This window comes from Lontra canadensis, unplaced genomic scaffold (genome assembly GCF_010015895.1).
Source record: "Lontra canadensis isolate GAN:19392208 unplaced genomic scaffold, GSC_riverotter_1.0 scaffold337, whole genome shotgun sequence".
In the NCBI taxonomy this organism is placed as follows: domain Eukaryota; kingdom Metazoa; phylum Chordata; class Mammalia; order Carnivora; family Mustelidae; genus Lontra; species Lontra canadensis.
In genome coordinates this window covers 2,609-142,386 of record NW_022631331.1, presented here as the reverse complement: position 1 = coordinate 142,386, position 139,778 = coordinate 2,609, and the positions used below count along the sequence as shown (strand labels likewise).

Below are 139,778 nucleotides of genomic sequence, written 5' to 3'. Positions count from 1 at the left end.
GAAGGAAGGAAGGAAGGAAGGAAGGAAGGAAGGAAGGAAGGAAGGAAGGAAGGAAAAAGAGGTAGGTGTTAGGCTTTTGTATTGCTTATGATGTCTTTTAGGTCATTTATTTTTAGGAATTAGATAGTTAATTTCCAAGTTTCTAAAGTTCTCTTGCTATCATTTAATATATAATCTTCGACTTCTCAATATTACTGTTTAAACCAGCAAATAGCTCCCCTTAAAAGAAATCAACCAGAGAGAGTTTAAGTAAGAAGATTTGTTGACTCAGTTTTGCATCTTCAGGAATTGACTGAGACTCAAACCAGGAGTCATCATAAGTCACTCCTCTTGCTCTTACACAAGGAAAGAGGATGCTATCATGGAGCAGAATACATGAAGAAAGAGGCAAATCCCTCTAGTACTAAAACAAACCTGCCCAAGTCTCTGCATGCCAGTAAACCCAGAAAATACAAACTCCAAACACATCTCTAACCACTTACTTGTCTGTTTATATTTTGAGAGCCTTTATAAGAATACTATATTTTAGCTTTAAGAGACTATCTTCCCTTCCCCTATTATTTAACAGTGAAGTACAAGATTTATTTTATGCGAGTTACTCAGTCCTTCTTCCATTTCACCAGCATTAATAGAGCCACTGGTTTCCTCCCTGATCAATCAGTAAGTTATTTATGGTTAAGCCTCCAGACTGTGCAATTAAAGACCCTGCAGAACTCTGCTAATGTCATGCATTGGGAACAATTCTACTCTGCAGGAAATCAAACTCAGTTGTTATTTGGGTTCACTTCTGGTAATTATGCAATTAAACAACACTTTGCATATCTAGCATGTTCAGCAGCAATTTTTATAAGCATTCCTCATAAGAACCTGGAAAAACACCATCAGACCAATAGCATCATCTTTAGTAGGGAGAAGATGGTTGGGTTATGGACATCGGGGAGGGTATGTGCTATGGTGAGTGCTGTGAAGTGTGTAAGCCTGATGATTCACAGACCTATACCCCGGGGCTAGTAATACATTATATGTTAATAAAAAATTAAAATTTTTTTAAAAATAGCATCATCTTTAGGAGACATCTTTAGGAGACATCTTTAGGAGACAAAAAATGATGGTGGTCAGGGACCAAGAAAGTTCTTGCCTTCTATGTGGAGGTGGGGCTCCTCCTCGGAGGGTGAGCACCAAGCTGCTTCTCCAGCAGCAGTTTCTGGTTTGTGCTGATTTGTCCACAGTCTTTCAGTCTTTCACTAGTGCCTCTCTGGATGGATGGCAGATATTTCAGAATCTCTGACCCTGTCCTGAATATGCTATGTATCGTATGTCCTGTGGCCAAAGTAGAACAAAACACACTGGCTTAGAAATAATGGCCATGCCACAGCCTGATGGTAAGCCACGCTTCATATTCGGAGTAAGTCAGACCCTGAAGGGATAAATTCAATGCTTACAAAGGATTGTTCTCTCCTTTACTTATGCAAGAAAAGATTCTTTAATTCAAAATTCAATATACATAATGTGCATGTGATGGTTAATTTTATGTGTCAACTTGACTGAGCTAAAAGATGCCCAGAGATAGCTGGTAAAACATTATTCTGGGTCTGCTATTGGAATAGTAGTTTTGTTAAAATAGTAGACCAAACAAAGATATTGCCCTTTCCAGAGCAGGTGGGTATCAGCCAATTTGTTGAGGGCCTGAACAGAACAAAAAAGTGGAGGAAAGGTAGATTCCCTCTCTCTACCTGAGCTGGAATATCCGTCTTCTCCTGTCCTCACACATCAGTGCTGCTGGTTCAAGGACACTTTAACTTAGACTGGCACTTATACCCTCTGCACCCTAATTCTCAGGCCTGCAGACTTGCACTGAATTATATAGCATCAGCTTTCCCGGTTCCACAGCTTGGAGACAGCAGATTGTGTGAGTTTTCAGCTTCCATAACTCTGTGAGCCAATTCCTATAATAAGTTTTTCTCTCTCTCTTTCTAAACATATATATTTTTATTTTTATTTACACATATCCAACACACATCCACATTTTTATTTACACAGATGTAGTTCTTTCTCTCTGGAAAATCCTAATATAGTACAAAAACCATAAGACAACACTTGAAAGGAAAGAAAACAACAATCTCAGGATCAAGAGGACATTTATTACAAATAAGTCTTACCAGAACAAAGTCCCCTCACTTTTTTGTTTTTAAATGGGTTTACTGGATAAGCAGTTCAGAAAAATTTAAGAGATGTATATGCTTATGTAGATTCCATCAAGAATTTTGATGAAGTTGGTCATCATGTGGACAAGGTAGTAGAACAATAGGCAATCAGTAACAGATCTCATGACTTTGTCTAACAATTACTGGTTTCTGGGTCCTTATCAGTCTAAAAGAGGGTTCTTGGCACCATATCACATTCACTGTCCCTTGCCTGTTTTGGACAACAGGTCTGTCCTTTAAGTGTTTCTCAAATCCATCCACTTCCTTCTACCTCCTTCCACACCTTGGCACCAGTCCTGGCTATCTTCCATCCAGGTCCCTGCAATGGCCAACGTCTGCCTCCATCTTAGTCCCCTCCCGTCTTTTCCCCGCATTTTAAGAGGGTGCCCATCTTTTCTATTCTGCCCCATTTATGCCTATTGTTCCAGCATGATTATTATTAATACTTTCATTCCCAAAGGTGCCCATCCTAGTGGGCGAAATCATATATCTAACCTTGTACAGTACAATTCTAACTGCAACACTCCTTTGCTTAACTCTCTCACAGTGGCTGCCCTCTGCCCTTAAAGCCCAAACTTCTTCAACAAGACTTTCTGACTTATTACCCACTAAACTGTAAGTATCATGAAAGTGGGGGCTTTTGTTATTGATGTTGTCATCTATTCCATTAACTGCCATAACCCAGAACAGTGGCCGGCACAGAGTAGATGCTCAAATGTGTGTTGAATGTTTTGAATGTTGAAGGTTTTAAGGGGTCCACAGTCTGGGCACTGCCTCTGTCTCCTACTGCATGTGTCTCTGTCTTTTCTTCACACGCTAATCTTCAGTTGGACTTTCCTATGTTCAGTCCCTTTCTTACCTCCAGGCTTTTGCAGATGTTCTTCCTTCTGCCCAGTACATGCTCCTCCTTCACCCACTTCTATGTCTCTCATTCCCATCATCTCCCACCCAATTCTTGTGAAGTCCAACTTTCAAGTCACTTTCTCTGGGAGGCCTTGCCCAGGCTGCTAGGAAATATCCTCTCTATTTGTGTACACCACCCTACTTCCCCCAGGCTAATCCGCATCATACTCTCCAGTTAACTATTTCTGCACTCACTTGCTCACTCTCTCTCTTTCAATTTCCTAGTCTGTTTGTTCCATGATAGCACTGACACATAGTCCCAGCACCCCAGCACCTACTACAATTTCTACCTCCTGGGAAGCAATTAATAAATTACTGTTGAATTAGTTAAAATAAACTAATGGGATCTTAAAGGTACAGTATAAAGATGAAATGGTATGACAGTCCTGCAACAGATTATGTTCAGGCCTGTGTACCATAGGCTAATGGAAACAAAGTCCCTGCCTGCTCAGAGAAAAATCATCAGGAGGGTTAATAGACCGTAAAATGGAAACTGTGATAATTCACCCTAGAAAAGAGACATGGAGGGAGGCAGGGAAGGAGAAAACAAAGGACATGAGAACTGCCTTCAAATTTCTAGACGATTAAACATGTTTTTGATGGCCCTGGTAAGATCAGTGAAAAGTTAGAGGGCAACAGTTTTGGGCTCTGCAGCAGTCAGAGCTGCCTGAAAAGGAAAGTGCTGTCTGTGAGGCAGTGAGTTTCCTGTCTCCAGCAGCATTCCATGATAGGCAAATTGTGACTTGGTGGGGATATGAAGTTGGACTGCATTATTTTGGGTCAGAAGTAGCAAAGAAGAAAAATAGTAGAAATTGAAGCAGTTAAGCAGCTTGATCAGGTTAGAAGCCAACTCCAAAAAAGACTCCTATGCGGACCTCACTGAGCTAACTGGGAATTCATCCCTGTCCCTATACCTCATGCCGGTAAAGAAAAATAGGCTTGATCAGGTGGGACAAGAAACAAGGTTTAATGAGCAGGATACTAATGGTCATACAATCACTGAGGAGAAAATTAAAATCATAAAAATATAGTTGATGGCAATCCCTTCCTGTTTAAAATACAGTAAAAAGTACAAATAGATATTGAAACCACTAGTCAATTTTCAATAAAAACAAGCAAAAAGAAAAATCTGTTCACTTTATTTATTTTTTAATTAACATATAATGTATTATTTGTTTTAGGGATATAGGTCTGTGAGTCACCAGTCTTGTGCAATTCACAATGCTCACTGCAGCACACACCCTTCCCAATGTCCATCACCCAGCCACCGCACCCCTCCCACACCCCTCCACTCCAGGAGCCCTCAGTTTTTTTCCTGAGAACAAGAATCTCTTATGGTTTAAATCTGTTCACTTTAATTCAAGGTAAAGAGAAAGAAAGATCTGATCTTTTTCATAATAAATATCTAATAACACTTTTTTTCATAATCTTAGCTCCTGAGCAATTGATAGTTTTGAAAACATCCAGCAAAGAGATGGAGCTTTTGTCTACTTAATTCCATCAGTGTGAACACTACTGACAATTTCATGTTCTTAACCCAAGCTTCTAGTTACTGGTGTAAAAGCACATGTCTTATCAGGCTCTGAGATAAGACTCTAGGTAACAAACTGATGACACTGACCTCTGTTTAGAAGCCCCTGTTGTCTTGTGGACTTAGTGGGGTGGGGAAGAAATTCCTCCTAGCAAGTCTGAAGAAGTAGCTGGGCCTCTCGTGCAAAGACCCTGTCCCAGAGGAGAGGGGCCACTGTTCCCAGGAGGGCTTCCGAAAGGTCTTCTGAATAATTCATGGTTTGACTAGAGCAGTCCAGTGCAGGGAATTTTAGAATGCCCTTAAGTTTGGCCACCATGCAGGCTCCTTTCAAGAGCCTACTCTGGGAGCTCTGTCAAGAGGGAGGTCAGGCTTGTTTGTAAAGCAGCCCAGTGTACTGTGTCTTAAAACTTCTTTCCCCCAGTCTCCTCTGAGCTGCTCTATGACCCCTTCTAGGGGACAAATTTAAGAGCTGAACACCTCAATTTTCATAATTAACATTTTGATTAAACAGACCACACAGAGATGGAATGCTTATTACAGCTTTGATGACCAGTACCAATTTTCCACCACTACTCCCCAACACACACATACACACATGCACACAGCATTTTCTTTTTTATTTTATTTTTTTAATTTAAATTCAATTACTCAATGTATAGTACATCTTTACTTTTTGATATAATGTTCACTGATTCATTAGTTCACACAGCATTTTCTAATCCAAATGCAGAGAGCAGAAGATGTCACTCTCTAGTTAGAAAAGAAACACAGCAAGAGATAAAATATGCAATGCCAGTTAAAGTCAACATTCTGAAAGTGAAAGGGCTTGGTTCTCAGGACATACTGTCTTGATCTCACAGTGATTTTCTAAAGACCTTGGACTAAAGTCAGAGAGTATGTGCCAAGGATCACAGCCATTCCCCCACCCCACCCACAGTCACAGTGGTGTGGGAGAGAAGCTATCAGGATTCAAAAGCAACTGTGACCCCAGGAGGCACTTCCCCAAGAAGAATTAAATCCTGGGGATCCCTGGCATCAAGTTAAGTTCAAATGTTACTTTCTAAGTGAAAGAAGACTTATTAGAAAATAAAAGAATGAAGGCTAAAGATCAAACATCAGGACACTGCAAATGGGCAAAAGAATTAGGAGTGATGACATGAGACGGAGAAGTGGTGGCTCTTCACAGAGAGGGGCAAAACAAGGAAGCTCAGGGTGACAGGGAAAGACCAGGACCAACAGATTGCTGTTTGATGTGTGTGGTTTTCTTTACATTTACCTATGTTCATGGGAGGGATTTTGAGAGCGTTTATATGTGAGGAGAAGAGTTTGTGAAAAAAGAGAGGTTTAAAGATATAGGGAATCGAGAGGGGCTGACCAGTGGGCAAAGCCCCAGGAAGGTGAAGTGGAATAGACTAACTGAAGACAGGACAGGGACACGTCTTCTTTAAGGAAGGAGGAAACTGTGAGTGTAAATGGTGGTATTGAAGCTGAAGAGTTTCTGAAACCCTTTGATCAACAGTTTCTTGGTGAAGTCAGGGGCATGATTCCTGACTTCCCTGAGGGTGAGGAGATGAGGTAGCAGAGAGGGGCTTGAGGCAAAAGTGTGGACTGGTTGCTGAGAAGACAGGGGAAAGGCTGCCCAGCAAGACTGCCAGATGGGCCAGAGGGTCTCCTGACACTCAGCCTGGATACAGATGCTCTAGGAGTAGCACCCACAGGAGATCTCAGGAGAGAATGAGTTTCTGAGAGAAGCTGGAGGAAGCTGTTCATAGGAGATGGGAAAGGCTTAGAATCAGTAGTCCAGAGGGCAAACTGACCATTAAAGGCATGCATTATATGGTCAGTTCCAAAGGAAGGTCTGATGGCTCCTAGGATTGTCAGTAAGTCCTGGTAAGATATCAGACACTCTTAATGGCAGGTGACCTTGTGAGTGCTCTGAGAAAGAGTAAGCTAGGTCCCAGCATAAAGAAGCTGTGCGGAAATAACAATTGAACGGCAGAAAACTTCCGCCTAGAGAATCTCTCTCCCTACTGTTCCATTACTTTATCATTAGATAAGTAACTTTATTGTCCGGAGATGACTCACTTAACACAGGTATGGCCACCATACAACTTATGCAATCCAAAGGAATAAAAGCAGGCCGGAAGCAATGAGGGAATGGGAATGTGGTGCTGGGTTCTGTCGTCTACAGCAGAGCCTAACGCCAGTCAGTCAGAGAGGCAGGCCTGGGCACTGGGAACAAGCTTAGCTTGGTTCCCTGGGTTAACCTAGGCACATGGCTTAGATTCTTTGAGGATCAACTTCTGCATTTGTGAAGTATGGAGTTTGCCCTAGAATCTAGATGATTTTCTAAGCTGTTCCCTGATTCTATCATTCTTTATAATTTCAATATTACTTTTTTAAAGATTTATCTATTTGAGAGTGAGAGAGTGTGTGTGCGTGAGCGGGGGTTAGGGGGCAGAAGGAGAGAATCTCAAGCTGACTCCCCACTGAGCACAGAACCTGACAAGCGACTTGATCTCATGACCCTGAGATCATGACCTGAGCTGAAACCAAGAATGGACACTTAACTAACTGCACCACCCAGGCGCCCGACCATTAATTCTATTTATAACTTAATGTCTGATTCCAGAGTCCAACCATCTCTGGCAAACTAAATCTACCAATTAGCAAGGAACAAAACAAAATCATTCTGACTAGGTCCCCAGTGTGACTGTCACGATTTGCTTGTTGTATTATCATCTCAAAAAGTACTTTTACCAATTGGGATTTCTGATATATAAATTGTAGAAATGATTCAAAGAGCCCCCTCTTCACTTTTCTTTGGAATACAAATCTTATCTCTTTTCCCTTGAGATATCAGTACTTCAATGGGGGCTTGGGGAGAGATAGAAATGGGTAGTATTAGAGTGGAGAGGGGGATAGGGTCCAAGTAAATAAAAGGTTTGAAATATTGCCGGTGTGAAAGATCAAAAGCAATTATGGGGACGCCTGTGTGGCTCAGTGGGTTAAAGCCTCTGCCTTCGGCTCAGGTCATGATCCCAGGGTCCTGGGATCGAGCCCCACGTCAGGTTCTCTGCTCAGCGGGGAGGCTGCTTCCTTCTCTCTCTGCCTGCCTCTCTGTCTACTTGTCATCTCTGTCTGTCAAATAAATAAATAAAATCTTTAAAAAAATTTTTAAAAAAAGCAATTATGGCTATTCACCTTAGCCATGGGATAAGTAGTTAATTAGACATTTGCTTAAATAATCCCACTCTCTCCTACCATCACCAGCATCATCCATCAATAGATGGGGTGAGGGTTGTGAAGGGGCACTGATTTTATAAAGTTAGGTAAACCACTCTGCCCTGCCCACCAGGCAGGCTATAGTCTACAGTCCAGTCAGATTTTCCAAGGGCCCTACCTACTTGTGTTAAAATATAAAGGGAGGGGTGGGTTGGCTGGGTGGCTCAGTGGGTTAAGCCTCTGCCTTTGACTCAGGTCATCGTCTCAGAGTCCTGGGATCGAGCCCCGAATCGGGCTCTCTGCTCAGGAAGCCTGCTTTCCCCGCTCTCTGCCTGCCTCTCTGCCTACTTGTGATCTCTCTCTCTGTCAAATAAATAAACAAAGTCTCTTAAAAATATATATGTAAAGGGAGGGGTTGTAATGGAGACCTCTCTGCATCGGTTTCTAGAAGAATCTTCGAGACTACTGATCCACTTCATTTCTCTTTATCAGTTTACTTCCCTCAAAACCTGCCATGTTCTTTCTCACACTTTCCTTTTCCTACTCCGCTTTTACAAAAAAGCAATTCAGTTTTATTATCTCTATGTCTCACCACAGCGTAGAGCAGTTTCCCACTACCCCATTTCCTGCTTCTTCTGTTCTCTCTCCTACCACTCACACTGGAGATACAATGCTGAGTAAAAGAGACAAAAACCAGTACGAATCCAATCCTTATTAAAACTGTAGCTGGAAATACCCCCTACAGGAAGGAGAAAAACTTCAGAGTCCACGAGGAAAACTCCAATTAGTCCCTCACATCACACTTCACTCAGCAGAATCCAAAACAAAACTCTAGATGGCGCCCCCGTAAATGGTCCAGTGACTCATTAGTTACTGTACTTTGAAATTCTGCCAACTCAGCTGTTTGCTGCCTTCTTTGCAGTGCCGGCCTCGCTGGCCTTCTGGCCAGCGCTTGTCACCCCAGTCCCTTCATCCACCGCCCTTTACAGCAGGACCCAACCTGGACTCCCTGATCCCATCGGATTCCTCCCCTACCAGATCATTACTCATACCGGGTGTTCAGCCTAATGACCTTTCCCCAGCTTCTCAAAAATACATATTCAATGGCCAAAGCTGAAACAATTTGATTAATGTAATAACTACAAGGCTGAGTTATAACCTAAAGCATAAAACAAACACCCGAGTTATAATGACATAAATAAATGACTGAACAAATAGTAAATAGTAAATGTAGGAGTGACATTCTTTACCCCAAAAAAATTCCAATTAATAAATATATAGGAATGAGGGAAATAGAAAATCACCATTACGACACCATAGTAATAATTGCTATAGGCAAGATTCATTGATAAACACTAAAATCAGTGGGGTAAATGTTTAGGAGGAGGAAGATATTTGCATGGCTTCAAAATACCATGTCCCAAATTTACTAATGACTGTGGTCCTTTTAACATATACCCACAGATTTTGTGATTGACCTTCCTCCAAGAGGTAATGCTCAAGTCCCCTCACCTTGAGCATGGCTGAACTTAGTGACTTGAGGTTAAGGAACAGAGCGTGGAAAGAGAGTAATAGTAAATTTTCTGGCAACCACCACCTTAAACATGTAAGCAAGGTTAAAATCATCAGGAATCGGTTGTGTGTATATTATGAGTCCTCTAATTTCTGTGATGAGAAGGACATATCACTTTTGTGGTATTCCCCCCAAAAATCCATAACCTGTTTACGCAGGAGAAAACACCAGACAGACTGAAACTGAGGGGCAAATTTTAGAAAACCTGACCCCTACTCCTCAAAAGTATCTAGGTCAAAAAAGACAAGGGAAGAGGGTGAAACTATGAACTGTCACAGACCAGAGCAGGTTAAAAATATTATGACTAAACGCAGTGTAGGGTCCTGGAACAGAAAAGGGGCACTAAGGGAACAAACAGAAAAACCTCAGGGAGAAAGTCTGTAGTTTAGTTAATACTAGTGTATCAATGCTAATGTCTTAGTTTTGATAAACATATCATCGTTACATTAGATGTTAACATTAGAGGAAGGTGGGTAAAAGGACATTCTGTATTATCTTTGCAACTCTTCTATGAATCTATGAGTATATCAACATAAAAATGTTTTGAGAGTATACTTTTTTCTGATTCTTACATGTATTCTATACTTCTATTTTTCTAAAATAGTCATGTTTTCCTTCAAAAATCAGGAACAAAGAGAAAGATATTCATTTCTAAATACCACCTTCTTGGAGAAGGCTCCTTTCAAGAGGGTAAAATGCTCCTCTGTTGCACTTCTGCAGGATTTTTCCACTAAGAAACTGTTGTAGCACTCAGTTCATCTTATTTTATTTTTATACTTGTTAATGTGTCTCTTTTTGGCAGCTCTTAGGAGGCAAGGGGCCTTTTAATCCCACCGAACACTTAGAATCCAATGAGTGTCAGCTGAGTTATTGTCATGGCCAGAAGCCTCCATCCATCCAAGACCAAGTCCTGAGCCAACCCTAGCTTAGGGACCAGCCTGCCAGCTGCTGTTTCTCCAGACTGCCCCTGCACCTGGGGCCTCAGCAGGTGTCTGTTCTGATGCAGTTACCAGAGCTCTCAGACCAATCAGTAGCAGGGTGATTTAAATCTCTACCATCCTGGTCCTACTGAAAACAAAGCCTATATGATCATCGATCCTCACCTAGTGCTCATTTCTTAATGGCCCAGGCATCTTCCCATCTAACTCATATCTCACAGCTTCTCTCCCTTTCCACTACCCCCAGGGGAACCCCACCCACCACACCAGCTGCAAAGTAAACAGGTTTACCTACAACCTATCCTCAGATGTTCTATTCACCTCCCAACTTTACTGGGATCATAGCTCTCCTGCTATTATGGTCCTCCCAAAAGGTTAAAAACTAGAATATGCCTAGAGGAAACTTCCCCAGCTCACTGCATTCCAGGCCCCCACCAGACACATAGGTCAGAGACCAAACCTAGAGGGAAAAAATAAGGAAAACAAACTAATTCTCTTAGATCCAAAATTCATTATTTATGAGAAAATACACAAGGGTTCATTTGTATTCAGGGAACAAAATAGTTTCCTGGCTACATATGTTAAGCATCAACCACAGGATTTGCACAGGAACAGGGATTCCAAATTCTAGTCTAAGGAAGTGTAAGAAATGACAAAGGTCAAATACTGGCCAGAGCTTTTGGTACTCTACCAGAAACCTAAAATTTGTACTTAGAAATCTTGTCCCAGAAGGAAGTTGAAAACTGAAACTGGATCCTTGTGAAAGCATAGCTAGTTATATCCTTGACGTTATACTTTTCAAGGCAGGTAGGCAACAGCCTAAACTCAGCGCTTTGAGTGCCCTATTTCAATTCTATAGAAGACAACAGTCTGGATGTCATCTGAGAATCACTTGGGTAATTGGTAATCGGTAGCAAATCCACATAACCAGAAGAGAATGCTAAATACAATCCTATAGCTCAGCCTGCCATATATGCCACAATGCAGCTTGTCCATGGAATAAGGGCACAACTTCTGGGCCGGGGGGTGTGGTGGGGGTGACCATATCACAGATATCCTAGGGCTGCATATCTATTAGTATTGTTTTCCAGAAGATGGCAGGAAAGCACCCCGTTCTAATAAAATCAGTCTATGATGACAATTTCCTAAAGGCAGAAGCGAAGTGTGTTAAGGAAGAGATGTCCTGTTCTAAAGTGCGTATCAGTGCCATATGGATTAGCAGCAGCCATGATCTTACTGCATACTATAGGACTGCTTTTCAGTCAGTAAACCTGTCTCTAAATTCTTTTTTTTTTTTTTAAGTTTTTTTTTTAATTTTTATGTATTCATTTGACAGACAGAGATCACAAGTATGCAGGGAGGCAGGCAGAGAGAGAGGAGGAAGCAGGCTCTCCGTGGAGCAGAGAGCCCAATGCGGGGCTCGATCCCAGGACCCTGGGATCATGACCTGAGCCAAAGGCAGAGGCTTCAACCCACTGAGCCACCCAGGCGCCCCCTGTCTCTAAATTCTTAAATGTCAGTCCACAAATAAGGACCTCCAAATATTCCTGACTTTTTGGCTATTTCTCTAAGAATTTCCACTTGCAGTAAATCTAATCTGAACTCAGATAAACACTTATAGATAAGGGGGGAAAAAGAACAATTTCATACAAAATCATAATATATCTAGCTAAAACAATACCTTAAAAGAGACATGTTGACTGAGCTTTTATATATAGGAACTCACACTAGCTTTTAAAATGTCTACAGTTTGCTTTCCCTGCACTACATCAGTTCCTTGACCTAGTTTCTCCACTAAAGAGGTCCAATTACATTACACAGTGAGGCTAAAATTTTGTCCTAAATTTAAAATGGAAGAGACTCATTAAACATACCCTAAAACAAAGTTATTCTCTGTGTGAACCACATAATAGTGTTTTGGGGTTTTTTTTAGTAACACTAAATATGTCAACAAATATTTGTTGGGAACATTGACTATATGGTAAGAACTCCTACTCCTATGGGCTAGGAGATGGAAATGTATAAATGAATAAAACATGGTACTTTTCCTCAAAAAAATTCACAGTGTAGTGGAAAAAAGAAATATATGGATACATGATTGTAATGCATGAATTATGAGCTAGTACTGTAATACAGGCTTTACTAGAGACATATGCTAGATTCAAGAATAAAAGGAGGGATGGGTCAACTATACATGAGGCATCAAAGTAGCTTCAAAGAACTTGTATCAGTTTGGGTCCTTTTGCTGTAAGCAACAGAACTAATTGTCCCACATAAGCAAAAAGAACTATATTAAAGTGATATGAGGCAGATCATGCACTCCAAGGAAAAACTGAAGAGCTCACCCCCAGAAAAGACAGGGAAAGAGAATGTCAAGAGGGATCATGGTAGCAAGAATATAATGCCACCATCCACCACTCCCCTGACTTGCTTGTCTGCTTGGCCTGACAGGGTCTGGTGTCCACTCCTGGGGCTGAACTCCAGAGCAGGGCACCAGAACTTACAGTTACATCAAGATCCACAGAGGGGGCACCTGGTAGCTCAGATGGTTAAGCGTCTGCTTTCGACTCAGGCCATGATCTCCAAGTCCTGGGATTGAGCCCCATGTCTGACTCCCAGCTCAGCAGGGAATCTCCTTCTCCCTCTCCCTCTGCCTCTTCCCCTGCTTGTGCTCTCTCTCTCTGTCTCTCTCTCTGTCTCTCTCTCTCTCTTAAATGAATAAATAAAAGATCTTTAAAAAAAATCTGGGGTGGCTGGGTGGCTCAGTGGGTTAAGCCTCTGCCTTTGGCTCAGGTCATGATCTCAGGGTCCTGGGATCAAGCCCTGCATCAGCATCTCTGCTCAGCGGGGAGCCTGCTTCCCGTCTCCCCCACCCCCCCGCCTGCCTCTCTGCCTACTTGTGATCCCTCTCTCTGTGTCAAATAAATAAATAAAATATTTGAAAAAAAATCCACAGAGGAAGGGCAGCTCCCAAGATGGTGCACCGGTCCCAGAAGGGGAAAGGATAAGAGGTAAGGAAAAACCAGATGTCTGCTTTCTGGCAACCTGAACAAGAACAGTTTTGGTGTAAGAGGCATGGAATCCAGACTGCTTTAGGCTAAGAGCTAATGCGAAGTGAAGCAGGGTATCCCACCCTGTTATAGAACTTGACTGTGAGAAAAGAGAAATGGAACATCATAGGAAATAAAGGTAGAATCAAGGGAGGGGTTGGGGTTGTTTTTTGTTTGTTTGTTTGTTTTTGTTTTGGGGGTTTTTTTTTGTTGTTGTTGTTCTTATTTACTTTTAACCTAGGGAGATGTGAGCAGTTTACCGACAGAGGACAAAGCCAAAGCAATAGGAAAAGTTCACTATCTGAGTGAGACCTGAAGGGTGATTTAATATGGAACAAAAAGAAGTTACTACGGCCACTCACCATGCCAGGCACTCACTGTGCCAGAGACCACGCTGATTGACCTTGCCTTATCTTCTAATATTACCTGGTAGGTACTATCATCATGCCTATTTAACAGACTGGGGAATTGAGAATTAGAAAGTTTTAAGCACATTGTTCAAGGTCAAGCAGCTACAGTGGCAGAGCAGGAAACATGTACATTTCTTCCTGATCCCCAAACCCCTGCTTTTAATAATATTATGCCTCTTCCTATAAAACCCAGAGAAATCAGGTTAAAGGGGGAATGTCCACTTGTATATTTGTATCAGGGAAGTAGGACATGGGAATAATTCCTAACATTTAGCTTCACTTTTCTCTGCAGGATATGCCAGCCACTGGTGGAGAAACGGGAGATAAGGAATGGCACAGTGAGTCTGACCAGTGAAGGACAGTTATAACATGAGTTGAGAACAGGAGAGAAATAGGACAGGAGAAGAGGCTTGAAGAGCACGCTGAAGACCCTTCTGCATACTCAGATGTGGACACAGTCCCCAGGGTTGCACGGGAACCAGTGCCCAGAGCTGTTCAGCTCTCTTCAGCTTCCACGGCAGGGGCTTTCCAGCGTGGGGAGGGGACCCCACAGCATGATGCCTGCGACAGAACCATACTGAAGTCCCAGCTCTGAGTGTGTTCCAAGAGGGGTGAAAATAAAGAAAACCTTATTCAAATTAGTAATTTCTCGGGCTCTGAGCTCAATCAGGTTACTATTTCACCCCACCCTACCTGAGCCAGCAGTAAAGTAATGCTTTTAAATTTTACATATGTACACACACACACACACACACACACACACACACACACACAGAGATATAGTCATTTCTATCACTACCAGCTCCAGTTATGGATGCCAATCCAGCTACAAATTTATGACCTAAATGTGGTCAATGAGCAACATCTTTCTTAATTCTATTTTTTAAATGATGAACAAGTTTATTAGTCTTTGTTTCTTAAAAATCCATGATTACCAAACACTATTTTTTTAGAGCAGTGCAGGTAATAATATTGCATAATATGACAAAAATTTGGAAATACCTAAGACATAAGTCTTAAAAATAAAATAAGAAGGGCGCCTGAGTGGCTCAGTTGGTTAAGCATCTGTCTTCAGCTCAGGTCATGATCTCAGGGTCCCGGGAGCCCCAGGGTCCTCAGAGCCACTAGGCTCCCTGCTCAAGTGGGAGAGTCTGCTTCTCCCTCTGCCTACCACTCCCCCAGCTTGTGCTCTCTCCCTTCTCTCTCTCAAATAAATAAAACTTAAAAATAAAATAAAATAAAATAAGATTGACTTGATAATTAATGCCTCTATGGAAGCAATACTCTCACAAACATTTAAAAAAGCATCTGGGAAACCTTTACATTTTGTCTAGAAACCAAGTCCATGATTTAGTATTTAGTAGAGAAGAAATAATCACAGAATAGAATGAAAAACAAGATTGTAGTTATACATTTTTAAAGTATATATGTATAAATCATAGAAAATGTCCGGGGAAACTTACACCAAATTATTAAACTATATTTACTTCAAGGATTGGAATGGGGTGGGTTTGGAGTTCCTACTTAGAGAGGAGAGGAATTTTTGCTTTTCATTTTCTACAGTACAATACTCTGATTTAAAAAAAAAAAATAAGCCTGTACTACTTTTTAAATTTCTTCAATTATTTTATTTATGTGTTCATTCATTTATGTATTTAATAAACTTTATTTTGAAATAGGAAATAATTTTAGATTCAAAGAAAAGCTGCAAAGATAGTACAGAGTATCCCATAATACCTTCATTTACTCCACTGTTAATGTCTCCCATTATAAAAGTACATGTGCAAAATTATAAAGCTCATGGGATACCTGAATAGTTCAGTCAATTGAGCATCCCATTCTTGGATTTGGCTCAGGTCATTGATATCACTGGTTGTGGGATCAAGTCCCACACTGAGCGCCACATTGGGCTCCATGTGCAGCAGGGAGTCTGCTTGAGATTCTCTTTTTCCCTCTCTCCCTCTGCCCGCCCCCCTGCTTGCTCACGCTCCCTCAAATAAATAAATAAATCTTTATTAAAAAAAAAACTATAAAGCTGATCTTGGCACACAAATATCAGTTAAAACCCACACTTTATTTGGATTTTGCCAGTTTTTCCCTTAATGTCCTCTTCTGTTCCAGCACCCAGTCTGGGGTGCCACATTTTATTTAGTTGACAAATCTCCTTGGTTGTCTTATTCTGTAACAGTTTCTTAGGCTTTTCCTTAAGACCTTGACAGTCCTGAGGAAGAGAGGCTAGCTACTCTACAGATCCCCAATCTGGTTTATCTGATATTTCTCTCATGTTCCTATCAAAATTAGAATGGGCTTATGAGTTTTGAGAAAGCATACCATGGAGATGAAGAGCTCTTATCATCACTTCATATAAGGGATGAATGACACTGGCACAATTATCACTAGTGATGTTAACCTTCATCACCTGCCTAAGGTGGTATTTGCCAGATTTCTCCCCTGTAAATTGTTCTCTTTCCATACTCTGTTCCTTGGAAGTGAGTCACTAAAGCCTAGCCCACTCTAGCTGGGACAGAGAGGTGGGTTAAGTTCTTACTCTTAGACGCAGGAATACTTACACAATTATTTGGAATTCTTCTGTAAGGAAAATGTGTCTCAAACCATAAGAGACTCTTAATCTCACAAAACAAACTAAGGGTTGCTGGGGGGGAGGGGGGTCAGGAGAGGGTGGTGGGGTTACGGACATTGCGGAGGGTATGTGCTATGGTGAGTGCTGTGAAGTGTGTAAACCTGGTGATTCAAAGACCTGTACCCCTGGGACTAATAATACATTATATGTTTATAAAAAATAAAACATTTAAAATTTTTTTTAAAAAAGAAAATGTGTCTCTTCTTCCCTGCTTATTAATTCATTAAATTATTTATTTATATTAATTTGCACTCATGTATATTTATTTTACACTTTGGATTATAACTCAATACTACATTATTTACTTTATTGCTCAGGATTCCAAATCTGGCCATTAAGAGTTCTTTAGGTTTGGCTCCTTTGACATGCCCCACCCTTTTGCTTTTGCAGCCCTTCCTTACTATCTCATACTACACGATTTTCACATTTCATCTTAAATTTTTCTCTGCCCTACCCCTAGAATTAGCCATTTCTCCAATGAGCTCTGATTCCTTTTGTTGAAGAAGGGTATTTAGAAACCAAGATCTGGGCACTATGTCCTCCCACTTCCTTTTAATACATTTACTGAAGATTTAATAAGTTAGTGTATGTGAAGCTTCTTAACATACAGGCTGACACACTCAAAAATGGAATAAAACCATTACTGTTGTTATAATAATGATGACAGTGATGATGATGATGCATGTTTTTAATAAATTTGGAACTTCTAACTCCTAAACCAAAATTGTATCCCATTAGTCATTATATAAAGCCCTAATAGGCCCACAGATCTTTCTATATTTCTGAGTCTCAGGACTATATAAGGCCAAGAAATAGATTCTCCTCTAGCCCTGGCCCAGGACTGTGCAATCTCTGGCCATAAAACATTTTTCTTCTTTTCCTAGAATCTACACAGAATCACAAAATCAAAAGACTTCTGTGGGAAAAGATGTCCCTTGATTTTTAAGTTTTTAAGTTAAATGAAACATTTCAAGGGCATTTAAAAAACTATCAGTCCCATATACAAGTCAAACTCACTTTGGATCTATCTATAGAGTACAGTTTTGAAGTCCTGCCCAAAATAGCTCTTGTTTTGAAATATTGCACTGTCATCAGTATGGAAATGGCTATTGACCAATAGATCTGTAAAAGCCCCTTCAAACAATTCCTGTTCTGTCAAATACCAATGCCATTGTTCTTACTGAGTAATGGGTACTAGAAAGTCCCTTTTATGAATCAGATAACCAATAGCAAGGGTTCAAAGAGGGTGCCTAAAGGGGACCTGTACCTCAAGTACTCTGGCCAGTCAGAGTGGCCACCAGGAATCCTCTGGATGTGAGAATCAGAGAGGTGTCCTGGGAGGGTCTGTGAGGACGACTCTGGGACCAGTAAGCACGCTCAGGACATAGAGCACACGAGAACAATAAAAGATACAGGGCCACTCACACCTTTCCAGAATTACCTGGCCCCTGCAGAGTTGCTGGGTGGGGAGCTCTGTGGAAAACCCCCTCTGGTTTAGGATCTGTCAGACGCTTCATAGCATCCAGGGTAAAAGCACTGCAAAAGCAATGCTAGGAGATGAATGAAGCAGAAATTCCCCAATCTGACGAAACAGATGTTTTTCAGTATCCACATTCTTCTTACTAAACACTCTGGGTTTCTATTTGGTTTTGAGCAACTAATTTTTTTGTTTTGTTTTGTTCTGTTTTGTTTCATTTTTCATTTTCTCATTCTTTCTCTGTCCCAGACCTACGTTCTTCTGGGTAAGGCAGATTGACCCCTACCATTGGCTACATCATCTAAAACCCCCTGGAAGCTGTCTAGCTTATTTCAAGGTGGTCTGGACCACCTTGAACTCCTTGCTTTTGCTGTCAGCATGGTCACCCACCCCCAGGCATATCCTCTGGCCCTTTGTCTCCACTTCCCTGTCCAGACCAGCCCTTGCCTTTGGGTCATGGCCGTCAGAGGCCATGTTGCCTCACACAAATGTCCTCCAGGCCCTGGAAAACATACTTCAATTTCCTCAAGGAAAAGAGTTGTAAGAAACAAAGCAACCAAAGTCATTTTTTGGGAATGTAAGCAAAACCTCATAACTCTGTAGGGACTGTCTTTCCTCTCCTCAGATCTATAGGAGGAGGTCTGCAGAAGAGGTGGATTCCTTATTTTCTACTATTGGTATATTACTATTAACTAAATTGTAGACTTTATTAAAAAGTGGCCAATGGGCAAAGGGCTTCAATCCCAGGAGGACAGCACCGGAAGTGCATATAGCCAGGTGCACTGATATTACAAACGGAACATGGGATTGAAAGTCATTTACAACTGAGTTCAGTTTTTGATCCACCCCTCACCAACTAAGAGATTTTGGGACAAACCACATATCATAAGCTTCAGTATAAAATGGTAACCCAACGTTACAAGACCTGCAATGTAATTTAACAGACTTCAGTATCATTGTATGACAACTTAAGCTTCAGTTCTAGGTGTAGTCCGCTAAACTGGTATCTGGAATATACAGTCCAGGAGTCAGGGGGGTGTGCCAGCCAGCATTATATCAGAAAGGGGGCAGGCTCAGTACTATCTCAATAACCAGTTTTACCATTTAGCAAGAAAATTAGAAGTAGATTTTCCTTAGTGAAATTAAGGGTATTCAAGGCATGCAAATTAGCTAAAATACTGCAGACACACATGCAAAGAGAAAGGATAAGAATCCTCAGGAATACCCCTTAGTAATGCTGTCCAAGGATCGATCCCTAATGTGTCCTTGCCTATAACCACTGGCTTAAAAGAATTTCTGATTGTATGATACTTACTAAATGATGCAGAATCCTACCTCGAGTAAAGCTTTACATAGTTGGAACCACCTAAAAGGAAAGAGAGCTAGGACTTCATCAAACCCACCAAACAGATCATCTAAAATATTTTGTGCCTACTTTCTAATGAATGTAGTCCAATAAATATCTGATGTGTAGTAAATTCTGCCTGAGGCCTCCCTTCATTATAATCTGATAGCTAGGTTGTGGAAAAATAGCAAATTATCACCATCTCAGACTTCTGGGGTGACTACTATGATTTTCCAAAAGAATCTGAGAATTGGATGTGATCAAATTGGCTTATAGAAATTCTCAATTTCCATCATTTATGCTCTATACAAAGTTGTTGAGGAGTTACATGTAAAAGGCTGACAGTAATCTCTAAAATCCAATACAGACATACTATCTCAGAAATATTTTTTTATTTCTACAACCCAATTTTCCCCAGGGCTCACCAGCCTGGAGGTACAAATGGAATTACATTATTAGCAGTGTCTTAGATTTTCTGTTTCTTACTCTTGCCTGCCTCACCAGAGTCTAACTCCCTGAAAAAAAGTGGGGGGGGGCATTTCAGCATGGGTTTCAGCATGGGTCTCACATGCATGCGTACTCATTACAGCCTGGGAACCTCTGCCAGGAACAGCAATACCAACAGGCCTTTCCCAAGGATGCTCTGGAACAGGTTCCCTCCATGGAAGATACAAGGCAAACATTTAGGAGTGTGAAGAAAATAGTAGGTTTTCTGCTCAATTTTTGTTTCATCCTTTTTAATTTTCACTTTTGTGTATGTTTTATAAAATATACAATATATTAATATGAGAGGGCTTAGATATTTTTTAATAGATACAGAAGTCAATTAAAAGAATTTGGAAACCTCCAGTTAGAGCATCCATGGAAAGAGAGGAACATGCCTTTTTCCCTCTTGCACGATGTATTTTGCTAAAGGCTGCTGAAGCAGTGGTCTTGTGCTCAAATGAGGGATGCATTCTCTAGTGAAACAGCATTTATGTCCAGCCCACTTGCTCCTCCTTAGTGTTTACAAGACTCAGCCCTGTCCAGGGAGTGACCAGGAGAGGATACCTCATGACCTACATCCAACTGGGCTCAGAATCACTCCACCCTCTGATGATTAAAGCTTGTTGTGGCTGACTTCTCCTCTCCTAGGATGAATTCTCTTCAGAAATCTCTTCTGACTTTGGTGCCAATACACTCTGCTCACTGACAGGACAAACTATCAATTCATCACAGACATAGGGCAGACATCCCACGGACATACACAGACATATCTGGAATTCAGTGATGGAGGCATTTCAAGTAGAGGCTCCAGGCTATATCACAGCTGACAGGGTAAGGAATATTAACCCTTCGTTGCTAAATCACATTATCACTTCCAAGGTAGAACTTTACCTGTACCCAGAGAACCCCTCTAGGCAATTTCATTCCCTGACAGAAGATGCAAAACCCTTGTGTCTGCTTGCATATTCAACATCTGTGGGGGACATGTGAGCTAACTGTATAGAGCATTTTTAATGAGTGTGTAGCAGACTGTGAATTCAATCTATATTAGAGAAGTAAATGCACATTTTAAAATGTGGAATTTCCCTTAATGAGATTAAGAGTACCACTCCTCAGAATTTCATGTATCCTAGGCCCTGTACTAGATGCTCTATACACATGTGTCTAAACTACACAATACTTGACAAGACAGGTACTATGAAGAAAAGCAGACCCCAGAAAGGCTAGGAAACTCTCCCTTGGCACAGAGCTAGTGTGTAGCTGGGATCTGAACTCAGAAGTTCTAATTGACCCCAAGCCCAGCTCAACAACATGCCACCTGACTTCCTCATGGAAACAAGTTGTCTGAATCCTTCAAGGGGGATAGGAGGGAAGGTCACTGCTTTGTTCTCATGTGCACACTACTGTAAACAATGCCAGTGTTGTGGGTCACAGAGTTAAAACTGACTCATATCCATTGGAATTAATTCAAAAGACAAATGAGAATCATGCCTGTAAAAAAGAAATATATTCTGGTGCTGAAGTCAGCAGTATGTAATCCTCTTGAGTCAGATGTAGTGACTTTATATATCAACTTTTGGAACTCTCTGATCAGATGAACTTTTATTTCAACATGGAAAAAATACCAAACTCTTTCCATCTAGAATAACACCTCTGTTTGTTAGCATCCCCATCCTGTGCTCTCACTGTGCATTTTCTCCCCTTTTCACCACAGCACACTTGCCATACTGGATACCTGGGGTTGCCTGGACACAGGTCTTAACAGAGCTCAAAAAGTTCAGAGCACAGCTAGAAATATCATGGGGATGGAAGGTGCTTCCACGACACAATGCCTAATAATATCAGGTCTTTGGTTTAGAAAAGGGAAAGCCAGAGTGTCAGGGAGCATGACCTAAACCTATGACAGAATAAAAAATTACTTGGGGTTCCTCTAAGCTCATTTTCACTAAAGCCCAAAGAATTAGAAACCCTACAGGACTTGGTGGCTCCTCTGACTTGGGTCTGGGAGGGGAGAGAGAGAACAGGAAGCTGAGGATAATGCCCAGTCTCTGCCTGGAGGGACAGCATTGAAGGCAAGTCTTTACTCCAGGCAGGGTTCAGAAAGAGGAACAAGTTTGGAATGAGGAAGAGGATGAGATCATTTTACGTAAGCAGAGTGAAAGTACTCATGGAAGATTCAGGAGAAGACATACAGAAGGCAGGCGAAACAGAAGTCTGAATCTCAGGAAAAAATTACCAGAGCCTAAAAATCTGAATTCATGAGTCATCAGCACATAGCTACAGGATCAACAAGCACGGGGTCATCCAGAGAAAAGGAGGAGAGCTAAAGACTGTCCCTTCCAGTCTAGGACTATACTCACGTCTCATGGGAGTCATTTTAAACTAAGTGAAACATTCAACTTGTTGACATTGTATGCATTAAACATACAGAATACTTGTGAACATTTAATCTCTGACTTTTTTTAGCTCAATTTTACAGAGTAAAATTTTAAATCTATTTGCTATATTTATGTATAATGTAGTCCGTAGTTTTCATAAAAGTAGTTTATTACAGTTCCTCTCAAAAAAAATAAAATATAAAAAGGAAAACAGTTGAAGTAAATTTGCAGATGCCAGATAAATTATGGAGTTATTACTCCAGAGATAGTTATTTGAGGATGACATGAAAGACAGCCTTCCTGTTCTCCCTCAAAATGTCCCTCAGTTACCTTGTCAAAAGCCTACACTGTCCTAGAGGATAAGATTCCAGAAATCTTCCCCTTCTCATAACCATTTCTCATTTAGTCTGTTTAGGTCTATTTGTTTGATTTAATAGCTGGACATTTAGGTATTTATGATTGAAGGAGTACTATGATGGTTACACTGTAACAATATCATGACCAATGACTGAGTGGGAAGCATGTAGCAGGAATCATTCTGAGAATCATGGACATTCTCAGCAGGCCTGTGAGGCAGGTGTCAGCACTTCCATTTTATAAACGAAGAAATTGAAACTCGGCAAAATTGCACAACTTGCCCAAGGAACATAGCAGAAAAGTAGAATCCCAGATCAGTCTTTCACCAAAACCCCTGTCTGCTCTTTGCACTATTTCACTTACTCATTTAAGGACTAACTTTGGCTACTGAATTATAAAAATAGTAAAGACTTACACTGCTATGATAGTTAACAAATTAATGGGTTGAACCACATGAAATTGCCAGTGTTTGGCCATTTCTGACTTACAAAAATGGAAATCCCATATGATTTGACCTTATAAAAGCACAAACGCTGGTATTTTTTATGAATGTCTGGCACAGCAGTGTGACCTTCTAAAAAGATTCCACATCCAGTAGGAGGAGTAGAGGAGAACCAAACATTTCACTCAACTCAGTAACAGAAAATACATGTTACGGCTAGTAAGAGAAAGAACAAATATAAAATACATGAATTTGCAAGATAAAGAAACTGTCAAAAAGTGGGTTGTAAAAGACAATAATTTGCTGGTGTAAGTGAAAACTTACGCATTGACCACAGGTTAACCACCAAGACTACTGTGAAACACAAGCTAATGAAACACACAAGGGTGAAATTTAAATAGTGTATAAATTATGTTTTCACCTACATAAGGGCACTAAGCAAATTTAAAATATTCTATGAAGGGATGCCTGGGTGGCTCAGTTGTTAAGCGTCTGCCTTCGGCTCAGGTCATGATCCCAGGGTCCTGGGATGGAGTCCCACATCGGGCTCCCTGCTCAGCAGGGAGCCTCCTCTGCCTGCTGTTCTCCTGCTTGTGCTTGCTCTCTTGTTCTCTCTCTCTCTCTCTCTCCCTTTCTCTCTCTGACAAATAAATAAATAAAATCTATAAAAAAATATTCTATGGAACACTGTTTTGGAAAAATCACATGACTGAACAATTGAAAGGTATGGAGAACCCTGTCACTGAGGCATAAAATATTAGAGCTAAAAGGGGAAAAATCATTTAAATTTAATCCTTTTGTTTTATTGTAAAGGAAACTAATGTTTAGGAAGATTAACTCAACAGAAACTAAAACCCAGCTTCCTTATTTCCAGTCCAGGGCTCTTAAAAATAGGTCAGAATAAGATTCTATTTGAACACAATAATATCCTTGTGCATTTCAACTGTCCGCGGCATGTGTTGCAGATTAAAGAAAATTTTCATGAGACATAATTTTTATCCTGTAGCCTGATGAGGTTGCTAAAGTAAACATATTCAATATGTTTCATAACCATAAAATAAAAACACTATGAGTTTTAAATTTTAACAGCATTACATTTTCTTATTCAGCCTGTTATTATTATGGTACAACCAGAACACAGCCTTCTCCCAGGATGCTTTTCTAATTACTTTTGGATATTGTGTTGCCTTTTTACAGAGAAAGGCATTCTAAAAATAGGATGTTGTCAAAATGGTTTGAATTTCAAGAAAAAAAAATATCTCACACCTGCTCTCTGAGAAATACTCGGTTCAAAAGCATGACATTTAGACTATGTCTTCAGTACAAAATTCAGCTATAGATATCCACTCCTAAAAGACAGTTTGCTTTTACTTCAACATAAATAGCAGAAATCAGCTATCTTAATTATTCCCTTCGTTTATGAGGCTGTATGTTCTGGCCAAACCACTGTATTGTTATGTGCCTGTGCTTTGCTTTAGTTCTCATTAGAGCATTTTAAATAGCAAAAGGGAAGAATTGACTTCTATGGCTTATCATTCCCCATATCTGGTCTTTTCCCTGGAGATTCTTTCAATATCCATCAATCCATCAGTCTGAGATTTATAGCTAAGGATCGATGGTTTAAAAAAGAATAAATAACTGTTTCTGAAGGAGATTTGAGTTCACTAAAGAGAGACAGAAGGAAAGAAAAAACCACCAATAGAAGAATCAATGCATCTTTCAAATGACTTATAAAACCCCAGGTCCCTTGTAGAAACTTTGTAAATACAGAGGAGGAGCCCATCAGAGCTGCCTAGGCAGTATCTGTGCTTTCAATGGAGAATTTAGAATAATTGGATGGTAGCTGGGGCGCCTGGGTGGCTCAGTGGGTTAAGCCTTTGCCTTCGGCTCAGGTTATGATCTCAGGGTCCTGGGATGGAGTCCTGCATGGGGGCTCTCTGCTCAGCAGGAAGCCTGCTTCCCCCCTCTCTCTCTGCCTGCCTCTCTGCCTACTTGTGATCTCTCTCTGTGTGTCAAATAAATAAATAAAATCTTAAAACAAAACAAAAAAAAAGAATAATTGGATGGGGCATGATGGCCTAACCATCAGCCACAGGGCTTCTTGGCATGCTATCTAGAATAGTAAGAATTACTCAAGGATGTTTAGAACCTTGAAAAGCATGACTGCAAAAGAGAATTTATTTACTACTTATTGAAAACAATCATATTGCCTCCCTCATAGGGTTATACAGACACATTTATTATTTTTTTTAAAGATTTTATTTAAGAGAGTGAGAGAAAGAGCACAAATGGAGAAGGGGGCAGAGGGAGAAGACGACTCCCCACTGAGCAGGGAGCCCAACATGGGGCTCTATCCCAGAACCCTGCGATCATGACCCAAGCCAAAAGCAGCCACTTAACTGACTGAGCCACCTAGGCACCCCAGATTTATTCATTCTTGCAACAAATATTTATTGAGCCCTTGCCATATGTCAAGCAATATTCTAGGAACTAAGGAAACATCAGTGAACAAAACAGACAAAAATCTCTGCCCTCGTGCAACTTGCTTTATACTAAGGGAAGATAAGGAGCAATATGTTTGCAGGTGGTGATAAGTGCTACAGAGAAAAAAGCAGGGGAAGGAAATTAATTGAAATAATATATGTGCATAGCACAGTATAAGCATTTAAAGTATATTAAAGAGTTTCCTTTCCATTTATGAAAGCTCTGAAAATTATTTCCTTGGTTTCAGGATTAGAGTTGAGAACTTATATTTCTTGGAAGAATATTAATCTTATCCCACTACTTCTGAGAAGTGAAATAATAATAACTTTCACTTATCAAATGCTTTGTGCCAATAACATTACATAAAAATACTTCATTTCACCCTATAAACTAGATATTCTCTCCATTTTATATAGGGGGAAAATGACACTCTAGGAAACTCTAGATCATAGATCTAACAATTTTATTTTAGAGCTAGGATTCAAAGGTAAATACACCTACTTCCAAAATCCATCCTCCTGGGCTCTGTCCTCATCTAGTAATTAGATTTAGGATATCAACAGATAGCATGATTCAAAAAGGGAGAACTGGCTATTGTTTCCATGGGACCAACCACCCCTGTCCACCTCCCTATAACTAATCTGCACAGAGAATATCAGTCTATATACCCATGTTTTAAATTATCGGATTTTAGGATTCCAAAACCCAAAATGGAAACCCTCATTTGGTATAAATTATTATAAAGAATCACTTTATGTTTGATAATATGACATTTCCATCACTATCTGAAGTTCTAGATTACCTTTGAAAAGGTACATTTTGTTTTCTCCTCAAGTTGGTTGACAGCACTCATTTTACTACTTGTTTTGCTTTTTAATCATATGTAATATTTACACAAGGATGGTGTTAAATCTAACATCTAAGAACCAGAGAAAAATAGCATACCAAAGATCATGATTTATGTCATTTTCTTAAGGAATAATAAAAAAATGAAAATAAAAGGTGGGCTTATTCACAATAAGCCTAATAACATTAATCAGAGTGAAGAACAAAAGGAAAAATCTGCTAAGTAAAAACTAACATAGTGAAACATGTCTCTTCCTAAGCTGGTTATGTTACCTTTTTCTTGGTCCTCTGCCTCTTAGCCTAGTTTTCCTATCCAGGTTAATTAGTCAAAATTCAAATGTTTGCAAATCATGTTATCAATCATTCATTACTAAGTTAGAGAAAACCATATATCTTAATTCACCAGTTAATTCTCCCTCAGTTCTCGAGGCAATCATTAGTTCTCTGAGCCAGTTTTAAGGGCTGTTTTTATTTTTTGTGTTTATTTTCAGATCTGTCCTTTATCTTCAAGCAGCTGCTCCTGAGACAAGTTTTCCCTTTGAGTGTCCTAGAAGCTGTGCCACTCCTGGTAGAGGCTGAGGAAAGATGCTTTGCTGTGGGAACTTGCTGTGCTGTCTCCCTTCTCACCAGCAGCCCCCTTCCTTATTTTCATTATTTTTTAATAGAAAATGCAATGTTAGACTGACACTAAAGAATGAATCTTTATGTGTTGCATAAACAATGAATCTTGGAACGCTGAAAAAATAAAACAAAATTAAAAAAATAAAATAAAACTACATTTGCACACCTGTTTTGATTTTTGCATATAGTCCTCTACAACATAAGGGCCTGCTATTTTGGCTATTGCTAGTTGATGCCACACAGGCTGCCTGCAAGGATAGCTGATACAAATTTTAAAGAGTCATCCCCTTTTACTTCACAGACAAAAAAAAACAAAAAACAGGTTAAACTGAGTGCAATATTTGAATTAATTAGTAAAAGCTAAACGTGAACAGATTACCTCACAGGAGGAACTGCTTTGTCACTTGGTTGTAGAAGGACTATTTTTATGCTAATGTGATGGGAATACACTGTGGCAGGGGAGTTAGGTACCTGGGGGGGCAGCTGGTAGAGAGGATTATGGGGATCCAGAGCTATCCCAGAAGGTGACAGTGGTCACAGAGAGACTCTATGAGCACTAAGAATTGAAAGAGCTGAGAAGGGTACAAAACAATGATTTTGAGTGGCTAAAGTAAGGACTTATTTAAGAAAAAAAATTTAGGGAGGCCTGGGTGGCTCAGTCGGTTAAGCATCTGTCTTCAGCTCAGGTCATGATCTCAGGGTCTTGGAATAGAGTCCCTCATGGGCTCTCTGCTCAGTGGGGAGCCTGCTTCTCTCTCCCTCTGCCCCCCCCACTTGAGTGCATACACCACGCACCTGCTCTCTTTCTCTCTCTCTTCCAAATAAATAAAATCTTAAAAAGAAAAAACATTTAAATCAAGGAAATGAATGAAAAGAAAAGGTGAGGGCAGCCTCAGACATGCCTGGAGCTCCATCTCAGTGTACCACCCACACAAGGGAAGAACTAGCCAGGACTGTCTGCAAGCAGAGCCCTGACACCTGGATGTTAAATTTATGACAAGCTGTCCAAGTAATAGACATGTGCGTGCCTTTGGTTGTCCTAATTTGTAAAGTGTTTGTTCCTTCAGCACATGATCTGATACAGGGTGGATAACTGACACATTTGTTGATAGCTGAATAGCGAAATTGTCTAACACAGCTGGTTTTACAGTGTGTATGATGGTGGCCACGGAAGCCATTAGGATTGTTACAGCATACATGATAAGGCTGTGAGTTTGGGGCTTGATCCTTAGAGAAGACTCTAATGGCCCCTAATCCTCTAAGCAATGGCAAGAGCCCCTTGAATATCTGTCAGGCCCCGTTTACTCTCAACCAGCCAAAAAAAAAAAAAAATGTTTTTTCCTGTGCAGCAAGTGCCATCCTTCATTCGTATTAATTCTCTAACAATTCTCTGCACATCCGTAGATTAATACAGCCACTTCTCACTGCAACATGAAGGGTCAGAAGGCTTCACATACTATAAGGTTCAAGAGTCTATTACCAGCATCTCATTATTACAAATAGTGATGGTGGATCTAGACTTATAAACATTAGCATGGTGAGAGCTGCCTTGCTAGGGAAGGGTTCATTATAAATACTGATTGTAATTCCCTTTTTAATTAAAAAAAAATGTGAACTCTTCCTGCAGTAGTATAACCTCAAATTATGGGCCCCCAGTCTCCTGGAGAGAGAATATTAAAAAAAGGATAGTGCTAAAAAATAAAAACCACTCAGGCAGCATAAAAATGTTGTGTAATTCAAATGAGAGTTAAACAAAGAAGTGATAAAAGTAATCAAGGAGTAAACAAAGGGCGGGAGAATAAATATAAACAATGAAGCACAGGATAGTTAATTAGCTTGCTTTGCAAAGATTTGATTTCTCCCCTGAAAGCAATGGTAATGACAAATAAGCCTGATCTACCAAAAATCTTTAGGTATAATGTAATACGTCCCCAATTGCCTATAAAAGAAACGCCACTGAATTACCATGCATGGCACTGAATTTACCATGGATGCCTCTAAGTTACGACATATGGGGTCTTTGCTCTGGGTTGTTTTGACAATGGTACTTTAGTTAGTTTAAGCTCTCCAATTTCTGTTTGAATTCTTCCAGAACAGAGGTCTCTAACTCAAGTACCCACAGGGCTCAAGCAGTAGTACCAGCTGAGGGTAAATGGATGGGACTGGTACACAGACCTTGATGAATTGGGGAATACTGCTATGTCGACTCTTGCCAAGTGAGCCATATCACATAATTCCTACAAAGAGAAGCTTGGAACTCAAATTGGTTTGTCAATTTTTTTTATATCAAAATGGCCATACAGGACTGGCTACAAAGTTTGCAGTGTCCAGTGTAAACTGAAAACACAGAACCCCCTACTCAAAAATTATTAAGGGGGCACCTGGGTGGCTCCATTGGTTAAGTCTCTTGATTTTTGCTCAGGTCATGATCTCAGGATTCTGGGATCAAGCCCCTCTTCAGGCTTCATGCTCATAAGTGAGTCTGCTTGAAGATTCTCTCTCTAACAAATAAATAAATCTTTAAAAAATTATTAAGAATTTAAAGATGGGGGGTGCCTGGGTGGCTCAGTCAGTTGAGCCTCCAACTCTAGATTTTGGCTCAGGTCATGACCTTGGGGTTGTGGGACTGAGCCCACAGGCTCTGCACTCAACAGGGAGTCTGCCTGAGATTCTCTCTCTCCCTCTGCCCCTCCACACCTATGTGCATGTAAGCTCTATCTCACTCTCTCTCGCTCTTTCTAAAATAATAAATAAATATTTTTTAAAAGATTTAAAAAAAAAAAAAAGGATTTGAAGATGCGCCCTCCCCAAGAAAAAAAAAGAAACAAACAAACAAAGAACGAAAGAAGGAAAGAAAGAAAGAAAGGTAGAAAGAAAAGAATTTCAAGATGGTGACAATAGAACTTTAAATCAACTGTGGACCCTTCTTAGAACAGGCCCTATGTAAGCACAGGTTGCAAGCCCAGGAAGCCTGACCCAGCAGTATACAAAAGAAGCTGCAATGTTCTGCCCATGAATTATCCAGCTTAAGACCCTGTTCTAAAGATTCCACATTCTCTCCCCATTTCTTTTTGTGACTCAAAGTATCCAGTTTCAAGATGTCTAGAAGAGTTTGAAGCATAACCTCTTGCTGAAAAGCAGACAAAAACATTCCTGATGGCTTACAAGGGACACGAAGTGTCTCCTTTGTTCTTACCAAGTCTGAAAACCATCTGGGGGATCTATCTATTGATACGTATGTGCTTATGGAGAAAAAATCATTTGCCTTACATACTCAAAATACCTAAAACTCTACTGCTATGACCAAAGTTCTGTAAAAAGTTTTCTGCATGTCCGTAGGAAAGGAAAAGCCTTTCCACTAGGGCCCACATACAGGGTTGGTATATGCAACTGCCATCAAAGAATAGTAGTCAATCTTCATGTGATTGTCACAAGTCAGACACGCCTTACATATGTATGATCATGCACCTGAAAAATTTCAGGAAAGTTTATGAAATTACAAACATAGTTTTAAATACATGAGATAATACAATTGTTTAAAGAAATGGTTCCCATTTAAAGTGATGTTTGAGGGGCTCCTGGGTGGTTCAGTGGGTTAAAGCCTCTGTCTTCAGCTCAGGTCATGGTCTCAGGGTCCTGGGATTGAGCCCCACATCGGGCTCTCTGCTGATCAGGGAGCTGCTTCCCTTTCTCTCTCTGCCTGCCTTTCGGCCTACATGTGATCTCTCTGTCAAATAAATAAGTAAGATCCTTTTTAAGATAGATAGATAGATAGATAGATAGATAGATAGATAGATAGATAGATAGAGTGATGTTCAGAAGGCATACTAGGAGGCATGGACAGGCTGCTCATGGCTGGAGGCGGCTGGTGCTCATGCCATGTGCACATACCTCCCTGGCACGCTGCCTGAAACATTCAATTTAGAGGGCTCTGGACAGCATTTAAAAGTGAGAAATAACTTTTAGGGGCACCTGGGTGAACTCAGTTGGTTAAGCGTCCCATTCATGATTTTAGCTCAGGTCATGATCTTGGGGTCATGAGACTGAGTCCCATGTTGGGCTCCACACTCAGGAGAAGTCTGCTTGAGATTCTCTCTCTTGCTCTCCCTCTGCCCCTCCCCCTGCTTGTACTCTTTCTCTAAACAAATAAACAAAACCTTCTTTTAAAACGTGAGAAATACATTTTATAAAAATGAAAAAAATCTCTCCTTAACTGATTTGTCATATACATTTCATATTTTCATATGTCAGGTTTATAACAATTGAGATGGACATGTACTTTTTGGTTGATTACAATTACACTTTTCAAAAGCTTATACCAACAAAATGCTAATTGCCATACACATTTTGTCTACACCCAGCAAAATTCTAATCCCAAACCAAGCAGAAAAAAAAAAGCTATTATTTGATGCAGTGATTTTTACCTCTACATGTAGACCATACATGCATATGCATCTACCTATACAGATGTGTAGAAATAATGGGTTAATCTGTTAATAAGTGGAATGGAATAAACAGAAATAATAGTATTACAGTATAAGAGTGAATAAATGATCCCACCATAAATTTACCCGTTCATCTGTCTTGTTTACTGCTATGCTCCCTGACATTGCCTGGCACATAGTAGATACTCAACAGTACTTGTTGGATTGAACTGAATCCATAGGATCAAAACAAATGATAATTCACTGATTCTAGGATTGGAAATAGGAGGAAATCAGACACACGTAGCAGGTCTACCAACTTCCCTAACTTCCACTGGCTTTTTTATTCCCTAATTAATAATCTAACTCATGTAGTCACTGTACCCAGTAACTCTACTGCCTTTCTATCAGTCTCTCATTTCTTTGGCTCACACAGACACAAGCTTGGGCCTCCTTGGAAGAAGCTGGGACAAAGGTTAACTTCTTCCCAGAACCTAGAAAAGGCTAATGAGCTCCGTGGAATGATATTTCTAAGTATTCACCATACCAGAATCAATATCAATATGCTGTCAGTGTATACATTAGCCCCACAGTCAAACAAAGAACAGCCCTCAGAGCCCATAATGACACTGGGCGTGGAGAGCTGGGGATGGGCAAGATGATGCAGAGATGACTGTATCAGCTCTCCTCAAACACAAGGCTTCCAGGATGTTGCACAAGCCCATTATTCTGATACTTTGTCAGAGATAGGCAGCGTTTGGATTCAGCCACTGAGATACTCAGCAAAATAACTCTCTTTTGGTCTTTTTGACGCAAGGGATGGATTTGGAGTACGCCTTCTGCCTGTGAGAGAAGTCTCCTCTTCTATTCCTTGCCTGGTATTACCAGGGAATGCAAACATCTTCAAGTTAGCAGAGTACTATATATGCAGTTAATAAGACAGGTACAACAAACTTGATTCATTACTGACCTAGATAAGACCAGATATTACTACAATTCCATAATGCTCACCCTCATTCATGTAGCATTTCCCATATGCAGACCCTGCTAGAAAGATGTGTCAAGCAGGGTAGTGGCAATAGTTCCTGAGCATCAACACTGCATTACTTAAATCTCTAGGATCAGTAAAGGACCTCCCCAAAATTCAAGCTCTTTCCTGTAGTATAATTGAACTTGGTGTTGTAAATGGGATTTCATTCCACATGTGAAATGTGAACTCTGATTTTCCAATTAGAATGAGAAGGGTGGGATGAGTGTGATAGAGTAAAGGTGACTCATTTGTGTGGAATACACAGTTAAGATGTCATAAAACTAAGACATCCGTGAGTAAGCATGTGGGCATCACAGTCAAATCACATCTGTTTGGAATTCTGACCCAATCACTTATTAACTACATGGCCTTAGCCAAATTTGTTAACTTAGCTAAACTTGGTTTCTGCGAAACATGAATATCACCTAATCTTATATAGTGAAATTATTATTCTGTATCTCACAGTGTCATTATAAGGGCTAACTGAAATATAAACGCTGTTAGGTCCAGTGCCCGATACATAGTAAGAACTGAATAAATAACAGATGTGACTGTTATTTTGACTTCTATTTTTGTCACTCCCACAAATAACTAACTTCTTTGCAACTTTGTGATTCAGGGGGAAAAAAAAAAGCCATAACCAAAAGCATGGAGGAGGTTAACTTCTTGTGAGGCATCCATGGTGGAAACTTGGCCACACTGTAAACATGGTCTTGATATCTTTCACTTATCACTGTGAAACAATATTCTCTAAATTCTAGAAAGTTTCAGTGAAACACCACTAAATGCGCTATCTCTGGGAGAGCAATCTCTCCTTTCCTCCCATACACACACGCCCCATCCAACCCCTTGGGGATATATTAAAACTAAGGCAAGAGAAATAGCCCTAGCCAGTAATTAAGACACACAGCTCATCAGAGAGCGGCACGGGCTCTGGCCCTCTGCAAAGAAACTGAGCATCAGGATGACAGCTCTCATTACTAGGGCTTTGTTCTCCTGGAGCAAAAAGAGCACAAAAGCATAAAGTTGGAGAACTGTAACTGCATTTTGAATACTTGCAGGGGTGGGGGGTGTCACAGGTTCCTCTGAACAGAGAGGATATTCCACCAGACAACTGCATCAGCCCACACCCACCAGCGCCTTCCCCACCCTCAAAGCATGACTCCACTTTTTCTAACACTGCCCTTAAGGAATCTGGATTCCGCGACTTCCAGTAATTGTACAAATCACCCATGATGAAGCAGCTGAACACAGTGTTAGACAAAAGAAACAAAAATTAAGCAAATAGAAAACTCATTAAAATGCTGCCTTTGGTTATTTTTACTCCTAACAATTCATGTTACCAAACAAGTCTTTCTTCGTTGCTTTTCCTTGGAAGTAATACTTTAAAAGAATTCTAATGGGCACTGACTGATTTTCTCCAGACTCATAATCCAACAACCAGATGCACTTTCCCTTCCCCCATCTCCATCTAGGACTCCTCCCTGTCACCTTAGAGCTTCTGACTTGGCTGTGTTCACACCCAGCAGTCCCGGCAAAGCTTTCTGTTCACATTATACAACAAAAAAGCAGCAATGAACAATTCATGCTCCTAAATGCTTGCAATAAAACGGGCTGAGCTGACCTCTCCCATCCCAAATAGCTGCATGTCAGCCACAGAAGCTTAAAGGACCGACAGTAGTATGTATGTGATGTGTATAAACAAACTAATTAAAATCTAAGGTCTCTCATTGCAGCTAGTGCCTAATGGGACCAATATAATTGGGGAAAAAAAAAAAAAAAGAATCACTCCAAGCTAGCTAGAGGTATTGCTCTTCCTGCCTCTAGGATACATCTCTTTTAGGCTCAATAAATAGCCTAAAGGAAGAGAAATTCGGGGGTTGCCATTCTTTCCTATAAGACTTCTCAAATAAAAACTATCAACTCAGCAGCAGTGAGCCAAAAGACCACTCCCTGATTCCAAGTGGACATATTGATCAACTGAACTGACATGTGCCTCCTCCTTTCTCTCTCTTAGATGCAATCAGCTGCACCAGGAAAATCCATTTCATTTCCCAAAACAAAAGGCAACACACTGCTCCTTATCTGACATTGTCAGGCCACAGTTTTTAGAGGGGGGGGATAAAAAAATACACACACACACACACACACACACACACACAAAACAAAGATGCCTGAGAAAAAGCTAAGAGTTGAAATGAACATGATACATGTTTATCTGGACTTTCAGGATTGAGTTGAGGTTATGACTAAGCCCAGAGATCTGTATTCGCCACAGTCACTGAGAACCCTGCTATTTATTTGTCTTACCAGATTCCGGCTAAAGTTAAGAGCAGCACCTCGGGCACTTCCAGAGGCTCTCGTCGCGTTACCCTTCACTGCAATTGCCGCAGAGAGCAGACTTGTTACAAGTCCACCTGCAAACAACTCCAGCTGTTTTAGAGACTAGCTAGAGATGGGAAAATATTAGGGTTTCAACTAACTATGAAGGACAGGGGTTGAAGGACTACCACATAAATCAAAAGGCTCAAGCAATTTCATTTGGTTTGGGTCTTCGTGCTTTTAATAAATTCTGTGTTAAACATGCAAGTGATCCCCTTTCACATCAGGGTTATGTCAAATGCTTATTCAGCATTCATTCCTTGCCATGAAGAAAATGAAACCCAACCGAGGTAAATACTAAATCTCATACTGTAAATCACTAAATATTTCAAAAATCACAAGAGCAAATAGGGGACCAATTAGCTCTGTCTCATAAAAAAAGAAATCTGCATCTTTACAATGCTGAAATACTGTGAACTACTCATTTTAGAGCCTATTTGGGATTTTGCAATAGAAAATTATCTTATGTTTATGAAAAATTCTATGAGAACACCAAAAATAACAGGCAGAGATGGAACAAGAATAATTCTACATATTATGATTCCTCTATGACTCTTAAAGGCCTTTGTCTTAATCCAGCAGCCTGAAAAACAGATTTAGGTAAAACAGCCTTCTTTCCCCAGTCCATTTTAAGCAGACAACATCCCCCCATCTCCGCCTTAGCAGACACCGACTAACCAACAAAACAGCTTTGCAATTAAGGCCCGGACGTTCAACACTCACCATCTCCTGCTCCCACCATCTCCTTTTGATGTTTACAGCACATCTGTAGGATGCAATACTAGGAGATGCCTTGTTTGACCTGCTGCATGATGCTGTGACATCAGTTCAGATGATGCAGCTCATTATGGGAAAGACTGCTGTTGCTATGGCAACTGGGATGTGCTAGGAATCTTTGCTGCATTTCCAGTGGAGCCTGAGACAATACGGAAGCCCTGTAAGAAACAGACGATATGCAAAATGCAGACCAAAGGAAGAGGATCCCTCATTGGACTAAAATCCATACATTTAAAAGGGATTTCCCTGAAGGCACACTGGGAAAAATAAAAATTACCTCCTAATTCGTTGTTATACATTTAGGAGAGAATAAGGTTGTGGGGAGATAGAGATTTAGTACTGAGCAAATAAAAACAAATGCTCAGTGTTTCTCTGTTCATCAATTGATCACTTCTTCCTCTCTGGACAGCATTATGATACCTTTTTAAAAGTTATTAAAAAGAATTTTTGTTTACTTGTCAAAAACCGGAAGTACAAAGCAGGGGGCAGAAAAGGAATTAAAAATGGAATATAAACAGCAAAGAAAGTGACTCTAACTCTAAAGTAAATAAGCATTAATTCTTAAAACATGGGCAAACTCCCACCAATAAAGTCTGCCCTGATCATTTCCCCTGATGGACACCAACCCACAGGACCTTTCTAATGCAGCAGAGCCCCAGCTTTCACCTGAGCATGGTTGGGCATGTGTAAGGAGGATCTAGGGGGCACACCACACCACTTTCCATTTCCAGGGGCCCATCCCCTGGCCTGCAGAGAACCTCTCCTACTCACAGCCAAAATTCAAGTCTTTAAGGGAACCAAACCTTGTGGTTGGAGCAAATAACCAACCTGCTAGAACTTCTCAAGTCACTGACATTCCAAACATCGGGGCTCTGTTTTCCTCTCCTCCGGGCAGTAAGACACAGAAGGAAATTACTAACACCCCTCCCCCGACAAAAGCTGCAACTGTGTGAAAAGCCACATTTAAACAAGACACAGTGAGGTATTTTGTCAGTGAATAAAAGAAAATTTGAATTTAAAGCAATCGCTCTTTCCTAGTCCTGTGCAGAAGTAAATATTATGTGGTGAGAACAGAGGGTAGGGGAGGAGAGATGGACAGAGCAGCCATTTCTTGCATATTTAATACTCTTTAGACCATGGATTGAGACAGAATCAAGCTGAGCTCCATCCACTCTATCTTCAGATTCTGGGAAAAACAGCATTCTAAAAGCCCAAAATTGAACAGGACAATACTGTTGTCCTCTCCAACTTGAGATTTTAAATGGCACTGTTCGCTAACTGCATGCAGGACGAGGAGACAAAATGGCAAAAGGAATTCAGACAGTCCTTGGTAAATAGGGGCTGATGAAATTGCCCGAGAGGTGCCAAGATCCTAGCAGGGTGTACCACCAGCCGTTCACAGGGCAGCCCTGCCCTGGAAAGCCCAGTCGTGTTCCTATTTCAACTAATGAGAACTTGGGAGACCAAGAGCAAGAGGTTGAAGCTGCCTGCCAAAGTTACCCATGCTCTCAGTCACTGACTCCCACCCTTTATCTTAGACCACATGTTACACCAAGAGAAGTAAGACGCAAGCACTCCAGAGCAGAACGGCTTCTCTGGGATTCAAAAAACAAAGTGTTAATCCCAGTTCCTCCAGGGAACATCTGTGTGCATTCAGGCTAGTCAATTAACCTCTCTGGACCTCAAGTTTCTCATCCGGAGATATAATGTATTTAATTAATGACCATGGTTTACAAGTTTTGTTAGTAGTTGAACACTTTATTCTAATGATACAGTCCAAAGCTAGGTTGCCCTGATTGAGGAGTGATAAATAGCCCAGAGCAAAAACTGATGAACCTTTCCCAAACCTCCTCCCACCCCCCACCTCATTGGCTCTGAAATGACCCATGAAGGTACCTCTGAAGAACCGTCTCAGCCTCTGAGAAAGATGGAAGGAGTCATGGATCTAGAACAGTATTACTGGCCTTCCGGAGCTGAAATCCCGTGATTCTGTAAAGAAGAAGGAGCAGGGTGGAATCAGGTATTTCAGACTTGAATACAGTTTCTCAGAATGAGAGGATCTTGTCAGTCTCCTTTACCAAAAGCAAGTCATTTGTTTGCTGGAAAGAGATGGATGGCTCATCAAATCTGAGGCTAGACTTTTAACAACATAAACAGGCTGAATCATTAGCCCACAAAACAGCCCAGATCAGGAAAAAAAAAAAAAGTGGGGGAGATCCATAAAGCAGAAACAAATCATAAAGTAAGTTTTCTTTCTTGCCTTGTGAATGGACCTCTAATAGTTCACTTTAGACTTCCCTGTGGTTTTTTTTTTTTTTTTCTTTTTCACTGTTACACAGCCCCATGTCATGGGGTTGTTTTGAGGACTGCATGCAATCATGTATATAAAAGTATCTGGAAACCAGAAGCACCGGAGAAATGTCAAACCTTATTACTATTGCCATTAATAGCCCAATCACCCCAAACAGTGGAGGCTCTGAGCTCTCAACTACACATCCAGCCAGATTCTGGACTCCGGACTAAGATGGCTGGGACATGGTTTGCAAGGTCTACACAGCTACCAAGGCGGGCGGGCTCCTCACCACTGACTTCAGATGAGATCTGAAAAGGTAATGGACAAGGGATACACTCAGAGGACAGAGCCAGGGCTATGGGCAACAAAGAACAAATGAGTTTCTCCTGGAGAGCAGAATCAAGGCCAGATCAGTGAAATGAGGCAGCAGCTTCAGACCTGAATAACCCAAAGTATTTCAGAACTGCTGGGGGTTAGGGACCACCATGTGTCTCCCATTTTGCCTTTGACAGAGACAACTCTGCATCAGTGAAAAATCCTGGATTTTCAGCTGACATAGTGACTACATGGGACTTTAGGTAGCTTCCTTGGGATGTGAATATACATTTATTGTAGGGCAAAAGGGAGAAAATAAATATTTGGGGTTCAGCAGAACAAGTTCAGCAGAACTTGTGACAGCTAATGGGATTGCTCACCAATATCCCAGTACCCTTACCCATAGGTAGACCTTGGGATTGGTTCTTATCAATGGAATGTGAGTAGAAGTGAAAAGAAACACCTCCAAAGGTAGTTAAGAGCATGTGTGCCTTCCCCATACTTCCCCTCCCTGCTACCTGGATGCAAAGTAACTAGTGAAAAATTCTGAAGCCCCACACTGTGCATGGAGCCTGGGTCCCTGAATGACAGTGGGGTAGAGCCATGCTCTCCCAACCATCCACTGACCCACATGGAACTACAGTGAGTGAAAAATAAACCTTTACTATATTAAAGAGATTTGGGGGTAGTTTATGACACATGATCTATTTATAAATAAAAATATGACAATTTAGGGGTGCCTGGCTGGCTTAGTCAGTAAAGCATGTGACTCTTGATCTCGGGGTCATGAGTTCATGCCCCATGTTGGGCATGGAGCCTACTTCAAATAATTTTTTTTAAACTGTAACAATTTAATAAAATAGAAATTAAATAATTTAATAAACTATATTAAAATTATAACATTATATCTTGTTATTGATTATAAACTTACAATGTTAAAAACACATTTCCTTATTACAGAGCTTCTCAGAACCTTTAATATGCTGATATGCATTGAGAGCCTCTCATGGGAGAATATTCTATGTATTATTTCCCTAACTTATTTGCCCATAGTATCCTTTTTCCATGGACTAAAGTTCCACTGGCTGTCCATCCATAGTGTAGGAAACAGGACTATAAACAACAATGGGCTAGAAGCTTCCTGAAGCCCTGATTTAGTCTGGAGGTTATAGAAGAGGAAAAAGTTAAACTTCTTTCTTCTCCAGTATAATAGTCAATTTGCAGTCTTTCTCTGCCATTATGAACTGGCAAGGCAGAAATTGATGGTGTTATTATAGACAGAGCAATATTCATACAAATGTTTCCTCCTGGCCATTTTCCCCTACTTACAACAAGGAGTTCTGTCCCAAAGTCTTAACATTTCAGAAGTCAATGAATCTTATTTCCAAATCATCAGCTCATGATGTAAACATACATCTTATGCTTGTATTTTAGGGGTTTAAAAAACCCTAAAGCTAAAAAAAATTTAAAACAAAACAAAAAAAAAAAAACCTAAAGCTATTCCTGGAAATGTGGCAAGCCTGCATTCCTTAATGTATCATGTTAAAATTTCTTGATCTGAAGACTGTTAGTTGTTAGTTAGCAACTGTTAGTTGGGGAAGTACTAGCTGATTTCACAGGTAAGCTTCTGAATCACCCTGGCTAAATATAATAATGGTGTATTTCTTATTCATTTGAAGTCTAAATGGATGCTCCCAATTGCAGATGACATTCTACATGGCGATTCAGGGACTCTATCTTAAAGTTTTTCACCTTCCTCTAGAGGCTTAGAGTCCTGGGCATTCATTGGGCAGATAGAGATGGCACAGGGAAGATTTTTATGGGCCATATCTGGAAGTACTTTTCTTCACTTCCATCCACATTCCATTGGTCAAAACTCAAATGACCACACATGCTACAAGAGAGGCTGGGAAATGGAATCTAGCTTTGTGCGCAGAAGGAAAAGGAAACAGGTGTAATACACAGTTATCCAGTCTCTGCCATATCATGATATCAGGAATCTGAGACTTGTTTCAGTTGCATTTTACATATGTGTCTGCAATACCACCAATGGTTCTTCTTAAGCCCCAGTGAACATTCAGACACACAAGACTATCATAGCCAACTGGTCAGCTCAGAGAGTTTGCCAGCAGGGCAGCATCAGGATTATCTAAAGATTATTAATCAGAATTATATCAGAATAGAGCTTGCAGATCAGAATAGAGCTTGCAGACATAATAATGATTATAGGAGTTCAGTTATTATTGTTGTTGATAACTTAAGTCTAGATTTATTATTTCCAGACATTGCCTCTTCCACATACTAGGTTATACACTTTAGGTGGGACTCCAATTAAAGGAATGAAGCATGTGATTCAGTCTTAAGCCAACCAGGTTGTTACATTCACCTGACCTACAGACATTAGCTAGAGATGAGTATGGGACCCCACTGAAGCCAATGAGATGCACTGAGACATTTTAATGAAAATCACTGTTGGCTTCTTGTCTGAAAGTAGAAGGATGTCAAATTTGAAGCTTCTTGCCCATTTTTCATTTGTGAATGAAGAACCTGTCTAAGAATAAAGCCAAGAGAAAGAGCAGAGCTGAGTTGAACTGCACTGGTGAGACTGCTTGAGCCAGAAATCAGCCTTACTCTGGCTCTGTAGATCGTTAAGAGCCAAAAGTTCCATTTTTCTTCTTCAGCCAGTAAGTTTTGGGATTTCAGTCACAATAACAGACCTAACTAATCTGCAAAGCCATTAGACACACTGTGGAAGGTGCAAGTTGGCACTATTAGCATGCAGCATCCTTGGAAGGGGAAGAAAAAGTTGGATTCTTAAGTATTGACCCTTAGCAATGAGACCCCTAAAAGTGTTAGGATCAGGGCCTGACCTGGCAAGATCTCAACATAAGGAAGATGCAAAGCATTATCTTTTCTTCTGTACATTTTCGGATTTATGACAGTGATCTCACACCTCAATCAGCCTGAGCCCCATTCCTCTGTCCTTTGCCAGGGAAAACTCCCATCGGTGAAGACCAAAAAGTCCAGGGAAAGGCGGTGCTGGGGTGGCTCAGTTGGTTGGATGGCCAACTCTTCATTTTGGCCCAGGTCATGATCTCACAGTCATGGGATCCAGCCCTGTGTCGAGCTCCATTCTCAGCTCGGAGTCTGCTTTAGAGTCTCTCTCCCTCTACCCCTCCCCTCTCAATATAAATAAATAACAAGTCTTAAAAAAAATTAAAAAATAAAAATAAATAGATAAAAAACCCAGGGAAGATACATCCCAAATGAACACCTAGATCTGGAGCCTAAAGCAGATTTAGCGGTGATTTTGTCCAAAGAAAGTGGCCCCAACCAGTTCAGAGATTTACCTGCCATTCTTCTGAATTTAAGATTTTTATCTTGCCTGACTTTATAGAGTTAGTATGGTGTGCTGTTTCACTTAGATTTAACTCTAAACACAAACCTTTGACCTGAAACAAAATGGTTTTAATGTACCGGTGGAAGCGCAATTGTGCGGCTTTATGAAGGGAAAGGAGAACTTTCAGGACGAACATATGAAGCAGGGATTTACAAACTATTTAAACTTTGCATTGTATTTCTGGGGATTTCTGGTTTTAGAATTTAATTTTTTCATAGGTTTTAACCTTGTCCACTCAAGCAGTCTTTGGGGTACTAAATATTATACCACTTTTGATTTCCCCAGAACCTGCCTGCACACAGGTAGGCATAAGTAATAATTTTTAAGTCCTTCTTGATTCTTAATTTTTTTTTTCTTAAAAAGTAACATTGTTTACATTCCAGGCAAAACCTAGCAGCTTTCTCTTCATCACTCCAGAGTTTGAAATATTATAAATAATTTTACTAAGGCTTATATGTGTCAATCTTTTTCCCTTCCTGGAGGCCTAAAATAACAAAAAGTTGTTTGCTACTGAGAAGACCTGACCAAAAATGATAAAGCCAGTCAGCAAGCAAACACTTACTATGTGTCATCAGACATAAAGAGGATAGTGGTCATGATATCTGTTTCAGGTTATATACAACTGACTCATAATTAATATAACATTTTCGGCCTTCACAACCTTTTAAACCAGACTCCTCCCCCTTCCTGAGAAAATGATTAATAAAATAACTAACCTTCATTTATAAATATTCTCCCAGCATAAAAATAATACGTTCTATGAAGATGTGGTTTTCCAAGATAATTTTATTTAGAAATAGTTATTCCTTTTCCTATAAATATATGTGCATATAAATACACACACACACATATACATATAGACTCGGGAATATAGGTGAGAATGAGTTTTTGCACATAATACCAATCTTTCCCTTTACTCTAGGCAACAACAACCTATTTCTAAATTTACCAACTTACTGCTGGAGTCAACATTCTATCAATATACTTACTACAAAAACTTTCACCATAATACAAAACATTGCTTCACGGAATTCTTTCAAAAAGGATTACACAGACACAAACATAAAAGTAAATCTAAAATATTCTAAAGTATACATGTCACATAAAGAACATATACTATATATAATACACCTACTGAGATACAAAAAAAAAGAAAATTAAGTAATAAAGCATTGCTTTACCTAGCTCTGTGTTTACAGGGTGCTTACTCAGTGCTCCAGACTGAATCTGTATCCCCCCAAAATTCATATGTTGAAATCCAAACCCCTAAGGTGATAGTATTAGAAGGGAGAGCCTTTCCAAAGTGATTAGGTCTTAAAGGTGGATCCCTTCTGAATGGGATTGGTGCCCTTATAAAAGAGGCCCAAGAAAGCTCCCTTGCCCCTTTTTCACCATGTGATGGCAAAACAAATAGGTACTATTTATGAACAGGAAATGGATTCTCACCACACACTGAATCTACCAGTCCCTTGACTATGGACTTCCCAGACTCCACAGCAGTGAGATATCACTGTCTGTTGTTAATAAGTAACCCAGTCTACAGTATTTCTGTTTGGTAACCCAAACAGATTAAGACACCAAGCTCTTCAAAAATCAGTTATGATTCTAAATACTAACAACAAAGTACCCAAAAAAAAGAAAGTAGAAAACAATCCCATTTACAATAGTATCCAAAAGAATAAAATGCTTAGGAATAAATTTATCCAGTGAGGAGAGACTTATCCATTGAAGACTATAAAACACTGATGAAATTAGAGAAGACACTAATAAACAGAAAGACAGCCTGTGTTCATAGATTACAATAATTCGTATTGTTAAAATGTCCATACTACCCAAAGTAGTCTTCAGATGCAATTCAACCCTTATCAAAACTTCAATGTATTTACAGAAATAGAAAAAAACAATACTAAAATTTGCATGGAACCACAAAATACTACAAATAGCTAAAGCAATCTTGAGCAAGATGAGCAAAGCAAAAAGAGGCATAACACTTCCTAATTTCAAACTACCTTAATATAGTAATCAGAACAGTACGGTATTGTCATAAAAATAGACACACAGATCAATGGAACAGAATAGAGAAATAAACCCAACTAATCAGTTAACTAATTTTCAACAAGGTCACCAAGAATACAAAATGGGGGAAAATAGCCTTTTCAATAAATGGTGTTGGGAAAACTGGATATCCACTTGCAAAAGAATGAAACTGGGCCCTTATCTTATACCATTTACAAAAATTAACTCAAAACGGATTAAAGACTTAAGGATAAGACCTAAAACCATAAAAGTCTTACAAGACAATATAGGGGGGAAATCTCTTGATATTGGCCTTGTCAATGATTTTGTTTTTATATGACATGGGCAACAAAAGCAAAAATAAACAAGTAGGACTATATCAAGCTAAAAAGTTTCTGCACAGCAAAGGAAACAATTAATAAAGGAGAAAATGTTTGCAAACTATATATCCAATAAAGGGTTAATATCCCAAATATATAAGGAACTCTTACAACTCAATAGCAAAAAAAATTATAATAATAATAATCAGATTTTTAAATGGGCAAAGGACCTGATCAGACATGTTTCCAAAGAAGATATATATGTATAGCAAATACCAAAATATAAAAATATGTTCAATATCATTAATCAGGGAAATGTAAATCAAAACCACAATGAGGGGTACCTGGGAGGTGCAGTCAGTTAAGCATCTGACTCTTGGTTTTGGCTCAGGTGATCTCAGAGTCTTGGGATCGAATCCTGCATCAGGCTCCAAGTTCAGTACAGTCTGCTTGAGATTCCCTCTCCCTCTCCCTCTGCCCCAACCCCCACAGCATTCTCTCTCTCAAATGAATTAACAAGTCTTTGAAATAAACAAATAAAAAAACCATAAAGAGATATTACCTCATACCTATTACAATGTTTATTGTCCAAAAAATGAGAGATAACAAGTGTTGGTGAGGATGTGGAGAAAAAGGAATCCTTTATACTCTTATACACTATTGGTGGGAATGTAAACTGGTACCACCATTATGGAAAGCAGTATGGAGGTTCCTCAAAAAATTAAAATAGATTTACCATAGGAATCCCACTTCTGGGTATATATCCAAAGGAAATTAAATTAGTCTCTCAAAGATAGCTGCACTCTCATGTTCATTACAGCAATATTCACAATGGGAAACAACCTAAGCGTCCATTAACAGATGAAGGGATAGAGAAATGTGGGAGATATATATATACACACACGCACACACACACACGTGTGTGTGTATATATATACACACACATACAAGTGTATGTGTATTTTATTACCATCATCATCATATTATTATTCAGCCATAAAAAAGAAAGAAATCCTGCCATTTATGACATGGATGAACCTGGAAGGTTATGTTAAGTAGAAAAAGGCAAAGAAAAATACTGTATGGTATCCCTTATATGTGGAATCTTAAAAAAAAAAAAAAAAAAAAAAAGCCAAACTTCTAGAAACAGAGAGTAGAATGGTGGTTGCCCAGGACTTGGAGGGAGATCATAGTCAAAGAGTAAATATTTTTGGTATTGTATACTTGAGATCTGCTAAGACTGTAGATATTAAGCATTCTTACACACACACAAAAGTAATTTATGTGAGGTGATAGGTATGTTAATTAACTTGACTATGGTAATCATTTCACAAAATATACATATATCAAATCATCACATTGTACACTTTCAATATCTTACAATGTTATTCATCAGTTATACCTCAGTAAAGCTGGAGGGAGAAAAGAAAATAGCAATGACAACAATAAAAAGACATCCAGATCGTGTGTGGGATTTGGCCAAGAAATAAACCTTTCTCCTAACAATTATAAAGTGAAAATACTTCAGGGCCTGTTTCACTTGGTGTGTTGGCTCTTGGCTCAATGTTTTAAATACCCGAGAAGTGTGGCATAACTGTAGACAGTAACCGCTGTGGTCAGTCAGCACTACAGTAATGAGTAGTTATTGTTTTGAATTGTGAGTCATTTGCCGCAGAATGTCACTAATACGCTGTACCAGATGAGCTACGCTGAAGAAAAAGATGATGCCTCAAGGAAAAACGAGCCGGCACCATTTATCCACGTGGGACTTCAAGTGGTGATTTTGAAAAAGGTAAATACCAACACCAACCCACCCCCAAAAGAAGCTCCACTCTGAGGTGCTACTTCTGATTGCTAAGTAGGGCTCACATGTGTTGGTGGCTTCTGAAATCCGTTTGGGTCCTCTGCTGCAGGAGACAGCTTTATGAGTAAATGTTATTCAGATGGAGGAATTTGAGGAGAATCCAAGTCCCACCTGCCCCATGGTCTCCCTCACAAACCTGCTCTGGCTCCTAAATGACCTCAGGATGCACTCCACTCAGTTGGAAGCTAATGAATGTTTTGGAGGAGAGGTACCACCATCTGCCATCAGCAACCATTGATACCTGCAAGGCAGTGCATGCTGTGAGACAGGCACTAACCAGACTAGTGGGAAGACAATTAGGTTGAAGCCCAAACATGAACTAACCATGGGAAACTGGCCAAGTCATTTAACATCTCTCAGATTCCTCATCTGTAAAACGAAGAATAACTGCTCTACTTACCTAGTAACATTATGAGAGTCTAAGAAGAAAAATGCCACATTTGTAAGTGTCTTAAGAAAGAGGGAAAGGAAGAATGAGTAAAGGGGAAGGGAAAAGAGAAAAGAGAAAAAAAGAGGGAGAAAGGGGAATAAGAGGGATAGAAAGAGGAAGAGAAAAAAGGCAGGGGAAAGGGAGGGAAGAATGAAAACATGGAAAAGAAAAATAGCAAGGGAAAGTAGAAGGGCAGAAGCAAAGAGAAGGAAAGGAGCAAGAGAAAAGGTATAAACTTGTATAAGAGGGGCACCTGGGTGGCTCAGTGGTTAAGCATCTGCCTTGGGCTCAGGTCATGATCCCAGTGTCCTGGGATGGAGCCCCACATTGGGCTCCCTACTCTGCGGGAAGCCTGCTTCTCCTTCTCCAGCTTCTCCTGCTTCTATTCCCTCTCTCACTGTGTCTCTCTGTCAAATAAATAAATAAAATCTTAAAAAAAAAAAAAGTTGTTAAGAATGTAGGCTTTGAAACCTAAATCCCTCTCTAGGTTCTGTACTCACTGAAGTGTATGTCCTTGAGCAAAGCATTTATGCCAAGTTTCATTTTGACCCCCTTCAACGCTTTGCCCACCTTTCACCCCCCACCTCTGGCAATCACCAACCTGTTCTCTGTGAGTTTGGTTTATTTTTTAAGACTCCATATATATGTGAGATCTACAACATTTGTCTGACTTATTTCATTTAGCATAATGCCTTCAAGGTCCATCTATGTTTTCACTTCCTGGAAAAGGTAAACTCCGATGGGGAAGGGAAGAAAGGTCTACCAAACTGGATGATACCCAGGAGACAATCAGAGATGGAATCCATTAGCCCTCAGGATGGACAACCCTGCATCATCAGTGGAAGAGAACTGCTCTTCAACCAGAAATATCCACAGTGGACTATTAAATGAAAAGAAATAAACCACTATAATATCTGAACTATTACATGTATTTTTCAAAGCCTCCCAAATTAGTCTAGTGATCAGTCAGAATTGAGAACCACTGAACTAAATAATTCACATGTGAATAATGGAGAGTAAATCCATTGCACTATGTGAAGTATAAGTGTATAATAATTGTACATCAAAAATCACTACAGGGGGCACCTGGTGGCTCAGTGGGTTAAGCCGCTGCCTTCGGCTCAGGTCATGATCTCAGGGTCCTGGAATCAAGTCCCACATCGGGCTCTCTGCTCAGCAAGGAGCCTGCTTCTCTCTCTCTCTCTCTCTCTCTGCCTGCCTCTCCATCTACTTGTGATCTCTCTCTGTGAAATAAATAAATAAAATCTTTAAAAAAAAATCACTACAAACTTGCTATGGCTAAAAGAGGAACTTCTGAGTTTTTCTACTAAGAATGACATAGTTGTAATGATCATACACTCTCCTTGTTCACCTGACTTATAAAAGGTGTGGGGGAGTGTGCAAGATAAGGCTGGACAGAGAAGCAGAAGAAAAGGATCTTGAATGTGCCTTAAAGAAGTCTCCATCTGGGAAGTAAGAGGGATGTGGAGCCACTCAGAATTTAAACTTGGAAAAGGCATACTCTGAATGCTAGTCTTCTAACAGAGTTTCCAAATATTTCCTTCTTATCTGGGCTTTTTGGAAATGTGCGCTTCCATTATTCTATAAATTCTTATATTTCTCCCATTTTTCCTTGTATCTAAAAGCTACCTTTTAAAAATACACTCTCAGCCTACAGTGCACCTGGGTGGCTCAGTCGGTTAAGTGTCCCACTCTTGGTTTTAGCTCAGGTGACCTCTCATGGGTCATGGTCTCATGGGTTATGAGATTAAAACTTGCATCGAGCTCCGCATCGAGGTCCACATCGAGCCCACATTGGGCTCTGTGATCTGTGGTGAGTCTACTTGATGCTTCTCTCCCTCTACCCTTCCCCCCATTTGTATGCGTGTGCTCTCTCTCTCTCTCTCTCTCTAATAAATCCTTAAAAAATAAAAATAAAAATAAAAATACACACTCAGCCTAAATTACAAAGGCGGCATATACAGAAAAGTTATATAGAGTAAGGCGTTCAAATATTTAAGTCAAATGTGAGCTACTTTTTGAGAAATGAGGAAAAAACTATAATAATAATTATAATAGGTAATTATATGACAGGCACTGCTAGAATATATATTATCTCATTTATTCTTTAAAGAAGCCTAAGAGAAAAAAAAAATAAAGGAATCCTGGAGACAAGTATTCAATTTCATGTTACAGATAAGGAACAGAGGTATCCAGAGTTGCCCGTCTTGCTGCTGGTAAGTGGCAGAGCCAGGACTTAAATCCAAGTAGGTAGTCTCCCTACAGAGCCTATACCCTTAAACTCCAAGGCATAAGATATAACCCTCAAAATGTTTATATTTACATCTGGAACACAGACCGTCCCTCATTAACATACCCTTCCAGGCATCCTACCTTCACCACTTCAATTCCCCAGGAGCAGCCCAGAATTCAGCCAGCAATGGAAAAAAGAGGAAGTGCTCCCTCCAAGAATCCCCAATATGTAGAGCCACATACAAATCACGGAGAAGAAACTGTGCCTTAAAGAGCCTCTAACAATTCCTTGCACTTTAGAGGCTGCCAACTGCAAGCATCTTGCCCAAGAAAACTTGGTACAATCTGACACTGGTGGGCAGAGACTAAATTCTCAATAAATTCTCATTGAGCAAAGCAATACATATATCTCCAAACTATTCAGCCACCAGACCTGACATTTATTTCCAATGCTGCTCAGGGGCAAAGGTGCTATAAAGACAATGCTGCTGATCAAAGTGAATGCAGTTGTGCAAAGGTCATGGCATGGCAAGTATACAAGGAAGGACACAATTTTCATAATGGGTAGAACTCTTGTCCCCCTGTCCTAATTTTCAGTCTGTGGGACTGTGGTAATTTGCAGGGTTGGTTTATAAATACAGAATCAGTAAAACACTGTCGCTCCATAGCGAAGCAGAACAACACCTGAGAATTAGGAAGTCCTGAGTCTCCGTCCTGGTAACTAGCTCTGAGGGTCTAAATCGACTCTGTGTTTCCGTTTTCTCACAACACAGGCCCTGCTGTTTCTGGACACTATTTAAAAACTCTGCCAAACTAACAGAGGAGAATGTGCTTTCAACATCTCAAGACTTATGGGCCAACCTAGTGAAAATGGCATAAGTTTCAGAGCCCAGCGACCAAAATTTAAAACCCAGCTCTGTCACTCAGTAGCTATATGATCACGGGAACATGACTTGCCCTCCCTGAACACAGTTTCCCGATCTACAGGAAAGGGTTAATAGTAAGCCCTGTCTCTTAAGATGGTCAGAAAACTAAATGAGCTAATTATGTAAAGCATCTGGCACATATTGGTGCTAAATAAATGGTAATTATTGCGTTTGCTGGCCAGCCATTATCTCTCAGGGTAGTCTTATGTAAATGATAAACACTTGAAGTCTTTGACAATGAATTTTATTTAATTCCTACAGCATCTAGCATAGAACTGACCATGTGAATAGTGACTCGCAATGGCAAAAGAAGTGCTAGTACTAGATCCTGCTGCTACTAGTACTAGGAGCGCCAGTAGCAGCAGGAGCCACCATGGCAGAATCCCCTGTAATCACTGCCAGAGCAGCAGGTAGACGGAACAATAACAGCTCAAGAAGAAGAGAAGGAGGAGGGGGGAGGAGGAGAGAAAAGGAAAAAGAGGGGAGGAGAAGAAGGGCGGCAGCAGCGAAGGCAGCAACAAGTTCAATGCTCTCCTCACCCATTCTTTCTTGTGCTATGGATTATCTATCCCTATACCAAGTAGATAAAGTCTCCCAAGCAAATAAGCACTACTCTACAGGCATTGGGTCAATAAGAAATTGAGCAAACCTGGCTACTTGAGGAAGCTCAAATGCTAAGGGATGTTAAATACTCCCTGCTAGTCCTCTAAGTTGTCATCTCCATTGGTATTAGGTGCAGCAGTTTTATGACACTATCAAAAGGAGAAGGTATTAATGAAAGAAGCTGGTAGAAGTTTGAAGACAACAGTGACATTGATTCATTCAGTACTTGAAAAGAAAAGAGTTCTGGGCACTTGTGATCTCAAACTTTAGCCTAGATCAGAACTTTTTTCTCTGACCCTCAAAACTCCCAAATCCTCCAGGTTCAATATCATGCTTCAGGAGTCAGGCAATGAACACAAAGGCCCACATAACTAACTGGAAGAGAGGTCCACATTGGTCCTGGATAACCTGGGGAAAATGACAAAGATTGGGAGAATGACCAGAGGGAAACCAAGAAAATAAACTTAAAACACCTGATGGGTTCCTCGACCCATCCTCACAAGCAAGAGTTTATTTCTGTGGAAAGATTTTAACCATTGTCTGAGAAAGTAACCAAGAACACAGAAGCTCTGGAATTTCCTCTTCTTCTGCATTCCTTTTTTGTGTGTGGCTTCCCTTGGGGAACAGAGAGTTTAAAGTTTATTTAATAATATATACATGGGTATATGTTTAAAAAGAAAACAATCAAATAGAGCCAAAAATGGGTAAAGCTTAACCATGAACCACACATAAAGAAACATTCTTTCAATAAGAGCAGTTCCAAAAGGGAAAGCCTGTCCTCTAGTTAACAAATATATGTATGAAAATACTAGAACACCCGTCCAAATAACATATATATAAAACTCAGAACAGCCAAGGAAACACAGCACACCAAAATGACAACACACAACAAAATAAACATCCTAATGGGATAACTTAAAGGAATTAAATAAGAAATATAAAGAAGACTCTGACTTACCACTACTGGATAGTATTTTTATTAACGTACAGAAGAGGGACAAAAATCTGCCCCCTGAGAATAGTCAGAAATCCTGTCTTCTGTACAGGCCCGATGATCTCCCCATAACCCAGCATTTTCCTCTTTCCTCAGAAATAGGAATTCAGAGGTCACAAAGAAGGTTCCATTTGGCTGAACCTCAAGGGGAGGAGCAGTTCTACTCAGAGCTCTCTGAGCAGGCAAGAAAATGGCTAGAAAGCTTGGGTCTCTCCCACTCTACAGGCAACACACATGAGTAGTGATCTTGGGAATGGTGCTGGAAGAAAGCGCCCTCAGAGCAAAACCTATCATCGTTATCTCATTACCAGGTCCCCCAAGGTCAGTCACGGCTCACAGGTCTTAAAACTTCCCTTGGCTCCTCCAGGAACGGATTTCCTGATTCTAGATTCCTAACTTCACCAAGTTCAGTATTTGCCAACAGTGGGCCTCAGCGAGGTAATGGAAAAGTACAGAATCTGGTGGCATCGAAAGGGTGTGTACTAGCAAACACCCATCAAACGGGCTGACGGTGAGCCAGAATGAATGCATTAGTATAAGAATCTGAGCTAGCAGTTCTGTGTTCAGTCTGGAAAACATGGTTATCCTCACAGACAGCTCTTTCTTCATTGGTGGCAGACTCCCTCATCCCTTTGGTCTCAGAGGCAGCAGAAGCCCCCAGAAATGCTGGAGGCAGGTAGTGGCAGGGCAGACAAAATGGAGAAACCTAGCAGAAGCAGAAGCCCCACCCCACCATGAATATCCACAAATTATCTGATTGATGAGATCTGCAGTTACTAGCTTGGGCTTCAGCAGAGAGTTCATCCCTAAAATCGACCTAATGGTAAACTACCAAACATTCTGTAAAGTCTAAAGCACTACATAAATGTTACTTGTTATCTTTACTATTATTACCAAAAAGATAATAACCAGTCTCAACCGCTTGGAAATTATATTTTACTCTTATTTGTTGTTTTTAAGCTATTAATGGTCTATGCAGTTTCTTTTTTTTTTTCCCCCCAAGATTTTATTTATTTATTTATTTATTTGTCAGAGAGAGAGCGAGAGAGAGAGTGAGCGCATGCCAGCGGGAGAACACAAGCAGGCAGAGCTGCAGGCAGAGGCAGAGAGAGAAGCAGGCTCCCCACGGAGCAAGGAGCCCGATGCGGGACTCGATTCCAGTACCCTGGGATCATGACCTGAGCTGAAGGCAGCGGCTTAACCAACTGACCCACCCAGGCGTCCCATCTACGCAGTTTCTTCATTGAACTTTAAAACCCTTACTAGTCACGTCAAATATTCTCCATAGAAATCCCAGACCAATCAATAAATGAGGATGGTAGGGGAAAAAAACACTTTTAAAAATTTGTCTTTCTCTTCAAAAAATATACTTTCCATTACTAAAGAAAACAATTACCACCTAGCTTGAGGTATTTATATTTGGTTGACTTTACCAATATTCAAGGCTATTCCAAGCAACCAGGAGTCAGTTTTTTCATTATAGCTAGATGACCTAGAGGGCTGTCAGAGCAAAGAAAAACTATGCTCGAAATATTATTCCTGCTTCCACTCATTATGTACACAGAAAACACATTTCTGGCAGTTTTAGGATACTTTCAGTTTTTTCCCTTATTCCAGCCATCATGGGTCATAAATACAGAGCTCTAGCTTCAGAGACTAAAAATATTACAGTATATGATTCAATACCAGATTCAGGAAATGTAAGTATAATGTGAGTTTTGGCCATTCCTAAGATTTTCCAAGTCCTGATGGATAAAATCTGAAGGGAAGGCTGCCATTTAAGTGCTAAAAGCAATTCTATCTGTCCAGATACAGGAAACTGAATTCCCTTTGGGGTAGGCAGATCCTTTGTTTTGGGAAAAAAACAAAACAAAACAAACAAAAAAAAATTCGAATGCAACCTTGGTTACACCCACCAACTTCTCTTGAAGAATAATAATAAATGACACAAAACTTTCAAAATTAAAATATAAGTGACTGTTTGGTAGAGAATTTTCATTTTAGGCTGAGTTTGAAATAGTCATTAGAGACACTTTTATCTTTTTTTCATATAGAAGCTATAGTCTGAGGATAAGTTTCCCCTAAAGGGAGTGGATAATCCCAATCCCTGAATGAGACAGAGACTTGGACAAAAAAAATAGGGACTGAGAAAGCCAACCTTAAACTGGGAGCAGAGGAATTTCACTTGGTTTCTAGGTCTTGGGGGAAGTATGCTTAGATTCTTATGAGTAGACATACTCTGAGCACTCCAGGGTAGGGTTAGCTGGCCTCTGACACATAGAAGTATGTGGGAAACTAGGAAGATGGACACTAGAAAGGCCCTGAAGGTACTATAGAGCTACAGATTGTGAAGTTAGCAACACTGCTATGGACTGAACTGTGTCACCTCAAAATTCACATATTGAAGCCATAATCCTCAGTGTGACTATATGTGGAGACAGGGCCTATAAGGAGGTAATTAAGGTTAAAAGAAGTCATGGAGGTGTGCTTATTGCACAGGATTAATGCATTTACAAGAAGAAATACCAGAAAGCTCTCTCTCTCTCTCTCCACCATGTAAAGACACACAAAAAGGAAGCTATGTATAAGTCAGAAAGAGAGCTCTCACCAGGAACACAATTGGTCAGCACCCATCTTGGATTTCACAGCCTCCAGAATGGTGAGAAAATAAATCTGTTGTTTAAGCCACCTAATCTATGGTATTCTATTATGGCAGTCTGCGTCGACCAAGACACACACCTAGTAACTGTTTCAGGATTCCTTTGGTATTGTAGTTTTGTTTCATCATTCCTCCACCTGAAGTAGTCTCGTTAAACCTGACAATCTAGCAGATCTTCCTAGTATCTGAACACCTAGTATATTCCAGGCACTGTGCTAGGCAAAGGAAAACAATGATGAATAAGATAGACATAGTCACTATCCTTATGAGTAGTCTAGAGAGAAAGATAATAAGCAAATAAATATACATAAAATTCATGACAATTGTGATAACCGCAATCCTGCATATATGAGAGCATAATGCAGTCTCTGACATACTGTGAATTAAAGGGAGATGCTGCTCTCCAAGTGGCACAGCACAGTAAAGAACATACCAAGGTCAGTGTCATAATGTGCGCAGCCATGGCCTGAGAAAGACTAGAGATGCCTGAGCCACGTGACAAGATGGGACAAGTACTAGCACAGAAGCTTCATAAGGGGACTGGAACACTAGACTCAAAAAGTCCCATGACGAGAGTAACTATCTCTCTCTTGTTCACTGCAAAATCCCCAGAATCTAGCATTCCTTGGAACACAGTAGATACTTAATAAGTATTTGTTTTTGGATGGATGGGCATGAATGACAAGACTGTGGTGGAAATCTCAGAAACAAATGGGAGAGAATCTAAGTGAACTACAGTTCTATACTACAGTTCTATACTCCAGTATATGAAAACATATTGTTGTAATAAGAGTATGAAGAGAAAGTGACACATTATTAAAATTCTCAAGGACATTCTAGGACCAGTGACTACAGATTTGTTTTGGGGATCATGTCAGAAATGTTCTGTAAACACCTGTTGTTTTGTCCAACAGCCATTTCCAAAAGCTCCAAGAGATCCAAAGTTTCCTTTGAGAAAGAGAATCCAAAATATCCTTTGGGAAACCACCCTCCACTATTTGTCAGTCATGTGGTTTCCATGGGATTGACGCCAATCCTAGTTCTGGGGGGTCCCTAATTGTTTTAGAATAACAACATATCTTTGTCCCTGTGGCTACACTGATTAGTTCCAGAATGGCACATAAACTAGTCGAAACCAAGAAAACATGTTTAGTCTTCCTCTGGAGTTGGTAGTATGAGGATATGAACCCACAAAATGAGCTGGCAAAGCTGACACTCAGACAAAGCAAACCTAGAGACAGATCCCTGTGACAATATTTGAGCACTGGACCCAACTGCACTAGAGAAGCTCAGCCTGCCTGTGGACTATATGTGAATCAGTACATTCCATCTTACGGAAGGCAATTTAGGTTTCTTTCTCTAGCACTTGTAATCTAGAAAATCCTAATGGACAGATGCCCTGCTTGTCCTGTCCTAACTCTCTTGTGGACTGAAGCAGGTTGGGTCATAGGACCAGTGGATCACCTCCCCTTAAGCTTCTCCACAAAGGCTGCTGGGACTCCTCTGGCAGGCCTCCACAGTCATCCTGGCAGCAGTGAAGGTCCTGGGAGAGCTCCCTTTGCCCTTAAGATGAAGGGCTCCAGCTTATAACCTGCCCTCCCTGCATCTGTTTCTATGGCAAGAAGGCAAAATGCCCAATATGAGACAGACAGAAAAATCCCTAGGTGTGAGGCTCAGAGTTATTGAGGCAATAAAAGATTTCAGCTGTGTTTCTTTTTGTACCCATCTTGTCAGTATCGCAGCTCCTCAAAACCAAGAATGGGGAACCTCAGAGGCTCGGTGAGATTATAGAGACAGGGAGCATAGCCGCTGAAGGCAGAGGGGCAGTTCTGACTCTTCCCACACTGCCCTGCAGCCCAAGATTGGGCAGCCACAGCTCTTTGCTTTGGTTCCCCATCACAGGTCTCCAGAACCCAGCCACAAACTTATGGTTATAGGATGCTCTGAGTGGAATCATGTCCTCCAAAATTCCTACATTGAAACCCTAGCCACCAATTTGACTGTATTGGGAAAGAGGGCCTAAAAGAAGGTAACAGAGGTTAAGTGTGGTCATAGGGTGGGTCCTGATCCAATGGGACTAGTGATGGACAATAATTGTCCTCTCTTACTCTCCCCACATAAAAAGAGATAGATAGTCTGAGGGCCGACCAGGATGATGAGTCACCACTGAGGGAAAGTGAAGTTGCTGTTTTAGAAAAGAGGAGATAGTGGTTTTCGAATAGCAAACAGGTGCAATGTTGAACAGCAAGCTAACCTTGTTCGGATTACCTCAAAAACTAGAAGACCAATGGGGAGGGAAAAGGTAAAGCTGGTTTCAGATTAATATTCAAAAGCTCCCACAAAGGGTCACCCAACAACTGAAAGGGTTGCCTCATTGTGTCATCAGTAACCTTGTTACTGAAGCTAGACAAACAGAAGCTGAATAACCATCTCTCAGACATATCAAACAAGGCGCGCCTGGGTGGCTGAGTCCTTCAGGTGTCTGCCTTCAGCTTGGGTCATGATCCCAGGGTCCTGAGGTCGAGTCCCATATTGGGCTCCCTGCTCAGCAGGGAGCCTGCTTCTCCCTCTACCTCTGCCTGCCACTCTGCCTGCTTGTGTGTTCTCTCTCTGTCAAATAAATTAATAAATAAATTGTAAAAAAAAAAAAAAAGAAAGAAATATCAAGCAATTCTCATTGTGGGGCATAAGGTTGAGCTATACAACTTCTATTTCCTCTTTCAACTTTATGATCTCATTAATCTATGACCAGTAGATAATAACTAGCAACTAGACTACTTGTTTCAAATCCCAGCTCTGTCACAAACTGTGTGACTGTGAACAAGTTACTTCCTCATCTGTAAACTCAAGGCCCTAAGAGTGTCTTCTTCATCTTGTGGTTGTTTAAAAAGTTCGTATATATATAAAGAACCTAGAACAGCACACAGCCCAGCACACAGCCCATGGTAAGCCAGTAAATGATAACCACTGTTATTAATAGCTGAGTGACAACTTTGTGCTCAGCCATATTACAACTAAAGCAGGATACAAAAATATATGCATGGTCCTGGTCCTCAAGACTAATATATGAAAGTAGGAGCAAGCAATGATAACTGCCAATTTCTTAGTTCCTAGTATATATCGAACACTGTATATGCATCATCTCTAATCTTTTAGCAACCAGCAAAAGAGGCATTACTGTTCCTATTTAAAATGACAGAAACCAAAATTATAAAATCAAGTAAATTGCAGCCAATTATAACCTGACAGGAGAATTCATATCCACCTTTGTCAGGTTCCAAAGGGGAGCAGGCTCTTTTCCTTCTAGCAGGCATCTCAACACTAGTCTGTTTCTTTTCATTACCTAACTTCAACTTTGCCAGACTCTGTGAGTAAATAGAGTAGACTCAGGGCACCTAGTGGCTCAATCAGTTAAGTGTCTGCCTTCTGCTTGGGTCGTGATGTCAGAGTCCTGGGACTGAGCCCCGAGTTGTGCTCTCTGCTCAGCAGAGAACCTATTTCTTCCTCTCCCTCTGCTACTCCCCCTGCTTGTGTGCTTTCTCTCTCTCTCTCTGTCTCTCTCTCTCTTTCAAATGAATATATAAAATCTTAAAAAAAAAAAGAAATAAACAAACAAACTGAGGCAAAAAAAAAAAAAAGAAAGAAAGAAAGAAAGAAACTGAGACAAACCACCCGAAGAGCCTACCCTATAAATGAAATTCCTTCTTTTGCAACCATTTCTCCACTAGATAAAATACTTCTGTTGATATGAAATGTTAGCACTTCTCTTCTATAATAAAAGACTACAGGGATGCCTGGGTGACACAGTCAGTTAAGTGTCAGACTTTGGCTCAGGTCATGGTCTCAGGGTCCTTGGATCCAGTCCCATGTTGGGCTCTGCACTCAGTGGTGAGTCTGCTTCTCCTTTTCCCTCTGCCCCTCCCCCTGTTCATGCTCTCTTGCTCTCGCTCTCTCTCTCAAATAAATAAATAAAATATTTTAAAATGACAAATAAATAAGACTACATATAGTATCTCCACAAACATGAACATTCCTAACACTAAGCTTAGTCAAAATGATTATATGTCTACCACCTCTGTAGAGCTCAAATATCCAATATGTTTTAACGCCAATGACTCCATCTTTAACCACAATAAATTAAGCCCTTGATCATCCCTCTTCTGCCCACCCCTTCCATATTACTTAGGCAAAGAAGGTACCCTCTAGTCCTGTGTCCCACCATAGCCACCAAAGCAGAAACACCGCCAAGCTTCAGCCTCTGCGCTTCCTGCCCCATGGCAAATCTGGGTGTGTAGTTGTCATAAAAATGCCACTTGCCTCATATATGACTACCATTTTCTTTACTGAATGGTCATGTTTTCATTTTGTGACACTTCCAGTGACCACTGATGGACATCCATGGGCAAGCATTTCCTCTTGGTAAAACTCTTTACCAGGCCAACCCTTATTATCGTCTTCTCCTTATTACAGCTTCTGATGGTGACAAACACTGATTCCCCACTCCTACTGTGGCTTGGAGACCAGATAACAGTCCTTGAATTAACATAAAATAATTTTTTAAAAGAGGCAATTGGACACTGACAGTGTTTTTTCTCATCTCTCTCTCCCTGACTCAAATTAGGCCTCTGACCCACACTCACATGGATGGGGTTTCTACCAGCCTGATAATCCCAATTCCATGCCAAAATATGGCTCCCCCATATGGCAAAAAGGGCTGCTGCCATGGGACAGCTGCTAAGCTGAAGCTAAACCCTGTTTGGAGCACTTATGGCCCAGAGGGTGTCACCTCCAGGATGTTCAGGGCTCCATCTCTCCCTCCCAGCCTGCCCATTAGGCTCAGAAGCAGGCATGCAGCATAATCATCTGTGCTTCTTCTGGGTCCCTGAGGGGAGTCCCTCTTCTGGGTGGAGCGTCTGTCATATGGCTACCAGGCATCTGGTTTTAAGCAGATTTTTGTTGAGAGGTGAAATGCTGCCAGTATTGTATTGTTACCCTTCCCCAGGGACATTCATCAGAGTAAATGATGGGAGCAGATTAATCCATCAAGGATCTGAGTCCCGCCTGGTTTAAACAGATTATTTGGATCCAGACTATTGAACTTCATGTACTAGGAATCCCTTCCAAGGTAAAGTACAGGGGAGCTTGAGTTGTTATTCAGTTTGTATTTTTATCTGATTACCCCCTAAACACACACACACACACACACACGCACATACACACTCATATTTTGCAACCTATAGTTGGTTTTATTTTTTTCCTTATAATTTCTCCATGTCCTTGCTTGTGATTTGGAAACACTTTGTCCTGAGATCAAGAAGGCCATCTCTTCCCCCAGCATCAAAAAATGTCAGCATTGGAGGGCTGGAATACAGTACCTGAATCCAAGTTTGTCAGAACCCAAAACCCCATTGTTTTAAACTATCAGTCTGTGTCTCTCAAGTCTAAATGACTGTGTTCATGTTCAACCACTAAAAAATTACTGTAACCATGCATATATAAAATGGTAATATTAGAGGAAGCTGGGTGAAGTGTATATTCGGTGACTCAAGGATCAATAAACAGGCTTCATATGATTTACTCACTGTCCTTTTCACCTCAGATGCTAATGAGTCTAAACATTGCTTCTTACTAAAATGAAGTAATGACTTTAAAAATTGCTGTCAATCCAAAGATCCTTCTCAGCTAAACCTGTGAAGGTGGTTAATTTCAACAATATTAAAAACTGCAATTATTCACAATAAAAACTGCAATTATTCACAATATTATGAGCTTATAATAATTACAGCTCACCTCTTTGGAATATATGCCCAGAAATATCATATATATTATGAGAAACTAAAATAGTAAAATATTTTAATATTTTATAAATTTTATAATATTTTTAAAAATACTTAAAATATTTAAGCTTTTAATAATTACACCTATTTCTATTCTAATAATTGGCAACTCATTTAGTTATAAATGAGGGTTTTCGATATGTAAGTTCTCTGTGTTGACCTACCTTAATTATTTCAGACATTTATTGGACTGGAAAGAGGACACACATCCTTCAGAGGACACATCTGAACAAGAGAGTGATAGCTCTACCTATCACCTTGCTTTTCCTTTTCCTGCTACCACCTTCCATGTTTTCGAAGGCTTGTTTTAGAATCCCGCCTTTCTGCTGGGAATGCTCTCTTTTCACCCTCTTTATGGTACTCCTGGGTCTCTCAGCTTTGACACCCTATCCTGTCCAAACAGTAGGCATGTCAACAGTCTACATCTGACCCTCTCCCCAAGGAGATGGAATATTGGGCAAGAGAGGAACAGATGGAAGATAAGTGGAGCTCAGTCATTCTGATGGCAGCTAAAGAGACTTTCACGAGCTCCTCAGACTGAGGTGCCTGGAGCTACCATAGCTTCTATACTTGTGAGATCCTTTTTTCCTGTTATTGTGTGAACTACACAGATCTGTTCAGTAAACTTTTTTTTCTTTTCATAATAGTCAGCTTCTGTTACAAGCAAACTTACAGGTTCAGAACACCATATCTGGAAGGCATCTTAGAAATGATATAATAATGTTCCTTTACCCCTGACCATTGCATTGCAAGTGAAGAAAGTGAGCATTTTAATTTGTGCTTAGTCTTACTACATGGAAAGTCAATTCTTCGCCCTTGATAATAAGAGCACTCTAGTGTAAACAGTCTCTGAGGGCTTGCCCATAAATATTCCATAAGATATTGCTATTTAAAAAAAAAAAGCTTGCCTTAGAGAGTTATTGATGTCATGAACTAGCTCTCTCTCTAAATGAAGACCTAACTACAGAACATTAATACTTCCATAGTATTTCCTATGACTGAAAAGAATTAAAGTACAGAGAAAGCACCTTTGAACCCTAGTTTAGAGTAACTCACTTAAATTAGGAGAGATTCACTGCTAATCCACAAGCTTCAGTGGCTCACCATGTTAAAAGTTTTCTTCTTGTTCACATCACAGTCCAATTAGGGTCATGAGCAGGACTCTACTCCACAAAGTTATCTGGGACTCAGGTTCCTTTATCTTGTAACTCTGATCTCTTTCAAGTCTTTGAATCTCTCCATTTAGCAGACAAATGGAGAAGAGAATGGGGCTTGCCCATGGGAGATGTTCACAGGTCAGGCCTAGAAGAACAGTCACTTTCATTCATATCCCACAGGCAAAGAAGGCCACAGCGAGCTGCAAGAGAGGCTGAAAAATAAGGTCTGATTGTGGACCTCCAGTGGCCTCTACCACAAGCAACAAATTCCTTGACTTGAAAGAAAGAAGGAAAAATATGAGAATAACTTCTTCAGTGAAATTTACTTCTACCTAAATACAGAGATTACCCTACTTGAATTAGCTACCCACAGATATGTTTTTAAAATATTTTGTTTTAGGGGCACCGGGTGGCTCAATTGGTTAAGCGTCCAATTCTTGATTTCAACTCAGGTCACGAGCTCAGAATCATGGGATCAAGCCCTGCTTCGGGCTCCACACTGAGTATGGAGCCTCCTAAAGGGTCTCTCTCTCTCTCTCTCCCTTTGCTCCCTCCAGTCAAGTGCATGCAAGCACACCACCCACCACCCACCTCCTGCTCATGTGCACATATACTCCCTCTCTCCAAAAAAATAAAATACTTCGTTTTACAACAACACAAGAAAAGCACTAAAATTATCTTATAATCAAGACATGGAAGATTTGTTTCTTATCAAGAATGGAAGTTAAAGATTTTACTAGGATATAAAGGAAGTTGCATGATTAGGCCTTAAATGAAGAAAGGGGCTATTTTCTCCTTTTTTTTTTTTTTGAAGATTTTATTTATTTATTTGATAGAGAGAGAGAACAAGAGAGGGAACACAAGTAGGGGGGATGGCAGAGAGAGAAGCAGGCTCCCCGTGGAGGAGGGAGCCCAATGCAGGACTCGATCCCAGGACCCTGGGATCATGACCTGAGCCGAAGGCAGATGCTTAACAAGTGAGCTACCCAGGCGCCTTGGGGCTATCTTCACACACACACACACACACACACACACACACACAAATGCATTTGGTTTTGTCTGCCCCATGTCTTTTGGGGCAGCCCTTCCTCAGATCATTAAAAGGGGTGAAGGCCAGAGAATCAAGACTATAGAAACTCTAGTTAGTGGTCAGGAAATTACCAAAGTAAATTGTAATTTTCTAACTGTGCCGGCATGTGATCTATGGGAGCACAGTTTTGGAGTTAAAAACCAAGAAGGACCCTTCTGAAAAGCTGAACTTGCTGTCTTCGCTGGACTCTCCAAATCCTCCTCCATTTCCATTCTCAGGCATGCTGCCGCCACACTGGAACCTGATCCACGTGTACAATATGGGATTAATTGCTAAGTGACTCATCTTACCCTGCCAGTGTCAAAAGAGTAAGATCCTTGTTCTCAATCCTGTGTCCACCCTTGGGCTTCCCATGTGCCACAGTGAGGGCAAGCAACACAGAAAGAGGGCCTGAGATTCACAGCAAAACACAGCAAAGAAAAGCAGTCTCTTTCACAATGTATACACCCCAGAGTATAGAACGCAGTTGCCAGGGGTATATGATGTCCTCACCCAAATAAGGTCATTGGCCGTGGTTATCTCTAAGATCTCAGGTCTGGGGTATACCTAGTAAGGCCCAAGCCCTGAATGCCTCACTCCCGGCACAGCCTGTCCTGAAGAATAAAGCCCTTCAATTCTCATGTTTCCTAATGATTATCCACAGCACAATGGCTTGGAGAAGGAGGAGAGGGAGACTGAGGGAGGGTGGGCCCAGCCAGCAGGCCTGCTTCAGAGGCAGCCAGCAGACAGGGCTGGCAGAACACTCAGAGACTGCTCTTTCCACCAGGGGTTTGCTGACCAGATCAGAGCGACACTCGAGAAGGCAGCAGCTGTGGCCAGAGACAACTACTCTAACTCCTTTTTAGCTAATGAACTGGAAGAATCAGGAGGGAGCCAGGGAAGAATGGCTCCCCTGGGGCGTGCAGAGAGGCCTCTCCTTCCCTGAATTTTCCATTTTTAATTAGGCTTGATGGTTTGGTCAGGATGAGCCTTTTCAGATAAAATATACTGAGTAGGGATGCCCTATGCATAATTCTTCAGATCCCTCAGGATCTCAGACCCAATACTTGCCCTGATTGGGCCTCTTGACTTGTTGTGAAGGAGCAAAGGGGAAAAGAATAGGGTATTTTATAGAGCATGTCTTTTATTTTGAAACAAACACATGATAATTATTAAAAGTTGAGACATTTTCGAAATACACTAACAGAGAAAGAAAATATGCCCCCATAAACCCATGTTTCCAGAGGGTAGGAATTCAGTGTTTTTATTCAGCCTTTTATTTACAGACATACAAAGAGATCACTATGTGTTATTTGTACATATATAGAGATATTTAAGACAAAAACTTATTATATATTCTCTTGCCACTTGCTTTTTCCTAGTTACTATAGTGATTGATCTCATTCACTTTAATAGGTGAATAGTATATAATTTTAAGTTTATGCTTTTATTTAACCAATATGCTTCCTAAACAAATTTAGGGCAAGTTATTTGAATGATTTGGCCATGAAATAAAACCACTATAGAAATTTCTGGCTAGGTATGTTAACTGTTTTCAAAATCTAGGTATGTGGCTATGAAAATAGTAAGCATGACCATAAGCCAAGAATCTACCCAAAAAGAGAAAAAGCCACAAACAGATAAATCATATGCACAATTTTACATTTAATTTCTAATCCTGGAAATCATTCACAAATGCAAAATATTAACTTCTTTTAAAGTAAAAATGCTGTCTCTCCATGTTTCTGTAAGAAATTCAGTCCTAGGTGATTCAGAAACTATAAATAGAACAGAATCTATATGGAAAGAAGCTAAAAGAAGCTAATATTTAGTGCCACAGTCTTCATGGAAGCAAGCGGTGGGAATGAGGAAGGTCTCTGCCCTGACAACACTTCTGTTATGCAGATGATAGATGTCTCTGCCCTGGGCACTGGACAGGGGTGTCAGCTGTGTCTCTGTCCTTGCATGAAACAAACAAAGAAGAGAAACCCAGAACTGTTGCTTCTAAGGGACAAAATTCAGCAACTCACACAAAATTCAACTCTTTTTCCCTCCCCAACTTCCCTCACTCCATAAGCCATAGAACAGGTCTACATCCTCACTTTCTGAAGTCACTACTGAGTTCCATTCCCCTACCCCCCAATATACATTAGCATGGATCCAATTCTAAATTGGCATGTGTGGCTAGCAGAGGCTGACATGGTAGCCTTTGACATCACTGGAGCCAAGTGTCAACGTGGAAGAAGAAATGGATGTGTCCATTCTCATCCAAGCATGTTTCAGTCTTTGTAGACCATAAAAAGTGTTAGCTGGTATTTGAACAACAGAGCAATAGAATAGGACGATGTTTTATGAACATGTTTGGAAAATAGCAATATGAATTTATGTAGTCTTAAGTACTTACTTCTACTCACAAGTTAAATTTTTTAAGTGTGGTTCAAAATTAATGACACCTAAATACATTAAAGCTCTGTAATAATTGAAAATAATAGAAAAAAGAGCCAAAGAGAAGGAAAAAGAAAGAAAACTTCCAAGAGTGGGTGCACTGGTTTTGAAAAAGCTGATTTGGGCAGCCAGTTCTTTTCTTCATTTTCAAATTAGAAATACAATACAAAGAATTAAGTACCTTCTTGGAGGTGATAGAATAATAACATAAGAATTCTGATAGGGGTGCCTGGGTGGCTCAGTGGGTGGCTCAGTGGGCTAAGCCTCTGCTTTCAGCTCAGGTCATGATCCCAGGGTCCTGGAATAGAGCTCCACATCGGGCTCTCTGCTCGGCAGGGAGCCCGCTTCCTCCTTTCTCTCTGCCTGCCTCTCTGCCTGCTTGTGATCTCTGTCTGTCAAATAGATAAATAAAGTCTTAAAAAAAAAAAAAGAATCCTGATAATCATGGTTTGTTGCAATAGCTAAGTTTAGTATGGGATTAATAAAAAGAAGGGTATCTTGAATGTCATCAGCAGACATCAATATTAGGATAAAAATGTTAATATTATAGTTCATATATATAAATACACACCTTACTAATAATTCCCTTTAAAATAAAAGAAAAAGGGGGGAAAGTGCTATTGTAGTAACATGTCCTTTTAGTGTAGAATTAATATTATTAATGTAGAGCGGAATTAGATAATCCCTCTTCCTAAGAGGATAATGTGTGTATGAGGGTGTACATGAGTATATATGTATATCCACACACATACAAACACACTCTACCATTTTATCTCATTTCAAATCAATGTACTAAAGCACATTATCTTATAGTAGATCTATAATGAACACTACTAAGGAAATGAAAACTTACTAGGATCAGTCTTATTTTTTTTTTTTTAATTAAACAGCAACCCCCCAAAGAAAGAGTTTTGGAACCACATGGAATCATGTTCAAATCCTGACTCCACCATTTGTAGTTCAGAAGGCAATTGAGTGACCACTGTTAGGCATGGTTTTCTCCATTGTAAACTAGAAAGCTACTCCCCATGGGGTTGTAATATCAATTAGTGAGATGAGGATACCTAGCATGCAACAGACAAATCCTGGGCATTCAGTAAATTTGATTCCCTTCCTCTTAATTCAAACATGAGTGATTTATGAAAAAATGCTTCTAAGTTATACATGATACTGTTAATAAACAAATGACTATAGTTAATAATGCCTAAAAGTATAACTTAAACATTTTTTGCTAATATTTGTCTTAGGAGACCATTAATCTGAGTTAAGGATATAGCCACTTAGCCTTAAATACTGTAATTGGCAATTTATCAACCAAGAGAATTTAGACAGAGGAGTTTTGATATCCTAACTATAATCTTTCAATCTAGTGACCAAAGGGGCACCTGGCCGGCTCAGTCAATAGAGCATGTGACTCTCGATCTCAGGGTTGTGAGTTCAAGCCCCATATTGATGATAGACTTAACTTAAAAAATAAAAATAAATAAAAATAAAAATAAATTTTAAATCTAGTGACCTAAAAGCAAGGCCAAACCGAAAATGCACTGTAAGTAGGATTATTACAGGATAATATATGGCTCCTGTTTATGGAAGAGAAACAAATGTCTCAGGAGTTTGCAAATCACTCATAAACCTCCAATAACACACCCTCTGACATAACACATAAAATATAAATAGTTAAACTAACCCTGTCCCTTTTCTTATTCTGCTGTCAGAAAATGAAGCCCTTAAAGTACAGGCCCTTAATCAATGGGCATTACCAATTCTAATGTTTAAATTTGCCAGTGTTCCTAAACCAGAAAAAGTCCAAATATAGGGAGAAAAATGGAGGAATAGCCATAAATCCTGAGTAAATTAAATTCAAGAATCTGAGTAAGATTCGGTCAACTTTAAGGAAAGACCAGAGACAACGGAAGTTTTGATTCATCCCTGAGGGATGCGGCCTGTGCCTGCAGTTCCAGCTCATTCCTGCTCTTCTGCAGTTTTCATTTTTCAGTCATGTTCCCTTCCCTGTCCGTTCTGTGTCCACGGGTTCCAGAATCAAATGGGAGATGACAGCCTTTCAGAGACTGCCTGACCAGCTCCCACAATTACCTAAGGTCACATCCCTGTAACAAATCCCTTTGAGTGTGTATGTGTGCATCTATACATACACATAAAGGTGTACATATACATATATATACGCATATGTACATAAACATATATATCAAGAGATTTGCTACAGGCCTGTGACTTTATATAGCTGTGAGAACTAGGGATTTAGATACATCCAAACATATATGTATTTCTATAACATGTATAAATATATTTCTTAAATATGTGTGTGTGTGTGTGTGTGTGTGTGTGTGTGTATTCCTTTGATTGAAACCTGACTGATACAACACCCAAATAGTTAAGACATATTGACACATTTCAGAGGTGCCTGGGTGGCTCAGTGGGTTAAGCGTCTGCCTTCAGCTCAGGTCATGATCTCAGGGTCCTGGGATGGAGCCCCACATTGAACTTTCTGCTCAGCAGGGAGCCTGCTTCCCCTCTCTCTCTGCCTTCCCCGATGCCTACTTGTGATCTCTTGCTCTGTCAAATAAATAAAATCTTTAAATATATATATAGAGAGATATGTTTCTTTCCTTTCTCTAGATCTCTCGTGTTTTTTTGCTCTTTTCAAAAGAGGGAGGGAAAAAAGCAAAAATAATTTAAAAGTACCTCTCTCGTGCTTTCACGCTCCTGACCTCATTCTCTCTCCTTCAAGTTATTAGGCCATTATCAGGGTGACATTCTAAAGTATACCCAAAAGCAATTTTCTGCGTCTTTCTGGTTAACAGAAACTGAATTTGATTTAGGTGTCAGAGGTCCACTTGCCTCCTCCTGGGAAGCTAGGCCACCCTCAGCCTTATAGAATACGTTTTGATTAGCCAAAGCCAATCATGGTCATTTCTTTTTCTTGCCAGTGATTAGGTTAGGAATGGGCAAGTGACAAAATTCTAGCCAGTAACATGATTGAAGATGACTGTGGGAGGTAAGGAGGCTCTAGGAAATTTTTCCCCCTCCTTCCTAAAAGGGAACAAAAGTAATAGAAGGCCCCCTTTCCAGCCTGGAGTTACTAATCAGCTGGTCTTAAAACACAGAGATTACCCTGTTTTTTCCAGGAGGGGCCCAATGTAATCACAAGGGTCCTTAAAAATGAAAAAATAAGTCTGAAGCGATGAATCAGAAGGAGATTATACTATAGAAGAAAGGCACAGAGAGATGTGACATTGATGGTTTAGAAGATGGAGAAAGGGAGCCACGAGCCAAAAAATGTGGGCAGCCTCCAGTTCCTAGAAAGGCAGGAAAATGGATTCTCCCACAGAGCCTCCAGAAAGGAACACAACCCTGATGACATCTGGATTTGGGGCAAGAGAGATTCCTGTGAGATATCTGACCTACAAAACCGTAAGATAATAAACTGTGTTGTGTTAAGCCACCAGATTTGTGCTCATTGGTTTCAGAAACAATCAGAAATCAGCACAGCCTTCTTTGACTACAATGCTATTGTACCTGAATTCAAGAAATCAATAGCAGGAGTAGAAAATAGGAGAGATCTGGCTTCCCTCTGGAGCCTTAGTTAATCCAAACTTAATATGCTCAAAATAATTATCAAAGTAAATGCAAACCACATTACTATGCTAGTGTAACACTCCCACTAAACTCTGCCTTATATATTGTTAGGTCCAATTTGGAGCGTCATGTTTGAAGGGAAACACCTGCAACTAGAAATGCTCCTATGATTTCACAAGAGCATCCAAGAGCCCTGAGGATGCTCACCTTGGAGGAGACCTGAAGGAAGGTGAGAATATCTGCAAACCTTATGAGATTGTCATGAGTAAGTGGGAATGAGATTGTGCTCTCCATGGGGCAGAGTATACCCATGGGTAGAAATAGAGGAATGAAGTTTCATTACAATATATGTAAGGGTTTTTTGTCACTGAGAGGTGACCACTGTTGGAGGGTGCTGCCTTTGAATGTAGAGGACTTGATGTCACTGAAAAGCATTCCTGGATAGGGTGGTCTCAATTCTCTTCTAAAATCCCATCTAAATCTAAGGCTCTATTGATTTTTTAAGTGAGAGTTTTTTGGAGGATAGCACGGTAACTACCATATAGTAGGCAATCAATAAATATTTGTTGAATGATTGAGTGAGGTGGGCTTGGAGGCATAGGTCACAGACCAAAATTCATCCACTTCACAGCTTCCTTATTGGTGGTGGTGTTTTGGTAGGTATTTCTGGCTTTTAGAAACAGGCCTGAAAACACTATCGGCCCAATTATCACTAATAAGTACTTAACATCCAGGCAATACAATGAATTCTTCTCATTCTAGTCTTTCCACGACCTACAAAAAGCAACAGAATTTATTTTGTCACTCCTCAGGTGGTTTCAGACCAGTTGTCACATCACTTCTAGTTATTCATTCTGTGCAAACCTCCAATAGAGACAAAACAATAAGTTGCCTAACAAGTAGTCTTTGGTGGTGATGAGGTTGAATAGTATCTTTGTATTTGCCCCAATGTTAGGAACATTTTCAAGACTGCCATCTGGCCTAAACCAAATGACAATGCTGGTTTCTTGGCTGGCTCAGTCTCCAAGCTTGTTGTGCCCTTTTGGTTTTTCTGAAATCCAAGGCTTGTCTGACTCAGAATCAAAATCAATGATTACTCACAACAAAGACTTCTGGGGGTTGGTTGGCTGGTTGCCTGGGTTTTGTTATTGTTGTTTTGGGTCCAGACATTACCCTTAATTCCCTTAGATTAAATACTACATTGTCCTTTCCTATTTCTCTTTGAAAATGCAGACAGTCTAGTTCAGACCAGGGGTGAGGAGGTCATACATTGACTGCTTTCCTTAGGCTTGCAGGTACTGGGGCATCAGAGCTCTGAGTACTGCAAGGGGAAAAAGAGAAAAGACTGAAAAGTAGGAAAACAATGACACCCTGCACTATTTAGAACCACAGGAACTCAAGGCATCTCCTATGGTGTCATGGCTTGCTTAGGACCAAACTTTAGAACAAATTTGGCTAATGAACAAATTCTAGAAATTCACTGAATGAACTCTCCTTACTGTCAGCTTCCCCCACATGTTAGGTCCTGGTCCCAGAGCCATTCTATACAGTGTGACTCTGTTCCCCTGACTGAACCAAGAACAGACATGAGGTCTAAGCTGGACCAATTAGAGTTCATTTGCTAATGTTGGAACTGAAATAGTGATGAAGGAAGAAGGGAAAGACTGACAGAATGGCTCAGTCTCTTGGGATTCCTTATCCAGTTATAATGAGACAACCTTTGGACATGTGGGCTGGCCTTCTCGTGTTTGCCATGTAGATCAAAGGGGCAGAGGAAATGGGCCTGTAGGCAGAATGAAGCAGCCATGCTGCCAAGGGGCAGCAATAAAAGTATCAGGATGGTGTGCCATGACTGATTCTAGGCCCTCCAGAGGCCTGGCTACACTCTTGCTCCAGATTATATGAGTCTTTCCTTTTATCTTGAAAGTTATTTTTTCCTTAGCTTCTTTTTCGTAGAGAGAAAGGGATAGAGGGGGTGAAGGGAAGAGGGGGAGAGGGAGAGAGAGAATCTAAAGCAGCCTCCATGCCCAGGATGGAACCTGACACTGGGCTCGATCTCACAACCTTCAGATCATGACCTAAGCTGCAATCAAGAGTCCAAGGCTTAATTAATGGAGCCACCCAGGAACCCCTCCTTGGCTAATTTTAATTGGAGTCTTACCTGCCACCAATGAATCACAATAATACACACCTGTGTACTACTTTTAATGTGTCAACTTGACAAAGCGGAACTACATTTTCTAGAATTCGCTTTCCTGTACATTTCTGATGAGAATTGGCCGTAAGGAAGATTCCTGTGGGCGATTTGGTGGCAGAAATGATGCAGCAGCAATCCTTAGCTCCCACAGGCTGCTATATATCTTTGCTGGCTTACTTCATTATCATTAAGCAGCAGCTGAGCCTAAAGCTTGCTCTACTTTCCCCTGGATCTTTCTTTCGCTTCTCCAACTCCTGGGCCAGGTGTGTGTGTTTAATTCTGTGATGAAGAATTCTAAACGTTACTTTTATCCATATAGTATTTCATCCTGGTGATATCAGGCCCATCCTCCCAACCTATGGAGATCACTTTGATTATCTGTCATTCTGTACATTAGCTACCTAAGCTTCGTTATAGCTACAATCTGATCCCTGGCTGTCCTTCCCATACCTTTCTTATTAATACTCCTTGGAGCCCTTCTATCTTCTGGAAATCTATTAAAGGCACTGGGTAAGAATGGAATGAGATCTAACATACTAATGGGCTGCCTCTATCCTATATATTTAAACAAGGGGGTCTGAAAGCAGTGGTAACCCAAAGGAATGACTTTTGCAGAAATGAATGCTTCAATCCTCAGATCAGGCTTGGGAAGGAGATATTTTAAGGTCAAGGGGGACTTAATGTAAGTGGTTGCCTCCTCTGGCTACTCTTGCGCAAATCTTTGGCCGCTGCACCAAGAAATAGGAAGCCTCACCTTCTCCCATCTCTTACATACGGCAGACATTCCTCATCCTTTCCTCTTCCTTTCTCAGAGAACTGCAGGATTGTGTGGTCAGGGAAAGTGTCTGACTTGTGCCCAGTCTTCTCCCCCATATCTCGCATATGCCCAGCACACATAGTTACTGGATGATAATTGCTGTTCTTTGCAACATAAGTTTGCATGAGGCCCACTGTGACACTGAGGACTCAAGAAATCCTAGCCATCCCTAAACTGCAGGACAAACACTCACCCTGCAAGTCCTTAACAGTGGACAGACACACTGCCACCACTGACTCATAACAACACTGGAGAATAAGAAAGAGAGGAAGAATAAGAAAGGGGATGACTTATTCCTGTTTATCAAACCTACAGTTATGATTTAAAACTATATATTATGCTTAAGCCCTCTTAATTCTGAGTTCCTGGAAGTGATTTAAACTAAAATGTACCACCTCAGAAAGTATGCATAGTATGGTAACTCTTTAAGAAGGGAAAGAAAGATGGCACCTGGGTGGCTCAGTTGGTTAAGCTTCTCCCTTCAGCTCTGGTCATGATCCCAGGGTCTTAGGATCAAGTTCCACAATCAGGCTCCCTGCTCAGTGGGAAGCCTGCTTCTCCCTCTACCTGCCGATTCCCCCACTTTTGTGCACACTATCTCTCTGTCAAATAAACAAAATCTAAAAAAAAAAAAAAAAAGGGTAGGGGAGGAACATATGAGATAGGTAGATAGATATCAAAGGGGGACATCTGGCTGGATCAGTTGGTAATGCATGTGACTCTTGATTTCAGGATTGTGAGTTCAAGCCCCAAGTTGGGTGTAGAGATTACTTAAAAATAAAATCTTAAAAAAAAAAAAAAAAAAAAAAAGGTAATAGTTACCTAGAGAGGGAGGAAAGGAATAGAGAGGACAAAGATATAAGCTAGATTTCTTTTCATTTTCTCTTGTTGATTTGACTGTAGAATCATGTAAATATTTTATATCATTATAAAACAAAATTAAATTTTAAAGAGCAATCCTTTTAAGCCAAGAGTCCATACTCAAAAAGCTGTATACTGTATGATTCCATTTATATGACATTCTGGATAAAAGCAAAACTACAAGGACAAAAAAAAAAAATCTGTGGTTGCTAGCAACTGGAGTCGGGGAGGACTACACAGGGGCTCAGGGCAATTGTGGGGTGTGCTAGAACTGTTCTAAATCTTAGTTTGGGTGCAGGGTACATGATTTTATGCTTTTGTCAAGACTTGCACAACTATACATTAAAAAGGATGAACTTTATGGTATGTAAATTATACTTTAATTAAAAGAAATATTACAAAAAAATCCTTAATAATAAAAAGCCAAAACATCTGACTGAATGTCCAGTTAAGGGTATAACCACCACAAAAAATCATTCCAAGTGACTTTAAAACACAATAATTTGTCTAGTCATTCTTTTGGCAATATGCCCTCCTTATAAAAAGAACTGCAAACAATTTTTACCTTTTTAACATATTGTTTAGTGTGTGTTTAGTATGGAATAAGGAATATGAGTAATTACACTGGTGTTAAGGACAAAGATCTCAATGTAAGAGAAAGGAAGCACGATATAATGTCAATGAAATTAAATAAAAACCCAAATTTTTTTGGATTAGAAGTATCAGCATGAATTCATCATTTATCTTAACTATTTCCTATATCTGTCCTCTGAAAAGATCTAGAAATAATGACCAAAGTGGAAACAATCTGCACCTGTGGTACTTTGGTAGTTATCTCTAAAATACCTCAGTGCTGCTTGGAGAAATGGCAGATTCAGTTCTGGAGCAGGAAATGCAAATGAGCCCAGAACAATTTGTTACACCAAAAAGAAGTCATCAAACACTCCTACAATTGCATCTACAGGACCCAGGAGCCAGCCTGAATGCTGCCACTGGCCAAATAATAGGAAAATTTAGGTGCCAATAAGGATAATATCTGCAATGGATTAAAGATATCACATGTGTTTAAATCCATAAGTTCATAATGATACTGAAAAGAACGAGTCATCACTGGAGCATGCTAGGGAACCACTTTCTATCTTTAAAACTGATAAATAAAGGGGAAAAAAAAGAACCTTTCCTGCCTTTCGTTTATGAACCATACCTCAGAGAATCCTAGTGGTTGCTGAGGGAAGAGTTTCTGTAAGCTGGAAGTATTCCAGCTAATAAAGGAAGAAGTAAAAATAGAATATCCCCCTTTGGAATGCTTTATGAATTAATGTATCTGGAAAATAACTGTCAATGGTTGCTAACCTCTCCAAAGGGAGAATACCAGCCATTATGTAGCTGGTATACCACTGGAGTACCCAACACAACAACCTATCAAGTATTTAATCTGATCAACCATTAAATTTAGCCCCAAATTTATGGGAAAAACAGGGTGCGGAGAGGCATGTTCATCAACACCATGAAAGGGCAATCAGCAAAATAAAGACTGTGAGAAACTCCTGATTACTTCAACAACAAAAAAGACTTCAAGGGAAAAGGAAAAGTTGGAAGTGAAGCTGTAGATTAAAAGAAATTTAAGAAATGTAACTGCAGTGCTTAAACCTTATTTATTTGGGGGGCGCCTGGATGGCTCAGTCAACTGAGCGTCCAACTCTTGATTTCAGCTTGGGTCATGATCTCACGGTTGTGAGGTTGAACCCCCTGTTTGGTTCTGTGCTGGGCACGTAATCTGCTTGAGATTCTTTCTTCCGCTCTCTCTGCCCCTCCACCAGCTCACATTCTCTCTCTCCTTCTCTCACAAAATAAATAAAATCTTAAAAAAAAAAAAAAAAAAAAAAGCTTTATTTGGATGCTGATTCTAACACAGTGCTATATACAACCATTCAAGGAGATGTGTAAACATGAGATACTGGATGGTATTGATGACTACTTTTAGTTTTATTGTTTAATTATTAATATAATTAATTTTCAGGTATTGGTGATATTGGTGTTACATTTATTTAAAAAAAGGAAAGCATAACATGGAAATCTTTACAGATGAAATCCATATCTGAGACTTGCTTCAGTGGGACGCTTGGGTGGCTCAGTAGGCTAAGCAACTGTTTGCCTTTAGCTCGGGTCACGACCCCAGGATTGTGAGATCCAGATCCACATCAGCCTCCCTGCCTCTACCGCTCCCCCTGCTTGTGTTCTCTCCTTTCTGTGTCAAATAAATAAATAAGTAAGTAAATAAGTAAGTAAATAGGATTTGCTTCAAAATAATGACTGGGAGGACAGGGATGTTAAGTAGGTAGGGTCTACATGAAACAAGATTGTCCATGAGTTGATAATTATTGATAGGTGATGGGAATGTCAGGCTTCATTAAACTCTTCTATTTTTTCCATATATTTGAGATATGCAGTTAAAAGTCATAAACTTACCTGTGTACTAAAAAACATAAACACCTAAACTTACAATGTTTACTATTCCAAAAATGATAGAAGTTTAGCCTTATCCCTCATAAGGAAGAAGCACAATCTGGATTTATTTTGAAACTTATAGGAAGCAGAACAGAATCCATCAAGATAAAAGGCAATTATCAGTTAGAGGAATAAGCCTGATTTCTGAGAAGAAGGGGAAAACTGTACATCAAGAAGATACAAGCATTTCTCATAAATAAACATTTCATGAAGTAGTATTGATCACTGGAAAGTAAATGCATTTTTAAAATTATTTTTATTTTAGTAACAAATTTGAGATATAATTCACATACCACACAATTCACCCATTTAAAATGTACAATTGACTGGTTTTCAGTGTATTCAAATATGGGCAACTATCACCACAGTCAGTTTTAAAATATTCTCATCACCCCAAAAACAAATTCTGTACCCATTAGCAGTTATCGCCCATTTGTGGGCCAACCCTACTGCCACCTCAGCCCCAGGCAACCACTAATTTGCTTTCTGTTCTCTGGATTTACCTATTGTGAACATTTAATAAAATGCAATCATAATATAATATATGCTCTTTCGTGTCTGGTTTTTTTCACTGTTTTCTTTCGTGGTTCATCCATATTGTTGAATTGTCACTACTCTATTTCTTTTATTGCCAAATAATATTCCATATATAGATATAACACATTTTATGTATCTATACATCAACTGACAGGCATTGGCACTGTTTCTACCTTTTAGTTCTTATGACTAGTGTTGCTATGAACATCTGCATGAATATATCTTCTCTCTTCTCTTGGGTATATGCTTAAGTGTGGAATTGCTGGATTATATGGTAACTCTATGTTTAAACTTTTGAGGAACTATGAGACTGTTTTTCTAAATGGCTGCACCATTTTACATTCCTACGAACACAGTGTAGAATTACAATTTCTCCATATCCACACTAAGACTTGCTAATATCTATCTTTTTTATGCTAGCCATTCCAGGGGGTATGAAGTTATATCTTACTGTGGGTTTGATTTACATATCTAAAGATGACTTTTTAGTGTCCAGAGAAATCATTCTTATTGAGCTTTTATTGCTCGAAGTAGGGAGAAAAGAACCTTTTGAAATGAGGACCAACTGTTTATACTTCAGAAAATAATAAGATGAATGCTTTTTTGTGAAGGGACAGTCAAGCCAGTTTTCAGGAATAAAAAGCACATTAAAGATAAATCCTATAAAGAAAAGGCAAAAAGCATAAGAAGATGGGGCAGTTATATTTTTTTGTCATATTTTGACTGATAATTTGACACCTAAGCATTATGTTGATTAAACCTTTTATTCCCAGGAACTGTTTTTACAACTAGACCATATTAGAATGAGCAGAAAACTCCTGAATGTAACCAACAACAAGCAAAAAGAGAACAGAGGAAGGAAGGTGGAATTTGTGTTTTGAAACAATTTTTATTAAAGTTGAATCTGAAGAGTCTAAGACTGTACTAGCCTTTCATGGAGAGGAGACACCACCAAAACCCTCAACTTGGCTAAAGAAGAGCATTCTAAAGACATCATTGTAATGTCTTGGCATGCTGAAAAGTTAGAAAAGGATCTGGAGAGAAGTTTTTAATTAAACATTTGGGAAGATGATAGGCTTGAGGTTCCTCATAAAGTTAAACATAGAACTACCCGATAATACTACTAAGTATTTACCCAAAGAATACAAAAATACTAATTCAAAGGGATTTACACACCCCTATGTTTATAGCAGCATTATCACCATAGCTACATTATGGAAACAAACCAAGTGCCCATCAACTGAAGAATGGATAAGGAAGATGTGGTGTATACATACAATGGACTATTACTCAGACATAAAAAAGAATGAAACCTTGCCATTTGCAATGACATGGATGGAGCCAGAGAGTATTATCCCAAGATGAAATAAGTCGGTCAGAGAAAGACAAATACCATATGACTTCACTCATATGTGGAACTTAAGAAACAAAACAAATGAGCAAAGGGGAAAAAAAGAGAGGGAGACTAAGAAACAGACTATAACTAACTATAGAGAACACACTGATGGTTACCCAAAGGGAGGTAGGTGGGGGGATGGGTGAAATAGGTGATGGGGATTAAGGAGAGCATGTGTTATAATGAGCACCATGTGACGTATGGAAGTGTTGAATCTAATCTTAACTAAGTGAGTTTGAATAAAAACTTAAAAAAAAAATTAAACTTTGGGGAAGCCTAAGAGATTGAGTTTACCTGGAAGAAGGTAAGTTGTCTAGTTCAGATAAATAAATGGGAAAAGAATAAACAACCCAAGACCACTGGATTTTAACATTTTGAATGTGGTACTTAATTTTTTTTTTCAAATTAAGAATTTTTATTGGATAATTCTATGGAGTTTTTTGTTGTAGTTGTTTTGGGGTTTTTTTATTATTTTTTTCTTCCAAGTGTTATTTAAATTCAAGTTAGTTAACATACAGTGTAATATTAGTTCCAGGGGTAGAATTTAGTGATTCATCACTTATATATAACACCCAGTGTTCATCCCAGCAAGTGCACTCCTTAATGCCCATCACCCATTTAGCTCATCCCCCAACCCACCTCCCCTCAAATGTCAGTTTGTTTTCTTAACTATAGAGTCTCTAATGGTTTGCCTTCCTCTCTGTTTTTATCTTATTTTATTTTTCCTTCCCTTCCCCTATGTTCACCTGTTTTGTTTCTTAAATTCCATATATGAGTGAAATCTTATGTATTTGTCTTTCTCTTACTGACTTATTTAGCTTAGCATAATACACTCTAGTTCCATCCAGAAGAGGGTACTTAATTGTTAAGTAATCTCTACGCCCAGCACAGGCTTGAGCTCAGGACTCCAAGATCAAGAGTCCCATGCTCCATCCACTAAGTCAGCCAGGTACCCCTTGAATGTGGTATTTAAATAAGTGAGGCTGTCTAACATGAGAATATGGACTAAGCCACCTAGAGCCCCCCCAAAGAGGAAGTAAACATTGGAAAATTACAGAAGTAACTGTTTATATAGTATCAAAGGAAAATTAGAAAATAGAACTTATAAAAATGAATCTACTAGAGGCTCTGAGAAAGAGGATATTGGAAGCATCTTCCTAGAGTAAAAGGAAGAATCTCTGACATTCTGTCCTGGAATCACTCTATCAATACACCAAAGATGATTTAGAAAGAAGAAGGTTTGGGGGCACCTGGGTGGCTCAGTCAGTTAAGGCTCTGACTTGTGATTTCGGCTCAGGTCATGATCTCACAGATGGTGAGACTAAGCCCCATGTCAGGCTCCATGCTTGGTGTGGAGTCAGCTTGAGATTCTCTCTCCCTCTCCATCTGCCCTTCCCTCTATGTATGTTCTCTTCCTCTTTCTCAAATAAATAAATCTTAAAAAAAAAAAAAAAAAGGAAGGAAGGAAGGAAAAGAAAGAGAAAGAGAGAAGGGGAGGAAGGGAGGGAGAGGATGGAGGGAAGGAAGGAAGGAAGGGAGGGAGAAAGGTTCATTTTGACGTTTTAAGACAAAAACATCAAAGGAGAACAAGATAGAATTGAAATAAACATCCAGAAATATGAAAGAAAGTTCTCTGAGTAAAGAATCTTCCTGAGGAACATAATATGAGCTGAACAGCTCTCTGAAATCTATTGAAAGATTTCTCAAATACAGAAAATCAATGAGACCAAAAAATTTTAAAGAAGAGTTAGGTTAACTGTATTTCAGAGAGAAGAAAGAAAAGTAATAATACGATGATATCTTTGAAGAGAAAGGCCAAACAAAAGGAAAAGAAAAAGCCTTAGTGCATTGGGGTATAATCTGAGAAAAACTTATTTACTCAAAGAAATATTGAAGTGAGCTTTTAGCACTTTTTAAAAGCTAGTTAGAGGGGCGCCTGGGTGGCTCAGTCAGTTAAGCAACTGCCTTCGGCTCAGGTCATGATCCCAGATCCTGGGATGGAGTCTTGAAGCCAGTTCCTTGCTCGGCAAGAAGCCTGCTTCTCCCTCTGCCTGAAGCTCCCTCTGCTTGTGCTCTTTCTCTCTCTCTGAAAATAAATAAAATCTTTAAATAAATAAAAGCTAGTTAGAAAATAGAAAACGAATGTGGAATTGTCACAAAATGATAACAGAAGGAAATATGATATATGAAGAAAACGTTTTAAAAAATTATGTTGGAAAAGAGAAAGAAAGAACATCAATGTAATCTTCACATTAAGGAAGAAGGTAGCAGTTCTTTTGAACAAAAAAAAAATTAGAAATTAATTAAAATGGAGATACTGATACTTTAAAGCAAGTAATAGTTGTCATTTACAGGTGGAAATAACAGGTGTTTTTCTTAAGTCCTGAACTCTTGACAACGTTCTTTTCATCATTCAATTATGTATAAGGCTTTTTCCATCTTGCAAAATAATTTTTAGCCAAAAGAGGTATGAAACAATTTCCCTCAAAGTCATTCTAATTAATACAAAGTAGACAATTCCTTATATTTCTGTCTTATTCAGGAGATATCTAAGAACTCTGATCTCCGTAAAATGGACAGAGTACTCATCTTCACAATCTAGACTAGTATGCAGTAGGCACTCACCAAACATCGAATAAATGAGGAAGTGACAACAGAAATATAGACATGCACCCAAAATACTATTTTTCCCTTGAGATAGTACTCAAGCTTTCTAGGTCACATTAAAGACAAAACAGCAAGAACTATTTTTTAAAAATTCAATTGAATAAAACCCAAAGCCTCTCAGTCACAGATCTACTTTTCAAATGTTATATCTTTTAACAGATCATAAAAAGCAATTTCAGAGAACTAAGTCAAATAAGACTATAAATACCTATTATCTTACTTCATAAGACTATGAATAGGTTACTACCTAATTTCTTTTTTTTTCCACTGCATTCACCAGCCTTAGATGAATCCTATTTAAAGGCTTCTTTTTGCATAAATCTGCCAGCAGCATTTTTTATTTACAAGTTTTTGTGAAATTGGCCTAGAGATAGGATTAGTCAGAAACATGCAAAATGACCATAATTTTTCATTAATAGAAACATCACTGCATTTTAAAATAAGTTAATCATTATATTCCAGATAATGACATCTTTTTCATGAGAAATCTATACCATTTGTTTAGATACAGGGCAGGGAAAATAAGATTTTAAATCAACATTTGACACCTGACATAGGGTTCAACCTCCCCTAAAAAAAGCCTGCTCGGATTAAATGAGGCACATGTGACCAAGCATAGTACCTGGTCCTATCACCATCCCCAAGCACCCCTTGCTTTACTTTTATATAAAAAAGATAATCTATGAAATGCATTTGCCTGAATCTAGCCACAAGACTCAGAGTCCTTGACCAAACATGATTCCTCTTTGTTAGTGCCTGATACAGAATGTTTTTTATATTTCTTTGATAAAAAATATTTATTTATTTGTCAGAGAGAGAGAGAGAGCACAAGTAGGGGGAGCAGCAGGCAAAGAGAAAAGCAGGCTCCCTGCTGAGCAGGGAGCCCGAAGTGGGACTTGATCCCAGGACCCTGAGATTACAACCTGAGCTAAAGGCACTTAGCCAACTGCACCACCCAGGCATCCCGTATTTTTTATATTTCTTAAGTGAATGAAGATTAGTAGCTCTGGGTACAAGACTCAAACCAGATATTAAATTGTGGAGGGATTTATTATGCTACCAGGATATGGAGTTTAATATTCTATTCTGTTTCCTACCCTGGAAAGCTGCCAATTCCTTCACCCAACAAACAATAAGCATCTTCTAGGAACCTAAGACTGTTACATTTCTTGCCATACCTCAGAGAATAAAACAAAATTCCTTTCCTCACAGTCTAACATTGTAGTGGAAGGAGACAGATAATAAAAAATAATCATAACAATCCATATTTTATAGTAAGTAATAAGTAATACTATGGAAAAGAACAAAATAGAGTAGGTTAAAAGGGATCAGGTACACAGGGGAAATGACTGATTTTAAGCAGGGTGGTCACAGTAGGCTTCCTTAAGGTGACATCTGAATAAAGACTTAGAAAAAGTGAGAGAATGAGCTAGGTGGGCATTTGAAGGAAGGGTAGTCAAAGGCAACAGCTTATGCAAAGGCCCTTATGGGGCAGGAGCCTGGCTGCTTGAGAATTAAAGGTAGGCAGCCAGAGAAGCATGGGCAAGAGGAAAGGAGGTCACAGAAAGAGTTAGAGGGTGGAACACAAGTCATCTGGGTCTGCGTTAACACTCGAGCTTTTCTCTAAAACAGAAATCCTCTGGATAATTTTTGATTTGAGGAATGACATAATCTGACTTACATTAAACAAGATCCTTCTTCCTGCTCTGCTGGAAGAGGCTGAAGCAAACATATCAACAGAGAGGCTCTTGTGATAGATAATCCAACTGAGAGATCATATCTGTATTCATTTGCTGGGGCTAACTTAACAAAAAGAACACAAACTGAATGGCTTCACTAAAAGGAACTGATTGTCTCATAGTTCTGGAGGCCAGAGATCTGGGATCAAGGTGTCAGCAGGGCCATGCTCCCTCTGAAGGCCCTAGGCAAGAGTCTGTTCTACGCTTCTCTCTTTGCTTCTAGTAGCTTCAGGTGTTCTATGCGTTGGAGATGGCCATCTTCTCCCTGTGTCTTTTCACATCAAGGAAAGTGGTGAAGGTAAAGAGAGGTAGTTAGATTCTAGATAGGATTTGAAGGTTTGGCCACAGGTTATGTTGACAGATTAAATACAGGAAGTGTAAAAAAGAAAAGAATAAACAAGGACTCTATGATTTTGACCTAAGAATAGGAGCTTTGCCATTAAGATAGGGAAGACTAGAAACAGAGAAGCGGGGGTAGCAGCCATGGAGAGGTGACTTTCAGATCTCCCCGCTGCACAGCATGTAGTTAGCTGCCAGTCTCTAACAGACACACCTCCGGGCTTGTAGGCATTATTCAGGCCAAGGCCATGAGTTCCCAGCACCATGCTCAGCCAGTGACTGTACATAGCAGGAGTTCTAGAGTAGTGCCATTCCTGCTAGAGCAGGATGCCTCTGAGGGCAATCTTTAATCTGGTTCTTTATCTGCCTGCTGAGTTCTTCTCAGAGCTATGCTGAGTCTCAGGCTTTTCCTACCCTTCCCTCCTTTCTTCCCCCTCTTTTCATAGGTTTGAGATTGATGGTGTCATCCAAAGGCCCTCCCTGCTACTCCTGCTCTCACTACCCTTTCTCCTTCACAAGTATCTCTCCCTTTAAATCCCTTGCACTCCAAATTCCATGTTGGTATCTTACATCCAGAGAACATGAACTGACATAATCCGTAGCAAGAATGGGCTGAGAAAGCAGGCAGTAAGATAGGATTTTTGAACTGGACCATCCACTTCTCATCTGACAAAGAAGAACACATCCCACATGGTTGTGGGGCATGGACAGTCCCTGGCACAAGGTGGCAGGAAAACTACTAAAGAGTTTACTGGTAGTAATATGGAAACACATCCCAAAGAAGGGGAATGCCCTTGCCAGTAAGACTGAGACATGTGAAAGGTAAGGAGGGAATAATGCATAATAAGGACAGTGGAGCGGTTGGTTATTAAGTTGTATTGCCCTGCAAGGGGATAAAGCACAACCTCACTAATAATAGTTAAAGATCAAATATAAAATATAAATATTTAAATATTAAAATAAATATTAAATATAAAAATATAAATATAAATATAAAATATAAAAATCAGAAAATCTTTTCAGTGGTTTAAAAAGAGGCCCTTTTCTCCCATCCTGGAAGAGTAGACACAACTGAGGAGCAAACCCAGGACTAAACAGTTGCAAAGCCTCAAAAATAATTAAATGCTTAGTCAAACAGGTCTAGTATGCAAAAGTCCTAGCTGGAAAAACCCAAGACCCTTGTGGGTTAAAGCCCCTGAAGATTATGGCTCTACAGACTCCACTGCAGAGACAGCCCACCACCCTCATTAGGAGTTAGCACATGCCTCATGCAGAAAAACTCCACAGAGGCCTCTGTGCCACCTTCCTGAGTGGCCTCACCTTGTCCCCTGGCTGCCAACCTGATAACTAGGGATGATTCCTACATAATCGGTGGTGACAAGCTAGGATGGATAAGAGAGGAGCTGTAAGAATGAGTCCTGAGAGCCCAAAAGAGGACCTCTATGGCTGGATTTTGAAGGTGCTTGATCAAGGGAGGAGGAATATGAGACTGTAGAAGCAAGAATAAATTGATTTGGGGGCACTCTTTTGGGACATAAGAATTAACAGTCTGGCAAGGACCCCAGGGAAGGAGCACTCTTGCTATTTATGGTGGCCTCTAGAAGCCTGGAGAAAACTAAAGCCTATGCCAAGGAAAGCCGAAATGCTTGAGTTAGCACAGCAGGCCATAGAAGATGGGATAAAGAGGCTCAGGGAAGCAGGCATACTGGGAGGAAGCAGCACGGCTCTTGAAGGCAGTCACTGCTACCTACAGCACGGAGGCCCTCTGAAGGGTCTTCCTGCATGGCAGATGTGCCAGCTCCTAACAAGGAGCGGTAGGCCATGTCAGCATCACATCTGGCATTCTGTGATGCCGTCATAGACTGCCAAATGGCCCACCAGAGGACTCTGTTTCATGTAAGAGCCAAGTGGACACTTCATTTACAAAGGCTGTCAGGAATTTGCTAGTGAGAAAGGAACCAGCACCACTAAGAACTTCAGTGGTGGCTCTCCTCTGGACGCCGGGCCTAGGGTACCAGAGGCAATCATAAAACTTGGCTTGTTGATAGTGATAGGGCTCATGGTTGCCCACCTAGAGACCAGGCTGCAGCAAGGAAGCTGAAAGAACAAAATTACTACAATGACTGGAAGGGGCAGTTGCCTGGTCAGGGACTAAAAGGAAAAGAAACCAGAAAATCAGAGACCAAAAGATCTGTGGGAATGGACTTACAGTTGTGAGCACGAAGTATGAAGATTTTTGTGTCACATGTTAATGCCCATCAGAAAACATCTACCATGGAATACGCATTAAACGACTAAACAGGCAAAATGACTTGGCAGTTGACATGAGTCAGCCTTTGTCATTGACCACCTGAACATATAAGATGGATACATGCCCACAGTGGCAGAGATAAAGGCTATACTGGGGCCCAAAGCATGATCCCCACTTAGCAGGGCCAATCTAGCTACCTCTGTCTCTGAACTTCCAACCTCAGAGATTAATGTTCAGCATCCTATATGGCACTATTTCCCAAGGAGACCAACTAGTCACTTGCTGGTAAGTGGACACTAAACTTCAAGGATCAGTGATTCATCCTCATAGGAGTAGACACATATTCTGAGTGTGGGTTTGCTTTACTATCTGCAGAGTCTCAAATAGCACCAATATCCAGGGGATCACAGTGTGCCTATTTCAAAGACATGGAATCCCACAAAACATAGCATGCAACCAAGGAATGCATTTCACAATGCATTTCACAATTTCACATGCAGAGTGGATCCATGACCACGGAATACGTTGGTTGTATCACTTACTGAACCAGCCAGAAGCCACTGGCCTAATAGAGCACTGGAATACTGAAATACCAGCTTGGAAGCAATTCTCTGCAAGGATGGGGCACCACTGTCCAAGATGCAGTATAGGTAATAAATCTATATGGCACTGTATTTCAATAGGAAGAATTCAGGGTCTGGGAACCAAGAAGCAGAAGCAGGAGTGGCCCCACTTCCTATCATTCCCAATGATCCCAGGGGGATCTTTGTATTTCCTACCCTCATTACTCTAGGCTCTGCAAGGTTAGAGGTCCCATTGCAAAAGGAAATGCATTCTGCCAAGGAACACAGCTTTCTTTGATATTGTATCAAAACCTGCAAAGTTCAGAGTCCTTCATTCACTTTTACTTTGGGATTTAAGACACAGGCAAGACATCACCAACTACACTTCTATGACTCATGATTAGACAATGCGTATTACAGATACTACATGCTTGGGGTCCCCTGTACATCTGGTTCCAACACTACTTTATAAGGTCTTGGGGTATGAAAGGATGATCATCTGACTTACCCGCAGGTTGCTTACAAAATAACCAGATCATTTAAACTGCCTTCCGCAAGGGCTGTATCCTGTAAAACTCCCAGGTCACCAAGAGATCAAAAGAACCACCTGCTGCCTGGGGCTAGGGCTGAGTTGGTTGGTGAGTCACAGTTGATCTATTTAACTCTTCTGCATTTGCCAGATATGAGCGACCTACTTCCCGCCTGGCAAGCAAAAGAGGAAACACAGCACTATAATGAAATTTGGAGACCAGACTTTTAAAATAATGAGGGCCTCCTGTAATGAATGGAATGTCAGAAATTATATTCTCAATATGCAGTGGCTATAATACTACATGTTAACTAGCTAGAATTTAAATAAAAATTTGGGGAAAAAAAACAAACAATAGCAATCCAAAATTTATTTTAGAATAAACTGTACCCCCAAACAATTTCATTTATATAGGCCTAGGGTTGGAAAGAGAAGGGTTAGGTTTCTAAAGATAAATGCCTTAAAAGCTGGGGAGTCTGGACAGTATCCTCAAAGTTGCCATTTACTTGGCAATCAGGTACATTCAGTTTTTAAGTCAAAGCCATACTATGGTATGAAGGAGAGAGTTGTTGATTTTAAGGCGCTTCCATGGAGTTTTAATTTCCTGGAATGCAAAGGAGGAAAGTTCAGGCCAACCCAGCCTCTCTTTTCTGAGAGACAGCCAAACCTTAGTGACAATCTGATTTGGGCAGCCAAGAAGTCTTGGTTTGATCTTTTGTAAGGAAAAGTTGGGACTCTGCCCAAGTCAACAGAAAGGGGAAGAGGCTGGGATGGGAATAAATAGTGAGATGACGCTTGCCTACACACTGTGTAGGCATGTTCAGTTTGAAGCCTCCTGCTTTTCTGCTTAGTCCTTGAGCCATTGCTGAATTACTGTTTACTGGGCTTGACACGACCATATATTCACGTATAGTGTCTCTGTAATAATGGTTTTCAAATCTCTTAGACAGGGTCTTACTAGTGACAGTGACCCTAGCTAGGGAGCAGGACCCTGTTACCTCTCCAGAACCCTTTCCTGGGAGGTCTAAATCAACACCTTGCCTTCTCTGTATGCTGGACATTAGGGGAGTAACTGGGCTGGGAGCCCAGACATAGACAGCTGGGTTCAAATGGCCTGTGGAAGCTGCTTTCTCAGTAGCATATTACTGGAGAGGTAGTATTGTGTGATGGTTTCAGACATGGGTCATGAAGTCAGAGCTGCATCAATTCCAGTTCTGCCACTTACTAGCTATATAAATTCCAGCAACTTTTTAATCTCTATAAGCCACCATTTCCTCATCTGAAAAAAAAAAAAAAAAGGTGAGAATGTACCTCACAAGAAATAATGAGATAATACATGTAAAGTGCTCAGCATATAGTTAGTGGTTGACATCTGTATTTTCCTTATTACCAACAGAACAATGAATTGAGGAAAAGGGAGACGGGAAGGTAACTCCTTGTCTGTGGCTCTGTTTCCCAAGTTGTATCACAGGTGCACAATTACTATATCCATTTACCTTAATGCATATTTGAAAGACAAATGAGATGACAGGTGTGAACCCCACTGGGAACAAAATACAAGACCTTTTGGGTTTTTTTTAAAGAGAAGGGAGAAATAAGGAGAGGTGGGTGGGGCAGGGAAGGGCAGAGGGAGCGCAAGAGAGAGAATCTAGAGCAAGAGAGAGAATCTTAACCAGGCTCCATACTCAGCCCAATGCAGGGCTCAAACTCATGACTCTAAGATCATGACCTTATCTGAAATCAAAAGTCAGATGCTTAAACTACTGAGCCACTCAGTCACGCCAAGATAGTATCAGTAAGAGAAGGCTAGGACTTGAGGAAACCCCTTTTGGGAGTGTTACTTCTAAACTCCATCTTTTTGCTTTCCAAGTCTCCTAAGACATCGGAGAATTCACATTTTCAACTGCCATTCAGTTATATGCTGAGATTTTAAGATACAAGTAATGATGAAATCTCATAAGCTCTTTCAGTCAAGAAAATTTAAAAACAAAACAAAACAAAACAATACTACCAGGTGATGAGAAATGAAGCTACCAGATGTCCAGACTTTGCTGAGTTAACAAGCAAAATCACAGCAAACTTCAATCTAGTCACCTTCAGTGAAAGAGAATTTTAATTGATCTAATTTTATCAGAAGTAAGACCTCAATCCCATCCTCCTGGCAGGGGGGGACTTACTTTTTTTACCAAAATTCTCATTAAAAAGCTAACAATCTTGCAGTGTTTTCTGTTTTTGTTGAAAAAAATAGTTTCTTTCCTTGAAGATAATATACACAAAGTCCTAAATATTTACCAGATGATACAGATCTGCCAGTGTTTTCAGCCAAGTTTCCAAAGTTTTATGAAATCACTTCTTGGACATATTTCTAACAATCTGGCCCATGATAATTTAACTGGGGAGGATTTTTCCACCTTCTTCACATGACCTTTAGTTCATAAGCCTCTGTGTGTGTCCAGATGAAACTCACACCCTGCAATCCTGAACATCCTTGCTCATTCAGAAGCAGTTGTTGTCAATAGATAAATATAGAGAAGTGTATTCTCTGGGAACATCTATTTCCAATGAAGACACCACATGTTCTGGCTTCAGTACAAACTTATTTTCTCGGCTTCCACTTACTCAGATCTCAACTATCTGTCCTCTTAACAAAACAACTTCTCAGAAATGAATTTCAATTCCGTTTTCTACAGTAGCAATTTTCAGTTCAGGTGCCACGGAGTCAAGCACCAAGCCTGCCTCAATCAGAGTAGCTCTACTTTTATTGTTTTCTTTAAGCTTAATCATTTTATTTGAATTAAAACTTTAAAACATTTGGGCAAAAAATTTACCTTTCTATAATTATAACCTTTAATGAAAAAAGAGAGTTCTATTACTTCGGTTACTAGAATCTTTTAAGTAATCACAGATTTAAAATGTCATATTCCCATTTAAAAATCTTTCGAAAGCATTGTATGCCTCTGAAAATTTTTAACAAACAGGGAAGCTAGACCTCCACATCTTGTCCCGGTTGCCTGGAGGGTTCTACTGCCAAAAATCTAAGTCTTCCCCACGGGAGTTCCACATACATATCCAGCCAGGAAGGTCACATTCCATCCAGAACTCCAGAGGAAGAAAATGATCCAAAGGGGTGAGAAACCAGGCCAAACATTCACTACAGATGAAAATTCATCTATAAAGTAGCGACCCAGTTAATGAAGAGACATTATCCTCATTCTACCACGCTATTATTTTTGTGTTTCTATGTGGGTCATAGCACCGAAAAATCCACAGAGAATTTGCCAGGGAATATATGGAAGTTATAATTGAGGATTGTTGACCCCACTTTTCCACTCAAACTGTCACATGAAGGGAAAAGTGAGACCACAGGGAGTAGCAAATCCACATTTGCCCAGACAATAGGATTTCATAGACAAGAAAATGTTTTTAAAGAATTAGGGAACTAACCTACAGTTGCTTTTACTTTTGCCAAGCAACTATATGCTTAAAGTGATAACTCTGAACTATTACCATCATTCTATAAAACGGCTTTTAACACCAGAAAATAAAGAGATTATAATCTCAGAAATAAAGGGCATTCCTTTCCTCAATAGGTCAGTTGGCCCTCTTGTACTGACTTCACAATGAAACAAGCCACCCTAGTCCCTATCTTGAAGTTAAAATTTTGTTTTGTTTCCATTTAACCAGGGAAAAGTACTTCAAGGCAATCCTAGTCAACACACTGGGCATCCAGAGCAATGAGGCCAGAGGATGCTGGGATATGGGCTCCCAAAGCAGCCTGGGTCTGAGGCCACTGGCCCTAAGCTCAGCAACTGGTGGGGAAATCCCCATGGGACAACTCCAGTTGTGAATTAAGGTTATCCAACAGAAATCCAAGTGTACCGTGGCAATTCATGAGCTTTGCTATTCTCTGCCCAGCTCTGGGAGAGAGACGGAGGGGCCAAAAATACACACATGCCTCAGCTTTGCCAGTCAGCTTTCCAAGCTTGGTGATCCTCTTCCAGCAGATGGCAGAACACACACATAGAAAACTCCAAAGCCATCCAAGGTTTCTGTCTCGCATTTGGTCACTGGTCTTATTTCTTTAAAAGCTGGGCAAGAGGAAGAAGAAACTTTGCAGATAAAAAGCCCCACCCACATTCCATCCCTAAATCCTGTTTACACAGTGCTTTGCTCTTCACAGACAGGCTGGAACTCTTTGCAAATACAAGGGCCACAAAGTCAAGAAAGCCCGACCAATAAACTATAAATACTAGGATCAACATGTTCTCGCTGTTAGAGAGCCCAGCATATATCTTGTGCATTTTTTTTTAATTTCTAAACCCAATCCAAGTTTTCATTAACCCTCATCACATGTGTTTATACAGGAAGACAGTAGTAATGAATTATCTTTTCTAAAGAAGCCAGTGGCTTTTACATTGCCTTGTTCCAAGGAGAGAAGTCACATAAGTATTCAAAGGTATTTACACAGTAGGTCAAAAGAACAGCCAAGAGTTATGGACATTGGGGAGAGTATGCGCTATGGTGAGTGCTGTGAAGTGTGTAAACCTGGCGATTCACAGACCTGTACCCCTGAGGATAAAAGTATATGTTTATAAAAAATAAAAACATAAAAGAACAGCCAAGAAAATCAAAAGGGTATCTCTCTCCTACAGTGTGTTTTCACAAAGACAAAATCCATTTCAAGGTGAAAAAATATTTCCTAAAATGCACTCTAATTGAATATTTCAGGCACAGTAGTAAGTAGGTCACTTGTTCTCTAGGATTCAAAGAATATCAGCCTGTGGAACTCCATTTCTATCCTGAACAGGAAAGTTAAAGGGAAAACACTATAAAACAAGAAAATCCGCCCCCACAAAGTTCTTTACAGCAGGAACTGAGGGTCAGGTGTATGATCTACAACCAGGAGTTCTGTAGATAATTTTCAAAACTTAATTGATTATAAAAGTATAAGGAATTGTGCTTCCTCCAAAATCTGCAACAACCACATCCACACCACCAGCCTCCCTTTTCGGCATTTCTAGTCAGAAACTGAACCCAGGAATAAATGCCCCAGAAACATTCTTTAAATAGCCTAAAGTTGTCAAACCGCACTCCTTCTCCACGTTCCCTCTCTCTTTTTTTTTTTTTTTTTTTAGTGTCTAATCGGTCCTGCTCCCACCCCCGATTACCCAGTGTTCTCAGGGGTGCTCCATGCCCTGTGCTCTCCTGGATGCTATCTGCCATGCAAAATAGAATGTTAGAGCTGGAAAGCATCTGCTTCTACAGCATCTGCTGAGGAAACCTCAGCCCTGAAAAATTAACTCCCTTGCCAGTGCCAGATTTACAAATCCACCCCTCAGCAGCCTCATCCCTTGAAGTCTTGTTAGACTTCATTTTCACCAGAAAAGAAACATCGGACCAAAGCAGCTGGCTTCATGATTAGTTCTCTCAGAAAGCACATCTTTAATGAACGTGGGGTTCGAGTTTAGAAATTTCAGAAAAGATTGGTTGGAACAGACACAATTTTGAGCAGTAAGTACTTTCCATGTCCTCAAGTCACATTCTGCCCAGAAACAAGTCCTCCTGAGAGGACTGAGCTGTGGTGACCTGTCCCTTGGCAAATGTAAAGAATGAAAGCTTCAAGAGGGCAAGGACTCTGTTTTACTCATATCCGTATCCCTAAAACCTGAAACAGACACTGGCGCTAAATAGGAACTCAACAATAAGTATTTGTTAGATGAACAAAATAAAGGAAGGAAGCATCCTTCCTTGCTCTCTGTAGTCCATCTCCACCTTCCTTTTGCTCCCTGTTGTACTTAAGTCTAGTTCCTTTGATCAAAATTCTGTTGTTAGGTAAGACTTATCAATCATTTCTATGCTAGTAGCCTTTAAGCCGCTTGGAGTGTTTGGAATTTCAGTTTTACAAAAAGGCTTTGGCCCCTCTGCATGCCCAGACTCAGTCAGCAATGGAAAGCCTTTGTGGCCAGACCCCATCCATCCTCCTCTCCATGCTGGAGGCCAAATTTTAAATTCTTTCCAAGAATGGCAAATTGTTCACAGGAAGAACTCCCTTCCCTAGTGACCCCCTGATACACTCCTGCGGCTCCGCTTAGCTTTCACATCTTTGTAAAATAATCTAAACCCCTATCTTCCTGCTCTATCTTGCTTTCTCACCTATCAAAATCTAGAGGAGATGCTGCTGTTGCATATTTAGCTCAGCCGTACTGTTACATAAATGCAAGCTGCCTGCTTCCCCAGCTCACCTTGTAAAGACCAAACACTTCATTGCATTAACCAGGAGCCTATCCTCACCCTGTCACACACTAGGGGGTGCTGTTGCTATGTACAGATCACAGGAGCTTGAAACAAGATGAAGGACGTGCGTGACAGAGCTTTCAGGGTCCTGGGAGACATTTCTAGTTGGGCCTCTTGCACAACGCTTCTGCAAAGTTTCTCAGAATCAAAGGCCATTACACCCCCCTGAGCTACATAATTCCAGGGTAAAGCCTACACACGATGTGATGGAAAGGGAGGGCTGAAGATGTCCAAACTAAAGGCTGTACTCTACGACTCATTTAATACACAGGCTCACATAACAGTATTCATGACAACGGCTGGATATTAATAATTAACCCTCACTCACCACTGGAGAGGAAAATTCTGTTCAGACAACCAAGGGGCAAACATTGTCAGGCAGAATTAAATGTATGGGAGGCAACCAGAACAGCCGGGAAACACTTGAGTTTGTCCTTGCTTTTCACAATCATCTTTCCTGGTATGTGATGTCTAAGACTTTGGGAATGAAAGCTTCATACACAAACAAATGAATATCAGCTTCTCCCAGCCCCCAGCTTGGCTCTTGCACAAAGCTTGCAGGCTGCCAGAGAAGCTTCTCCGGCCTCAGTTAACTCTTTGCTTGAATGACAGCGAAACTGCACTGCAGGAAAAGCTCTCTCGGACTGCAGAATGCCTTTTCAAACTTCTGAACAAAACCATCATGACAAAGAGTATTTTGTGGGGTTTGTGGGTTTTTTAATATAAATTGAGAAAAAATGTGTATTTGAACGAAGTTCTCTGAATGAGACTCACACCTAACAGTATGAACATTAAACATTCCCACACAGAGAAGAATGGATCTGCACCAAGGGAAATAACTCTGGTATTAATCCAAGGAGAAACAATCCCTCTCACCCTCCCCCCACCCCAAGCTAGGGTTTCACACCCTTTGTTGGTTCACACAAATGCTAATGAGCAACAACTCACCAATGCTAATGACTAGAACTCTCTTTGGCTCCAAAAACAACCCAGCCAAGCTAGAAACTTGAAGAATCCCAAAGTGGTTCAAGAGGGAAATCAGCCAGTCTGAGGTACCATTTTAGGGCAAACAGACTGGTTTCCTTTTTGCTCTGAACTCTATTTCTAAAAGGGATAGATTCCATTCTATGGATGCATCAAACTTTTAGACAAAATGCAAAAAAATTTCAAATCCCAGCTTTTGTTGCAACAACTAGCCAGACATTTCAAGGAAACTTCTAAGAAAAGTGACTCTCAACCTAATTTCTGCTCTCACATAGCCAAAAGACACACTCCCTCCCATCAATTACCAAGGCTGACTAATGCAGTATTACTTAACTAGGACCCTAAGGGAACAGATCAGAATGGGTAGGTTGGGGGATGTGATATGGGGTAAAATTTGAAAAAGGCTTACTCTGAGAAAGCCACTCTGAATGGTCCCCTAGGGGGGTTAGCACAAGACACACCAATACATTCAGTAAGGTCCTGATAAACAATGGATGAGCATTTCTGGTCCTAAACCCCTGAAGTTTTACTCTTTAAAATGAAAAATACAAAGACAAACCCTTGTCCCTGTTGCTATCCACAAACCTTCATAAACAAAATGCTAATTGGCTTGAAAAGTAAAAGCACAAAGCAAGTTTTAATTTAACATTATCAGTTACATTTTTTGACATGTGTTTTACAATCATTCCCATGATTTCCTAATTCCAACAATGAAAATGGCATCTTGCCTTCTTAGTAAATTCAGCAGGAATCTCAACGATGTTTGCCCATTAGATTCACCTGAAAAGACTGAGATGTCCTTGCCTTCACACCTCTTTAATGGGTTTGCCGTTTTTTCACTGGCTCAGGTGAAACCTGGGCATCATATTTCTTTAAAGTTCTCAGGTGTAGAGCCAAGTTGATAATCACTGAACTGATGAAGCCAGGTCCACCATCTTAATGTAATTAACTGTCTTCTTTGAACTTCCCCATATCTGAATTTTATTCTGCAAAATGAAGTTAATCAAGAGCTCTCTCATCTGAATATGGTGAAAATAAAGCTATAATCATAAAGAACTTTGTGGTAATGAAAAAAGAAAGTAGGTAATTTCATCTTGCTGTTTGAAACCAATTGTTGGCACTGCTAAAGAAGCCACAAGAAATTTGTAATTTGAGGTAGAAATATATTACATCTCTTTCCCAAATAATTTATTGCATTGCAGAACTTATTAGCATTAAATTCAAACGAAGCAGCAGCAGAGAGACAGACAGAAGGGATGTGAGAAGGCTGCACCATGAAATCTAAATGCAGGTCCAGATGGTGGAGGAGAGGCTTAAATCCCCAGTCCTGTGGTTCAAACACAGCAAACACACCTGGGAAAGAAGTAATTGGTGTCAAGGCCACCCTGCCTGCCTCTCCTTTGCTTGCCCACCGCTACCACCCCACCTCCTGGAAAGGCCAATGGACCTAGTGAGGCTCCTGACTGAAACCACGCAGATCCCCTCTGTCCTGAATGGTAGAGAGCAGTCAGCCCCTCCGTGCTGGCAGAGGTTAAGCAGATGCAGATCCTGTTGGGGCCTAAAACATGACTCAGCACCAAACACGATCCTGGTAGAGAATCAATACACTGAACCCTAGAAATTAGGACTCTCAGAAGAAGAGGCCAAGTGGTCCCCTTCAGCTACACAAGTTCTGAGCTGGCAAACTTCACTTTCTCAGAAACAGAATCACAGACCCGCTTGGCTGGCAGAGGATGGCACATCTCCGCTCACTCCCACCTACAGCGTCACCATGACAGCAACAAGCTGGCTACGGAAGGACAAAACATAAGAAACACCTTGCATAATCAAAGATACACAGGTGACTTGCATGGACCTGTGCTGGAATTTCACACAGGCAAAAGTCTCTCACTCCTTCCAAATGTATTTTTAATGACCTAATTTGGTCAGGATTTTGGTGATACAGCTTAGCAACTGGCATAAAGTAACTTCCCTGCCCCTTCCTGCAATATAACCACAACCCTTGTTTCCACTCTTTTCTCAACCCTTCTCAGTCAGGGCAAAACCCAGTTTTCAGTTTCCTAAATGGGGCCTGGGCCGCCACAATGATTTTTCACACAGTCATCTCAAATTCTCGCTTCTGGAAGACTGAAGGAGACTTCTAATAGCCAACCTGTTATCCAGCACATACTGTGTTCTAGGCTCTTATCTCAACTTCGTCTTCACAACAATTTATAAGACAGATGTATTATCCCTGTTTTATAGATAAGGCAATGAGAGCACAAAGAAACTGAATAACCTCTGTCCAAGGTCACACAATTAGTAAGCAATACAGCAGGCTCTGAACTCAGGTTTGTCTAATCCTAAACTCATGTTCATTAAAATAATAATCGGGGCCAGGCACTGGTCTAAACACTCTTCAAATCTAACTTGTTTAATCTTCACAACAAATCTAGAAGAGAGGTACTATTTTTACCACTGCCGTTATTATGCAGATGAGAAAACTGAGGAAGAGTGAGATTCAACAATTCCTAAAGTTTCCAAATCCCTAACTGGTAGCACCAGGATTTAAGCAGGCTGTTAAGTATTCAGGCCATAAGCACAGCAAACACTGCCCCCTCATTTTCCCTGTAACTTTCTGCATTCATTCATTCAAATGTTGTGTAGCCCTCTTCTGTGCACCTGACATCTTGCCAGGTATCACAGAAAGAGAACTAGTATTTGACACCTTCCCTCAGAGTACAGCAGTCTAGGTGGGCAGGATCAGCAAAACTATGTTAAGAAAGAAGGACATTAACAGAATGTGCAGCCAGGAGCACTATAACACGCCGGGGGACCTCACTGAGCACTGCGAGTGAGTTGAATTTGGAGAGGTAGGGAGAATGATCCAGGAAGGGGTTGGGGGGTGGGTAATATGAGCAAAGGTAAAAATAAGAAGGAGGACTGGGGAGAAGAGAAGGACCCCTATACACACACACACAAAGCCAGATTCTCTATTGCTGTTTTATGTATTCATTATCTCATTTAATCTTCATGGCAGACCCTTAAGACATCTTCATTTAGCAGATAAAGAAAATGAGGTGTAGAAAGTCCAACAACTAACTCAGTCACACATCAGCCAAGGAACAGAGCCAGGTTTGTCTGCTTCTGACACTTCTCCTCTAAACTGGGAGCCTCTTTCGCATAGGTGAACACAAACTTATAAGGCCAAGGAGTCAGGCAAAGCACCAGCAAAGCCAGGCAGCATCTAACCATTCTGATTTCTAGATCCCTTAAGGCAACTAGAGCTCTTTATCTTCGGCCCAGACCCCAGGGGGGATGTGCTTTTTCAATGTCAAAGCCTCTCCCTTTGTATTCCCACTCCAAACAAGCTCCCTTTCTATAGACTGACATATGACTTGCCTGGTCCACATAGAGAGTAGGCCTCTAGAGCCAGCTGAGGGCCTGGCTGAGGACAAGCTGTCTGCTGTTGAGACCCACTGGTGGAGACACAAACTAGGCCTAGGGAACCTCAAGGATCCTCTAACTCAGACCCCTCAGTTTGGAGGAAAAAATGGAGACCCAGAGAGAGAAAGGGAGGGAGTCGCTAAAGGCATTCTCTCACCCCACCACAAACAAAACAAAACAAAACAAAACCCTAAGCTCCATGAAAGTGCTTTGGCAAGTGGAGGTCTGAAATTCCTGCAACAGCTTGGAGAGAAGGTAACAAAGGTTCTGCCTTCCTACAGAGTTGGTCTTTAAATGCCGGTGCTGCTAAGACTAAAAAGAGCAAAACTGTTTTCTTAGCAAAGTTCAAGCTTGACTCAAATTTTGTGTTGTCAGGATGAGGGTACGGGTGGAGGGGCATCTAAATGTGAATCATCAGCTCCTACTCAGCAAGCTGGGGACTGCAATGTTTTGGGAAAGCACGCCTTCTTGAGACCCTGGGTTTGCTCTCTTTCCTCCGCAGGAAAAGCAGGCCCTGATGTTCCATCACCCACCTACAGCTTCTTACAGCATGCCTTTTATAGCACCCGCAGCCTCTAATAGGAGCAGAGGAGTCGTGATGCTTCTGCCATTTTTCTCTTAGGTGGCCGACTACCCAGCCTTGAAGGAGTAGACCCAACCAGAGCAAAAGAGAATCTGCTATCCAAAGAGCAAAATCAGCACCCACTGCATCACTGTCAGAAGGTTTAAAATGTATATCAAGATCATTATTCATCAAACTTTCCCTCTGGGAACAGATATAGTCCGTTCCTCCTTCTAAAGCCAAAGGACTGCGTGTTACCTTCCATTAATATCTCCCTGTCACTCTTCAGTTCCACTTCCACCAATCATCACATTAGACTATAGCCAAAAGACACAACTTTTTAAAAATGTACTTACCTTAATGTGCTCATAGTATTTATAGGTCAGTTTCCCTGCTGGCTACTTTTAGTGCAGCTGCACAGCGTGTGAAGAGGATTTCTTCTCATTCTCTCTGGTATAGGTAAAATCCTCAGAGGGAGCAGCGCCAAGGTATGTTTAGATAAAACAGACCAATAATGACCTTGGGCTATATCATTCACACAATAGTAGTTGGATATGCTTTTTTTTTTTTTTTCTTCTAATCAGGATTTAGCGACCAAAGTAAGGTGAAGTATTAGGAACCTAGAGATTGGATGACTTAATGGTGAAGAAGTTGGACCATTCCTTCTTTCTTTAAATTCTATCTTTCCCTAAACACACCTCTATGTTTGCCTCCTATCCCTCTAACCACTCACGGTTAGGTTTCTTTATGCACCCTTCCAATTCTATCAAGCCCTTACACGTTGGTATTTCCCTGAACAAATTCATCTACTCCCATGTCTATATCATTCTCAAATCTGTACTGAAAATCAAAGTCTGTACTCAATCAAATCAAATATGCACTCAAATCAAATCTGTTCTCAAATCAAAACTGATATCTCGGGGCACCTGAGTGGCTCAGTGGGTTAAAGCCTCTGCCTTCAGCTCAGGTCATGATCCCAGGGTCCTGGGATCGAGCCCCACATCGGGCTCTCTGCTCGGCGGGGAGCCTGCTTCCTCCTCTCTCTGCCTGCCTCTCTGCCTACTTGTGATCTCTGTCTGTCAAATAAATAAAATAAAAAAATCTTAAAAAAAAAAAAAACAAAAACAAACAAACAAAAAAAATTGATATCTCTCTTCAGAACTTCAGACCCAGGCACCTGGGTGGCTCAGTGGGTTAAGTGTCTATCTTCAGCTCAGGTTGTGATCTCAGGGTCCTGGAATTGAGTCCTGCATCAGGCTCCCTGCTCAGTGGGCAATCGCTTCACCCTCTCCCTCTGCCCTACCACTCATGCATGCTCACTCTCTCTCAAATAAATAAAATTTAAAAAACAAAAAACAACTTCAGACTCATTCATCCAACTGCCAACTACACATCTCTAGGATTTCCCACAGACTCATGAGACTCAACATGTAAAAAATTGAATTCATCATCTTCTCTATCACCTCCCCATACCCTTTTCTTTTGCTCTGTTCTCTGTCTCATTGATGGCACCACCTTCTATCATTGCCCAAATCAGAGACTTTGGAATCCTCCCCCACTCTTCGCTCCTCCTCACCCAAGTTCCCTCACATCCAATCAATTTCAAGAACTGTCAGTTCCCTCTCTTGAATCCAACCACTTTTCTCCACTCTCACTGCTATTAGCCTAGTGTACAAGTTAAAGTCATCATTTCCCAAATTTGAGATGTCTACCAACTGGTACTCCAGTCCCTACTTGAGTGCTTCTAATTCATTTTTTTATGCTATACCCAGTGATCTTTCTAATATGTATATCTAGGCATGTCGTACCTCTCACTAAAAATCCTTCTGTGGCTCCACTCTGCTTTTAGGATGAAGTCTAAATGTCTTAACCAGCTAAGGAGATTCTAAATGACTTGTTTCCATATACCTTTCCAGCCTCATCCTTCACGAGAATTCCTTCATGTTTCATGTTCCAGCCACAATTAATCTCTTTGATCTTCAAACCTGATGTTTTTCTCTCTTGCCTCCTAGCCTTCCTGGAATCACAGAATTACATAGAGAAAACAAAATGAAAAATACCCAAATCAGAGCTTTCCACCAACTTCATCCTTATCTTTAGGAAATTCAATCGAATTCAATGAACATTTATTGAGTGCACACCAAAGGAAAAACAATCCCTTGCCAGCTGCATAGACCTTACTATGTAAGACATATTCCAAGCCATGGAACTTGCAATTTCATTGCTTCTCTTAAACCTGAGTTTAAAAGGTCAAGTCTCTGAACTTTAATTCCTTTCCTCAAACTTAAGTTCAAGCCATACAAAGAAACTATCTGTCCCCAGTACACTTGGCATGTGCCTGGATTCACTTTCATGTTTCACCCCCTTCTCTACCAAGCCAGCTTGCCAACGTATCTTCTCTCTACTCTGCACTTCAAAGAAGCCCCAACTGGTTGTTAGTGCCTAGATTACAAGACTCTAACTTTCTGTTAGCTTTCTCATCTGTTGCTTAAGTCACTACAACTAGTATGGATCACCCAGTATTCCCAGGAGCCAGAAACCCTGTGTTTAGTAGCTATGTGGGGGGTTAGATTGTTAAGTTTAAAAGACTAGGGCTTGGAAGAGGGTGGGGGAAGAGCCATCCTGAAGAAATTTAATACCCAGCATTTCTGATTGCCCCTGGTCACACACAAAAGCAACACGATGGAGCTAGGCAAAGAACACCTATCTAGAATCAATAGACTATATTCTATCTTTGCTGAGTTAGGAATGGAGATGGAGAGATGATCTTGGTGATAGTGTTCCCTCTTCTTGGTAGGCAGATGGCTATAAGGCTTCATACTACTAGAATTGCAGAAAGGTATCCCTCCCCTCTGGGCAAATGACCAAACATCACCCCTTCCTCCTGACTGGAGGCAGACTTTGTACAGAGCATGTGCTGCATGTCCCCATAGACTTGGCCTTGTGGACACCTCTGTGCCTTCTAAAGTCATAACTATTACAACATAAATGGAAGACACTTTTCATGTTTCTCATCACCTAGCCCTGAACTAGAGGGCATCTACTTTCCAAACAGAGAAAGTTATCATAATACACTTTGCATACTTCCTTTCTATTGGAAACTCAGGTGAAGTTTCCTAATGCCTTGAACTTTCCTCACCTGTTCCTAATAGCCAATCCTCACCCCCCTACCCAATCTTCAGTGAGGCAGAAATTTGGATTGTTCTCAAATATATCACAAATAGAATTCCTGGCGATCAGCGTTTTACCCAGAGGTAGTAATAAAGCACTATCATCACTGGCTGACGAGAAGCCCACTGACTATCAACAGAAGAAACACAGAAGTGTCAAATAGGGTAGAGAGCATGCTACAGCTGGGTTGAAATAAAAAATAAGGAATAGGATGTAAAGAATCAAGTGGCCATTTCTCCTATGCATTCCTCTCTCTGTTTTTTTAGGCTGGTTTGATTCTTGTCTATTTCAAGGTAAAGCACATCCTCCTTGAATCTGGTTTGGGAAACAATTGAGGATTCTGGGTACTTCTTTTAAGGCATGCCCTGGGCTTTAGTTGAGCTGAGTGTCCCTGGGTTTACGACATCTTTTCTCCCATCTATCACAAAGGAGGTTTGTGAGTGTATGTCAAACAGCAACAGCAGTAAGCAAGAGAATTAAAAGACTGGACATGGTATCAATCCTATGTTCCTCCAGCATCCCTAGGGGCCTGACGATTTAGCCACTGTGGTACCAAAACCTCCCCACAGGACTGTACATGGAATGACTTTCATATTTTCCGCACCTTTAGCATGGCCTTTACTCAAAGGACACTGACCCCTGCATTTCCTCTAAGAACCTGTCAGAGTCTTTCAGACAGCATCAAATAAGGGAATTACAGGTTTACAGGCCAAAGATATTTACTGAGTTTGGAAACATTTATCAATTACCTTCTCTGTGGAAAAAATGGGTTTAGCATGAGGGTATAGTAGGACAGGCTGAAGAAGGGCTTGAAAGAGAAGAGGCACAAGAAACTTCCCCTCACAGGAACACAAAATTGGGGAGACGGACACAGACATGAAATAAATAATACAAAACAGGGATAGAAGCCAGGTGTCTAGGGTTATGCTTGCTCAAAGAGAATGAAACGTGTAACTGGCCATACCATTCAACACCTCTTAAATGTTTTTCATTCCTCTAGATGAAAATCTTATCACACCTGCCAAGGAGAGAAACTACAATAAACAGACACATGCTTCTTGGGGAAGATTTGTTTATATTCTTTCACTATTCCCAAAACACAGGCCCTGAAGCCTATTTTCAAGTTGAGCTCTTTTTTTTTTTTTTTTTTTTTTGATGTGTGTGAAGATATGGCCCATAAGATAATAAAATAGCCAAATAAACCAAAAAAATTAGGAAGGTCCACTGAGGCAAGGTTATGATGCATCCACCCACAGTACAGACCTCTGATCCAAGTGGATGCCCTAGAACCATGTGCCCCTAGGGTCCTTTATGGCCTGGGGAGACAGTAACTGCAGGCCTACCAGGAGGGTCTGTGAAACCAACTGAAGAGCTCCCCAAAACAGGGCATCAAACATCATCAAAACTGGAGGCTTTGCTGATAAGAGAAGTGTTGCATTAGACAAAGTAACTCAGGAGACTGCAAACCCGCAGTCGGACCCACTTCAGCTTCATTGTTATTCTGGACTCTGGACCTAGTTCTGAAAGACCTCAAACATGGAGGGGAAAAAAAGTCTGAGAAAAAAAAACACAGCTTATTCCATTTGGAGGATAGAGAATGAGACCTGTAACAGATGGAATGGGAAGGGCAAAGGGCTTAATAAAATGCACTACAGGATTAGGTGTTCATTTGATTAAAACCGACATATGTGTGGCAGAAGCAGAACAAAGTGACACGGCTCTGACTCATTCTGCTTCAGGGCCTGCAGCCACCACCATGCAGGCAAGACCAGGAGGATGCCATGGACACAATCCCTGCTAAGAAGCATCATAATTGGCGAACTGGACTGTGAAGGTTTTGCCTTGTTCTTTAATGTCATGAAGGTCTTGGCCACAGAAACAACAACTCATCTGGGATAGAAACAGAAGAGCTCTGTTTTGTGTCCTCCATGCCAAGTAACAGTGCTGAACAAACCAGTGCTTAATAACCGTGCCTTGGTTGAGTTTGACCTCTTAGTTACGTCCATGAGGTCTGGAGGGGTTATAGGTGTATTTGGTGACCATATGTCCAGAATTGCCGGATAGTCCCAGTCTACACTTGGATCAGCATAATCCGTAATGCCCCCTTTCACGTGCAAAAAGTATCAGTTTGGACAGCAAAGTATATTTTACCTTAGGTATACAGTCTATCACCGCAATGAATGTTTTCCACGGATAAAATGATCACAAACACACAAAGAGTCCTTCACTTTTTCCATCAAGTAACTCCTCAGTCCGTGCAGACCCTGTCTTTGGGGGACTTTGTGAGGTCCTTTTCTCTCTAGTCTCCCTTTTTTCTCTCTGCCTATGTCTCCATTATGTCTTCATCCCTCTGTTTCCCTCAAGTCCTGTCTCAACCCCCGGGGGCAGGGGGATGGGGGTGTTGTTGAATCAGCTTCTCTGTGTCCTGTGAGTCCTGATTAATATCTTCAGAGTCTCAGAGGAACACCACTTCGAATGTACCCTTCCTTGCTAATATTCACCACCTTTCATAGCCTGACTTTAATATACTTTTGTGCTGACAAAATCTACCTTTTTTCCTGACTTACCAGAAACCCCTCCAAGAAGAAGTGATAATGAAAGAGAAGGAAGCAAGGAAGGAAAAACAAAAACAAAACACTATCTTACAACAAATAAATAAAGCAACAAATAACTTGAATGAGGTTTTACACATGGGCAAGGAGATGGACTCTTAGCCTTGTGGATTTTTTTTATCTTCCAGAAAGAAATAACTGAACTATGTGCTTGCTTTTTAAGCAGGAAGTCTGATTTATTCCTGGGACTTGTATCTACTTTTTTTAATTTAACATAGTGTTTACACCAGCAGGATTCAAGAACAAATCCTATTTTGTTCAAGATAAATCATCATTCACTTCAGGAAGCCCAAAACCATCACAAAAATAAAGACAAGTAGGAGGAAAAAGTAATGTTAGTAAGAATTGGATCCATTAACGAGTTGGGGATTTGGGTATTTTTTATGTAAATGTTTTTCAACCTTTCTCTCAGACCATGAGTGGGAGTTTATTACCTGGTGTGTAAACTTATGAGCTTCAGGCACCATTACTAATAAGGAAATAATAGCATATCTATAGCCTGTGTCTTCATAAAAGGAACAAGAGACTGATTTGGCCATACCAGACACAGGACTAAATTAGAAACCGTAAAAAAAAACAAACTCAGCTCCACATAGTGTGAAGTAGAGTCTGAAGACATGGATTGAAATCCCATTCTAACCATTCCAGATGTATGGCCCTGGAAAATCTCTTGGGGCCTCAGTTTCTCTGTACAATGAGGGGCTCGTGTGCTTAAGTTCCACCTACCCTCAAACTCTATGATTTGATCATTTGGTCAGGGAGAATTTCTTTCTCCATCAGCCCCACATGAATGGTATCAAATGTTCATTCTCTCTCCAATTTCCATGTCCCACTATTTATCTTCTGACACCCCCAACAGAAGCCCCTTGGATCTCTATGCTACTTCAGTGCTCCCATCTTTCACTGAATCAGATGCTCTGGCTTACGTAACTTCTTGGGGGTGATTTCTGGCAAACGGAAAACTGCCTCTGCTTACTGTACCTGGCTGTGCTTTGACTGTGAGCTCTCTGAGCACAGCAAGATATCTCCGATCGAAGGGGCCATCTGTCTCTAGCTGGAAAATAGAGTTTGAATAACTAAGTTTGCTACAAATTGGCCAGCTCAGGGTCACCACTGAGAAATCAATTACTCAGCCTTCCACATCTCTCTTGAACCAGTGTGTGTTCAGGGAATTCAACAATACAACAAATTCAACCTTTGATCCTCCTTGGCAAAGAATGTCACTCTGTTACACCTGCCTAGAAAGGTACCAACAGTCCCTGACTTGCTACTGATGCTCACTGATTCAAACCTGACTCCAGACATGTTTGCCTACTTAAAAGAACCCAAACAAAGCATCTGTTACATATTTTCCCTCAGTGAAAGAAGAGTTTGCAGGATCTTCTGGTATTGACCCTTGTCAATTTCATTTAAAAATAAGTGGGCACAGGAAGTCTGGGTGGCTCACTTCGGCTCAGGTCATGATCTCAGGGTCCTGGCCTCAGGCTTCCTGGTCAATGCAGAGTCTGCCTATCCCTCTCCCTCTCCTTTTGCCCCTCCCCCTCCTCATACTTTCTCTCTTCCTCTCTAATAAATAAAATCTTAAAAAAAAAAAAAAACAGTGGTCACAATTCACCAGTACCCTCTGTTCCTATAATATGTAAATACCTTTACATAGTCAGATCCAGGGATCTTAAATCTCATTTGGATATATCCTGAAAGTGCCCTCATAATTACCTCATGGAATTGCAGGAACCAAGAAATGAGATGACACAGATGAAATGCACAAAGCCACAACATTATAGGAACTGAGAAAGATACCTTAGAGCAGGTAGCATTGCGGGAACTCTCTTGATGATGGTAGGGAAGGTTTACTCTAAGTGGTAAAATGGTAGGGGTAAGAGAGAAGGAATGGATGCATAAGTAAATAGAAAAGTGAAACAGATGTGTAATAAACCAGGAGCACAAAGTAGGAAAGTTCTCCCAGACTCTGGTTTCCCAGCATCCCAGATGGCCACACTCCTGGAAACCTTTTTTTCTGGTGGGTCTCAAATTCCATCCTCATTACACAGTCTTTAATTTACCTACAAACTTCTACTTCCTACTTTCTGAATGCTGCACTCATAAGAATATACTCTGCTCCCTTGCTCTTAAGTGTAATTCTTTTATCTCTCCCACAGTGCCAATGAGGGTCATATCCCTACATTTCTCTGGTCTGAGTGGAAACAGCCACCAGAGATTCTATTTTATAGATAATCTGATAAATTTCATGATGCTGGTATCCATACCCCTTTAATTCTCTAGGAATTTTATCTACTGCTGCTCTACCATGTTCATGGGCCCATGGTTGATATTTTTTCATAGCAATCATGGGAGGCATATACAGACTTCCAAATGCTCTCAGTGCCTACCTGAAAAGCTTCCCACACAAAAAACAACTATCCTATTCCAAATATCAGTGCTGCCCTCCTGCTCCCCTGCAGTAGTAAATCTCTGAGTAGTACATCAAAAGCCTCCACAATTCTAAGTCCTCCTATTGCTAGGCTGACTCCCTAGCTCCAATACCCAGACTGTAAGACAGATTCCTCATAGTTCCTGAATCCCACCCCGTTGTCCCTACTAACTGGGTTCAGAGACAGTGGCTAGCATAAGATATTCTTGAGAACGTGACTTCCAACCCAAATCTACCAAACACATGAAATCTTTGGACTGAACTTGTTCCCAGTCTCTCTTCCTTGATTTTCTTTCTCTAACTTCCTCCATCCTTTCCATAACTGCTGCTTTTCTTCCTATTACAGATGAGCCTCTTCTTCCTTCTATCACCTCCTAAGCTTCTCTGAAGGAATTCTCTGGCAAGTTCTGGCAATTATAAAAAGTAGAAAGGATGCTGAGGACAAGTCAAACACAAATCAAACAAAGAAGTAAACAAAATTTAAAAAATTAAGAAAGTATGCATTTGGTTCTAGAAACCACATGCTTCTGTGCTATCTTAGGCACTAGCACAGAAGTGTCCCTTTAGAAGGAGTCAGACTGAAATTACTTAATACTGACTACATTGGCAGCGCAGCAAGGTGACATATACCATGACTTTCCTGTACCAAGGGCTGGATTTCTGGTAACTTCTTCCCTGGGGTCAACTTCTTATAGCTTTATAGCCAAAAATAGCTGCATAATTTGGCAAGGTGGCAGGGTAGGGAGAGAGGAATTAGATCCAGGCCCAAGGTGTCAGTGGCACTGTGTAAAAAAGCTGCCCCATGGAGGGAAGAAAGGCTGGGAACTGCTCTGGCCACTTGGCAGTTTGAGGGTGTCATTAGCTGGAGCAAGCATCTGAGGCCTAACCCATATAGAAGGGGAAGCCTGGTACCTCATCTGATAGCTCTACACTGAAATAAGGAAGCTCAGCCTCTGTAGCTTCTTCCAGCAGCCAGATGGGTGGTACAACTACCTGGCACCCGGCCCTATCCCTCCCTTCATCATGCTCCAGTAGAAAAGGATCCCCAGGGGGGCACCTGGGAGGCTCAGTTGGTTGAGCATCTGCCTTCAGCTCAGGTCATGATCCTGGCATCCAGGGATTGAGTCCCATATCAGGCTCCCTGCTCAGCAGGGAGTCTGCTTCTCCCTCTGACCCTTACCCCTCTCATGCTCTCTCCCTTTCTCTCTCTCTATCTCTCTCTCTCCAATAAATAAATAAATAAATATTTTTTTTAAAAAAAGAAAGAAAAGAAAAGGATCCCCAGTATGGGGTTCAACAACACTCTGTCTAAAAGGGGGCAAACAAGGGGTTTATAGCCTGACCATCTTATCCAAGGTAATGAGAAACCTATAGATGCAGCCCTGTATGGCCAGCACAGCCTATGTATAAATTAGAAGGCCCTCACTCTGGGTGAACACAGTCCTGTGGGTGCACAGCTTGGCTGGAACGTGGGCAGATTTCTGCCCCCACTGCTTCCAGTGCTCAGGTATGGTGTACAACACACAGCCACACAAAGCTTCCCCATTCCATAGCTCAGGGATAAAACTAATCATGTTCAAGTTCAAGATAGAGTGTCAGAAAAGGTGGCAGGTATCAAGTCTAGGTCAGCCCAAACCAAAGACAGCCCTCACACACCCCTCTGTGCACTGGGACATGAGTCTGTGCCAGGCTAGCTGAGGACAGAGATGTTAGAAGGAGCAGGGGTGGAGGGAACATGGTGGCCCTTCCAGGATTCACACTCAAGCCAATTATGTCCTAACCTCACCTAGACACAGCCCCCAAGACCTAATTCACTCCTATTATCAGGCTCAGTCACCATCAACTGTCTCTCAGAAAAATTACCAAGAACAATTCACACTTCTTGCTCTGAGGGCAAGGGGAGTGTGGGGACTCAGCAGGGATGTCAGGTGTGAAAAATGGGCTGAGCAGTTCAGTCACCAATGAAAGAATCAAGAGGAATAGGGGAAAGCTCTCAGATCAGGGTGAAATGGCTCCTAAAAGAAGAGGAATGGAGGGATGCCTGGGTGGCTCAGTTTGTTGAGCCTCTGCCTGCGGCTGAGGTCATGATCTCAGGGTCCTGGGATCGAGTCCCACATTGGGCTCTCTGCTCGGCGGGGAGTCTGCTTCCCCTCTCTCTCTGCCTGTCTCTCTGCCTGCTTGTGATCTTTCTCTCTGTGTCAAATAAATAAATAAAAATCTTAAAAAAAAAAAAAAAGAAGAAGAAGAAGAAGAAGAAAAAGAAGAAGAGAGGAATGGAACCATACCACTCCTACCACTGCTCCAAACATAAATAGGTAAAATGAAAAAGAAGATATTTTAAAGGTGTGCTCTAAAGTAAGATAAGGATTCCTTGGACCCAACTGATTTTAGCTTTTGGGGATTCAGGGTGACTAGAGATGCTCACACAAGACAGGTGCTGCCCTGACCCAGGCTCCTTGTGGGAAATCCAGTCTGGACCAGTGTCCACCACCCAGCCTACCCATGATAGTAGAGGTTCTGCAACTGCTGCCTGAGGTTAAGTTTCCTCAGAAGCTACAAAGCTGGAGGAAACCAGCACAACCCTGAAATCAAGCTGACGTGAGCAAGGACCTGATGAAGGCTGCCCAGGAATGCAGGAACTGGACCTGTGACCAATGCAGTAGCACACAGGGCAGGACTCTCCAATCACCCATACCATACCTGGTTCTGAACAGGGGTCTCAAGGGATTTGGGGTAGAGACAACCATTCAGGGAGGTATGAGTGAAGAACCAGGGAAAGACAAAGTGAGAATCTCTCGATAAAAAAAGACAACCAATGAAAGCCAAAATTGCAAATGAAAATAACAAAATAATCTAAAAACTGTTTATGTATTTTCAGACTCCACAGAGATAAAGGAAGGAATAACATTAATTTAAAAACTCAAAAATAGGCACAAATGAAATTAGAGGGGGTTGAGGAAACATATAATAAATGAAAAATAAAGAAACTGTAAAACTTAATAGATGAGATCACCTCTAATCTGTACACACTGAAAAAAGGACAAGGAAATTGAAAAACTGTACTGAGAACAAACCACAGAGAAAGAGAAAAACATTATGAAAGGGCAGTTAGGAGACCTGGAGAATACACTGAGAAGTTTCAAAATATATCTAATCAGTTCTATAAGAGCAGAGAGTTAATGGAAGACAAGTAATATTCAAATGGTTAGTGGCTAATAATTTTGGGGAGCTCAAGAAGAGCCCACAGTTTGAAAAAGGACTCTGAGAGGCAATGTAAATCAATAAACATAAATCCACAACCATAGTGTGTGGTCAAACTACAGAGCATTATAAAAGTTACTAGAGAGAAAAGACGGATTCCTCTGAAGCAATGATGATTAAACTGACAGTGGATATATCATCAGCATTAATCAATGCCAGAAGAATATGGAGTAGTATCTTCCATGTACTAAGAGAAAATAATTATCAACCTTGATTTCCATACCCAGCCATTTGGACATAACAGACTGAGGGAGCTTACCACCCAAAGACTCTCACTGAAAAAACAAACAAACAAATAAGCAAAAACTAAAGAATGCACTTCAGCAAGAAAAAATCTAGGACAACAAATAAAGAAACTGACAAAAATATAATAATGGTATACTTAATCCTTAACCATAAAAGTAAGAACTATTTTTGGTTCATCTGTAACCTCAGGTAGCACTACCCTAGGTAATAAATAGATGGCAACAAAAAACACAAAATAAGATGACAGAAAGAAGTCCAGATACATTATCAATCACAAAAAGGTAAATGGACTAAGCCCAGAGGTTGACAAACAATGCCTAGCAGGCTGGTTACTGCCATGTGCATTCGTTTATGTACTGTCAGTGGCTATTTTTGAGTTGTTATAACAGAGATACATATATATGGCCCACGGAGCCAAAAGTATTTACTGTCTTCTCCTTTACAGGAAAATGTTACCAATGCCTGGATAAAACCACTTAGTAGAAAAAGGGGTAAGTGTGTAGGTCAGTTTTTGAAGATCCAAATAATGCTACTTATAAGGAAACATAATTTTTTAAAAATCACATCAAATGTATGAAAATGAAGAGATAAAGACAGGCTGAACAAATATTAACCAAAAGAAAGCGTATTTAGCAATATTAATATCAAACAATATAAAAATTAATGCAGCAGCATTAACAGAGATAAAGAAGTATACTACGTAAGGATTAAAAAATACCACCCTGCAAAGATGTAACAATCTTGAACTCATAAACATATAATTATATAAAACAAAAATGATAGAAAGAATATTTTTTTCAGAACTATAAATACAGAGGTAAATTGTACCACAAGTCTTTCAGAAACTGATAAATGAAGCCAATAAATTTTAGTGATATTTAGGAAGGCACAATTAGGATATTTAAAAGCTGTGATTCCCGATGGAAAATGGGTAGGGATTTCAGAACCACCTGAGGAATTTTTTCAAATAATATATACACTGCCCACCTTACCCAGAAAGGAGAAAAGGGAGAGATATTTTAAGAACTGATTTAGTACATCATTGTTATTGTCAGAAAGAGAGGTCTCCCATAGGGTTGTGATGCTATGGTGAAAAGAGGCTGAGAACTGTCTTTCTCAAGGGAGTGGACAGTGGCCAACCTCAAAGATACATGCTCTGAAAAGAAACATATGTTGACTTACCAAGTATTTAAACCATCTCCAACATGAGCTTCTCTATGGCTACCAGAGACACCAAAGGACTGGAATACAAAGAGCAAAAGACTTGTTATTAGAGTGACCAGCTATCTCTCCTTAATTTCTGGATCATGGTTTCTAATTTTAAAACATGTCAAAGCAGGGCACCTGGGTGGCTCAGTCATTAAGCATCTGCCTTTGGTTCAGGTCATGAACCCAAGGTCCTCAGACCAAGCCCAGCATCAGACTCTCTGCTCCATGGGAGGCCTGCTTCTCCCTCTCCAACTCCCCATGCTTGTGTTCCCTCTCTTGCTCACTCTCTGTCAAATAAATAAATAAAATCTTTAAAAAATAAAATAATTAAAAATAAATATATAAATAAAACATGTCAAAGCTTTGCCTTAGTAGATTCAGTTTAACTAAATATACAAACTGCTCAAAACAGAAAGTATTTTTAAGGTGTTCAAAACAATCTATATATTGACTTACGCAGTACCTGGGTGGCTCAGTCATTAAGCGTCTGCCTTTGGCTCAGGTCATGATCCCAGGGTCCTGGGATTGAGCCCTGCATTGGGCTCCCTGCTCTGTGGGAAGTCTCCTCCCTCTCCCCCTGCTTGTGTTCCCTCTCTCACTGTCTCTCTCTCTCTCATTCTGTCAAATAAATAAATAAAATCTTTTTAAAAAATTTATTTTGGGGGCACCTGGGTGGCTCAGTGGGTCAAGCCTCTGCCTTCAGCTCAGGTCATGATCTCAGATTCCTGGAATCAAGTCCCGCATCAGGCTCTCTGCTCGGCAGGGAGCCTGCTTCCTCCTCTCTCTCTCTCTGCCTGCCTCTCTGCCTACATGTGATTTCTCTCTGTCAAAAAAATAAATAAAATCTTTTTTTAAAAAATTTATTTTTAAAAACTTTTAAAAATATATGTAAAATGTATATATGAATATATATAAGTAAATATATATTTATTTATTTTCATATATATAATATATGTGGGGGGGGACACTTAAAATTTTGGCCATTCAGCTTTAGGGGAATTTCACCAATAGGTAATATATTAAAAGGTACTCTATCTCTTCTAAAAGTTCATTGAGCAAGAGAAACCAAATTTAATCTAAGAAAAAGAAGTTTACACCTGTGATAAAATAAAATGTAGAATCTTCATCCAACCAGTCCATCAGTCCATTTGGTCTCCTCCCAGCCCTTCTGGGAGGAGATTTATAATAATTTATAATAATAAATTAATAAATTAATAAATATAATTTATAATAATGTAGTGAATATATCAACATTTCCCTTCACCAAAGTGGTTCTCTGTCCATGGAAGTTTACAATAAATATATTTTGAGAATATATACTCAAAGGCAAGAGTTAAAAAACTGTGTACTAGAGGCACTAGTTCAGAGACTAAAAATATATAATTTTGTAATAATGAGAAGTGTAGTTGATAACATAAAAATACTAGGGAGGGGGACCAGGGTGGCTCATCAGTTAAGCCTCTGACTCTTGATTTCGGCTCAGGTCACGATCTCAGGTGTGTGAGATAGAGCTCCATGCTGGACTCCATGCTGGGTGTGGAACCTGTTTAATATTCTCTCTCCATCTCCCTCTGCCCCTCCCGTCCTCTAAAAAAAAATATTAAGGAGAGAAGTTCAATTCTAATAAGGAAGACAGAAAATTACTACTGATTCTTGAGTAGGTGAGTAGCACGGTAAAAATGATGTTTGTACAAAATAATAGTTCACTATGTGAAAGAAGGATTAAAGAAGGAAGAGAGAAGCTAGAAGCCTTTTGGATAGTCCAGGTGTGAGTTGGTGAGGGTTGGGGTATTAGAGGAGGGTCCATAACAATGAAATGTTATGAGAAGAAGGAGACAATAGGACTTCATGAATAACTAGATAATAGAGAAGAAAGGAGGAGGAAGAGGAAGAAGGAAGAGAAGTAAGATGGAAGAACAAAGATGACGATTACATTTTTTAAAGATTTTATTTATTTATTTATGTGAGAGAGAGCAGAGTAAGAGAGAGAGAGAGAACTCATGCACTAGTAGGGGTGAGGGGCAGAGGGAAAGGGACAAGCAGACTCCCCACTGAGCAGGGAGTCAGATGCCAGGCTTGATCCCAGGACCCCAAGACCATGACCCAAAATAAAGGCAGACATCTAACCAACGGAGCCACTCAGGTGCCCTGACAACAATTACATCTGTAAATCTTTGGTCCAGGAATGATGACAGGGAAGAGAAATCTCTATTCAAGGAAGGTTAGTTTTAGGCTCACTGAATCTAAGATAGAGGAGAAAAATCAAAGAAAAATCAGGTCAGCAGTTGGAAGACACAGGGTTTCTCAGGAGCCCATAAAGCCCTGCATCATAATCCCTTGGATACCTATTAAAATGCAGATTCTAGGGCTCCTCTCCAGACCTACTGAATCACAATCCAGGAATCAGGATTAAATGAGTTGGGGGTGGGGGCAGTCCGAGATGGTAGTGTAGCAAGATTCTGAGCTCATCTCCTTCCATAGATATACCAAATCTACAACTACATATGAAACAATTCCTTCTGAAAAAGAACTGAAAACTAGCTTAACAGCTCCTCCACAACAAATGATAAAAGGACCAATCAAGTGGGGTAGGAGAAAACCCTAACCTCTGCAGCAAACCACAATAGGGAGAGGTCTCCGAGATACAGAGCTTCTCCTGGAGGAGCAAGGCATTTGTGCCCACATCAGGTACCCTTGGGACCTGCGCCAGAGAGCCAAACCCCCAAGAATCTGGCAGGTCTTGCATTTAAAGGAAAAAAGGACTATAGGTAACTGAGATTATTCTTTTAAAGGACTTGTATCCAGGGTGCCTGGGTGGCTCAGTCAGTTAAGGGTCTGACTCCTGATACCAAGCTCAGGTCTTGATCTCAGGGTTGTGAGTTAAGGCTTAAAAGTGAATGACTGACTGACTGACTAAATGAATGAATGAACGAATGAATGGCTTGTATGCAGTCTTATCCCACACTCAGTATAAAAGTAGTAGTTTGAATAGTACCTAACTACATGTGAGGAGATTCCTTTGCTAATCTTAAAGCATTTGCTGGAGGGACAGGAGACAACTGAGACTCTCTAGTAGACGCCATTTTTGTATTCTCCATCCTCCTAGCACAGGCAGGCGCTTGCAGATGCAGCACCGTCCCACCGCCTTGCTAAGTCCAGTGGGGTAAGAGGTTTCAGCACTCCCCTGTTGCCTGGCCGGGGCCAGCAAGCAAGAGCAGTCACAGCACTGTCATGCTCCCTTACTAAAGCTGGTGAACAAGGGAGTTGCAACACACCCCTGCTTCCTGGCTAGGGCCAACCTTTGCAAGTGTGCTGGGGCTGGCACTCCCTTGCTGGAGCTGGCAGGTACACACAGACAAGGCACTATCCCACTGCATAACTGAAGCTGCTTGCTCATGCAATCAGGGTATTTTTCCCAGTGTCTTGTTGAAGTCAGTGAGTGTGCTTCACTCCTTACACTCTCCAGTTGCCTCACTAAAGCTGGTAGACATAGACACCTGCAATCTACACAGGGGATGCCTCTTAACTTGCCTAGCCCTGATGGCCAAGGGGGCTCATGTTTCTGGGCTCCAAAGGACTGTAACAATCGAACGACAGTTCTTGGCAGACTGAAGCACTTCAGAGACAGCAGATTAAAAACCTGTCCTCTGAAAAAGGCCTATTTACTTGTCTTAGAGCTTCAGCCTGAGGGACAGGCTTCAGATTTGCCACATATCTAGAAGCTACAGATGAGCTCAGGCAGATACCATCCTTGTGTACTTCCTTGGCCTCAGCATGGCTCAATGATACCTCCCAGAAAGGAGCTTATACACTCATCTGGAGTCCTGATTTTTGTAACTGTCAACAGGGACACCTCTAGATCTCCTGATCTGAAAGCTAGCAGGGTTTAAGATTGTGGCCCCACAGGACTGTATATATTTTTATACTTTAAAAGCTGCTGCTTGAGGGTCTGGCTTCCAGTTGGCCTAAAACTAAGTGTTAAATATGATTCTTCCTTCAGGTCAGTGACAAGTCTTGGCCCATTCTCAATAGCAGGGACCTATTCAGAATTAACTGGGCTACACAGACAGTCACAAAGGTTCAAGAGACAATGAAGTTCTAGGTCAAGGCTGAATGATAAGTTTCATCACCTACACAAGGCCACCCCTTCAAGACTGAGAGAGGTAGTAGTTTTGCTGAAATACATAGAAACAAACACAGAGAGTCAAGCAAAATGAGGAAACAAAAGAAGATGTTCCAAATTAAAAAAAAAAATTAAATAAAGCCTCAGGAAAGAACTTAATGAAACAGAGATAGGTAATCTACCTGATAAAGAATTCAAAGTAATGATCATAAAGATTTTTACCTAACTCAGGCGAAGAAAAAGGAACACAATGAGAACTTTAAGAAAGAGATAGAAAACATAAGAAACTACCAAAGAGAAGTCCCAGAGCTGAAGAACACAAATAACTGAACTGGAAAATATACTAGAGGGGTCAAAGGCAGACTAGATGAAGAAGAAAAGACCAACAATCTGGAAGACAGGGCAATGGAACTCACCCTAACATAGCAGCAAGAAGAAAAAAAAAGAATTTTAAAAAGTGAAGATAGCTCAAGGGACTTACATGACATCAAACTGATAACATTCACGTTTTAGGGGTTCCAGAAATAAAAGACAAAGAGAAAGGGGCAGAAGATGTACTTGAAGAAATAATGGCTGAAAACTTCCCTGACCTAGAAAAGGCAACAAACATCCAGATCCCAGAAGCACAGAGAATTCCAAATAAGATGAACCCAAAGAGAGCCACACCAAGACATGTATAATTAAAACATCAAAAGTTACAGAAAGAATCTTAAAAGCAGCAAGAGAAAAAGAACTTATTACATTAAAAGGGAACCCACTATAAAATTATTGGCAAATTTTTCAGTAGAAACTTTGCAGGTGAGGAAAAGTGACATGATATATTCAAAGAGCTGAAGGGAAAAACTTCCAACCAAGAATACTTTACCAGGCAAGGCTCATTCAGAATTGAAAGAGAGAGGAAAGTTTTTCCAGACAAGCAAAAGCTAAAGAAGTTTATCACCCCAAAACCAGCCTTACAAGAAATGTTTAAAGAATGTCTTTAAGCTGAAAAGACATGGCACTAATGAATAACAAGTATAGGAAAGTAAAAATCTCACTGGCAAAGGTACATATGCAGTAAAGATAGTAGATTAATCACTTATAAAGCTAGAATAAAGGTTAAAAGACAAAAGTAATATTTAGTCATAAAAATTTTCTAACACTACAATAATTAGTTAAGGGATACATAGAGTAGAAAGATATAAAATGTGACATCAAAAACACAAAACGTGTAGTGGTAAGGAAAAATGCAGTTTTGGAATGAGTTCAAATTTAAGTGGTCATCAACTTAAAATGTTACATACATAGAATGTTTTATGTGAATTCCATGGTAATGATGAAGCAAAAACCTACAACAGATATAGAAAAGAAAATGAGAAAAGAATCTAAAAATACTGCTAAAGAAAGTCATCAAACCACAAGGGAAGAGAGTAAGAAAAGAAAGGAAAAAAGAGTAACTACAAAAACAGCTAGAAAACAATTAATAAAATGGTAATTAATGCATACCTATCAATAATTAACTTTAAATGTTGGGACACCTGGGTGGCCCAGTCAGTTGGGCCACTGCCTTTGGCTCAGGTCATGATCCCAAGGTCCTAGTATCAAGTCCCGCATCAGGCTCCATACTCAGTGGGGAGCCTGCTTCTCTCTCTGCCTCTGCCTATCACTCTGCCTGGTTGGGCTTGTTCTCTCTCGCTCTCTCTCTCTCTCTGACAAATTAATAAATAAATAAAATCATTTTTAAAAATTACTTTAAATGTAAATGGACTAAATGCTCCAATCAAAAGACACAGAGTGGCTGAATGGATTAAAAAAATGAGACCCATCTATAGGCTGCCTACAAGAGACTCACTTCGGATGTAAAGACACACACAGACGGATACTCCATGTAAACAGAAAAGAAAGGAAAGCTAGGTAGCTATACTCAAATTAGATAAAATAGACTTTATAACAAAGACTGTTACAAAAGATAAAGAAGGGCATTACATAATGGTAAAAGAGTCATTCCAACAAGAAGAGAAAACATTTGTAAATATATATGCATCCAATATAGGAGCACCAAAATATATAAAGCAAATATTAACAGACCTAAACAAAGAATTGACAGCAATACAATAATAGTAGAGGGACTTTAGCATTCCACTTATATCCATGGATAGATTAACCAGACAGAAAACCAGTAAGAAAACATTGGCCTTAAAGGACACATTAGATCAGATGGACTTAATATATACAGAATAGTCCATTTAAAAATGTCAAAATAGGGACGCCTGGGTGGCTCAGTTGGTTAAGCAGCTGCCTTCGTCTCAGGTCATGATCCCAGCGTCCTGGGATCGAGTCCCACATCGGGCTCCTTGCTCATCAGGGAGCCTGCTTCTCCCTCTGCCTCTGCCTGCCATTCTGTCTGCCTGTGCTCGCTCTCTCTCCCTCTCTCTCTCTGACAAATAAATAAATAAAATCTTAAAAAATAAATAAATAAATAAATGACTCTTACCTCTAAAAAAAAAAAAATAAAAATGTCAAAATACACATTCTTCTCAAGTGCACAGGCAACATTCTCCAGAATAAATCACATGTTAAACCACCATACAAGTCTCAATAAAACCAAGATTAAAATCATATCAAGCATCTTTTCCAACCACACTGGTTGAAACTTGAAATCAATTATAAAAAGAAACCTGAAAAGAATCACAAATACGTGGAGATTAAACAACATGTCATTGAAGAATTATTGGGTCAATGAAAAATCAAAAAGAGAAATTAAAAAAAAATCAAAAGAAAAATTAAAAAAATACCTAGAAACAAATGAAAATGAAAATACCACACCAAAATTTATGGGATGTAACAAAAGCAGTTCGTAAGAGGAAAGTGCATAGTGATACAGGCCTGTGTCAAAAAAAAGAAAAAAGAAAAATCTCAAATGAATAACCAAACTCTACACTTAAAGGAAAAGAAAAAATGAAGCCCACGGGTAGTAGAAGGAAGGAAATAATAAAGATCAGAACAGAAATAATGAAATAAAGATTAAAAAGTCAATAGAAAAGATCAAATGAAACTAAGAGCTAGTTCTTCAAAAAGATAAACAAAATTGACAAACCTTTAGACTTACCAAGAAAAAAGAGAGAAGGCTCAAATAAAATCAGATATAAAAGAGAAATTACAAGTGATACCATAGAAATACAAAGGATCATAAGAGACTATTATGAATAGCTATATGTCAACAAACTGGACAACCTAGAAGAAATACATACATTCTTAGAACTGCATAATCTTCCAACACTGAGTCAGGAAGAAACAGAAAATCTGGACAGACCAATTACTAGTAAGGAGATTGAGTCAGTAATCAAAAACCTCCCAACAAACAAAAGTACAGGACCAGACAGCTCACTGGTGAATTCAACCAAAGCAATCTTGAGAGAAAAGAACAAATCCAGAGGCATCATGCTCCCTCATTTCAAACTATATTACACAGCTATAGTAATCAGAACAGTATGATGATATCGGCATAAAAGTAGACATACAGATCAATAAAACAGAATAGAAAAGCCAGAAATGACTTACAACAAAGGAGGCATATATGTTCAATTAATTTATAACAAAGATGGAAGGAATGTAGAGTGGGGAAATGACAGTCTCTTCAATAAATTATGTTGGGAAAACAGGACAGTTACACACAAAAGAATGAAACTAGACCACTGTCTTACCCCATACACAAAATTTAACTCAAAAGGATTAAAGATTGGAATGTAAGACCTGAAATCATAAAACTCTTAGAAGAAAACACAGGCAATAAACTATGTGACATCAGTTCTTAGAGATGAATTTTTGGATCTGACTCCAAAAGCAACAAAAGCAAAAATAAACAAGTGTGACTACATCAAACTAAAAAGCTTCTGCACAGCAAAGGAAACCATCAACAAAATGAAAAGATGACCTACTGAATGAAAGACAATACTTGCAAATCATATATCCAATTAGGGGTTAATATCTAAAATATATAAAGAACTCATAAATATAACAGCAAAAAAAAAAAAAATCCAGTTTAAAAATGGGCAGAGGATCTGAATAGACATTTTTCCAAAGAAGACATAAAGATAGCCAGAAGGCACATGAAAATTGTTCAACACCACTCATTATTATCATTAACTTCCCCAAAGTGAAACAGATCTTATTTCTCTCGTCTTCATGATTTAACAAATACAACCCACATATATCCAACTTATGGGTTTTAAAAAATGATTAGGAAATATTTAAACAGGTGCCTAGTATTTTAAGTTTTAGCAGGGGTGGGGGGGGTGATTGGCCCCAAGTGTGATTTCCCCCCAGTTACATTGTTTCCTTTCCAGTATTTTCTTATTGTTTTGTTTTGTTTGTTTTGAAAGGAGATGGGAGTTTATTAAATACATTGCAAGGGAGCAGCAGGTGGGAGAGCAGAGGAGATTGCTTCCTCCTTTCCAGTATTTTGAAATGGTCCTAGTCTCCAAGATAACAGGCAATAGATATTGGGTTGTATTTCTCCCAGTTTAAGAGTTGTAGGCAGGTGCTCTTCAGGAGGCAACAAACCCAAATGCTCTTCTTGAATTAAGGACTAAAAATGTACAATCACTGCAAACTTTACAGGTGGAAAAGCTTCTCGTGGTGACTACAGCAATTTACACATTGCAGAGCTTTGCAATACATGGGACACTTTCCTGAGCATTTCTCACAGATCCTTCTGTCAATCCACAGAAGCAAGCAAGACAGACACTTCTATTATCTGCGTCACAGAGGGTGTGGATTGTCCAAGGGATGGAGCTGGGATTTCAACTCTGACCATCAGACCCAGGCATCTTTCCACGACATCCCAAACATACAAGTAATTAAAAAGATATTTTTTCCCCTCCTTAGAAATAAATCTGCGAAGAAAATTTGATTGATAAATGTTTTGCTTGTAGTTTACATCGTCAAATATTACAATGAGGTAGCCTCAGTTTTTCTGATGTAATTGAAGCTTAAATTTCATGGGAAAATGAAAGCCTTTAGCCTTTGTGAATAAACAGAATTGGTTGCGGGAACAAAACCACAGTGTGGATAGAAATGCTTCATGTAGCTGGGCTCCTGGTATCCGTAGCAAACTCCTACTCACCTTATAATCCAGGGATATAAAAACCATTCCCAGAAGCAGCAAGGCTGGCCCAAAGAGTCCATCATATATGAGGGCCTAAAAAGCCTCCTGATGGGGCGAAGGCTCCTAATAGGAAGCCAGAGTCTGGTGTCTGTCCCTCAGGTTCACTACTCTGGGACAATTTAGGACTAAATGCTAGCCATAAGTGGACAAGATTCAAAGAGAGAGTTAAAGCAAAGAGTTATCTCACTATCAGCTTCCTAAGACCCTGAGAACTCAAGGCAATAGTGCTTATGGCACTAGTTGAGCTAAATAAAGGACAGCATAAGAACACAGTGGGGTGTAGAAGTTATTTCTGAAATAGCCACTGCATGAGCAGAGGCCATCTTAGCATGGAGCAAAGGGAGCAGAGTCAGAAAATACTGTATTCTTACAGTTGTTGCAGCTTTTTAATATATTAATTCATTCAGAATGTATTTATTGAGATCACATGTTATGTGATAGGTAGTTGGGAACAGCAGTGAACAAAACAGATGAAGTCTTACTCTTTAGAAGTTTTATCCTAGTGGGAGAAGATAGAAAACAAATAAATTGTGTGGTGGAGACAGTTGCCATGGGAAAAGTCAAAGCAGGACAAAGGGATGTAGCTTTAGAGAAACACAAGTTGTCTTTCTATTTTAAATGTTTTTATAAATCATAAAAAGTCCATTTGATTAATTTTAGTAGTTGCAATAGTAGAGGAACACTTCATAATGATAACGGGACCAATTCCTCAAGAAGACATAACAGTCCTGAATGTATATGTTTCTTAAAACAGAGTTTTACAATACATGAAGCAAAACCTGTTGGAACTTCAAGGCCAAATAGAGAACTCCACAATTACAGCTGGAGATTTCATCAGTTCTCTCTCAATAAATTATGGAAGAAGTACAAAGAGTCAGGAAAGATATACATGATTTGAACATTACCAATTAACTTGACCTATTAACATTTATAGAACACTCCAGCCAGCAATGCCACATTCATTTTCTATGCAAATGAAATACTCAGTAGGGCTATAAAACAAGTCTGAATAAATTTAAAATAATTGAAATCATACTACAAGAGAATTAGAAAAAGAGCAAGGATACTAGAAAATCCAAATATTTGGAAACTAAAAATAAACACCTAAATAATTCATGTGACAAAAAGTAAAAGGGAAAGTAAATACTCTAAACTACATTAGAAAATATGTGTTTATATTAAATAGCACATTAAAATTTCTGAGACACAGCTAAAGTAACTAAAATTGCCTAGAGACAAATTTATGGCTTTAAAAGCTTCTATTGGAAAAGAAGAAAAGTCTAAAATTAATAATCTAAGTTTCCACTAAAAGAAACTAGGGAAAGAAGAGCAAATTAAACCTAAAGTAAATAGAACGAAGGAAATAATAAGGAGCAAAAATCAATGACATGGAAATGAACAAGTAATAGGGAAAAAAAGAAACCAAAAACTGTGTTTTTTTATAAAATAACAATAAAATCGATAACATTTTAACCAGACAGATCAAGAAAATAAGATAGAAAACACAAATATCAACATCAGTAATGAAAGAGGAGATTTCATTACAGAGACCAGAGAGATTAAAAGAAACATAAGGTAATAATATAAACACTTTATATAGCTCCTTTAGGACAAAACTAGTATTTTTCTTGGAAAAATATAAGCACATACACAGTTATATTTCTCTGAAACAGTTCCTTCTCAGTGTAGTCTCCACCATTTGTAATAATTTTAACTTTCAAACAAAGTAGTTCCGTTTTGCAGAGAAAACGGAGAGTGTGGTAAATAATGTGAATTGTTACACCCCAGTATTTTATCAGACTACCAGAGTTCATGAATTCCTGTAATACTACTTTCTACAATTGCTAATATCCCCTACACAACTTCTCAATGTGGCAAAAATGAACATGTTCATGAATATGACCCAAAGACATCATCTTTCTATAGTATACAGAAATAAGAAGCAAAGGTATATAAATTTTTTTATAAAGATTGTATTATTTATTTGAGAGAAAAAGAGAGAGAGATCATGAGAGTGGGGAGGGTCAGAGGGAGTAACAGCTCCCCACTGAGGAAGGAGCCCATACAGGACTTGATTCTGGGATTCTGGGATTCTGGGACTCTGGGATCATGACCTGAGCCAAAGGCAGACACAAGCACTGAGCCACTCAGGCACCCCAAAGATAAATAAATTTAAAATTATGCTTAATAATTAATACCTTAGTATTAAGTCTTATTTAGAAATGATATAGGTATCCAGTGATTTTTCCATTAATTAACCCAATTTAGTAGTAATCCAAGATTTTAAGTTACTTAGATCATAGAAATCTATCTTCAGGTTGACACACTACAAAACATAAAAACTAATGAAATAAAGTTCATGAGAATAAGGATCAATTTGGTCAAACAGAAATTTACATTTTTCATAAGCAATCATTAGGTAAAAGTAATGCTATCTTATTTGATTAGTAAACCTGTATATCTTTAGAAAAACATACTCAAGTATAATAAAAATGTATACTTGTATTACATATAATACTGATAATTCACCAAAAAACATAGTTTTTATTAAATCAAATTATTAAACTAGTTTGCCAAAGATTTACCTAAATCATGCAAACTTAAATTCTTAAAGTGCTTCTGAGCTGGTTTCTTTTCAAATAGTTTTTAGATTTAGCACTTTTTAAGTTCCATTTCCTTATTTCCTGAGAATTATAGAAATATATTTACATAAGCACTTATCTGGTAAGCCAATCAGAACAGGGCTCCTTTAATTTAGGAGATTTTATAATCTAATTTATTAATACCACCTAGATTTAGGAAAACATTACACATCCATACAATTAGGGAAAGACCTTTCTGAATTACAGATATGTCATTCACAAAGAGAGGGTTTATAGCTTTAATTCCAAAATTCCAGTTATCAGTCAAAAGTAAACACAGAATCACAAAAAAAATTTACTTGTTCAGATTATCAGAGAGCTCTTTTCCTTCCTGGTGGAACACATTCTTAACTGATTTGAGCCCAAACAGATGAATAGGAAAACAAAACTAACAAACTAGTTTCTCTGTTGTCTCTCATGAACAGAGAGACTAGATCTCAACAAATCCTTTATCCATACAGAGAGCTCACCAAACAGTCAGATTGTAACACTAAATTCCCAATCACTGCTACCAGCAATGAGCCATGACTTACTGCTGTAAGCAAAGCAAAAACCAAAAAATTAATAGAGGACAATATTAAAATTGGAAAAAAGAGAGACTCGGCAAAGTTCTACTGTCATTTTGAGAGCCCCAAAACAGATGTAGCTCAGTTTTTAAGTAGCCTACAAGCTGTACTTACATGGTGAAAAGTTTTGTTAGGGGAATCCATTGGGCATCTCAGTAGAAGATGTACAAACTGTTAAAAGACAATTAAAAAAACTATATATATATATATATATATATATCTCACATACATTTATTTAAAATAGATCAAAATAACAAATAGCAATATCTCACAAGACCAAATTTCACAGCACGATCTACTATAGACATCTTCCCAAACTGCATAATGTGGATGGTGTGTTTTCTAATCCTGCCATTTAAAGGAATGTTCTACATTTGAGTTTTAATAATTTGAAATGTGTTATAGCTTATCTTTGTAACTGTGTGTAAGACCAGCCAGTTGAACCACTTGGCCTATTCAGACACAAGAATATTGAAAATGACAGAATTCAAAGAGGAACCCAGGAAGTGTGATTCAGATGACACTCTAGACCCCCCTCACCATGGTGTGGTGAAGAGCTTGCCAGAAGCCCCTTTTTCAGTCTTTATGAAGAGTTTAACTTTGAAACAAAGAGAGTGCCCATACTTGGCAAGGTTCCTGCATGCATGTTACAAGCCTACAGTATTTAGAGGCTGGTTCTCGATGCACAGAACTGCATCCAGAAATTAGAGCAGGGAGGAAAAGGCAATATTTTTTTTTTCTTTTCAAAGATTTTATTTATTTATTTGACAGGGAGAGATCACAAGTAGGCAGAGAGGCAGGCAGAGAGAGGGAAGCAGGCTCCCTGCTGAGCAGAGAGCCCCAATGCGGGCCTCAATCCCAGGACCCCGAGATCATGACCTGAGGCAAACACAGAGGCTTAACCCACTGAGCCACCCATGTGTCCCAACGATATTTTTTAAACGAAGGTAAAAATCATGCCTTTCATACAGATATAAAATGAAGATGGATTAAAGGTTTATTGACTATATTAATCAGTGAAGGTACATGTTGTAACCACCTCCAAGAAGAAAATAAAAAATCACAAATCTATATGAAGTAAAGGAATGTTGAAATGAATGTGTAAATGGTAGCAAAACTAACTTCTTCCATAGTGATAGAAAGAAGGCAACTGAGCTTTACTGATCAGGACAAATTACACATATCTATAAACAAGAATTATTTTGCACTGCCATCAGTTATCTACAATTTACAGAGTTTCCACAAAATTGGAATCAGAAAACCCTGGAGGGTATTCTCTGGAATCTAGACAATGGAGTTGTCCACCTGGGCACAAATTTTTCCCATACAAGGGATACCTCTCCCCTGAAACCAGAAGACAGGAAATAGAAAAGCATGTGTACTTAGGTAAATTTGTAGTAAGGACAAGAAATTAAAGAAACTCATCTCTGGTAGTCTCTTTTGGTCTCCCCCCACTACCTTCAGTGAAAAAGAACATGAGGTTATCTACTACAAATTAAAGGAACTGGTTGCTGTGAAGTGCATGCATAAAATATCCATACATAAAAATATCTCACATTAGCCTTACCACAGTGACTTTCTCACTTCATTTAAAGATGCATGTAAAACACAGATAAAAGTCATCTGGGAGATACGATGGATCATCCTTTTTAATGCCTGGCACAGGCTAATCCTCTGGACACTGTATGAAGTTAGGTCTAGTAATCTATCACTAGGCAAGTTTGGGAAACAGGGCTCTAGCATATTTTACTTTAGGGTTCACTAGCAGACCCCTGAAGAAATAAAACCCAGGACTGGTGAGTTTTGAAAGATCCTTGGCATTCTTTCTAGGTGAGACATTTAGGAGAAGTACTGAGAAGTACTGGGCACTCAATGAGTGCAACATGAGGGAAGGAGGAAGAGCCGTAAAAGGAAAGGAATAGAATATAGTATAGTATATAGTATATAGTATAATATAACATAGTATAGTAAGGAAGGGGCCCGGTGGGGAACTCACACAAGCTTCACCTGGTGCACAGTGTGTCCAGTGGAAAAGAAAGGAGACAAGAGCAAGAAAGAATGGTACTGATGAGCCTCAAGCAGATCTGTGAAAGCCAAGAGCTACAGTAGAAAAGGACAAGAGCTACAGTAGAGAAGGACAAGAGAAACGAAGGACAATTAAATCAGACCCTTCAAGGGAGGGCTCTGGCCCTGGTATTTAGTAAGTTCTTGTGGTGATTACAACCTGCGGCCTAAGTTGATAACCTCTGTTCCCCAGCTGGAGTTCACCAAATAAAACACGTCATTGATGCCGTGGTTCTAAGTAATTCATCTGTTCCCTACTCAAGAGACTGAAGATTTTGATTCGATTTCTTCTTTTTGATTAGAGCAAAATTCCTGAAGAGAAAATGACTTGTGGTTTTTGCCTGTTTCAATTGTGTCGTATCACTGAATGTTCTCTTTCTGTGAAGAAAAAGAAAAAGAACAGGTAGACTTTCCACTTACCAGTGTGTACTACTGTTGCAGTCAAATGAGAATTCAAAAATGTGCTTGTAGGGGCACCTGGGTGGCTCAGTGGGTTAAAGCCTCTGCCTTCGGCTCAGGTCATGATCTCAGGGTCCTGGGATTGAGCCCCACATCGGGCTCTCTGCTCAGCAGGGAGCCTGCTTCCCCCTCTCTCTCTGCCTGCCTCTTTGCCTACTTCTGATCTCTGTCAAATAAATAAAGAAAAATCTTAAAAAAAATGTGCTTGTAAAAATAGCAGGTTTAAAGTCTTTATTCTTTGTAACCTAATACTACTACTACGAGTGATACAGTAGAAAGAGCAATGGGTTTGGCCTCAGAAGCTGACAAAGCCACTGACAGTATTGTGCAGAGAAATCACGACACACTTATCTCAGCCTCAGTTTCCTTCTCTGAAAAATGAGATACTACATCTCTTTGAATCTAAAATGCCATTGATTCTAAGATAACCATAGTGTTATATACCACTAAAGGACAGATAGTTTTATTCCACTGCTAATGTAAATAGTTGGAATTATTATGACAACATTTTTGGTAATAAAGTCCAAATGTTCCAGAATATAAAAATAAAACTCATTTGTCTTATTAAAAAATTCGATGAGCTGAGAAAAATCTTTAATTTTTCTCAATAAATAAGTAAATATTTTATTATAGTCTAATGTATCTCTCCAAAAAGGCAACCCGATGTGATTTTTTTTTTGAGATTTATTTATTTTAGATAGAGCAAGAGCATGAACAGGAGGGGCACAGGGAGAGGGAGAATCTCAAGCAGACTCCCTGCTGAGTACAGAGCCCAATAAAGGGCTGACTCTCAGGATCCTGATAACAGGACCTGAGCTAAAACCGAGAGTCGGAGGCTTAACCAACTGTGCCACCTGCGGTGATACTTTAATTAGTTTTTATAAAGTAAAAACTTTTAAATCAATCTCTTCTAAAGTCAACTTGTTTACCATGCCTACTGAGAGTTTTTCTTAAGAGTCAAACCTTAACTCAAGACACAAAAGATTAGCTAAATAAAAGATTATCCAAATAAAAAACCACCTCCCTTTTAATTTTTCTGTAATAATTACAAAGATATGATGAAGAACACTATCTCCCCCTAAGAAAGGGGCTGGATATTTACATATGCCTAACCAGTGATAAGAGCAAGAATTGTTTCGCTCAAAATTTCAAATCCAGGGGTACCTCGGTGGCTCAGTGGGTTAAAGCCTCTGCCTTCGGCTCAGGTCATGATCCCAGGGTTTTGGGATCAAGCCCCACATCGGGCTCTCTGCTCAGCGGGGAGCCTGCTTCCTCCTCTCTCTCTCTGCCTACTTGTGATCTCTGTCAAATAAATAAATAAAGTATTTTAAAAAAATTTAAATTCAGGATTGTAAAGATTTTTTAGCTTAGTAGAAGCCAGTAGTATTAATGTTGTTAATTTGTCCTGTGAAGACATGAGAGTAATTATAAATGCATAGGTGAACTGGATAACTGTGTTCAGTTAGTGAGGTATGCACTGTAGATGGGAGGAGGTACAGGGGAAGAAGAAACAGGAGTAACAGGCTGTAGGGAAACACAAGAGTTTGGGGTAAAGGACAAGGGTACCAGAAACAAGAACAGAGTAAGTAAATCTAAGACGTTAACTGTGAATGTCTCTAATACACTGTCCTACTGAATGAGGCTTTCAATAAAGGGAGAGCCTGACAGAAAGCAACATCCAGGAAAATATCCAGGAAAAGAAAACACACACACACACACACACACACACACACACGTCTACCTTCAAACAGGGATTAGGCTGGGTGGAGCTATTTTTCTTACACAACTGATTCTATACAAGAAAGTGTATCTGAAGGTGAGCAGACTGTGAGGGAGGTGGGACCTAGAGACCCAGCACTCAAGACCCAGCACTCAGGACCAGCATTAAATGGCTCTGCAAGAACCTTTCCGCAGTCAGGAAACAAAAACACAACTTCATTCTGGCCAAAAAGCAATCTGTTAGCGCACTTTAAATTATGCAAAGGCTAGGATGATCCGAAGACTCAAAAACCATCCACTTCTTCAGTCATCCCTTTTCCCGGTCTTATTCTCTCAAATTTCTTTCTTGGAAAGAAGGAATACCAGGGACCTTGGGACCCTGGAACACCAGGGGCCCTGGGTTTAGGTCCTTACAGCCTAGGAGCCAAGGATGAAAAACGCACAAACGAGCCGCCAGACCCTCCGCCTAGACAATGTTCGTCACATCCACTAAAAGATTTCTGGGACGCTGTAATAGAAGTTCGGGCGGATGATCTTCCCTGAACCCACCGGCTCAGCCAGATATGACACGCCTTAAGCCGAGGCAACAGGAAGGTAACCCAAACTACCAATGAAATCCGCATGCCAAAAATATGGAACCAGGATCTAACTAGGCCTTTACAGCTACTTAAATTTTCAAGAAACATGGAGGAAAGAGACACAAGTTAAACATCATCGTAAGAAATGAGCCAAAGGCAAGAATTGTTACGGTCCACGGGGTAAATATCCCGTTCCGACAATGAGCCCACGGCATGAGGAGAAATGGGAGTTATTAAGAGGATAATAAGAGAGCTAGCGGTAGAGCGACCAAATACACTGTGGGACGGGGTCTCCTGTGGGTACATATGACAAACCAACAATAAAATGTATCTTCGAAACAATTAGAAATTTGAACGGAAAGTGAGTATTAGGTGATAGTAAGGAATTACCTTTTCAAGGTATGAAAATGGCGGATAATTACTTTACTTTTTTTTTTTTTTTTTTAAAGTACTCCTCGGGCTAGTTTAAATGGAAAACGTGCTCTAAAGGCGCGGCACTGCCTGTCTGTGCCGTCTTCGCACCACGGCGCCTCACGACCCCCTCGTCCCTCGCTCGCCCGGCCCTCGAGGTTCCCCGAGAACAGAGCTTCCGCCGGGCTCGGAACTCCCGGTATACTCCACGCTACCGCCACAGGACCCACAATCCCAGGCCTGGGTCCAGCGAACAGCCTCTTACCCAAGGTGCTCCGGGCGCGGCGCTCATTTGCATGCCCACCCGACAGGTAAACGCGGCAGGTCGTCGCGGCATAGCCCGCGTGGCATCAAATTTGCGAGCCTCATGAGTAGCACAGTGCCACCGCAGTTCCCGAAACGTTCCGTGGTTCCCGGAGAAGCCGACACTTCGGTCACCCTAACTATGAGAGATGAGACACTTTCCGGACCTTATATATGTGGTGGGCGGAAGCTCTAACGTGCTCGCTTCGGCAGCACATATACTAAAATTGGAACGATACAGAGAAGATTAGCATGGCCCCTGCGCAAGGATGACACGCAAATTCGTGAAGCGTTCCATATTTTACGCGGCTTCCCAGTGAACTGCCGCTCTTTGCGGAATAACTCCACGGAGGAAATGGTATCGGTCAAAGTGAAAAAAAATAGTTAAAATTGTGGCATTTTAATAGAAAAATGTTTCTGTGGAGCACTCTGTGGCTTGTGAACGAAGTTGAGTTGCACCTAGAAATTTATGTGTCATATCTACATATTTCGGAAATGAGAAAATGTCAACTTGTGATTCCTTACAGAGTTTAATAATTCTGAAATCGACGCAATTTTTGTTCTTCTCTCCCTCAACACCACAAACTCCAGAGGCGCCAAGAATATTGGCTCTGTTGGGTAGTAGAACACTAGCACAGGAAATGGTACATAAATACTTAAAAAAATCACTTCTAAATTATTAAATTGCTAAATTAATGAATCCTTGCTAAAGGAAGTTAGCAGTATCAGTGCACATTTCTTGCGCCTACCATGTGACAATCCTCAGTCGTTTGGACCTGAGTGTAAACGCTCTGTGTCATTGCGAACTGCGTTAAAGCAGGGACTTTTATCAAGGAGTAGCGGTTATACCGGCTGAAATCAGTGTCGGCGGCGGCCTGTGGATCCTAGAGCTCCGGCACTCAGTCCACTGGCTAGACGCGGCAAGCCCATCTGCTTTCACGAGTTTTGCCGAGAACGCTTTTGTATGCCTGTTTTCACCCGGCATCTTAGGAGCACTCAGAAATGCTGGTTTGCCTAAATCAGACGGATTCTGTGACGGAAAATTTGACTAAAGAAAGTTAATTGCCCAATCCCAAAACAGATTTCAACCAATGAGAACAAGCGTCCGGATTCAGATACCAGGCTTGCCTAGGTAACTTAGTAATAGTAACCTGCGGGTATGCCAAGAAGATGCCAGGGGCCAGTCGAGGACAAGTCTCATCTCCAACGACAGAGGATGTCCCGGAAGACCAGGAGAACCTCGCAGGTCTGCGGTCCTAGTGGCTACTATTGGGAATAGCTTAATTGAAATCATAACAGCCCTCCAGAACTTTCCCAAAACCAATTTTTGGTGCTTAAACCGCAGAGCGGCAGTTCACTGGGAAGCCGCGTAAAATATGGAACGCTTCACGAATTTGCGTGTCATCCTTGCGCAGGGGCCATGCTAATCTTCTCTGTATCGTTCCAATTTTAGTATATGTGCTGCCGAAGCGAGCACGTTAGAGCTTCCGCCCACCACATATATAAGGTCCGGAAAGTGTCTCATCTCTCATAGTTAGGGTGACCGAAGTGTCGGCTTCTCCGGGAACCACGGAACGTTTCGGGAACTGCGGTGGCACTGTGCTACTCATGAGGCTCGCAAATTTGATGCCACGCGGGCTATGCCGCGACTGACCTGCCGCGTTTACCTGTCGGGTAGGCATGCAAATGAGCGCCGCGCCCGGAGCACCTTGGGTAAGAGGCTGTTCGCTGGACTCAGGCCTGGGACTGTGGGTCCTGTGGCCGTCGCGCGAGGCCCGCGGAGCATGCCGGGAGTGGGGAGCACGGAGAGCACCTCGAGGGCCGGGCGAGCGAGGGACAAGGGGGCCGTGAGGCCGCCGTGGTGCAAAGAGGGCACGGACTGGCGCGACTGAAGTCTCTCCGAGGGCTTGTGAATCGGCTGACTTACTGAGCCACCGGGGCGCGAGGTCGAACACTGGTCTTCCCAGAAAAGTATGTAGGTAACGTCACCGATATTTCACCCTTGACAGAGTGGCCTTATGCCAGTCCCAGAAGACTTTGTTGAAATAAGCTCAGCGACCAGCCCTCCGGGAGATGCCTGCCAACAATCTGACCACTCCCTTCGGAACACGGAACACCACACTTCAGGCTCCTCGGGCTCAGAGAGCACCTGCACGTGTCTCCGGCCTGAGTCCATTCTGCGCAGGCGCCACAGGGAACCGGGAAAGGCGTGCAGAGGAGCCCGGATGGGTGGCCACGCCCTTCACAGGTGTTTTCCTCCTAAGTCATCTTGGAGCAGGCCTCCAACCCACAGGAACACTGAAGAACGCGGTTAAGCGCACCTGTTTGACCTGAAAGGTAGATTCGAGGAATTACACTACGAGAGTTGAATCAGAGAATCATTCTTGTACTTCCTTTTACTTTCCCGCACCCTAACCCTATCTCTGTTAGGACACAAACATTCAGGACAGACCTACTTGCAGGAATGCCAGAATGTTAGTATTAAATATTTTGATTTTAACTACTGCAGAAACCATACTGCTCAAGTCACGGCCTTGTGTATTGTGAAATGACGGCTAAAGGTGAAAGCCTCTGGTACACTGCAATACTCCATATATTGAAGTAAAACGAAGGGCATAAGTTTGACAGCGTTGTGTTAAAATGGCATTCTTAATAAGGAATATGGCATATTTATATATAAAAAGTGGAGTTTTGCTTTTTTCTCCTGCCTGTGGTCGTCCTACCCTTTTTTTCAGAAAACATGACGCAATATTTTGAAGTACAAATCTGAGAAAGATCAGTAATATTGAGAAGTTTTTAGATTGGTATCCAATTTTATGTTGTACTAAAAGAAAGTAGTGTGAAACCATATGAACATTTCTGGTACTGCTGAGACAAAAATAGAGAAAAAACAGCCTACAGAGATTATTGGTAAACCTATGTCTCCCTTTGTTTATTATTATAAACCTTTTCTTTCACAGCTCTTGAAAAGTAATAAAAACAGTATGTTCTGCTCCCCCTCAAAAAAAAAGATTAGGGAAAAATGATATGCTGTTGAGTTAAATTGCCCGATTACAAATAAAATATGCCTTTATATATTTCTTCTAATGGCTTGTCTTTCTAATAAGCTAGTTCTGATTTCAAAGCTATTAAAAATAGTAAATTGATGTTCAATTGTATGATTTGAAGAAATATATCAAAACCCTTTCATGTTCTTGTTCTCTTTAGAAACCTTATAACCAGTTTATTAACGGTTACATGGTTACAGGAATCTATAGTTGCAAGGATGGTCAGAGTTCTAGGGTCATGAACTTAAGGTCTCTACAAGTTGTAAGCTCCTTCTGGACTCAGGCTAAACTGCAGGATGACCACATTTAAACACTTTATATTTAAAAAAAAAGGTTGACATATACAGAACAAAAAGTTGAATCTTGGCAAGAAATCAAATCTTTATTTGGGGGGGGGAATCTTTATAATGGCTTTAAATTACCAAATGTCATGCCACTACTGAACAATGTGCTGTTAAAGAGCCAGAACAGAATTTCTCAGGCGATTTATGTTTGACCCCGTTTAAAGCAATAAATACTCTCTAAACCCCTAGTATTGCTGAAATTCTGTTTTGTTGTTATTGTTTAAATATGTGTAAACATAAAACTGGGTCTAAACTCCTTATTCTTATAGCTGTTATAAACTCTAAAACCAAAGCAGATTTACAAACCGACTATAAAACTACAAATTAGTTCAAGTCAAATTAACATTAATTTATTGCAGTAGATGATGTGTTTGAAACTAAATCACCATCGTTGGGTTTGATAGGGGAAATATGTAGCCTCTGTTCAGTTCTATACTTGGTCTGTTTCTGTGTGGTGACAATTGCAGAGAATACTAATTCACATAAGTACGTTCTGAAAAAAAAAAACAACAGCCTTTATTTACAACCAAATTATACAGAAACTGGAACATAACATTTTTTTCCCTTATTTTAACATCTGTGAAATAAGGACACAGTATACAGTAGTTGGGTGCTGACAGTCTATAAAATAAGGTTCAAGAAAATCAGACCTCATACCTACTACCCTGCTAGTGAGAAATCCTTGAATGCCAATATATGACTTGATGACTCTGTAAAGCTGTATTATTTATTTCAACATGGAGTTAGTATAACAATATAATTGAAATAAGCACTAAATGTATAATTAAATTTTGCTGAAATTTGAAACAAGAAACGAATAACCAAAATTAGTTTTAAATTCTTAGAAATATTTTTTTTTATTTTTGTTTTGTTTTGCTTCAGTCCTGAGCTCATAGTCAGACTGTTGAAGATAAAGACAGAACTAGGTCTCTCATAGTGTTTTATTTTATATCTGCTTGGGACTATGTTGGCTCGTATTTCAACAATTGTTGGCAAGATAGAAAAGAACTAACAGAGAATCTGTATAGTCAGAAATGCCCTCTCACCCCCAAAACAAGGCAGACAGGTTCCTACAGCAAAACAAGTCAGACACAGGCATCACAGGCCTTGTGGTTTTTCAAACAGGCTCAGCACTATGTCTGCCATGAATGAGGCTTGAGAATGCAATTTCACAGAGGCAATTAGTATCTGATTTACACCATTTCAAAATTGATCATAAATCAGATTTTATTATTATTGCTTCAACTCTGTTTTCAATTTAGAATATTCAAATTACCATTAAATCTTTATTTGTATAGAATGTCCTGAAAGCATTTGGCTTTCACTTGGTACAAATACATCATTTATATTATTTAGTCTGCCTCTATTCATTTCCCATTAGCCTCTACAAAATAGTACATTACTCAGTGGCATGTCATTTTCATGATGTGAAATCAAAGTATTGATTTGTTAAAAACATAAAAAACTAAAATCTTGATCATTGAAAATGCTACTTATATTATCACGAGGAAACAGAAACTTTGCCTTCATAGACAACATAAGTATAATAGCAGGTGCTGGCCATTGCTATCATTTAACTAGGACACAAGAACCAAGTATCAGCCAGTTATAAACACTGTCACACTGATGGTGCCTTAGTTCAGTAATATGAAATGGCAAATGTAAATGCAAATTCACTTTGAAATCTCATGGCAATACTTAGTTATAAGCTGAATATAACTTATTCTGATGTGTCAGATTCTGCTTATTTCAATATTTTAAGGCAATCATCCCAATAAGAACAGTTTATTTTAAAAATCCTGTAGAAAATCCTTTGACCCTTAAGGATCTGTCTGAAGACTCCAAGAGATTCTAAATATCAATTTGGGAAACACTATAGGCTGAAATAGAAAAGTGTAATTTCTGGAGTTTGTGTAACTTTATATGCATTCTTTCCTTTAAAAGAATAAACCAAGAATTAGAAACAGAAGTTTCAATAGTCTCAAATCAATCAACATGATACATCATATCAATAAGAGAAAGGATTAAAAACCATATGATCATTTAAATAGATCCAGAAAAACCATCTGACAAAGTTCAACATTCATTCATGATAATCAACAAAGTAGGTGTGGAGGCAACACACCACAACATAATAAAGGCCTTATGTGAAACACCCGCAGCTAACATACTCAGTGGGGAAAAACTGAGCTTTTCCCCTAAGATCAGGAATAAGATAAGGTTGTTCAATCTCACCACTTTTATACAACATAGTACTGTAAGTCCTAGCCACAGCAATCAAACAAGAGAAAATAATAAAAAGCATCCAAATAGGTAAGGAAGAAGTAAAGCTTTCACTGTTAGCAGATGACATGACACTATGTAGAGAAAACCTGAAAGACTCCACAAAGAAACTACAAGAACTGATAAATGAATTCAGGAAGGTCACAGAATACAAAAATCAATGTATAAAAATCCACTGCTTTTCTGGGGCACCTGGCTGGCTCAGTCTGTAGAGCATGTGACTGTTGATCTCAGGGTCATGAGTTCAAGCCCCATATTGGGTCTGGAGCCTACTTTAAATAAATAAATAAATACATAAATAAATAAATAAATAAAGGCTGTTGCATTTCTATATGCTAATAATGAAGCATTAAGAGAAATTAAGAGAAGAATCCCATCTACAGTTGGACCAAAAATAATAAAATACCAGAAACAAACTTAATAAAAGAGGTAAAAGACCTGTACTGTGAAAGCTATAAAACATTGATGATAGAAATTAAAAACAACACAAAAAATTAGACATTCCATGCTAGTGGATTAGAAGAGTTAATATTGTTAAATGTTTATACCACTCAAAGCAACCAACAGACTTAATGCAATCCCTATCAAAATCCCAAAGGCATTTTTAACAAAACTAAAACAATTCTAACATTTGTGTACAACCACAAAAAAACCTTGAAAAGCCAAATAATCTTAAAAAAAGAAATACAAAACTAGAGATATGGCAGTGCCAGACTTCAAGTTATATTACAAAAGCTGTAGTAAAACATTATGGTACTGGCACAAAAATAGACACATAGATCAATAGAACAGAATAGAAAGCCTAGAAATAAACCCACAATTATATGGTCAATTAATCTTCCACAAAGGAGGCAAGAATATATAATGGGAAAAAGTCTCATTTGCAATAACATGGATGGAGCTAGAAAGTATAATGCTAAGCAAAATAAGTCAGAGAAAGTCAAATGCCATATGATTTCATTCATATGTGGAACTTAAGAAACAAATGAGCAAAGGGAAAAAAGAAATCAAAAGAGAGAGAGAGAGAGAGAGCAATAAACCAAGGAAAACTCTTAATTATAGAGAACAAACTGATAGTTACCAAAGGGGATGAGAGTGGGGGCAGGGTTAAATAGAGATGGGAATTAACTAGTGCCCTTGATGTGATAGAGCACAGGTGAATTATAGAACTGTTGATTCACTATATTGTATAGCTAAAACTAATATAACACTGTATGTTAACTAACAGGAATTAAAATAAAAACTTTAAAAAAAAAACAGTTTCTTCAACAAATGGTGTTGGGAAAACTGGACTATAACATGTGAAAGAATAAACTGGACCACTTTCTTATACACTGTACACAAAACTGCACACAAAACTAAACACAAAATGGATTAAGGATCTAAGTGTGAGACCTGAAACCGCAAAAATCCTAGAAGAGAGCACAGGCAATAATTTCTCTGATACTGGCCATAACAATATCTCTAGATATGTCTCCTGAATCAAGGGAAACAAAAGCAAAAAAAAAACTGTTGGGACTACATCAAAATAAAAAGCTTCTACACAGCAAAGGAAACAACCAACAAAACTAAAAGACAACCTACTGAATGAGATAAAGATATTTGCAAATGACATATCCAATAAAGTGTAAGTATCCAAAATATATAAAGAACTTATACAACTCAACTATAAAATCCCCAAATAGTCTGATTTAAAAATGAGCAGGAAGTACCTGAGTGGCTCAGTCGGTTAAGTGTCTGACTTTGGCTCAGGTCATGATCTCAGGGTCCTAGGATTGAGCCCCATGTCCAGCTCCATGTTCAACTGGGATTCTGCTTCTCCCTCTCCCTCTGCCCCTCCCCACAATTGTGTGCACTCTTCCCCCTCTCAAATAAATGAATAAAATCTTTAAGAAAATTAACAGAGGACATGAATAAACATTTCTCCAAAGAAAACATGCAGACGAACAACAGACACAAGAAAAGATGCTCAGTATCACTCATCATTAGGGAAATGCAAATCAAAACCACCATGAGATATTGCTTCATACCTCTCAGAATGGCTAAAATGAAAAACACAAGAAACAGCAAGTGTTGGCAAGGATGTGAAGAAATAGGAACCCTCATGCACTATTGTTGGCAATGGAAACTGGTGCAGTCATTGTGGAAGACAGTATGGAGATTCCTCAAAAAATTAAAAATAGATTTCCCTATGATCCAGCAGTTGCACTATGGGGTATTTACCCAAAAAAATACAAAGACACTAATTCAGAGGTATCTGGGTGGCTCAGTCAGTTGGGGGTCTAACTCTTGTGCTAGGCTTGGGTCTTGACCTCAGGGTCATGATTTCAGGCCTGGCACTGGACTCTGTGCTGGGTGTGGAGCCTATTTAAAGACACACACACACACACACACACACAATTTAAAGGATACATGCACTCCTGTGTTTTTTGCAGCATAATTTACAATAACCAAATTATGGAAGCAGCCCAATTGTCCATCAATAGAAAAATGTATAAAGATGTGAGATATACTTAAACACACACACACACACACACACGCATGCACAGGAATATTAGCCATAAAAAAAGAATGAAATCTTGCCATTTGCAACAGCATGGATAAATCTAATGCTAAGTGAAATAACTCAGTCAGAGAAAGACAAACACCATATGATTTCACTCATATATAGAATTTAAGAAACAAAACAAAGGAGCAAAGGGGACAAATAGAGAGAAAGACAAATTAAGAAACAGACTCTTAACTATAGAGAACAAATTGATGGTTACCAGAGAGGAGAGATGGGTAGGGGAATGGGTAAAACAAGTGAAAGAGATTAAAAATACACTTTACTCAAAGAGCACTGAGTAATATATGGAATTTTTGAGTCACTATTTGTACACCTGAAATGAATATAACACAGTATGTTAACTACACTGAAATTAAATCAAGATTTTAAAAAAAAAAAGAATTAGAAAAGGTGCAAGCAGAGTAATATTCATTGAAAACCAATTACTGGACAGCCATTAAAAATAAAAGATTGCATTTTTTTAAAGATTTTATTTATTCATTTGACAGAGATCATAAGTAGGCAGAGAAGCAGGCAGAGAGAGAGGAGGAAGCAGGCTCCCCGCCGAGCAGAAAGCCTGATGCGGGACTCAATCCCAGGACTCTGGGATCATGACCTGAGCCAAAGGCCCTAACCCACTGAGCCACCCAGGTGCCCCAAAAGATTGCATTTATATTTGCAGTTATTCTGAGAGGGACGCCCAGGTGGCTCAGTTGGTTAAGCACCTGCCTTTAGCTCAGGTCATGGTCCTAGGATAATGGGATCTAGACCTGCCTCAGGCTCCCCTGCTCAGTGGGGAGTTTGCTTATCCCTCTCTCTCTCTCCCTCTGCCTCTCCCCCTGCTCATGCTATCTATCTCAAATAAATAAATAAAATCTTAGAAAAAATTATCCTGAAAGGTAGAGATTATCTCATTCTGTAGCTGAGGAAAATAATGCCCAAAAGAATTACGTGCCTTCCTTAAATTCAGACGGGTACTAAAAATAGATTGGGGGAGAGACAGTATTCAAACTCACGATCCTCAGAATCCAAAACCATTATGCTTCTATTATTCTGTGATTTGATTTAACATGAGAAATATCCTAATATAACTTTAACCAGGAAAATCTTTATGAACTCTCTTGAAATTTTTGGGCAATCAATATAACAGAACATGGGAAGATGAAAAATTTCAGTCAGCTCTAGGTGTACTGTTCTTAGATTATGAAGGGAAAAAAATTCAATCTCAGACCAGCTCACTTCTATTTTCCAAAATGCTTGAAGGTTACCTTTTTAGACTAGTGAAGCTTCCTAGAAAAGAAAAAACCTACAACTATAAAATAATAATAATAATAACAAAATGACCCAAGACAGGACTTCTGTGCCCATGTTGTCCTCCATTAAAACAAATGATTCAGAATTGTCTTTAAGGTTCCTTTCTTTGATAAAATAAAATAATGAAATAAAATAAAATGTAGTTCTTGAAAAATAATTGGACAAGATAAATAAATAATAATTCATTATTTGAATGTGTGTTTTAGCAACCAAAATCGGCCAAATAATTTTCATTAAAGAATCCCAGTAGAGTTACACAGAGTTCTAGCATTTCTGAGAGCTCCTAAAAAAGCATGTAAAAAAAAAAAAATAGAAATGGAGATTCTAAAAGATAACAGAAAAACATTTTTGAAGCTGTGGGATTAGCAAAGATTTCAAAGGCAGAACACAGAAAGCAGAAGCCATTAAAAAATTGATAACTGGACTTCATCAAAATTAAAAACTGCTCATCAAAATACACTTTAAAAAATAGGCAATCCAGAGACTGAGAGAAAATAGGAAAATTTCACGGTCAAATATCAGGAAATGGATGTATACATCCAATAAATCAGGAATTCTTACACCTTGAAAATAAAAAGAACAAAAACCCAAATAAAATATGAGCAAAAGACTTGAACAGACACTTCACACACACACAAAAAGATATATAAATGGCTAATAGGCAAATAGAAAGATGTACAATAACATTAATGGTCAGAAAACTGGTAGTTAATACACAATTACTATTTCACACTTATTAGAATGGCTAAAAATTTAAAAGATTGACCATACCAAACACTGGCAATTATAAGGAGCAACTGGAACTCATACATTATTGGTGGGAGTGTAAACTTGTATAACTTTCATATAATTGTTTGGCAATTTCTTATAAAGATAAACACATACTTACACTGTGACTCAACAATTCCACTTCTACATATTTGTCGAGGAGAAAGTAAGGCATGTGTCCGCAAAGATTCATCTGAGACAGTTTATAACTGCTTTCTTCAAAATAGTTCCAGACTGGAAACAATCCAAATGTCCATCAACAGGAAAAGGGATAAATAGTGGCATATTAATATAATGAATACTACTCAGGAATAAAAAAAAGAACACATTACTCAAAAGCACAACATCCTGAATGCATTTCACAGGCATACTGCACAAAAGAAGCCAAACATCAAAGTGTACATATTGAATGATTCTATTCATATGAAGTTATGGGTGGCTCAGTGGATTGAAGCCTCTGTCTTCGGCCCAGGTCCCGGGCCCAGGGTCCTGGGATCGAGCCCCACATCAGGCTTTCTGCTCGGCGGGGAGCCTGCTTTCTCCTCTCTCTGCCGGCCTCTCTGCCTGCTATATAAATAAATAAAATCTTTAAAAAAAGAAAAAAGAAAAGCTAACTCAGTAGTGATGGAGATCAGAACAGAAGTTGCTTAGGGGAGGGAGGTAAATGGGGAATTGACTGAAAGATAGTATAGAAGAACTTTCTGGAATGATGTGAAGTTCTATTTTCTTAATCTGTGTGTGGGTTACACAGGCATATGCATTTATCAAAACATACCAAGTATATACTTGAGATGTGTACATATCTCCCTTATAAATTACACTGCAACAAGACAGCATGCTTCAATGAAAAAGAAGAAAGCATCAGTAACAAAATAACTTTTGCTGAAATCTCATGCTTGAAGGGCTTACTGTTTCTAACCAGTGTAGTATGATTCCTGGAACTTTACACTCTAGCTCTACTCCTTTAATAAACTTATCAATTCCATCTAATAACAAGGCACTTAGTGATAGGTGTTGTCACTGTGGAGACTTCAAGTTGATTTCACAAATACATAAATACACTTCTGATGTAGTGAATATTCTTCAACTTATATTAATTCCTTCATGCAATAAGTATTTATTGAGCACCTATTATGTTCTAGGCAAATCATAGGCTCCAGGGGTACAATAGTGGCCAAGTCACTACACCCTTTCCTCCATGGAGTTTCACTTGAGTGTGGAAGAGACAAGTACACAAATAAGTAAATTAAGTGATTTCAGGTGGTGATAAATGCAATGAAGAAAATGAAATATTTGGCCATATTTTATTCATTTCTGAAAAAGTATGTGTAAGTTACATACTTAACGTGTCAAATTACATGTCATGTTCAGTTCCATTATGATTTCAAAGATCAATTCCTGAATGCTTTTGTTCCCACTATGTGATGAAAACACATTTTCAGAACATGAGAACATGAAGACCTATTTCATCCGTGCACACTTATGTACACTTTAATTTCTCACACACTCTTAAAAAGGACAGATTGACAATTCACCAGATCATTACACACAAATAATAGAGCATATGGACTGTGCATTTAAGTAAAGTACACCACACTGTTAAGATCCACCATCATAATTTCACTGGGAACTCCCTTTCTCCTTAAGGCCTGAATATTTAAGGAGTTAGACTACTAAGTAACAGAGAATTTTTTAAACGACCCATGAAAATCAGACTACATAGCAACCACTCATTCATCACATCAAGCAAGGTAGAGAGAGTAAAAGTTTCAGACACTAAAAGTCTATTAGCATCTGGTACCTTGGAATTATTTGAGAGTCCTGTAGCTGACCTGCAAGATTTCACCGGTTTAAGCATGTTACCACACAATAATATTTTTACTTTCCATCTTTTGAAGGTTATTTTGGTTCTCATAAGTGGAAGAACAGAAAGAGATGCTAGCCATTAATGTTTTAGCTTTTTCTGACATTGATGAAAAGCTAAAACTGTAGTAGTCTCAACTGTGGCAGATTAATCCCCATCATAAAACCAGCTTTCGCAAAGCCAGGTAGATTTGTGCAAGTCGAAATGTGGGTGAGACTCTTTTCCTGTATTCTAGCTTCTAAGTATGATGTATACCATTTTGAGAAATGAGAAATGGTATTATTTTTCATTAGCAAACCCTCTCCGCACTTTAGGGAAAACAACAGATGACAAGCATTGTTAGTTGTTACCTGCTCAGAGTCAGAGTCCATGACAAGAGGCAGCATGCTCTGCACAGTACCTTCCTGGCAGACCTGAAATCAGACCAAAGAGGGATGAATTGTTCTTTTGAGTTAATCCTCTAGCATCCCCTCATTATCACACAATTCAAATGGAAGAAAAACCTTTTCTGATTGTCAGCTGAGCATACACATGATGAAAACCTGTATTTATGTTCATTCACCTTACAAAAAAATGATGATAGCGCTTGAGAAACCATGGACCAGCTATTCAAGTGAAGGCAATCAACTAAAGAGAAAGACAACTGGAGCTGCATAGTCACCTGAACAAATAATAATTAAGAATCAAAATAATCATTTATATAAATAGTAATATTAATAAGTGAAAATGGACCCCTACAATTATTTATACAATAAAGTTGAGTTTTATTTTTTCTATTTTATGAATATATATCCAGTGTTGGTACTCTCAGGAACAATAAAACTCAATTAGTCTTATCTTTTAAAGGCAGGGTTTGAGGTTGATGGCAGAGACAGGAGAATGCCTGCTGATTAAATCTTGTACCATGCCTTCCAGCTGAAGTGTTTTATACTCCAGGCTCAGAAAATAATTCCAAATCACCTTTGGATGGCATATATAATGGTATGTGACGTCATCCTAAAATGACTTAACATCCTGGTTCCTTTTTCCTCATTTGAGGCACATGGTCAGTAAGGACCTCTTTTATAGATCGCATGGCTCTTAACCTGTGTGGCTGTTAGAAACACATGCTTCCGGGGCCATGTACTGGATTTCAACATCAGCTGTGCCATTTACTAATATGATCCTAGGTTAGTTCTTTGATTGAACTTAACCAGTTCCTTGAACTGGAAGTAATACCAACCTCATCGTGTTATTATAGTATTAAAAATGATATATGAGGGCCCCTGGGTGGCTCAGGTGTTAACTGTGCAACTCC

General features: G+C 39.9%; 1 long non-coding RNA gene and 2 other non-coding genes across 4 annotated transcripts; 1 reads left to right on the top strand and 2 right to left on the bottom strand.

Annotated features, from left to right (window-relative positions):
• Window positions 1-19,323: 19,323 nt before the first annotated feature.
• LOC116862807 lies at window positions 19,324-95,832 on the bottom strand. Of its 2 annotated transcripts, none has more exons than XR_004381712.1 (3): window positions 95,729-95,832; window positions 35,467-35,682; window positions 19,324-19,334 (listed from the first exon to the last, which is right to left on the bottom strand). It is a non-coding gene; the product is annotated as an uncharacterized LOC116862807 (long non-coding RNA). The 2 variants fall into 2 exon arrangements; XR_004381711.1 differs by lacking the exon at window positions 95,729-95,832 and adding an exon at window positions 50,903-51,271.
• Window positions 95,833-126,510: 30,678 nt separating this feature from the next.
• Window positions 126,511-126,617, top strand: LOC116862809. The gene has a single exon (XR_004381714.1). It is a non-coding gene; the product is annotated as a U6 spliceosomal RNA (small nuclear RNA).
• Window positions 126,618-127,683: 1,066 nt separating this feature from the next.
• On the bottom strand, window positions 127,684-127,790 carry LOC116862808. The gene has a single exon (XR_004381713.1). It is a non-coding gene; the product is annotated as a U6 spliceosomal RNA (small nuclear RNA).
• Window positions 127,791-139,778: the final 11,988 nt, after the last annotated feature.